At 37.0% G+C, this 121366-nt stretch overlaps 6 protein-coding genes, 2 long non-coding RNA genes and 1 pseudogene across 11 annotated transcripts; 8 read left to right on the forward strand and 1 right to left on the reverse strand.

Moving 5' to 3' along the window:
- The first annotated feature begins 3983 nt into the window (after positions 1-3983).
- On the forward strand, positions 3984-8364 carry LOC118348626 (ankyrin repeat-containing protein At5g02620-like). The gene is made up of 2 exons (XM_035690679.1): positions 3984-4488; positions 8291-8364. Exons 1-2 carry the CDS (start codon positions 4044-4046, stop codon positions 8362-8364), a joined length of 519 nt encoding a protein of 172 aa, XP_035546572.1. The 5' UTR covers positions 3984-4043.
- Positions 8365-19060: 10696 nt separating this feature from the next.
- LOC108997966 (flavone 3'-O-methyltransferase 1-like) lies at positions 19061-21958 on the forward strand. The gene is made up of 4 exons (XM_035690681.1): positions 19061-19296; positions 20356-20555; positions 21095-21159; positions 21603-21958. Exons 1-4 carry the CDS (start codon positions 19061-19063, stop codon positions 21897-21899), a joined length of 798 nt encoding a protein of 265 aa, XP_035546574.1. The 3' UTR covers positions 21900-21958.
- Positions 21959-47864: 25906 nt separating this feature from the next.
- On the forward strand, positions 47865-51972 carry LOC118348701. The gene is made up of 2 exons (XR_004801680.1): positions 47865-49704; positions 51762-51972. It is a non-coding gene; the product is annotated as an uncharacterized LOC118348701 (long non-coding RNA).
- Positions 51973-55787: 3815 nt separating this feature from the next.
- LOC118343691 (protein ACCELERATED CELL DEATH 6-like) lies at positions 55788-59434 on the forward strand. The gene is made up of 3 exons (XM_035690682.1): positions 55788-56430; positions 56894-57429; positions 58787-59434. Exons 1-3 carry the CDS (start codon positions 55788-55790, stop codon positions 59432-59434), a joined length of 1827 nt encoding a protein of 608 aa, XP_035546575.1.
- LOC109000219 lies at positions 56329-56985 on the forward strand. Its single transcript, XR_004801687.1, has 2 exons — positions 56329-56430; positions 56894-56985. It is a non-coding gene; the product is annotated as an uncharacterized LOC109000219 (long non-coding RNA).
- A 3827-nt stretch (positions 59435-63261) lies between the features above and the next one.
- LOC109017699 (ankyrin-1-like) lies at positions 63262-65402 on the forward strand. The gene is made up of 4 exons (XM_035690874.1): positions 63262-63341; positions 63505-63592; positions 63878-64543; positions 64780-65402. The coding sequence occupies exons 3-4, from the start codon at positions 63901-63903 to the stop codon at positions 65037-65039; spliced, it is 903 nt and encodes a 300-aa protein (XP_035546767.1). The 5' UTR covers positions 63262-63341; positions 63505-63592; positions 63878-63900; the 3' UTR covers positions 65040-65402.
- An 847-nt stretch (positions 65403-66249) lies between these two features.
- Positions 66250-68767, reverse strand: LOC108992645. 4 transcript variants are annotated; one of them, XM_035691129.1, is made up of 6 exons: positions 68654-68761; positions 68341-68424; positions 67419-67438; positions 67168-67247; positions 66820-67082; positions 66262-66353 (listed from the first exon to the last, which is right to left on the reverse strand). In XM_035691129.1, exons 1-5 carry the CDS (start codon positions 68745-68747, stop codon positions 66887-66889), a joined length of 474 nt encoding a protein of 157 aa, XP_035547022.1. In that variant the 5' UTR covers positions 68748-68761; the 3' UTR covers positions 66262-66353; positions 66820-66886. The 4 variants fall into 4 exon arrangements, 2 of the variants coding, with proteins under 2 accessions (XP_035547023.1, XP_035547022.1); XR_004801748.1 differs by having other exon boundaries at positions 66264-66353; positions 66820-67032; positions 68654-68767; XR_004801747.1 differs by having other exon boundaries at positions 66272-66353; positions 66820-67027; positions 68654-68767.
- Positions 68768-87062: 18295 nt separating this feature from the next.
- On the forward strand, positions 87063-101969 carry LOC108990735 (annotated as a pseudogene).
- A 9317-nt stretch (positions 101970-111286) lies between these two features.
- On the forward strand, positions 111287-115375 carry LOC109015758. Its single transcript, XM_018998215.2, has 4 exons — positions 111287-112685; positions 112916-113487; positions 113572-114414; positions 114503-115375. The coding sequence occupies exons 1-4, from the start codon at positions 111287-111289 to the stop codon at positions 115373-115375; spliced, it is 3687 nt and encodes a 1228-aa protein (XP_018853760.2).
- The last annotated feature ends 5991 nt before the right edge of the window (positions 115376-121366 follow it).

The raw sequence follows: 121366 nt of genomic DNA on the forward strand, positions 1-121366 counted from the left end.
AGATACAGAGATAAAAAGATGATCAACAGATGGATGGATATAGAGATCAAGGGACGAGAAACAGACAGACGGATCAAGAGGGATTTTTGAGACAAATAGGAAGAGCTCCAACCTTCTCTATATAGTGAGATATGAGGATCCATGAATGATTGTAAACAGATATATTATATTGGAGACTTCCCTCCCCAAATGCTTGTGGACGTAAGCATATTGTCGAACGACGTAAATTTTGGTGTCATCTCTTTTTATTTTCACAACACTTATTTTTTATTCACCCCCATGGATGTACGGAACACTACCGAAGGCTCTAAATAATTCACATCATGGTAAGTCGGCGTAGAATCGTCTAAGCCTGTGAAACACAATGTCAACAAAACTGTTGCACGCAAACATAACAAAAGTAGGAAGCTTTGGTGTATGTGGGGGGCCTAGGCAGATGCCTTAATTAGGTGATATTTTGATGTAAATGCTTGGGCTGTTTGGCAAATATTCTATGAATAGTGAAGATATAAAAGTTGAAACGAAAACTTTTTAGGATTTTGCGAAAGTAGTGGACACAGCTTAAAAGTTGTTCCTGCACCGCGTCTATGCAGTGTACTCACAGTGTCCAGTCAATTGGGGCGAGCACCAATTCCAATCCAAATGGTGTCCAAATTCCCAAGATCTATTCTGATTCTAATATTTTTGTTGTAGTCCGAATCAACCACCACTTTGATTTGTGTAGGTTTTGATTCGATTCGACTTAAAAGCGGAGTTGGATTTAGATTTTATTTTTTTTATGACTTTTTTTAATTTTATGTTTAGTCTATTTTTAAATAAGATTTTTAGATCTCATTTGTATGTTGAGTTGAGTTGAGATAGTGGAGTGAGTTTTATAGAGCATATCTAAGATGAGTTAATTTAAATATATTTAGATATTAATATGAGTTTATATGTATTTATAAGAAATTAAAAAAGATTGTAAATCTCACATATAAAGAGGTTTCTGAGTTGAAAAAAATTGTGGATCTCATATGTAAAATGGTTTTGAATTGAGATGAGTTTAGTGATTTTAAAATTAGATGTTTAGACATTAGATTTAGTTTAAAATTAAACTGAACTGAATTGACAGTTCAATCAAAATTCAACTGTCAATTCAGATATAGCTTTATATGCCATATCAGTTGTTAGCCATATGTCATCAAGGGCACAAAGTTGGAAAAAACATTACCAGCATTGAAAAAACATAACCACTATTAAAAAAACAAAAAACAAAAAAAAACTGCTAAAAAAGAAGCAGCCACCAAATATTGTCATTTGTTCCCAACTACAACAACCAAAAACATATATTAAAATTAATTATCTGTTCCTATTCAAACAACAAAACAAAACCAAATCTCAGGTGCTTGTTCTCATTCCAAGTTGTGCTGAAACACAACTAGCCACCCAATCATTTACAATAACCAAATACAAGCCAACCACTCAATACTTCACTGCTGAATTTCACAATCAATTCATCGTCCATCATCCAATAACACATTGCTGAAACACAACAGGCCACCAAATATTATTATTTGTTCCAAAGTACAACAACAATCGACATTTTCTAAACCAACACAAATGAAATGTTCCCATTTCTACTTCCAACAACAAAAGAGAACCAAATATTGGGTAACATTTCAAGTTGAGTCCGAAGAAAAGAGGACATACTTAGTAAGGAAATAAGATAGCTCCATATAAATTTATAAAAATAATGAAATAAAATTGAACAAACAACACTGGCACAATTTCTACTATACGTTAAGATGTTAAAATATAAGAAATTAGTATCACAAAATGACAAAATCAAGATATATAACAAAAACTAAAAACAAATCTCTAAATATATTACCCCAATCTAACTTTTAGTTGCCTACATCATCAATTGTATCTAACTAACTTTGACTCAAACATATCGGAATGAACTTCAACTTATAACAAAGATCCAGAATTATTTTTAAAATGACATAAACATAAAAGCAAGGAAAAATATAAAGCAAATAAACACTTTTTAAATAAAAATTATTAATTAACTACATAAAAAGTTAAGAATTTTAAAACCATAAACACTTTTTAAATAAAAATATTTATTAATTAAATCCAAAAAACTATAAATTTTTTTAAAAAATCAATATTACAAATCTTTAAAATATGAATAAAGTATTTTCCCTCCCATTTCGCCAGATCACGGGTCCTTTTTTAAGTTTTTTTATATTCTTGCTTCATTATTTTCTTCTAATTTTTTTAAGAAAATGTTTCTCTCTTAATTTAAAACAAATAAAAAATTGAAAGTATTTATAGTACTTATTTTAGAGAAATTCTACAAGAAAATCTTACACCACACACATCCACCTAAGTAATATGTGATTTCTCAATTTTGTCCTTATATTTTAATGCTTAAATACGTGTCTGTTTAAATAGAATGACAAAAATAACAAATACTATATTAAAAAAAATGAAAGTGTGTGGTATAAGCTTTTCTTACAGCATTTATATTTACTTTAATAATATGGCCGAAAAGAAGCATTACCACTTTAATTAGTTCTTTAAAAAGTAAAAGCTTAAAGTGATACCCTACAACCTGACACCGCGTAATGGTTACGTCTAATGCTAAATGCCTAATGAGTAGTAAGCCTTCCCTATAAATATCACAACTGATCCAACTCTCCAGTCCCAAGCTATCCCAAACCACATTTGAGGTGGAAGAGTTAAATTAAGGTGCTGGAGGTTGCGTTGCTTACTAACTCGAAAGTAAGATTACTTTTACTTGTGTTTTTATATGATCTCTTAACATATATAACTTATGTTTGATCTTAGATGAACGTTTTAATATTTCTAATTGATTGTATGGTTATATATGCTTTAATTTGAGTTAATTACATTTTGATTTTCATTAAATTAATATATGATTACTACTCTCTTTTATACTTAAACTTTGTCTTCAAGTTCTCAAGTACTGCATCTATTTCAGTTTAGTCCTTTCGAATAAAACTCAGCGTTACCCAGAATTCCAATTTCTAGACCCATGTTCATCGTACGGATGGAGGTGGAAATTGTAAAAAAGGCATTTTTTCATAATATGGATAGGATTTGCGCGTTAATAGAAAAATGTTAAATGTAACATCAACTATAATGGCTGTGTCTAATATAGGATTTTCTAGAGTACTCTCTTGCAGCATACAAACGCGCCTCACTGCAATGGATCCTAAAATCTATGAAGCGGCGGCGAAAGGCAACCTGGAGGCCTTAGAACAATATGATATCTCCCATCCACTTGATGGATTTTTGACCGTTAATAAAAATACAATCCTACATATTTGCATTTCAAGTATCCTCATTGAAGAAGAGTCTCATGCCGTTGGAGGAACTAACGAAACCTCAGCGGCAAAATTTGTGAAAGATGTACTGGACAAGTGTCCGTCACTTTTATTGAAAGCCAAATGCGGAAGGTGATACTCCGTTACATGTGGCGGCAAGGTATGGGCATGCTTCCATAGTCAAAGTTCTTTTTGAACATAATAAATCCCAACATCAAGATATCGAAAGTGGAGTCGTTGAAGCTGCTACGGAGATGATTGGGAAGCTGAACAAAGAGAGAGACACGGCCTTACATGAAGCTGTACGTCACAATCACAATATTGAAGTTGTAAAACAGTTACTAATGGACATCAAATTCATGAGATATAAAAATGTTTGATATTCACAGGGCCAGTTTTAGATTAAATTCGTGCTTAACAAGCTTGCAAATAATTTTGTTTGGTACATAAAGACTGATGTCTGCCTTGTCCTGCATTTGCTTTTTATTTGATGATAAAGGACTGATTACTAAACACGGCTTTCACATTAAACGATCACCTGAATAGTCCTTTTTCTGTCTCCTAACGTCTTCCTTTTTGTTCTTCAGAAAATTATTACATTAATTTACCTTCTTTAAACTTCTTTTAGGAATGACCAAAAACATTTTGCAAAAATACGAACGCGAACTATGTAAACAAGCGGACCAAAATGGATGGACTCCGCTTCACATGGCTGCATACACGGGTAACATTGAGCCAACAAAACTATTGCTGGAATTTGATAGAGAGGTAGCATATATGAAAGACGCAGAGGGTAGGATAGCTCTTCACATTGCAGCTCATCGCAACAAAGGAGGAGTAACAAAAGAGATTATATCAATGTGTCCAGATTGTTGCGAAGTGGTTGACAATAAAGGCCGCAACGCACTCCATCTCGCCCTGATGACCAACTTGTGGCCAGAGGTAGCGCTAGTGATACAAGATAATTCGTCTCTCCGGAATCTTTTGAATCAGAAGGACAACGACGGGAATACACCTCTCCATCACTATTCCATTTCTGCTCGTTACCACGACCGTGTCCTGAATTCTCCAAGAGTTGACAAAATGGTCTTCAACAAAAAGAACCAGACTGCTTATCAAATCTTAACAAGTAAAAGCTTTCCATCTGTTGATTGTGAGGTAACGTAATCTTTTATCTTTCTTCAAAAAATACTATTATATAATGAATATTTGAATATTTAGTTCTTTTCAATAAGATATGCTAAGGAAGTGGATGATAGCAAATCTAATGAAAAAAAATATTTGAAAATATTCAAATCTATAGTACTTTTTTTAATAGATTCTTTTGGTCTGATGCCGTGTCTCTTGACTCTTGAGATAGCATATTCATTTATGACCAGCCACAATTTTTTTTTTTTTTTTATCACTTGGAGCACAATATTACCATTATTTCCTTTCATTTGGCCCAAAGTCACTAAATCAGTTTGAATTAAAATGTCATGTTAATTGCAACCGAGGTAGCTATAGACATTACGGGTTTTAGTATTCAATTTTGCTTTCATATTGCGTGGTACTTGTTTTGGGTTATAGGGCGTGGGTCCAATTCCAATAGAAACCGAATCCGGTCCAGTTCCATCCAAGCCGAATCCTTTTAAGTTATGACTTCAATTTGAAGATGATGTGACAAAGAAACCACAGCCTTTCCATTGATGTAAACTTTATTATCTTCGGAATATTATGCGAACTAGTAACATGTTCCTATAATTCTGGCATATATAATTAGGGATTAAGCGCTATGATTTAGCCGCTATGCAAAAAGGTTTCTGATCTAATCAATAAAAATATTATGTGTACAAGACATATTATGTGTACAAGACTTTTTTTAAGATAAATATCAGTGTATTAATTGCAAATTTAGTAACTTAGTTTTCGCCAGTTTCCAAAATACCACCTCGGTTACTCAACTCATAACATTTATACCAACAATCTCAAACTTTTACAACTCACAACTTCCGTTGATCTCTCGTAACAAATTTTTTGCCTCATGGCATGTAACACTCTGTCCCATTTGAGCATTTCTTCCCAATGGCTTATCTAAATTTTCATATGAAATAACTAACTAAAACTGACTTTTTCTATTTTAGCCAACGACTTTTACAATACACCACATATTAGTTTGCCAATTCTTTCTATATATCAATTAATTATATTCTTTATTTTTTCCTTTTTTTATTCATTTTAAATATTTTAGAGAACAGAGGGACCATAATGAAACTCGACTTTAAAAGAATTTTCTTAATGAAGCATCGGGTATACAACATCCCCTTTCAAAAGATAAAACAGACTTTGTGAAAAATAAAAAGGGAGTTTGCGGAAGCTCTTGTGAAAAAAATTCTCAAATCTTATTCTATTAAAATCATAAATGAAAAAAATATTTGTACACGATCTAGGCATCTGCCTCTTCTCCATGAGCTAAGTCCCGTATTGTGGCTCAAACCTCTCTTTAAGCATTTATTCGGACAACCATTCATTGAAACAAAAATAAGTCTAATGCTCAACAAGATCAACTACTTCATACAGTGAACGTATAAAAATATAGGTTTTCGCAGAACTTTCAAAGTCACATTCATCACATTAAGTCACATTAATCGGTATGCATACATCCCCTTGATTTCTCATGGCCTCAATCATACAATTCAGTTGTGCAGCCACATCAATCTCATTTATGTTGTAATAGTCTTTCCTCTTTTAACCTCATGGTCAGTACATACTATTAAGTCCCATGTGTTAGGCCATTAGTGATCCTTGCAGTCATGTTCTTCCATATATAGCTAGTGGATAAGAACCTAGCTTCGAGAATAGGCATCACTAGGTCCACCCCTTAGCATCATGGTACCATCCTCGTTGTTATGGCACTTTATATGATTTTTTCTTTGAACACACAAACATGCAATTCAGTTCATTTCATGTTATTTTCATTTAGTCTTTCATTTCCTTATCCTATCTTTGATTTGTTCCTTTAATATATGTAAATACTATATATAACAGTCAGAAATATGTCATCCATTACATTTCATACATCACATACAATAATAAGAGGGTATATAAAAAGAGGCTATCGATGAATAGTCTATACACACACAGATAGCTAATATTATATATATATATATATATCGTTAAAACATGTACACATAATATATATATATCAAATAAAAACAATCTCATTTTCAGTTTTTGGATGATACGCTTGTTTGAAAACGTATTTTGCTTTTTTCGAGGCATTTCATGGTAGAATTTCAATAAACAAATTGCAGAGTTAGGTTCTATGAATATGTAGGATTTTATAGTGTAAAGTTTATTTTTCACTTTCTTGAAGTGAATAGTAACCTGAATAATAACATCTAGTGCAGTGTTTTCAAAATCACAGTATGGAATGTCCAAATTAGGTTAGATAAGTTTTATTTGGACACTTGGCAAGATCTTACCCACACTTGATGAATAATATTAGACACTTGGTAACATGAGGAACCATTAAATGGATTTGTGAAGGAAATCAAGGTGTGAGATCATGCCACGTAAGCAAAACCCTATTTTCCAATCAATCAACCAAATTATGCCAAACTAAAGAGGGTTTCAACTCTAGTGAAACCCTAAAAATCTGGAATCCATTTGAAACCCCAAAATCTTGGTTGAAACCAAAACCCTAAACGGTTTCCCCAAACCCTAAAGTTGGCTTCCAAACATTTTTTTATTTGAATTATAGCTTTGTATTTAATCACTTGATTAAATCACTTTCACATGCTATTAATTCATCAAATTATTGTTATGACATCATTATCTAACTTTTTAAATCATGGAATTTGATTGGACCAATAAAAACTAGATTTGAGCTTGTTAGCATCACGAACCCTAACCAAACCCCTTTTAAACCCAAAATTGAAATCCACTTGGTTAAGACCCACAAATTTTGGCCACCTTAGTAAATATTCTTGAGGAAGTTTCCTCCCCCACATGGTAGGCCATCCTCTGCCCTTGACAGCACCCAAATAGTGCCTTGATGTGAGAGGAAGGTCCACCTTACCACCCTTCATACCTCACGACAACAACAACAACCCTTCTCCCTCACTATTCTTTATTTTTTGTAACATAGGCACCTCCAATCAAAGGGTCATCCAAGCCCATACCTCCCCCCCTCCAGAATGCTAAAGTCTTGCAAGACACCCTTCATTTCATTTCATCACTTCTCCAACCAGTTCTTAGAGAGAAACCCAAAAGTGCTCTCTCGCTTAGATTCCTGAGTCATTTTGCAGGGTGATTTTTGATCACTTGTAAGTATTTTCTCGTGATGAATCTTTCATGAAAGTTTTTATTTTTTTTAGTTTAGTTTCTGTAGATATCTTATTCGTTTCATTTAGTAGTCATTTGATCAATCAAAAGTTATTTTAACCATGGAAAGGTCATTTTGGGCATTAAACTAGAGAGTATGTTATATTTTGGAGTTTTTGACCAAGCTAATGGACATATCTTGATCCAAAATTTTTATGGAGCATTTTCAACATGTGTATATGAATGTTCATTGAGAATTTGTTGCATGACTAAAGCTTTTTATGAAAGATTTTCTTAGATCTAGAAACTTAGAAACCGGAGGAAGAAAATTTTGTGGTTTAATCTTATTCCAATAACTTTGATATTTTTATTTGATGATCCTAAGCCTCTTATATGCATGTTAGGATGTTAGTTTGATGAGTTTTAGTACTAATTTCAAAGATATGATTTTTTTTATTATGCAAGAGGATATTCAGTTAGGCCAAAGGATTGAGTTTTTTGCTAGATCCAAGTTTTGGGTTCATTTTAGCCATGTGATTTTAAGTTTAATGGTTATATCTTCTTTAAGACACATTTCTAAACCATGTGTTGTTTTGGTTTGAATATCTCACTTTTTTTAAGTTATGGATCAAGTGATTGATCAAAACTAGTTAAGAAAAAGTTTCTGTTTTGGGACCAAGAGTGGAGCCAATTACTTCAAGTGTTGTTTTGTGATTTTTGGTAACTTCTGTTAGAGGATTCAAAGCATGATTGTTCTTAGGATGATGTTATGTATATGTTTGAAGTAAGATTTATTATTTTGGAATTCTTGGAGATGTTTTGAATAAGGTCAAAACTTGTGATTTAAGCCTTTGTTTTTAGTTAAAAAATTTGGATCTTTTTACTAAAAATATTGGTGGTGATTAGAATTTTTCTAATGGATGTTTTAAATATGTTTTTAAACTTTGGACAAAAATATCTTTGTTGCAAAATTTCAGTTTAATCTTGCGTTTTGAAGTTAGAAGAATTGCAACAAAAATTAAGAGAAATAGCCTATGGATGTTTTGGTCATAGTGAGTTTTTCATAGTTGTGTTTTATTTTAAATTTTTCTAAATTGATATTTGAGTTTAGAAAAAAATTTTGTTGATTTTTTAAGTTATTTTTAAAATCTTTAAGTTAGAGGTAAAATAATCATTTTTCCACATATAAAGGGTACATTGGTAATTTTACTCTAATTTTACTTTTTCCATGTTTCTAATTGTTAGTGATTAAATTTTTAACTTTTATAATCATTTTCGAAGTTTCTCGTAAAAGCACTTGAATTCATGTAAAACGTGACAAACGAGGTAAGATAGCTCCTAACTTACTATCTGTTTACTGTGTATGTGTGATGGGTAAGAGAAGTACAATTTATGTGTTTATGTTATCATATATGCCATATCATGCTACGTCATTACATGTTTATCTGTTACACATGATTTATGCTGTCACAAAATATTTATCTTTTACACAATCTATTATATCACATATTACTATCTGTTGCAAGTATGTCATGTTATATTATGCCATCTGTTACATGTATGTCATGTCACCTAATATTTTTTGTTACATGTTATGCCGTGTTATGAAATATTGTCTGTTACATGTTATGTCATGCCACGAAATGTTATCTATTTCAAGTGCGTCATGTCTTTCAAAGTACGTTCTTGCCATGTTACGCTACGTCAGGACTTCTGTGCTTTCGTTTCATGTCATGTTTCATGTCGAGTACAGTTTGTTTACCTCAAGAAAAGTCTTTCAAGTCATGTCAAGTTCATGTTCATGTACACCCTCGTGCAATTAAGTTATTGTTGTTAAGTTATCATTGTAATCCCATGAGATAAGACTACTCTATCATCATAACCCCATGAGATAAGACTACATTATCATGGTGACCCCATGAGTCAAGAATACGTTTCAAGTTCATGTTCATGTTATGTTCCAACTTCATGTATTTTACGTTCACGTCATGTTTCAGTTCACATTCATGTCTAAGTCAGTTAATGTTCAACTTACATTCAATTTCACATTCAGTCATGTTTCAAGTTCATGTTCATGTTCAAGTCAGTTCACGTTCAATTTCATGCTCAGTCATGTTTCAAGTTCACATTCATGTCCAAGCCAGTTTACGTTCATGTCACGTCAAGTCAAGTCTCAGTTTCAACTTCATGTCATGTCAAGTTTCCAGTTTAGTTCACATTTTAGTTCAAGTTATATCAGTTCATGTCATGTTATGTTTATTATTGACCTTGATTATGCATTCATGCCTTCACTCTCATGCATGCATCATTAACTTGTGCAGAAGTTTCCTGTTAACTTGCTGAGATTTGTAATAAAATCTCAAAATGATAGTCCCAACTACCATTTCTCCCGAATGTTAGGCAATTTGTCAGGAACAGAGCAAGGAGCGGACACTGGCAAACTAAAGAAAGTTTATTAGACGCCTCAAATGTGATGCGGAGCTTACAGACTCCATAGTTAGGTTTTTGGACAATATTTTGACATCGTTAGTCGAGTTACATGAGTTACTCGATGAACTAGCCCAATAGTATATTTTGGTGATGTAATTATGCAGCCCAGTCTCCCATTTTGAGATTACAGTCAGTTGGGACCCGTCTCCCATAAACATCCATGATTGCAGTACGAGTCTTATAAGCAAAATTTTGTAACAAATATCTTCATACCCAAAGTTTAGAAACATACTTAAACATCCATTAGAAAAATACTAATCATCACCATTAAACTTTTTAGTAAAAAGATCCAAACTTTTTAAATAAAAGTAAACTCTTGAATCACCATTTTTGACCTTTTTCAAAACATCTCCAAGAATTCCTAAAAAACAAATCTTACTTCTAACATATTCCTAATATCAACTTAAGAACAATCATGCTTTGAATCATTTAACAAAAGTCACCAAAAATCACAAAACTACACTTAGAGTATTCGACTCCACACTCGATCCATGGTTTAAAAAGATGATATCTTCAAACCAAAACATCTCATGGTTTGCAAATGTGTCCTAAAGAAGATCCAACATTAAACTTAAAATCACAGAACTAAAAACAACCCAAAACTTGGATATAGCTAAAACCATCAATCCTTTGGCCTAACCGAATATCCTTTTGCATAAAACAAAAAATCAAATCTTTGAAACTATAACTAAAACTCTTCAAACTAAAATCCTAACATGCATATAAGAGGCTTAAGATCATCAAATAAAAAAAATCCCATTTTCAGTTTTTGGATGATACGCTTGTTTGAAAACGTATTTTGCTTTTTTCGAGGCATTTCGTGGTAGAATTTCAATAAACAAATTGCAGAGTTAGGTTCTATGAATATGTAGGATTTTATAGTGTAAAGTTTATTTTTCACTTTCTTGAAGTGAATAGTAACCTGAATAATAACATCTAGTGCAGTGTTTTCAAAATCACAGTATGGAATGTCCAAATTAGGTTAGATAAGTTTTATTTGGACACTTGGCAAGATCTTACCCACACTTGATGAATAATATTAGACACTTGGTAACATGAGGAACCATTAAATGGATTTGTGAAGGAAATCAAGGTGTGAGATCATGCCACGTAAGCAAAACCCTATTTTCCAATCAATCAACCAAATTATGCCAAACTAAAGAGGGTTTCAACCCTAGTGAAACCCTAAAAATCTGGAATCCATTTGAAACCCCAAAATCTTGGTTGAAACCAAAACCCTAAACGGTTTCCCCAAACCCTAAAGTTGGCTTCCAAACATTTTTTTATTTGAATTATAGCTTTGTATTTAATCACTTGATTAAATCATTTTCACATGCTATTAATTCATCAAATTATTGTTATGACATCATTATCTAACTTTTTAAATCATGGAATTTGATTGGACCAAGAAAAACTAGATTTGAGCTTGTTAGCATCACGAACCCTAACCAGACCCCTTTTAAACCCCAAATTGAAACCCACTTGGTTAAGACCCACAAATTTTGGCCACCTTAGCAAATATTCTTGAGGAAGTTTCCTCCCCCACATGGTAGGCCATCCTTTGCCCTTGACAGCACCCAAATAGTGCCTTGATGTGAGAGGAAGGTCCACCTTACCACCTTTCATACCTCACGGCAGCAACAACAGCCCTTCTCCCTCACTATTCTTTACGTTTTGCAACATAGGCACCTCCAATCAAAGGGTTATCCAAGCCCATACCTCCCCCCCTCCAAAATGCTAAAGTCTTGCAAGACACCCTTCATTTCATTTCATCACTTGTCCACCCCGTTCTTAGAGAGAAATCCAAAAGTGCTCTCTTGCTTAGATTCCTGAGTCATTTTGCAGGGTGATTTTCGATCACTTGTAAGTATTTTCTCGCGATGAATCTTTCATGAAAGTTGTTATTTTTTTTTAGTTTAGTTTCTGTGGATATCTTATTCATTTAATTTAGTAGTCATTTGATCAGTCAAAAGTTATTTTAACCATGGAAAGGTCATTTTGGGCGTTAAACTAGAGAGTATGTTATATTTTGGAGTTTTTGACCAAGCTAATGGACATATCTTGATCCGAAATTTTTATGGAGCATTTTCAACATGTGTATATGAATGTTCATTGAGAATTTGTTGCATGACTAAAGCTTTTTATGAAAGATTTTCTTAGATTTAGAAACTTAGAAACCGGAAGAAGAAAATTTTGTGGTTTAATCTTACTCCAATGACTTGGATATTTTTAATTGATGATCCTAAGCCTCTTATATGCATGTTAGGATGTTAGTTTGACGAGTTTTAGTACTAATTTCAAAGATATGATTTTTTTTATTATGCAAGAGGATATTCAGTTAGGCCAAAGGATTGATTTTGTTGCTAGATCCAAGTTTTGGGTTCATTTTAGCCATGTGATTTTAAGTTTAATGGTTATATCCTCTTTAAGACACATTTATAAACCATGTGTTGTTTTGGTTTGAAGATCTCACTTTTTTTAAGCCATGGATCAAGTGATTGATCAAAACTAGTTAAGAAAAAGTTTCTGTTTTGGGACCAAAAGTGGAGCCAAATACTCCATGTGTTGTTTTGTGTTTTTTGGTAACTTTTGTTAGAGGATTCAAAGTATGATTGTTCTTAGGATGATGTTATGTATATGTTTGAAGTAAGATTTATTGTTTTGGAATTCTTGGAGATGTTTTGAATAAGGTCAAAACTTGTGATTCAAGCATTTGTTTTTAGTTAAAAAGTTTGGATCTTTTTACTAAAAATATTGGTGGTGATTAGAATTTTTTTAATGGATGTTTTGAATATGTTTTTAAACTTTGGACAAAAATATCTTTGTTGCAGAATTTCAGTTTAATCCTGCGTTTTGAAGTTAGAAGAATTGCAACAAAAATTAAGAGAAATAGCCTATGGATGTTTTGGTCATAGTGAGTTTTTCATAGTTGTGTTTTATTTTAAATTTTTCTAAATTGATATTTGAGTTTAGAAAAAAATTTTGTTGATTTTTTAAGTTATTTTTAAAATCTTTAAGTTAGAGGTGCAATAGTCATTTTTCCACATATAAAGGGTACATTGGTAATTTTACTCTAATTTAACTTTTTCCATGTTTCTAATTGTTAGTGATTAAAAGCACTAAAAAGCACTTGAATTCTTGTAAAACGTGACGAACGAGGTAAGATGGCTCTTAACTTACTATCTGTTTACTGTGTATGTGTGATGGGTAAGGGAAGTACAATTTATGTGTTTATGTTATCATATATGTCATATCATGTTATGTCATTACATGTTTATCTGTTACACATGATTTATGTTGTCACAAAATATTTATCTTTTACACAATCTATTATATCACATATTGCTATTTGTTGCAAGTATGTCATGTTATATTATGCCATTGTTATATGTATGTCATGTCACCTAATATTTTTTGTTACATGTTATGCCATGTTATGAAATATTGTCTGTTACATGTTATGTCATGATACGAAATGTTATCTATTTCAAGTACGTCATGTCTTTCAAAGTACGTTCATGCCATGTTACGCTACGCCAGGACTTCTGTGCTTTCATTTCATGTCATGTTTCGTCTCGAGTACAGTTTGTTTACCTCAAGAAAAGTCTTTCAAGTCATGTCAAGCTCATGCTCATGTACACCCTCGTGCAATTAAGTTATTGTTGTTAAGTTATCATTGTAATCCCATGAGATAAGACTACTCTATCATTGTAACCCCATGAGATAAGACTACTTTATCATGGTGACCCCATGAGTCAAGAATACGTTTCAAGTTCATGTCCATGTTATGTTTCAACTTCATTTATTTCACGTTCACGTCATGTTTCAGTTCACATTCATGTCTAAGTCAGTTAATGTTCAACTTACATTCAATTTCACATTCAGTCATGTTTCAAGTTCATGTTCATGTTCAAATCAGTTCACGTTCAATTTCATGCTCAGTCATGTTTCAAGTTCACATTCATGTCCAAGCCAGTTTACGTTCATGTCACGTCAAGTCAAGTCTCAGTTTCAACTTCATGTCATGTCAAGTTTCCAGTTTAGTTCACATTTTAGTTCAAGTTATATCAGTTCATGTCATGTTATGTTTATTATTGACCTTGATTATGCATTCATGCCTTCACTATCATGCATGCATCATTAACTTGTGCAGAAGTTTCCTGTTAACTTGCTGAGATTTGTAATCAAATCTCACAATGATAGTCCCAACTACCATTTCTCCCAAATGTTAGGCAATTTGTTAGGAACAGAGCAAGGAGCGCACACTGGCAAACTAAAGGAAGTTGATTAGACGCCTCAAATGTGATGCGGAGCTTACAGACTCCATAGTTAGGTTTTTGGACAATATTTTGACATCGTTAGTCGAGTTACATGAGTTACTCGATGAACTAGCCCAATAGTATATTTTGGTGATGTAATTATGCAGCCCAGTCTCCCATTTTGAGATTACAGTCAGTTGGGACCCGTCTCCCATAAACATCCATGATTACAGTACGAGTCTTATAACGAAAATTTTGCAACAAAGATCTTCATACCCTAAGTTTAGAAACAAACTTAAACATCCATTAGAAAAAATACTAATCATCACCATTAAACTTTTTAGTAAAAAGATCCAAACTAATCCTCTTTTTTGTTTACTACTATCCTTTTTATTAAACATGAATTTTCTGAACTTTCTTGTTATGAGAGCTATTTCCTCATTATTTAGACTTTCTTCATCAGAAGAATCCTCATGATTTTCTTTTATAGTTTTTAAGGCAATGGACTTATATTTTCTCACCTGAGGAAGTGAAGACTCATATGTTTGTAAAGACATGACTAGCTCTTCTACCTTTATTGCATCCAAGTCTTTAGTTTGTTTAATAGCAGTGACTTTAGGCTGAAATTTTTTAGGTAAGGACCTCAGAATCTTCCTTACAATTCTTGATTCTTCAACTTTTTCTTCGAGATTAAACCTAGAATTAACAATGTCATTAAGTTTAGCATAAAACTCATAAAAACTTTCATCTTTCACCATCTTAATCTCTTCAAACTTAGAGGTTAACAATTGTAATTTTGAATTTTTCACAGGTTTTGTTACTTCATGCGTAACCTCCAAAATATCCCGTGCTATTTTAGCAACCTGACACATGGAGATTCTCTTAAATTCTTCAGGAGATACAGCCATGAATATAGCTTTTAGTCCCTTGCTATTCCAATTACATTTGTTGATCTCATCTTTTGTCCAAGCATCAATACTTGTTGCTGGTTTAGTCCATCATATTTCAACAGAATACCAGGCTTGCATGCGTACTTTCCAATATGCATAATTTTCACCATTGAAGTGCTGTGGGGCAGTCAATGATGACATATTGCAGGGGCACGGATCACACTCGGATGAGTGAACCACTCTCTGATGCCAATTGAAATTCCCAATGCACCCCTGTAATTTCACTAAATCACCTATCAATTTACTTGAACAAATTGGTTAGATCTTAGTATTAGGATTATTAAATAAATCAAATACTTGAAGAAAATTAAACACTTTATTTAATACAATTATTAGTTTTGAAGGAAAACTCTTTAAAGAACTCTTTAAAGGTAAAACCTTACGGGACAACCAAATTCAGGAAAGTCAATTTTATTACTTGAAAATCAATTATAAGTATTCATCAATTACAAAACCTTTGCAACTTCACTTTCTTACTTGTCCAGACAAACGACTCATTTGTTTTCTACAGCAGTAGCAGCCAGAACCTCTAACGATTAAAATAAAAAATGAAAATCCTTAAGTTGATTTTTCCTTCATAAGCACACGAAAATATATCTCAATATCAAAAACTCCTGCTAGAGTAATGAAACCGAATCCCTTTTCAATATTAGATCTGGAAAGAGTCATTGTTGAAGTAGGATTCTGCTGACAGGTAGAGACATTCGCGAGAACTTTTCTTGACGGATTGCAAACATTTCGCAGTAACACCCCATATTTTAGTGTATTTTTTTAATTGAAAGATTGTTGTTATTAATTTAAAAATTTATTCTCTTGTTTTAAGATTGATTGGATTTTTAGTGGGTTTATTTTTATGATTTTAATTTTTGTGAAAATTATTCTGAAATGATTTCTTATAGTTGATTATTGTAATACATTTAAATTGTTTTTCATATTAAATTAGCTTATTATTGGGTTTAATTATTTATTTTCATTTTAATCGTTGCGTTTGAATTATTTTATTTCACTTGCTGTTTTAAAATCGTTTCCGTTGGATCATTTTTGTGACCCAAGATGTGGGGATTGTACCTCATTTTTTTCCTACATTTTCTCTTTTCTCTTTTCTTTTCTTCCTTTTTTTCTTTTTCTTCTTTTTTTTTTCTTTCTTTTTTTTTTCTTTCTTTTTTTTTTCTTTCATCCTGGTTCTCCCGTGCGCCGCACGACTCTCCCCCTCTCTCTCTCCGTCCGTTTCTTCATCCACCCAGCCCCTCCGCCTCGTGCCGCAGTGCGCGACACCGTGCTGCCCACCGTCCTCCCCAGCCACCAGCGACCACCCCCCTGTAATCTCAGCCCCAACCGCACCGCCGTTAGCTCCCACGCGCATCACCAAGCCGCAGCACTCCTTGCGCCGCTGCGCCACCTCCGGCCACCATCTTCTCACCACATCATCCTCGACCTTCTAGCAACCCAATGGACCCAACCACACCTCCGATCTGTCACCGGTGAAGCCCCACAATCAACATTTCCGTTTTGAGTGTCTTTACACTTCAACTGCCTATTGCGCCGCCACCCACGGCCAACCACCACCACCACCACTAGCCTCACCGACATCCCTAAGCCCTACCCTATCAATCTCGGGTCTTCGTTTACACTCGTTCAAAAGTGAGTTTTTGAGACCCATGGCCACAGTACATTTGGCACTATTTTTGTTGCTGCGTTGCCGCTTCTAGCACCTCCGTGATCTTTCAAAAATTATATTATAGCATTGTAAGTATTTTTTTTAAAGAACTTTTGAGATTTAAATGTATTTCTGCGCTAATTCATATTTACTGTGAATTTATTGGTTGTGCCGGACTGAGTCCGAGGAGTAAGGGGGTCGGTTGGATTGGATGATGGAGTTGTTAGTGTGAGATTGGTTTATGCTATGAAATTTGTAGGCTGTTTCGGGTTTAAATATTGGTGTTTTGAGTTGAACGTTGGTCATGGTGAATATTGGTGATTTTTAAGAAGTGATGATATATTTTGAGATTATGAGGGTTTTAAGTTTTGAGATATTAAAATAGGTTATTTTAGAAGTTTAGGATTAAATATCGAAATTCGTGATTGATTGAAAACTTACGAAAATTATGTTATTATTTTTTATAGGTGATGATTTATTTTCGACTCGACATTTTTAAGAAAAATTCTGAAAAGCTAAGTTGTTCAGGTAAACAAGGTTCCTATGCTAGGCCTTACACGAATTATTGAGACTGAGGTTGATTTTCTGAAAACTTTACATATTTTTATGATGAAATGAGAACTTGGGAAAAATAAAACCATCCTCGATCGTTTATTTGCATACTCATGAAATCTGTGTGGAAAAGGAAAAATATGTTCTGACATGCATTGTGTAGACATGAGCTAAATTCTGTCATGTGGTTTCTGAAATCTGAAAAAATGAGCGATATTGAGAATATGAAAAGTTGTGCATTTATTTAGAAAGATGTTCTAGCTTTTGTGTTCAGTGTGGGTAAACTGTCTGATTCTGTTTTTGGTACTTTGTATTATTTTGATATGACATCTGAAAACCTTTGGCATGGTGTACTGGTTTTCGTATCTGACTCTGTCTCTGCTTTGCTCTGCTCTGCTCTGTTATGCTCTGCTCTGTTTGGGTTGGTACCAACTTCTCTGTCTCTGAGTGCACCCACTTTGGAAACAAAGTGGTTTTATTGTGGTCTTTCCTGTGTGCACACTCGGGGCTCCGAGAAGAATAAAGGAAAGATTTCACCTCTGTCTCTACCTGGTTTGGCCACCGGGGTTAGCACAACCCTACCACGGGGGTGAAACATGGTCTCTGCTCTATTTGATGCTCTGTTTTGATCTGATGATGATACTCAGTTTATGTCATGCCAAAGTATTATGGGTTTTACGTGTCTTAAAACCATCGTTCTGTTACTTTTGAAAATATGTTCTGCATTGCATGATAACTCTGGAAAATATTTTGTTCTGCATGCTATACTTTGTAAATGCTTATGTTTGCATGCTAGCATATATCCTCTGCTTACTGAGTTGTTGATAACTCACCCCCTATCTTCATAATATTTTTCAGATGATGTGAAGAGTCCAACTGAGGACCTGGATTAGATTGGTGAGCATGATTAAGCTGAGAGAGCATGTTAGAAGAAGGAATTCTGATGTCTTAATGTCTTTTAGATTTCATTATATCTTAGGCTTGGGTTTAGTAAGACTTTTGAAGATATTAGTTTGGTTTGTTATGACTACCGGGAGATTTTGGACTCCTTAGTTTATTTTGCTGCAGTAATAACTTTATAGAGTTTCAATGTAGTTATTTAGAGTACTTGAGATTGAGTTTTGCTAATAAAGTGTTGGAGTTTTATTTTAGTTGTATTGGAAAACATGTTCTTTTATGAATTCGAATTTCACATTACTGACTTATCTAAACAATTTTAAGGACTTTTAGATAAACTTAATATTGTTAAAGATAAAGTTAATAATTATTTTATATCATCTAAATTTAAACTTATAATGATAAGATAAATTTTATCATTTAATCAACTAATCCTAGCTAATTTTAGTATTTACAATTTTAAAAATAGGGAAGGGATACAACTCACGCAAGATGTGACGTAAAGCAAGCCCTTGATTTTGAACACGAGATTTAAACAGTAGGGTGGAGATGTATGGTTACTTTTTTGGCACAAATTACCTACTTCGCAAAACAGAGTTCAGTTCAGATTCTATAATGGCATCTCACAAGGCATTCCGCCCAAGCAATCTTGATGGTGACCAAACAAAAGAAGATGAGAGCTTCGTCTACGCCGGCCAACTGGCAAACTCACTTGTGCTGCCCATGGCACTGCAAACGGCCTCAAGCTTTTTCCATAATATATCTAGTGAAACTAACCGCCTATTTTTAGGATCTCTAATAAAATCCGAGGAAAAACATCATTTCGGGCCCAAGACGGCCAATTGCAGAAGGTATTAGCTGCGTTTGATGACTTGAGTTGAATTTTTTTTTATGAATAGTAATAAGTTAAAATTACAGAATAAATTTTGTAAGGTTTAATTAAAATGATTTTAAATTTGTTTAGACGTTAAGATGATCAATTTAAATATATTTATAAAAAGTTAAAAAATATTGTGAGTCCCACGTGTAAAGAAGTATTGAATTGAACAAGATTGTGGATCTCATGTGTAAAGAGGTTTTGAATTGAGATGAATTTAATAATTTGAAAGTTGGGAGTTTAGATGTTAGATTTAGTTTAAAATTAAATTGAACTGAGTTGAATTTAGATGAGTTTAACAAAAATAAATAAATAAAAAGCACAAGTATTTACTAAAAGGCACGTGCCCGGTTCCCATGCATTGGATCTCATCATTTCGAATTAAAAATAAAAGATAAAAATCTAGACTAAAATGTAATGTCGTTTAATTAAGCGACTAATACAAATTATCGACTTTCTTTCAGTTTGTTTTATAATTTTACATTGTTTGAGCGAAACGTAACATGATTAACATAAAGTCAAGAAGCATTATTTGTCGGTGGCCTAGGTAGGACCCTGGCTATGTCCCCACCCCCCACCTTTCTCCAACTAGAATTATTAGGTCCCGTTTGAATATTGAGATGGTCTTAATCTATTTCATCTGATCTTAATATTTAAATATTATTTAAATATAAACACTATTTATTTTTTATTTTTTCATTTTTTCTATCTAATTGTTACTTAATTATTACATATTTTTCAAACTTTCAAATAAAACTAAAAAACCATTCAAGTTTATTATTATTTTTATTTAATTTTTTTTTCTTTTTCAAAATTTTATAAAATATATCAACTCAAACTATTTTACTAATATTCATATATTTTTTATTTCATTTCATCTAAATATCCAAACAAGGCCTTATTCTCGCCATTTGCCACGTGCTACTAAGATTCATGTGCATCTTTTTTTTTGTGTCCATGATATAAAATTAATCATGATATAAAATTAATATGGTTAGATGGATCATGGTTTTTGACCCTAATCTATTCATAGGTCCCAGCTAAAAGATGCAATTCTTGAGGGAGGAATTCCATTCGATAGGGTTCATGGCACGAGTGCCTTCGAGTATCTTGGAATGGACCCCAGGTTTAATAAGGTTTTTAACACAGCTATGCACAATCACACTACAATGCTTTTTAAGAAGATCCTTGAGTCCTACAAGGGCTTCGAGCCACTCAAGCAATTGGATCAAGGTTTTATAACTTGGAATCATATTATATATAATATATATATGTATCAATTACGATCATTTACACCTATATTCATAACAAAACAAATAAAAATTCATAAGAATAATTAAGAATATAATCCAAAAATGTTACTGAAAATCTAATTAAATTCATTAAATCAGTATAATACACAAACAAATTAACACCTAGCAATAATAGGGTTTTCAAGTTTTAAGGTTAAGATTTGTATAACAATATAATTTTAACTTAAACAGCTATTCAATTAATTAATTAATTGCAAGTTTAAGGGTTGGGGTGCAATTAATTAACTTTTTATTACTCATGTCTAATTGAGTCAACCCGCCGTTTGACCCGAACCTGGCAACACTGGATTGTACTTCTCGGATTCACACAGGTCGTATCAAATATCGCTAGCATTAGATATAACTTGGTACCGATATCTTAAGTTTAAATGCTAGATAACATTATGGTTTGGAAAAATAAGAGCTATGTAGATAAAAGACGCTTATTAACTAGCTCATATTAACTAGCTCAAGTTGCAGGCGTGGAACATGTAGGAGGAGATATGTTCAAAAGCGTTCCTAAAGGAGATGCAATCTTCATGAAGGTGAGTGAAATATTTAACTTGCAGGGATTCTATCTTGTATGACCCGTACGTATTGACTTAGTAATCCAAATACATTGCAAATTTATTGCCAATGGCACAATCCATTAGTGCAAAACATTGATCATGTTGCTACAACTATATATAGCATTATTTTAAAAATTAAGGGCATTGTGGACATCTCTTTCAAATTTTTGGAGATCGTATTGTCGTTTGGCATAAAAATTTCACAAAAAGGCATGAAGGAGTTCAAGGTGAGAAATCCTATTCTTCAACATATAGATTTTATCATCCAATATCTTCACTTGAAGTGGTTTGCTTATGAAACAACATGAAAGACGGTCAAATCAGTGAGTATAACTGAGATTGATAAATACTTGATGAATATAACATTCCAGCTTTGTTCAAGAAGATATATGTGATCCCATCTATGGATAATTTTATAGGGGATACTTCATGATTGGGGTGATGAACAGTGCTTGAAACTTCTGAAAAATTGCTCTACATCCATTCCAAATGATGGGAAGGTAATCATTGTGGAGGCATTTCTTCCAATGATGCCCGAGGTTTGCACTTGTATGAAGCGCAACTCTCAACTTGATGTGCTTATGATGGCTCAACACCCAGGAGGGAAGGAAAGGACGCAGCAAGAATTTGAGGCCTTGGCAACCAAAGCTGGATTTAAAGGCATCAAATATGAATGCCTTGTTTATAGTTTCCAAGTCATGGAGTTTTTTAAATAGATTGCTTGCTTGTAAAATTTATAATTGTATTTGTTGTGGACATGTTTTGTACTCCTGCTAATTGTCTCTGATGACCTGTATCAAGTAAATAAGGGAGGCTTGGTATGGTATAGGACACTTCAGACGCCTATAAGTTAGAATAAAGCATATTGAGTATTTCAATTCTTTGATTGTTTAGAAGTTACATCTGGCGTGTGCTTTGACCACCATTTATATAGATTGAGTGTTTAATTGGTACGATTTGCTAACGGCTTGATCCTCTACAATCATGGTTAGACTGCGGGTTGTTAGTACTTTTCTCCGCTATCATGCTAGGCGGAATTGATATATTGGGTGAGTATTTCGGGCGATTATCATGCTTGAGATCGTTCATACTATTCCTTGCCGATACATTATTAACATCATTAAATAGCTATTAATAATGGTTAGACCTGTATCAGTGCATTTGGGAGTCACGACCTTGGTTTTTTGCTAGGCGGGCATGTGATTTTGGATTCATGCATGAGCCTTTATGGTGTGGGGTCTGATCCACTTCACAAGAAGACAATATTTGCTCCTCCAGTATCTATGAATTCTGAAATGAAAATGTTCACAATATAGTTAGGCTTAATTAGAAATTGTATTTAATCAATATTTTAAACATATATTTTACGACGGTTTTAGTTTACTAATAGAAAACAAAGTGCCACTAAAGGTAAGTTTTTTTATGTGTTTGAACACTGATAATTTTACCTTCGAACTGTATCTTTTGTGACGCTTTTAAGTGTAAAGCCCGACTAATGTTAAGAACACATGGAGAAGAACATTAGGACTATCAACAACTCATGTAAAATGATGTTCAAACACTGAAGGTTTATTTACTCGTTAGCTGTACGACTGTAATATCCGAATTCTACTACGTAAGTCCTTACGTTATCTATTAATATTTTAAGTTAAATATTTTGAAATAAAGACTTTTAATATTTTATAAATTTATTTTAAGTTGGGTGAATTTTATTTTATGTGAGTTATTAAATAATTCAAGAGTATAATTTTTATGATCTTAAAATATTTCTTTCAAATTCCTTTAATTTTTATTTATTCAAGAAATCGCACACAAACTCTTTTTATTCATTCCGGGACAAATTTGATTAAAGTCATTGACTTTTCTTTCCCCGGAAACCAAAGCTTCCTCGAGAAGCCAAGTAAATCACCTTACTCGTAGCTTCCTCCAGAAGCTAATTAAATCTCTTTTCCTTCTTCTACACAACAGCGTCTAAGGCAGGCAAGTAAGTGGTTCGTTTCTCATTTTCCTGCACCCGTCGGCTCTAAAGCAAACAAAAGAGAAAATATTTCCTCAATCCTTCCCTCACACGAAGAACCCTTCGGTTCCACAACCCCCCCGGGGAGCGCGACTTCTCCTTTCCTCAAAGCCGATCTCTCTCATTTTGTAAACCTAAGAGTTTCATTGAAAATCCTCAACGAAACCAACCCTGTAAGTGAATTCTATGGCTCTAATCTCTGGTTTGGAATCTTAGATTTATGGGTTTAACTTAAGGTTTGTTTTAAGAAATTTTCTGTTGTGTTCCAGCTTTGGGTCTATTAAGAACCTCCTTGTAAAACTCTGTGATTATACTCCACGGATGAATGAATGGAACTGCTTCCAGAGAAATATAAGGAATTGATCCTTGCTGTTTGGTTGTAGTGAGGGATATAAGAAAATGTAATGGATGTTGTATGAAGAATAAAGAAGAATGCCCTGAAGGTATTTGATAAAAACACTTAGAAAAGCCACTGGTTCATGGCTACGGGTTCTTCAAGGGACCCCACCTCCCTTACAAAATCCTAAATTCCAGAATACTCCAAAAGATGCCCCACTACACTTCGTTCCTCACTCAAATACCCACTCAGTAACAAACTCTTAGAACTTTAGCTAAACTGACCATGGGTCTCTACATAATAAAAAACAGTAATAAAAACTTTTAGTTCATCAAAACTGTGCGTATTACAAAAGCAACAATAATCAAACTTAGTCTATTTATCCCTTTTTATTTAAACTGTGAGTTTTCCCCATACAACCCAAACGGTGCGTTTGAGATCTGCCCCATGCGCTGCCGTTTTGAGTTCTAGCTCTTCATTAGTTTCGCAAGCTTCCAGTTCACATCACTTCGGCAGTTTCTTCACTTCGTGTTCCTCTTCCAACCTTAGGGTTTGAACAACTCCATCTTTCTTCACAGCACCTTGCCCACAAGGTGGGGATAGAGCTGTTGGAGCTTCCATAATTTCTCCCAAGTGTTCTCCTCTTCCGTTGTTCCCTTCCATTTCACTAATACCTCTGTTATTCCTCGATTCCCTTCTTTCTATAATCGCCGATCTACAATCAACTCGGGTTCAGGCCGAACCTCCCCATTCGTGTCGACTGGAGGTAGAGTCACCAGTGGTTGGATCAAGCTTCCCACCTTCTTTTTAAGACAAAATACGTGGAAGGTGGGGTGGATCCGAGATGTATCAGGTAGCTTGAGATGATATGTCACCTCTCCCACCTTTTTCTCCACCTGAAAAGGTCCATAGTAGCGAGGAGAAAGCTTCATATTGCGGCGATGTACCACGGATTTCTGTCTGCAACCGAAGGTACACCCAATCTCCTTCCTCAAACTTCCTTTCGGTCCTATGTTTATCTGCTTGTGTTTTCATCATGTTCCTTGCACTTTCGAGATTTTCCTTTAACAGCTTGAGAATTTGGTCTCTATTTTGCATTGTTTGGTCCACTGTCTGGTTTGATGAAGTACCTGGTATATAGGATATGAGTGGTGGTGGAGGGTAGCCATATATTGCTTGAAACGGTGTCATTTTGGTAGCTGTGTGATAGGTGGTGTTATACCACCTTTCCGCAAAGAGAAGCCACTGTGACCATTTTTGGGGTTTAATCCCAGCATAACACCTTAGGTAGGATTCCAGACACTTGTTTAATGCTTCGGTCTGCCCATCCGTTTGAGGGTGGTAGGCCGAACTGTGGTTCAAAACTGAACCTTGCAGTGAGAAGAAGGCTTGCCAAAATGAACTCACAAACACCAAATCCTGGTCAGTAACAATAGTACAGGGTAAACCATGTTGTTTAAACACATTAAGCATGAACAAATTAGCCACAGTAGTTGCTGTATAAGGATGGGATAGGGGTATAAAGTGCCCAAACTTGGTGAACCTATCAACCACAACTAGGATCACAGTAAACCCACTTGACATGGGCAATCCTTCTATGAAATCCATAGAAATATCAGTCCAAACTTGCTGAGGTATTGGTAGAGGTTGTAGCAACCCCGCAGGTGGTGCTGTCTCGTACTTAACTGCTTGGCAGGTTTCACATTCCCGTACCCATTTTTTTATGTCCTTCTTCATCCCTTTCCAGTAAAAATCCCTCTTAGCACGTTGGTAGGTCTTCAAATACCCCGAGTGTCCCCCTAAGGGATTATCATGTATATGCTGCAACACCTTACTTTTAAAGGCAGACTCGACTGCAAGAACAATTCTCCCTTTTTTTAGAATTAACCCTTGCTGTAATTTAAAGCCTTGAACATGAACCTTGCCTTCCTTGAGAGATTGTAGGACCTCCTTTAGCTCACTTGACCCTTCATAACTTTCTTTGAGTTCCCCTACCCAATTAGGTGTTGGAAATGACAGCATAGCTAAGGATCCCTCATTCAACTCCTACATTTCCTCTTTTCTTGACAAGGCATCCGCCACAACATTTTCCTTTCCTTGTTTGTACATAATAGTGAAGTCATACCCCATTAGCTTGCTTACCCACTTTTGTTGAGTGACGGTTCCCACCCGTTGTTCCAACAGAAACTTTAGGGCCTGCTGGTCCGTTTTTACTACAAATGAGTGCCCTAAGAGATAAGGCCTCCACTTCCTTACAGCTGTTACCAATGCTAGGAGCTCCTTCTCATAAGTGGAAAGAAGAAGTTCCTTACCTTTCAATGCTTTGCTCATATAAGCAAGGGGCTGCCCAGCTTGCAATAAGACTGCTCCCATTCCCCTACCGCTTGCATCACACTCAATGGTAAAGGGTTTTGAAAAATCTGGGAGTCTAAGAACCGGGGGTTGTGTCATAGACAACCTCAGCTCCTTAAAAGCCTTCATTGCCACTTCATCCCACACAAAGGCATTTTTTTTTTAATAAATCTGTTAATGGGGCAGCAATCGTTCCATATCCTTTAATAAACTTGCGGTGGTACCCCGTCAAGCCCAAGAAACCCCTCAATGATTTAACATTCAGCGGTACAGGCCATTCTAAATAATCTGCCATTTCCCCGTTTTCATTAATCCCGTGCCCCAAATAATCCACCTCGGTAACTCCAAAGTGGCATTTTGACAATTTGGCATATAGCTGGTTTTTCTTCAGCACCTCCAACACTACTCCCAAATGCTTCTTATGATCTGTCCAGCACTTACTGTAAATTAGAATATCGTCAAAGAACACTAAAACAAACTGCCTTAAATAAGGCCGGAACACTTCATTCATTAAACCTTGAAAGGTTGATCGGGCATTAGTCAATCCAAAGGGCATCACAAGGAATTCGTAGTGCCCTTTGTGAGTCCTAAAAGCTGTTTTTTCCACATCTTCAGGCACCACCCTGATTTGATGATATTCGAACTTCAAGTCCAACTTGGAGAACACTACCGACCCATATAATTCATCCAACAGTCCGTCAATAACGGGTATGGGAAGCTTGTCCTTGATAGTCACTTGGTTAAGAGCTATATAGTCGACGCACATGCGCCAACTCCCACCTGCCTTACGCACCAAGAGCATGGGGGAAGAGAAGGGACTTGTGCTAGGTCTTATCACCCCGGACTCTAACAGCTCCACCACAATTTTTTCTATCTCAGATTTTTGGTAATGGGAATAACGATAAGGTCTAGCCGTCATGGGTTGAGTTCCATTTTTAAGGGGAATTCTATGGTCTTGGGATCTTGAAGGTGGCAACCCTCTTGGTACCTCAAAAACTTGGGAAAACATAGTAAGTAATTGTTGGACATCCTCCCTCAAATCTGTGGGTTTCTCCGTATCTCCCTCAAGTAACAGCTGTAAAAAAAACCCTTTTCCTTTATACATCGAAGCACGCATGGCCTTTCCCCCTTTTTCAATTGTAAGGCCATCTAACCTCAGCCCCAATAGTTCCACCTTTTTCCCCAAGTGCTCAAACTTCATACTCAACTCAGCAAAACTCCACACAATGTCTCCAAGGGTTTCCAACCAATCCACCCCAAGGACCACATCACAACCACCAAGAGGCAAAATATAATAAGAAGGGTTAAATTGAATACCTTGTATTTTTGTTTTAACCTTGCTGTAGTGGCCTAGACCTTGCACCATTTGTCCATTTGCAACCTTGACAACAATCTTCTTACCCTCATCGACACCCAACTTTGCAGCTCGTGCAATAGATGGATCCAAAAAACTATGCATAGACCCAGAGTCCACCAAAAGTACCACTTGCATACTCCCAATCCACCCAACAAGTTGCATAGTTTTTGAGCTAGGAGTCCCCGTGATCGCATTTAAAGAAATTTTGGGTTCCACCATTACCCCTTTTTGTTTTGAGTCTAATTTAGTCATAACATCAGCAAGTACAACAGCTGTTTCTTCCTATTCTTCCTTACTTTCCTGCTCCTCAATCCCTTGTATGAAATAAGTTTTTGGATTTTTGCATACATGATTGGGGTTCCACTTCTCGTCACAATGATAGCACAACCCCTTTTTCCATTTTTCATCCCACGCTGTAGAGAACACTTTCTTGATGGGGCTACTGTTTTTCTGGGTGTAATTGCCACTACCACTGCCACCATAGGAGGTATAAGTGCTACTAAGATTAAACAAGGCCTTCTCACCCGGCAACTTCACTGATTTCTTAAACATGGGAAGAGGCAACCTCACTGATTCGGGCTAATCCAAACGCTGCAGTCAGATTGTGTGGGTTAAACATGGGAAGAGGCAACCTTATTTCATCCTTTAACCCACTAAGAAAGCAACTCAGTTATGGTGCTTGTATATGCCCCTAACTCTATTCGACAGTGCCTCAAAATTAGCCTTATAGGCTGCTACCGTGGTGCTTTGTTTTAACCTTGTCAAGGACTCCATGGGGTCGTCATAGGCTGTTGGTCCGAAGCGAACCAACATAGCATGCACCAAGGTTTCCCAACTCACAAACTGGGTTGTGTCTAAGGCCTCCTGGTACCATACCAAGGCTTCCCTTCCATGTGGTATGAGGCCAACAAAAGTTTTTGGGCAGGGGTAGTTCGATGGAATTCAAAGTATTGTGAAGCTTTGAAAATCCATGCTGATGGATTTTCTCCATTAAAATGGGGAAAGTCTAAGCGAACACCTCTCACATTTGGACCCCGTTGCTGCAGCTGATCATTTTCTTGTTGGTTTCGTAGGTCCCTAGCCATGTTCCCTTGGTGAGCTACCAAGGTGCGAACCATTTCAGTGATCTGGTCGAGTCTTTCATCAATGGTATTGAGGCGGGTTGCTGTTGCTTGATGGTTTTCATCCAAGCTATCAATCTGTTGTTGCATGTGTTTGGATCTAGTGGCATCAACCATGGTCTTGTATGTGTATTCTGGTTTATGTATATCTGTTTGGGTTGGGTATGGTCTATGGGTGCCTGTTTGGATGGTTTCTGGAATGTGAATGGATTTCTGGTTTTTGAGTTTTTGGATGTATGGGTTGTAATTGCGGAAGTAAAGGTTGGCAGGATCGGTACCCTTGGATACCACTTGTTAAGAACCTCCTTGTAAAACTTTGTGATTCTACTCCACAGATGAATGAATGGAACTGCTTCCAAAGAAATATAAGGAATTGATCCTTGTTGTTTGGTTGTAGTGAGGGATGTAAGAAAATGTAATGGATGTTGTATGAAGAATAAAGAAGAATGCCCTGAAGGTATTTGATAAAAACACTCAGAAAAGTCACTGGTTCATAGCTACGGGTTCTTCGAGGGACCCCACCTCCCTTACAAAATCCTAAATTCCAGAATACTCCAAAAGATCCGCCACTAAACTTCGTTCCTCACTCAAATACCCACTCAGTAACAAACTCTTAGAACTTTAGCTAAACTGACCATGGGTCTCTACATAATAAAAAAAATAGTAATAAAAACACATCGTTTCAGTTCATCAAAATTGTGCGTATTACAAAAGCAACAATAATCAAACTTAGTCTATTTATCCCTTTTTATTTAAATTGTGCATTTTCCCCATACAACCCAAACGGTGCATCTGAGATCTCCCCCATGCACTGCCGTTTTGAGTTCTAGCTCTTCATTAGTTCCGCAAGCTTCCAATTCACATCACTTCGGCAGTTTCTTCACTTCGTGTTCCTCTTCCAACCTTAGGGTTCCAACAAGGTCTTTCGGATTTCTCTTCCCCTTCTCATTTGTTGTGTTTTCCGTGGCTCAAAAGGGGACCAAACCAGGTAATAATTCTTCCGCGAGTTTTTCTTGTAAATTGGGGGTTTTTCTAAGCATGTTGTGCCTTGTAATTGAGGGTTCGATTTCTGTGTTAGCCGACTAATTGTGAGAGTTCTATATCATTTTCTTGTTGCTTTCTGTAGTGGTGGTTCTAGTGGACTAGTAACCAAAATGCCCTGTTTTTGGGCAGACCAAATGTCTTGAGAAGATTTTACCGTGTGTCTCTTATCATTGAGATGGCATCTCTTCTGGTTTATGTTTGTTTGTCACAAGTGATGACTATTTGATCTGTTGTGTATATATATATATATATGAAGAAACCGTGTGTGTATGTGTTCTATTTTGGCTGTCCCAGCCGTGTGTTGCACAAAGCAAAATTGTAGTCCATTCTTGTGTTTTATCAAGCTTAAGCCATGTTTTAATTTTTGTTAAAGTCATGTCTTTATGTGTTAAATTAATGGAGTTAAAGTTTATAGTTTTAGACATGTTTTCCCTAAGATTTATGGCCTAAGTAAGCCACTAAGATTTTTTAAATTAAATTAGTCAGCTTACCTTAGGAATTCTTAAAATTGCCAAGAGTTGTATCTCTTTATTAGTACTGTTTTCAGATTATATATATATATATATATATATGAGGTTTTCTTGAGTTTCTACCACTCGAGATATTTAATTGTATGGTTGAGATTTGGTTAAGTGAGGGATGTTTAAGACCATGAATGCACTGAGATTGCTAGCTGTCCATGTACTACAGAAACTTTGAAAATATATTATGTTTTGGAAGTCTAAACCAACCCACGTTATCCTTGCTCAACTTCATCCCTTTTTGTTTAACCAAAGATAAACTTTAGTATGAGGAACCATTGAAGAATAAGTGACAAAAGTCAACTCTTTTATGAGCAATGCCTCTTGTTGGATTTGCCTTCCACATGATGATACAAAACTGTCAAAATGCCCTTCTTTATGAAAATTTCAGATTATAGCACCTCTTCGTTCCCTACCTTTTTCCTAAATAAATCCCTACCATCCTATACATTTTAACTTATGATCCCTACCGATCCCTAGTATAGGAAACAATAGCCTTTAAAGAGGAACAACAAGTAAGCTTCATGCTTTCATGGGTTCTTTAAATATTGGAAGGAGGATATTAAGAGTTGACTTAGTGCCATGTATGTAGCTAAGGGGTTAAGGAAAACGTTTTAATTCAAACTTGGAAGTTTAGTGAGCCTGTATGGGTGTCGGTTAGTAAGCTTAAAGTGAAATGAATATTGATGTATTTATTCCATTTCATTGAATAGGAGTTTATTTTCAAGTTCAAAGGAACTCACTAGTAAAGCTCTCAGGTAAGTAGCTATGACCATGCTCCTTACACACAAAGCTCTCTTATGAAAGAATCTTTCTCTCTCTTTACACTTGTTCTCTTATGAAAGAATAAATGTATATATATATTATGTACAAGCCTTCCTTGATAGCCTCTGTTAAGCACCCTATCAATTATTATTGTGTGTATGTGTATAAGGTACTGCATGCACGTAGGTTCTAAGTCATGAGGGTTCCATACATGCTCTCTCAATAAATTTATTGTTTTTTCATATCGGTAGTATAGCATTAAAATGTATCTTTTTCATACAAATGCATGTGCATTGGAGTAAGAAAGATAATGAAAATGTTTTGATTGCAAAGAGGGAAGGAGATAAACGTCTCATGCCTTAGGCTTCATGAGATGCTCTAAATGACGCGAAAAAAATGTTTTAAAATGTCCCTATGAACTCATGTTTTAAATAGTGTGAAGAAAGAGTTTGAAGATGTCCCTACGAATTGATGTTAAATTGTCCTTGTGAATTGATGCTTTATGGATGCCATGAAAAAAATGATGTTTAAGCTCATACTTTAAAAGTGATGTTTCTTCATGAATGCACTGTTAAATGAAAAGATGATGTTAAGTTCATACTTTTAAATGACGTTTTCCATGAATGAACTGTAAATGTAATGGATTGAAAGGACTGTCATGAATGAATGAATGCTTAATGTATGAAAATACGTAACGGCCATATAAATGAATGAAAAGGGTACCAATGAATTGGCAGATTGCAATGCCGGATATGTAGTACTGGTAGTGCACTCAGTGCTGCCTCCTGACTGAAAATGAATTCCCAACCTGTGGCCACGGGCGGAATCCAGGTCCAAATGAAGACTGCTAGCCCCAACACACGGGGTGTAATAATGTGTATTGGCCAAAGAAAGTGAAACGTAAAGTTTTTTCTAAAAAATGTTTATGCATGAAAGTTAAGAAATGTTTATGTATGAAAATATGACTTATTTCGTAAACTGTTATATATGAAAGCATTGTCAAGAATTAGCAAAAATGTTTATGTATGCATGTTTTCAAAAGAAAAGAATAGATGCCTAGTATGTTCACTGCATGGTGTACTATTTCTAAGTATTCGATTAATTTTGTTATAAATGTTTTAAACGTCCAGGTAATGATGAAAAGGCTAGGGAGCAAAGCATTATTGCAGAGGGAGAGGCAGACACTTAGGACCTTCCCTAACAAGGACAGTTATGTTTTGAATGATGGGTTATGTTATGTTTAGACATTTTATGTGGGGAAGGACTTTGAGAGTCTCTTATGGATGAATGTTCGAATAGAATGTTCATTAGGTGTTCCCTTATTAGATGAAAAAAATTAAAGTGTACGTGTGTCATGTCCATGCCGATCGCATGTTATTGAAGAAAGAAAAAAAAAATGAAAATGAAAAAAAAAAAGGATAGGCATGTAAGTCGCGATTCTGTCCCTCTCCGGGGCGGGGTCGTGACAAGGACATATTTTAAAAAAAGTACTTGATGTTAGTACTTGATGTTTGGAAGGATAAGGACGCGATCTATGTAAACAAGTAGACCAAAATGGTTGGACTCCGCTTCACATTGCTGCATACATGGAAAACATTGAGCCAACAAAACTATTTCAAGAATTTGATAGAGAGGTAGCATATATGGAAGACGGAGAGGGTAGGACATGAGCTCTTCACATTGTAGCTCATTACAACAACTACCATGTAATAAAAGTGATTGTATCAATGTGTCTGGAATGTTGCGAAGTGGTTGACAATGACGGCCGCAATGCACTCCATCTCGCTGTGAGCAATAGATTGTTTTGGTCTCTTGACTCTTGAGATGGTATATTCTTTTTGTTAGTTTGCCATTGAAACTCGACTAGCTTACCTTCGCTTTCCAACCCATGGAGATTTCACTCTTATGACCTTTGAAGAATATACAAACTAAACAAAATGTCGTTGTGTAATTTTATTTCTATAAAAAATTATTTAGATAAAAAATTAAAACAGTTTTTTTTTTCCTTCAATGCTTTGTAGAAAGAAAATAAATATTGTCATTTTTAATAAATATTAATGAAATTTTCTTGGAAAAAAAAAACTACTCACTTTTTTTAAACTATCAATCCATCGACCTTTTCTATTTCAATTTCTCCCATACAGAAAATGTATACTTTTTTCTCTCTTTTGTCAAACTTTTTAAGCCAGACTTCAAGAATCTCAATAGCTTTGAAATGGACCTTTCTTTGGGGCCATGTTAAGATTTTTTATTGGGCCTTTCCTTGGCCTAAATTGTTAGCTAAGTTTAATCTTAGTCTTGGGTCTTACTAAGTTGGGCCCTATAGTCTTGTGTCTACTAAGTTGTGCCTAGAGTCTTGAGTCTACTAAGTTGGGCCTAGAGTTTTGTGTGTATCCTGAGCCCTCTTATCTTAATAAGCTAGAGCCCTTATTTAGCCAACTTTGGCCTTCTCCAAATCTATCTATTATTTTAACCAAGTTACTTAGCTCATAGGGATGGCAAGTCTCCAATATGTCACTTGTCATTCTACCATTGGCCTCTTGGCACATTTTCTTAAAATTAATATAGCACTAGAATTCTCTAAAAATATTAACTAAACGTAAGGAGTAAGTTTCTTTGCCAACTCATACTCCAAAATTTTCATTTTTCGCAAGGATCACAACTTCTACTTAGTTAGGGTCATGATTATAATGGTCAAGTGCTAAGGTGCTTTTAAGTGGAGTGTTGCAAGTATAACCTTCCAGAGTATTCTATTTCTATTCTTTTCCAAATCAAAATTAAAAATCATAGAAATTATGCTTACCCAAGAAAGAAGGTTATCTTTTTGTTATCATTCTCTTAATTTCGAACATAATAGCAAGTGGGCATTTTTTTCCCTTTGCGATTGTAGAGGCTAGTTCGCTGTAAGAGGAGGAGAGAGAGACTGAAGCAGTTTGAGGGGAGAGAGAGAGAGAGAGCTAGGGGAGAGAGGGAGAAAGATGAGCGCACATACCAGGGAGGCCGATTGTTTGAATGTGGTCAGCTCTTTTTTTTTCTTTCTTATAATTAAAATGATGATGTGTTACTCGTCCTAGTGTCTCTCCCAGTAAGAGCCACTTCATGGTGTTAACATATAACAATATAGATTCTCAGTCATGCAATGACATAAAAATCAAAATTATCAAATAATATGAAAATCAGAATAAATCTAGAAATAATAAAAGGCAAAGAAGGAAAAATATTAAAGAAAGAGAGGAGGTAGAATAAATTAATGAAGAAGAGGAAGCAACAACTAAGAAGAAAAGGAAGGCACCTAGGAAGGGAGAGAAAAAAGAAAAAGAACAAATAAAGAGGAAAAGAAGGATAGAAGAAATAGGAACATAAGACGATTGTGTGAGGAGGACAAAAGAAATAAGAGAAGAAAGAAAAGAAGTGGGGAAGAGAAGAAATAAAAAGACAAGGAAAGGAAATTAAAGAGAAGAAAGAAAGATGTTACAACAATGAGTAATGCTACATACAGTCATGGAGTGTGCAAGTGTCATACAGTCGCTTTGAAAAAAAATGGGGTTCACTATTAAAAAATTAATTTTTTTCATGTGGATCCCGTATTTATTTATTTTTTCAAAATAATTACACGACGTTTCCGTACTTATGACTACAAGTATCATTTCTCTATTTTAAAATTATTTTGTAAATCAAACATTTAACTTCAAAATAATATGGGTTAACTACTGCAAAATTAGTCACGTGGTTTTCACTGATTTGCAAAAAAACCCAACTTTTAGCAATTTAAATCCTTAGGCCTACAATTTTTTGTAATTAAGCCCCTCTATTTATAACAAAGATCCAGAGTTATTTTTAAAATGACAGCAAATATATTTTGTTAGCAAATCCAAGAAAAATTAATTAATTAACTACTTAAGAAACCATAAACAATTTTTAAATAAAAGTATTTATTAATTAATTCCTAAAAAACTAGAAATTTTTTAAGAAATCAATGTTACAAATCTTTAAAATATGAATAAAATATTTTCTCTCCATTCCACCAAATCTTATAGCATTTCTGTATACTTTAATAAGATGGTTGACGTGTTAACTGTTAAGTTTAACTTCAACAACTAATCTTCAGATTTCAAAACCTAAAGAATTTTAATAAATTAATAAAATAAAAAATACTGACTCTGAAATTAATCTAAACAATATTAATGTTGTTCGCCCGCGTGAAACACGCCTTAAGGAAAGAGTACTAATATGGAAGCAAGGAAGCCTTACCACTTTAGTTCTGTAAAAACTAAAAAGCTTAAAGTGATTCCCTACAACATGACGACATGTAATAACGCCTAATGTACATAGTGAATGGATGGATCCTGTTGCTGTAAACCGTCACCAATTGTTTTCTGTGACGCACATTAGGTGACGGTCGTGGTGACGGTTTTAAAACGAATCAAAATTCAACATATTGTACAGAAATCCCTAACCAAGATTTCAAAGAACTCATAAACTAAGCTTCACAATAAGTGGGCAATGAATTAAAGTAGTAACTATTTACAAAAATTAGACAGTATGATACTAAAATATTGGAAGTTTATGAGGTGGTTGTGAAGTAAAAGAAAGTAATACAGCTTGTTGCTCCAAGATTAACTAAACAATCTGCCATTCTCTTTATATGAATATCAAAAAGTCAGGTACAGCTTCATATTTACCCATTTCGTGTAGACTGCAGAGGCTCAAATTAACTATTACAAAAACAAAATCATGTTCAAGAAAAGGAGTTCAAAAGTTTCAATCATGCATCCATCTTCAATTAACATTCTTTCTCCCTATACAAAACATAAATCTGTTCAATTTACTTGCAGTTTGGAGATGTAAGTGGCGAGTCACAACTGCGAGATGAGCTGATGGAGATGACGGCGACATGCGACGAGATGATGGCGACATGCGACGAGACGGACGGCGACATGCGATGGAGGGGTGAAATTTTGGAGGTCTGGGCGACTCGGGTGCCACGGCTACAGGGAAATGGAATGGGAATTTGGGAAAAAAAAGTAAAAACAAAATCCTAAGTTTGTACATGTTAGCGTGAAAGTCCGAAATAGCCCCTAGATGTTTACTTAAATTGCGAAAATACCATCCAAATAGGCTGAAGAATATGTACCGAGCGAAATACTTGTTTCGGCCGAGAAAACAAATACTAGCCGGTACAAGCTAGTATCGGCCGATACACCCAGTATTTGGAGTGGTACGGAACGAAGGTATTACCTGTACCGGCCACTGTTCCGGTATGGCATATATCGGTCAGTACAGTACGGTATCAAAAACACTGCTCTTGACCCCCTCCATTTTCTTCTTCTCCATCGATTTTTGGCTACCTGCAAATGAATCCACCGCGCTACATTGCCACACGGCTTCCCTCATCCATAGAAAACCAGCCCTAGCAGCATCATCCACCCATTTGGAAATCCATGGAAGCTAGGCCCTTCTCCTCCCCTTTGGGTTCAAAATCGTAAGTTGGTGATTTTGTAAGCCGCTATTTCAAGATCAAGCACACCCCTTTTCCTGGTGGCAAAGCGTTTCCCATGTAGCCTCCTCTCTGTCCTCTCCTCCACTCGCTTCTCGTCGATTTCAAGTCCCTCTTGCTTTTCCCATCCAAATACAAACTCTGACTGATTTTTGTTGGGCAGAGTATCGGAGGTGGAGATCCTTCGCGATTCCTCAGTGATTCTCACGCATGCACCACAGGTATCTCCTCCTAACTCCCCACTTTTTGATAAAATGCTAGTACAAATTTTGTGTGTCTTGTGTTCTTTAAGTTTTCGTAACATGACATATAGAGAGGGATTTTCTTTGCTGCATGCTGTCAAAAACTAGATTGTGTTAACTTTACCCTCGATTATTCTTTTTCTTCTATAAAGCAACACCGACATTGTAGAAAAAACTGATAAAAAAATTAACACTAGCTTCTCGACATGTCAAAGAGCTAATTCGCTCCTTAGCATGGCCTTCCCTGCCAAGATGGATTTAGGACTATTATATCTTTATTGTTATTCATGGTAATTAAATAGAATATAAAACATAGGTTTATATTCAATGTTTATATTTAATTTAATTAATTATATAGATATGAGATGGAGTATTATATATCTTGTCATTATAAAAACCAAGATAAGATAAGATTTCTAATATTTATTCCAATGTACATATATATTCAAATGTCTTGACTTAGATAATATTCAAATCACAAATATCTCTTTATATCATATATGATTTGATTATAATATGATCTAAGATCATAATCTTGAAATATGGTGTTAGGAAATCCCCACTCGTATTCCAGCTTGACCTAATTACTCCTTCCATTCACTAGTTGGAATTAATGGGCTAGATTGTGTTTTTGGGGTAGCAAGTCACAAAAAAAAAAAAAACTTCCAATATTGTCAAAGATCGAGTATATATCATATATGACCTTATAATAATAAATTACAAGGGCTTGAGCTCTTTGGGCTTGGAACTCTGGGTTGTACAAGTTGTAATATTAGTTCTTTGCATCCAAAGTAATTAATCTGTTGTACATGATATATAACGTTATTTGGGAAGAGGCCTGGGGTTTCATGCCTGCTTGTTTTGATTGATCTTTTGCTATAATTTATATAATTAAAGTTGAGTCCCTCACCGACCTCTTGCATGCATGCCCCCTTCTTAAATCATTGTCCTCTTCCAGCATAAGGATTCCTTACTGTACCACCCTCTCTCATTTGACAATTACTTCTCCTTTTCAGTTGAGCTTAAGAGGGAGGGGCCCATCCCTAAAGGGCCAGGTCCCAAAGAGGCCAGATCCAAGAACTCCAGGCCCAAGGAGGCCAAGCCTAAGAACTCCGGGCCAAGGACAAGACCTAAGAATCCGGGCCGGAACAACAGTGTGTCGAGCCCGTGACTACAAGCCCATCTGGGAAGACCCTTTGGCGCGGGGCATGGAGGAGCCTGTGAGAACATCTTGGAGCTCGGCACCCTACCGGGACCTACCATAGGACGCCAAGCAAGTGACCCAGCAGCAAGCGGACAACTGAACGCACCTGGTCACAGACTCTTCAGATTCACGGGACGCCGTACTCAAATGTGTGAGTCAGCAAGCCCGGCACGCAACGACGCATCCCACGCACGAAGGACAGCCTTGCCCACAACCTAACACCAAGCTCCGGTAGAAGGTAGCAGGACAGGCCAGGCCCAGCTGACAAGCCACGATCCCTTTCAGCCGCTAGAGCTGCGGACTGACACACTGTTGCGGTAAAAGATAAGTCGTAGCAGGTCTAACACCTGACACGCCACAACCCCCAGTAGCAGAACAGGCCTAGCACAGCTGACATGCCACGATCTCCTTCAGCCGCCAAAGTCGCGGGTTGACACTTCGTGATAGAGGGAAATGAGTGGTAACAGGTCTGACACCTGACATACCACGACCTCCCTCAGCAGCAGGACTCGTATCAAGTATAAATAACAGGCTTCCTTCCCCTAGGAGTGCTGGCTTAATTTTTGGATTGTTCTTACTATTTTTTGAGTTTTCCATAGAGAATCGTTCACTGACTTAGGCATCAGAGTGACCCCAGGCGACACCGAAGCCCTTCCTTCTATTTTGTAGGTGGCGTGAGCTTATATACCACGGAAGTGTTCGGGCTACGAAACACGACATCAACAAAGCTGTATTTTGATGTCAAGCTAGAACAACAATACTAGCTAGTACCACTATTAAGGAAATTCACTTGCATCTGTTAGCAGAGTACTGTCCACAATCTCACTGCATAATCAAGATCATAACTTCAAGAGGCTCAAGTTCTTACTAGTACTGGTTAATTAAACAGCTAAGCAGAAAAAAATTTCCTCTGCTTTTTCAAGTGCTATAATACTTGTCAATACCTTAAGCTATCGAGATGAGAGTGCTAAATATTGAGGCATAATTAACCTCTAGCCACAGCCACGTTAAACTATATGGTGTTCCTTCACAAGCCCATTTCTATGCCATACCAAATTTACTTTTTACTGTGCATGGGTCTTGGTCATATAGATACATATGACGTAACTATTATTGGTCCCATGCATGCATCATGCTTCGAGCTGTAAGACCAAATTAGTCTGCACTGCTACAGGAGCCTTTGCTGTAGAGTACTACTGATCAGATAGTATATCATGTATTGTGCCAACTGGTTCGTCTCTTTAAGAATCAAAGCTCCCAATATTTCTTGTCCTGATAAAACTTCATTTTAGGGATTTATCTCACACATTTCTATATTTGGTCGATCGAGAAGGAGTACCTTACCTTAAAAATTTGAACCCGAATAATACGCTTTGCTTTGATGTCACAAATTGTCTCACCAATCTGCTGGAAAACTCAATTATTGTTTCATCTTAAGAAATTAAAGTGATCACCTACTAGAGTTTTGTTTATATAGTATGTATATAGTTGCTTGTGATTTGAATTACATTTAGAAGATAAATAAAACGAATTAAAGAATTTGCTTTGAAGCTTTTTGAAACATATATATGCATGCACTTTGTTTTGTTGCAATCTCATATTTAGTCGTATAATTGCGTAATTAACCAATTTCGTGTAAACTTCTTGTCTCATGCTGTGATATGGTGCACAAATAATTAATATTTAGAGTAGAGTCCTATACAAGCTAGCTAGGACTCAATGAAAACTAGAAATTATCAACCTTTTGTTCTAAAATGGAAAGAAGTGTATTATGAGAAGGGAATTAATATAAACAGGATGACTATACTGAACAAAGTGGCTATAATAATTGGCATTCATTTTTCCATGCTCTATTTGAGGAGACGATCGACACGTTTAGTACTACTACTCTACTCCTATATATGTCTATCGTGTATATATATATGTATGTATGTATGTATGTATGTATGTTGCGGCCTTAAATATATTTTCTGCTCTTTTTTTGGGCCCCTAACCTTAGGACATTGATCTGGCTAGCTAGTTGTTGCTGTAAAGTTTGGCAGCATTATATTTGATGCTTTACATTAAACGCTGCAAGATTTGCAATTCCAGTGTTTTATATATATATATATATATATATCAAATAGCTTGAAAACGTTTTTTGAAAAATTCCATGGAAATATAGAATTGACTGGCCTTAAGGCCGTATTCACCAGTACCGCCATCTTTTTACTGTTCTTTGTTTAAAAAATAAACAGAGATCTGTTAATTACTCATGAATGTTGTAAGTATACAGTAGTACTGTGCTTGAAATAAACTTATAACAATAAGATTTTATAACTTTTCCAATATCACTATATATGATCATCAATGAGAGAAAGACTCTGCAAATCTATATATCTACATATATGTCTAGTAATAGTACAACTTACAAAACCTGGAAATGAATCTATTATACATCAATCCCTACCATAATTTCAGTAAAAGGTTAAATAATCATTTGATCCCTGGATTTTAAACCACAAAAATGTAGCATAAACTGTATATATATTCCTTATTAGAATTTATTTATTTTAATGATAACCTGTTACATCATATAAAACCTCATGCATTTAGTATTATTCATTAGCTGAGGTGAAAGTTGGAACACTTGCTCTAATATTCACATCGAATCTTAATTTCATAATTCGTGAGATTGTTTATTTGTGTATTGATGAACAAATAAACATATACTATGTGCATGGTTACATTTGTCTAATGGGAATTATTGACCTCCATGGGGTGTTGGTTTTTTGGACTTTTGACATGTCATGGGGTGGGTGTAGATGCCTTGAACTTCATGTTTTGCCTTCCTAGGACGCAATTGTGTTAATTTGTTAATAGGGGCCGGGGAACTCAAGGTTCGACGAAATGAAGCAGTACTAATGGTAAGAGAAGCATGTAAGTATCTACACTTAATATTTAATGCACTCATTACAAATCCTATTGGCATGCACACTAACTTTATGTGTTGTTATACATGTTAGGAAAATGGAGATGAAAGGAGGATCTAGCAGCTTTATAGAGATTCATGTATTTACTTTGGCCTGGTCGTCTTGAAAATGGGTAACTGGTGTTTTATTTCAAAGTTTGAATTAAATTTGAGTACAATAATTCCCAAAGAGGGATGAATAGTTGTCTATATCATGTTTTCCCATGGCATGCAATATTCTCGTATATAAGGTTCTTTTAGCATAAATACTGATGTGTAGGAAAATGGAGTAAGGAGTTTTTCCAACATAGACTGTTGTATTGAACTTGTTATGACAGTTTTGTTGAACTCCATTTCACATGGATTCCAATGCATGCAATGGAATGGCATGAATATTATGAGATCTATTTCAAAGAGATGACAGTATATTTTGTCATCTACCTGGCATTCATGCACCCCAAATGCCTGGGTACCTACGAGTGGTACACACGTTTATTTGATATAATCAACTTTATTTACTTTATATAACATCTTAGAAGCCATACCAAGCTGTAAAAATTGTTTAGGAAAATGGAGTAAGCAGAATGGAGTTTATCATCATAGAACTATCTGTTGTTTTGAATCCGTATCACAAATGCTGAGAGGGGAATTAGGAATTAAATGATTAGTGTGTTGTACTACTAAGATATTTCTATTATGTTTCTATTTCACTAGTATTTTTTTTAGTTTTTGTAACAGATTATTTACGGCGACTTTAAGTCGCCCAAAAGGACCCTTTCTCCTCGAAAATAATTTTTTACAACGATTAACTTATGTCGCAAATAGGCTTTTAGTGTTAGAATGTAAATTTGTTGAGAAAATTTTATTTGCAACGACGATTTTCAATGGAAATGTGTAATTGCGGCGAATAATGTTGGTCACAAAAAGTCCCTATGGTTCCCATATCGTTGGAAATACTTACTTGCGGCAATTTTTATAGTATTTGCGACGAACAGTTACAGCTGCAAAAAAATTTTCCCAGCGATTTAATTAGACCGTTGCACTAGCTCTTCATCCGCAACGATTTCTCAAATAATTGTGACAACTATAATTCACTACAAATATGTTTTCCTAACGATTTAATAGGCAAACCGAATGAGAATTTGTGGCGTTTTATTTTGTATTTGCGGCAAAAAAAAATGTCGGGAAAAGTAACTATTTGTGAAGATTTTTGGTAATCAATGTGTTAAAACAGAAGTAAGCATACAAATGCAACAGATATGCAGTGATATATAAATCATTGGCAATGGATGAGTATTAGAAGTTGGGTATGATGAAGTTCTAAAGAAGAAGCAGTTGTTGGAGGAGGAGTTGGAGAAGGTGAGTGACAATAGAAAGGAGAAGAAGATCAATGGAGGAGAAGGATAAAGCGGCTCAAGTCCATTTAGTACATTGCACAAGCATGTAGTTAAGAGTATTGTCCATTGCACATGCATGTAGTTAAGTACTTTGAAGCACTTCTTTAAGGCTAAATGGAAGAGGTGGTAGCATGTGGGGGTGGCTGGATTTTGGTGCAGAAAAGTTTTTGAAACAACATGTGCAGTCAACTTGGTCAAGTCCTCATTTTCAAGATGAATAGTTGAGCTTTTGGATTGATTAATGGAACTGTTCTTGGCCTTATTTTAGGTCTGGATTTTTTAGGTTTAGGGGACATGATGAGAGGGTTGAATGAGTTGTAGAAAAACCCCTTTAAAAACTTGTTGAAAAGCCATAATTTCAATGGTTTGATTTAGGGATGCATGGTTTGCACTAGGTGTGCCGATTGGCGGGTTCATTTGACATTTGACATGCCTTTTTCCTACATAACAAGGTTTGGGATCTATGTATCATTCAAGAATCATGAAAGACTGATTTAATGCAAGTGAGAAAGGTGAAAATTTTCAGAAAAAGTGATGGATTTTTTAAGCTTGTTGGAGTCGGCATTCAAGGTTGTCAAATTTACTATTATTGGCTTGATGAAGGATCTTTGGGGTGAAAGCTTGAGGTCATGATGGAGGGTTGACCATGGTTAGAAAGTAACCCTAGGGGCGTTTGGGATGGATTTTAGGAGAGAGAAAACCAATAGTATGGTCTATGTGAGTCCAATTAGAAATAGTGATAGGATTACCATGCTTTTTCTCCAAGTGTTGAACTCTCATTGGGCCAAATTTTCAAGCCTTTGTGTGGGCCTTGAAATGGACCTTTCCTTGGGCCCCATGTTAAGATTTCTTTATTGGGCCTTTCATTGGCCTCAATAGTCTACCAAGTTGGATCTTAGTCTTGGTTCTTACTAAGTTGGGCCCAATAGTCTTGTGTCTACTAAGTTGGGCTTATGGTCTTGTGTCTACCAAGTTTGGCTTATGGTTTTGAGTCTACCAAGTTGGGCATATAGTCTTGTGTCTATCCTTAGCCCTCTCATCTTTATAAGCTAGAGCCCTTATTTAACCAACTCTTGGGCCTTCTCTAAATATATCTAGTATTTTAACCAAGTTACTTAGCCCACCAAGGTTGCAAGTCTCCAATATGCCACTTGTCATTTTACCATTAGCCTTTTGGCACATTTTTCCAAAATTAATATAGCACTATAATTCTCTAAAAATACTAACTAAACCAAAAGTGTAAGTTTCTTTACTAACTCAAACTCCAAAATTTTCATTTTTCTCAAGGATCACAACTTCTACTTGGCTAGGGTCATGGTTACTCTGGTCAAGTTCGAAGGTGCTTTTAAGTGGGGTGTTACAAGTATAGCCTTCCATAGTATTCCATTTCTCTATTTTTCCAAATAAATATTAAAAATCAAATCTAAAGCATGAAAATTATGCTTACCCAAGAAAGAAGGTTATCTTTTTGTTATCATTCTCTTAATTTCAAACATAATAGTAATTGGGCATTTTTTTCCCTTTGTGATTGCAAAGGCTAGTTCGCGGTAAGAGGAGGAGAGAGAGATTGAAGCGGTTTGAGGAGAGAGAGAGGGGGGAGAGGGATAAAGATGAGCGCACGTACCAGGGAGGCTGATTGTTTGAATGTGGTCGGCTCTTTTTTTTCTTATTAGAATGATGATGTGTTACTTGTCTTAGTGTCTCTCTCAGTAAGAGCTACTTCATGCTCTTAACATATAACGACATACATTCTCAGTCATGCAATGACATAAAAATCAAAATTATCAAATAATATGAAAATCAAAATAAATCTACAAGTAAAAAAAGGGAACAAAGGAAAAATATTAAAGAAAGAGAGGAGGTAGAATAAATTAATGAAGAAGAGGAAGCAACTGGGAAGATATTAGAAAGGAAAAAAAAAAAGAAGAAGAAGAAAAGAAAAAGAACAAATAAAGAGCAAAAGAAGGAAAGAAAAGAGAGAAGAAAGAGGAGCAGAAGACATTGTGTGAGGAGGACTAAAGAAATAAGAGAAGAAAGGAAAAATGACTTTTACTTAGGGCTGTAAAAATAAAACCAAAAATCGGTTAGATCGACAGAATTGGACGGTTTGGTCCGTTCCAAATTCTAAAAACAAAAATCGGTACTAGACCGATTTCCAACCCATTTTTGTAACTAATATATTCATTAGTTTTCCATTATATATATATGAACAGTCATTTTTAATATTTTTATATTTTTATTTTGATGGCACTTTTAGCCCTGAGATCACTTCTACTGCAGTTATTTTTAAGGGACAGGGTTCGTTTGGTTCCCTAACTCCTCCCAACTCATCTCAACTCATTATTACAACTTTTTCAAATTTCAACACAAAATATAATAAAAAATTCAACTTTTTCAAATCTCAAAATAATAATAATATTAAAAAATAATATTCTAACAATATTTTATCCTCTCAACTCAACTTAACTCAACTCACTTCAACATCCAAACACAACCGAACTTTTGATCTCGAGTTTTTCCATGTTTAAATTAAAGATATTTTCTTGCGGTGTTTCAACATTTTGCCTATGGGCTTACTTTTCCTTCAATTGTTTTTTCAAATGATTGGAACTTTTTTTTCGGTCTTTTATTTTTAAAAGATCTTTTAATTAGTATGTTGTCAACAATTTTTTCTCTGCAAATTTTTCTATACATCACACTACTACTCTATTTTTTATCTCATTATATAAGATGTGACATATTTATTACTATTAGATTATCTTTATCATGGGAGATGTGTCATTATGGATTAAGTATTTTAGACTTTGCTTTAGGTGCAGCAAATTTTGATGACGAAATTTTTCTATGGGAGAGAGGATGTAACATCCGGGCCCAGCATGAAACTCGTGTTCGAATTTTTCGAATGTAAAGTCCACTTGAGTTTTAACGAATATTTTTTTAGAATAGGGTACAGGCGAAGGATTTATATTGATGGAATATGAATTTTTATTAGACTTGATAATTGAGTTAAATTCAGTTATTATCTAATGAATGACATGAGATTTTTTTTATTTCATTCTTGGCCGAACAAAGTACTGAACGAGTTAGATTAGTTTGGAATGTGAGTCAAGGTCATTAGTATTTTTTAAAATTTTCAACCATGAAAATATTTTTTTGGACTGGCGAAAAAGATTTTTAACAGCTTTACTGGCCCAATCTATACGCTACAATATCGAAGTTGTGGGCCAAATATTTAAAATTGGACCCAAAAAGCCCAAGCCACCAGGGATCAGTTCCGCATTCAGTACTCCACACCATGCATGTCTCTCATGCAGTTTCTCCCTTTGATCCTCCCTAGGGTTTTCCCATCTCTATATATATACATAAGTAAACTTTATCAACCAAGCAATAGTGTTGCCGCAAACCTCCACTGAAGCCTCCTTTCCCACGCCACTGCACTGTGGACAACCAAGACTAGCAGCGCTTCACGGACACCGGCCACCACCTCTCAAGCATCGCTTGTTTTGTTCCTCTCATCCTAGAGTCAACCACAGGACCACCGTGGAACAGCCATGCAACCCCCCAACCACAGCCCGAAACGAAACCCAGTGTCACGTTTCGTGGCTCTGCTGAACTAGACCACCCAATTGCACCGTAGCCCCTCTCTCCACACTGTAAACAAGCAACACCAAAGCCCAAGCCCCACCGTGCACTACCATCCTTTTCATGAACTCAGCCCGTCATCTCCTATTTTCCCACTCTCGAAACAGAGCAAAACCGAGAAGGCCACAAACTCGGTTGATCACCACCGTGTGACGGAAAAGTAATCAGGTTAGCCATAGAATCTGCCAGTCGTCACCTTCCCGTCAGCCTCAAGCCGCCTTGTCCCTCACAGTTGTCCTCTCTCTCTCACTCAGCTCTCTCTCTCCCTCTCCCTCTCCCTCTCCATTCTCTCTCTCTCTTTCTCTCAGTATGCCTCCGCCACACACCTCCTTCTCTGTTGAATGCATGGTTTGGTCTGGATGTGTTTTAGTTCTAGAAGTCTTTTATACAATTTTTTCCAAAAGAAATTAGGCATACTTAGGTCTATTCCCAAAATAACCTTTAGCTAGCTTCAGTAGACTTGATTTTACTATCCATTGACCTGGGTCTCATTGTAGAAAAGCTCTTTGTCATTTTTAAGTGTACTCCGGCTCATTTTGTTTTAAATTAATCTAAAAAGTGGTTTAACAGAAAATAATTACAGTTTATAATTATATGATTTAGTATTAATTTTTATAGTTAGATTCTGGTAATAAATAAGTTAGAACTTAAATAGTCAGATATTTTTAAGTGAATATCAAGGTATTTAAGAATTTATGATATTTTAGGATTATGAGAAATTTTAAAATTTTTTAGAAAAAGAGGCTACATAGTGTTTCAGATTAAAGTATTGAAAAAATGTGTAAATTTCGAATATTTATGGAAATTACGTGGCAATCTTATAGGTGACGAGTAATTTTCATTCAACACTGTTGTGAAGAAATTCAGAAAGTTAAGAAGTCCAGATAAGTAGGGTTGCTATGCTAGACTTTGCACAAAAATAAAATAGACTAAGGTCAATTTTGAAAAAATATGCATGTTTTGTTATGAAAGAAATTTGGAACAACCTAAGTTATTTGTTCTGCATTAGTTATGAAATTCTGTATAAGCATAAAGTATTTTCTAGCTTGACTGATGTATACATGAGCTATTTTGACATTTTTGTTTTTGAACTGTGCAAAAGAGAGCGAATATGAAATTTTGTGCATAAATTATGTTTTTGTGAACTCATTATATTCTGTTTTGAAGATGTTCTGTACTTTGATATGATATGATGTGGTTTTGAAAACTTTTGGCATGACATTCTGTTTCTGTTTTTGTTCTGTTCTGACCTTACCACGGATGTAAAACTGTGGCCTCTGTTCAGGTTGGTACCAACTTTTCTGTTTTTGATGCACCCACTTTAGAAGCCAAAGTGGTTTTCTGCGTAGTCTTTCTTATGTGCACACTCGGGACTCAAAGAATAATAAGGAGAAGATTCAAATTTTGTTTCTGCTCAGTTGGCCGCCAGGGTTTGCACAACCCTACTATGAGGGTTAAACATGGTCTCTATTCTAATATGATAAGATAAGATGAAAATGTTCAATTATGATGTGCCAAAGGAATTTTGAATAAGAATATTTTTTGAATTTTTGCTCTAATATTTTTGATAGCATGTTCTGACTTTGTATTCTGAAAATAAAAAAGTATTTTGTTTTACATTCTGAACTCTGTAAATGCTCATGTTTCACACTAATATATGTTCTCTGTTTACTGAGTTATTGATAACTCACCTCTTATCTCCAACATTTTTTAGATGATCTTGATGGTTCTACTGGAGAGCAAGAGTAGGCAGTGTTAGAGAGGTTTGATGTTCGTAGAGAAATAAGTGTCCAAGGATATAAGTACTTATTTGAGAGTCATAGTTAGTAAATTGATTATTTTCAGTTATTTAGATGTGTTGAGTTAAGGATTTTTTCATATTTTTAGAGAATTTTTAATTTATGTTATTGAGAATTTTTTTATTATCCTTATAAAAAAATATAAATATTTGAATTGAATAAATGAATTAATATTTTATAAAATTTTTTAAATTTTATAATTATGATATTAAAGTTAATATTAAATAATGAAAACTAACTTTTCAGATGTCAGAGACCGGAGCGTTGCATATCTGTTCTTACAGAAATTTCTCTTTTCTCTATTACGAGAATCTTTGAAATTATTTTCTCCACTTTAATCTCACTTCGCATTTAATGGCCGCACTAAATAAAAATCACATCATGTCCGGCAAAGGAGGAGATCCAATGATCAGAAGGGATCTCAGCACCAGGAGAAATTCTATAAAGCACGCCGGTCATTAAGCACGAATCGCACACCTTCCATGTATCATATATGAAATGTCTATTTTACCCGCAGTTGGATCTTCCCTTCCTTGTTCCACCAGAGATCACCCGTCTTTCTGATTCTTCCTTTCTTACTCCTTGGTAGAGATCAGCATGCGAGAGATTCCTTTTTTTTTTTTTTTCCTCGAAGGCGTTACATTGCTTCCTGCAAGTGTTTGAAAGTTTCTTCCTTGATTGATGGAAGTTCTAGGGCTTTCTACAAAAAATTTCTCCGAGAGAGATTTGACTGAAGGCTCCAAGGACATTTCTCAAGGCCAATTTCAGGGCTGAGGAACACACTGCACGCTCAATCTACCAAAGCCTGGCAATACAATAACTTTAGTGCATTTAACCATTCTTTCACTACTTGCGGAACACACTGCACGCTCAATCAATTCTAAAAACAAATTCCAGTTCAATACAAATTAAAACCAATCTCCTTGAATAATTCCAAGTCAGAGGCGATCTGCACTAGGCACCTTCCTTTGGGCGATGGGCTAATCAATAGTGCTGGCAAATTTCTGAATGTTTCCAACATTCACCTTCATTTGGGCGATGGGCTTCTCAGTACTACGGGAGGTGTGCGACGCAAACGAAAAGGGACTCTCATATCCGGGAGGGAGGGCGAACGATTATGACTTTTTTTGTTTTTGTTTAGTTTTATAATTTTATTTTATTTTTCTTTAACTTACTTATCCATGTGTTCATTTCGTGCATTGTAGAGGGGCTTCCCTGTAGTACTCCTCCAGCACCAGATGAAAGTTTGACCCAGGTGGTATTTATTTCCATTGCCTCTGCCCTTCTTCTCCTCATTCAAGTTTCGGGCCTATGAAAAAAAGGAACACTCGTATTCACATCTTCCCCTACACTTTCTCGAGAAACAAACACATAATTTCCGAGCTCTTCATTTCCTTCCCCATGTTTCACCCTTCAATTTATCGGGACTCTCTACAAGGCCGTAGCTGGAGCATTTTCCTGGTAAGAGGAAACGCCTCTAAAGAAATTCCCATCTCTAATTTCACTCCCTCTGCCCAACTGAAGCTCGGTGGTAGTGGCTCCACCTTGCTTGTTCCAATCTATGAGAGCCCAGGAAGTAAGAACCCCAGACTTGCTGATGACGAAGACCATTTGAAGATGAATCTCGATATTTCATTGAGAGGCGAAGTGCACGTTGTTATGGAGCTAGGCGCTGGCGGTGAGTTGTTTGACAGAATTGTTGCGAAGGGCCATTATACGGAAAGGGCTACTGTTTTGATATGTAGGGCAATCGTTAATTTCGTGCATATCTGTCACTTTAAGGGTGTGATGCATAGGGACCTTAGCCATCACTAGCTCGTCTTCCGCATCCAACATGCGTTCATGGTCCCGCTCAATCTCCGACGTTTTCTCAGAGATCCTCTTGTGCAGAGCACGGTTCTTCTTATAGGTAAAATCCCAAAGGCATTGGGTAATTTAAAAAACTGTGTAAGCATGGATTTGTCTGAAAATGGATTTGAAGGAGAAATCCTAAAATCTTTATCAAGTGGAAGCCACTAAGATTTCTACGGCTAAGCAGCAACAAGCTAACGGGATCAAGTCTAAGGGAGCTCACCAACCTCTCTAACCTCAAGGTTCTCAAAGTTTAAGGTAACCCTCTTTTAGTAGATCTTGCTTCTGATGGGTATTTGGAATATGCAGAAAAGGTGTTCGATAAAATGGGTGTTAGAGCACTGGCAGCGGTCTCGCTAAAACAAAGAGATCTCTAAAATTTGATGAATCTCAGATTTAAAACGTTGGTATTGGATTCGCTAAAGGTAAAAACTCAAACTTTGACCTATAGTAAATTTATTTTTATCTTTCATATTTGAAGACTCACTATTTACAGTCTATTCGGTTATTTTATTACGAAATTATTCTTTCTTCCAACTGTTGTCTCCCTTTTTGCCTGTAATTTTGTTTCCTTCTCCCAGAGCTTTCTTCCATTTCTTTCTTCACTTTCTTCTCCTCCTTCCCTTTCTTCCATTTCTTTTGTCCATGAATCCGAAAATAATTTCTTTCTCCCTTTCAAATTTTCCTCTCCATTTTCTCTCTTCCCTTTCTCTTTCTCACTTCCCCTACAACCCGACACTCCCTCTCTCCCCTTCTATCCATTTTTTATTTAAGTTTTGTTAAACCCAACCTCATAAACTCACATTTCCCCATCTAAATCGTACTTGATGAGCATGAGGAAATCTTAGTGATATCGTTCAAATAAATCGCTATTGAGGGGTCGAGGAAATCACTGCCCAATCCCAGAAATGACTGCTTAAGGGTATTTTCTTACATTTTTCTAAGCACCCAAACTGAAAGCATTTTTCTTACATTTCTATTATGAATCACAAGGTTTCTAAGCTGATCTTTGAGTAGTATTTGCTAATTTTTTAAAATTTAGAATTGTGTTTTTTATTCTATCTTTTCCATTTTTGTGCACTCATGTATTCCATAATTTTTTTATTACAAATTTTAGCAATAGGACTCGTAGCATCTTCGATTTTTGCATATACTCCATCTTGGTCTAATTCAAGTATTTAATCTCTGCGTGTGTGGAGTATAATTTTTGTAGTTTTTAGGCCCATTTTGGTGGAATTGAACATGTATTAATATACTGTTGATTGAGCTGAGAGTTCTGATTTCAAATCATGGAGTTCTGCTATAATCTTGTTAGGTTCAAGGAGATCAGAGGAATTGTATGTTTCCTGAAGACCCTGGGTCAAGTATGCTTTATTGGATCCACTCCCATTTTAAATGGGTGTTGGACTGATGTTGGGAACTTGGATTTGGAAAAGCTAATACTTTACTATGTCTGCTAAACTAGAAAACCAAGGGCTTTAAAGTTTAAAATTTCACCAACCACTTAAAATTGATAATGCTTTTGAAATGGTTTTTCCCTTTCTTGACTAGCTGCTGAATGAGAATTGCATTAAGAGGAAAGAGGCACCTGAGCTGCAAGTAGTTCTTGACTATATAGGAATATAATTCTTTCTTCTTAAAAAGAAGATATTATGTGATATTTGTTTTAATGGAAAGCTTTTTTTCTTCTTTTTCTGCATGGTCCAAATAAATGAAATGGAATTAATATGCATTATTATTTTATTTCTTTTTGCTGTTACTTTCTTGTTTTCATTCGAAATTTGTTAGGATTGTCATAAAGAGCCAAAGAAAGATTTGAGATGTAGAGGGTTGTGTCTGATTCCAGTGTCATGTACGCTGCAAGTTGGGAGAGACAATGGAGCAGATTATTGGGCTCCTGCTTTGGCAGGGGCTTCCAGTAGATCATTATCATGGGTTTTCAAGTTAAATTGCAGCACGCAAAGATCACTACTTCACAGAAACAATATAACATCATTAGCTATCACTCTGCTAAAATCTAAGGTTGATTGATCATGATGCTATACAATCGTTGACTCTATACAAATGTGCTGTAAATTATGTGGTTAGGATTTGTAAGTCCTTAATCAATTTATGCCAATCACTCTTTATATATATATATATATATATATATATATATATATATATATTATTCCTCCTAAAGCTACTGCTACATTAATGATTTCCTTTGTATATGCAGTGTTAGCAGTATGAGTTGAATGATCATTCTAGATTTCAAGCAGTTAGTCGATCGAGTACTCAATGTTGTTGTGCATGAAAGCCCTGCGTGGTAGAATATAATTCTTAAAACCATGTACACTGATCATATGTGCACAATTGATTGCCTTTTGTCTTTTCTCTTTGATGACTTTTCCATTAGGTTTCATTACTTTGGTGTGTTTTAATAATTTCTCTTGCTGTATTTTTTTGAATAACTATAGATTTACAATATTGTTCTCTGCAGGCTGCAGCTTAAGGTCATTTAAGGTTACAGAATGCAAAAAACTAGGAAGACATGTTTTGGACAAATATGTGGCTGGATAGTCACTCTGAGATCTGTATTAATTATTTTGAACTTGCTAAAATTATTTGGGTACTGCTACTGAAGTGTAAAACTGCTACTGAAATGTATTGTTATTTTCATTTCATGGTTTATGAATTGGTTTGTGGAGCTATTACATTATTTTGATACTAAAATGTGAATATATTGAAGTTGTTGGTTTATGAACTGGTTTGTTGGTGTAAATGTTGGGTAGAAATGTTGATACTGAAATGTACTGCAGCTTGGCCTTTGTTGGGTGATACTGAATGTTGGTGGATTTTGGGATGCAGCTTGGCCTCTGTATTATAAATTAATGTTATAAATTGTTGTTAGTTTTTGTATTTTTGGGTTGCGGCTTGTTTTTATGATGGAAACAAGTTGGTTGGCTACAGTATAGTTGACTACATTACGATTAGAAACAAGTTGATGAAAAATTAATTTGAAAACAATAATTTAAGTATCAAAATAAATTATTAATGTAAATATGGATAGTGTAATTGTAAAATATGAAAAAAAAATTAAACAAATATTATTAAAAAAATAATATTATAATATTATTTTGATGAATTCAATGACTAATCCAATGTGGAGTTATAGATAGAAGGTTTTAGATTTATGGAAAACTTGTACTTTTCATTAAATTTTGAATATGAATTTGATGAATCCAATGCTAATGCTCTTAAAGATGTTTTTCTTAGAACTCGTGGGTTTGGTGCGTTTATATGGAGGTTTAGTAGAAATTTCATGGAGGTTTAGTAGAAATTTCAAGATTGATATTGAGGTTTATGCTTATACTCCGTTGGTTACTGCTTGTGCTAGTAATGGGAGGTATGAAGGTTCTATAAAGTTTCTTAAGAAGATGGGAATTGAACCTATTATTGCCAGTAACAATACCCTTCTAATGGTTTATGGTAAGGCTGAAATTTTTAGGGAAGTAATACATCTTTTTTCAGTTGATGCAAAAGAAGCATGAGAATTTAATTGTAATTCGGACATCTTTTGCTTCCCAGTGGCTTGATGTTTTGGCCCTTAAAATGGTTTTTTGGCCTTTTGATAGAGGAAGGGAAAGAATTGCAGTTGTTACAATCAATTTATCAATTAAAATGAGTTGGTCTCAAAATCTGTGGTACTGTGAGGGGGATGTTCTTCAATGTAGTCATTATGTGCCTATCGTTAGTCCTGAAGGAAAGCCTCTGCCCTGTGTGATTTGCCATGAGAACAGTGAGTGCAGGGCTGATGCGAGTGAAGCTGCAATAATTTTGCTGCCTTCAAACTTTACTGTTTTCACTCTTGATTTCTCTGGATCTGGACTCTCTGGAGGAGAGCATGTCACCCTTGGGTGGAATGAAAAGGATGATCTTAGGGTTGTGGTTGAATATCTGCGGGAAGATGGAATTGTCTCTTTGATAGGCTTTTGGGGCCGCTCGATGGGTGCTGGTATTGGCCTAATGTATGGAGCTGAGGATCCTTCAATTGCTGGAAGGGTCCTTGATAGTCCCTTCGCTGATTTTGTTGACTTGATGATGGAATTGGTAGATACCTACAAGATCCATTTACCGAAGTTCACTGTGAAGTTTGCGATCCAACACGTGAAAAGTTTTTCAGAAAAGGGCGAAGTTTGAAATAATGGACATGAACACCATTAAGGTGGCAAATTCTTGCTTCGTTCTAGTTTTACTAGGGCATGCCATTGAAGATGATTTCATATCGTATATTTAAGGCTTATATGGGAGACAAAAACATTATCAAATTTGAAGCTACCCTCCAGGGGCACCGAGGCCTGAAACTTAAGGTTTTTTTTGTTACCATTTATTCAAAAGAAGAGATGTCAAGTACTGCATACACACACTGGTGCTACCAATGCTGGGTGCGATTCAGGCTGGAAGTGGGAGAAGTTGTTTGCCCTTTCTGTGATAGAGGCCTTATTCAAGAACTCAGTGAGATGCAAGACTTGGCACCAGAAGATGTCTCTGTACCTATTTCAGGATATCATTATCATCAAGCACCTGATATAATGGACTTTCTGTATGCTCTAATGACACGTAGAAGTCCCGTCCCAACCCAAGACTTGATTTAGTGGATTATGTTGATGCTTTATGAGGCAGAGAATGGCTGGAAGAAATCCTAACTTTGATGTTAGAGTGAGGTCTGGTTTGGTTCCTGAACAGAGTTGGACGTTTTTCAATGGGCTTGATCCTGATTTGATATTCAATCTTACTCCTAGTTCAGCCTTCGCTAATGGTGGTACAGGAAGTAGACCTAGGGATGCTGATATTAGTGACTGCTTTGTTGGCCATTGGGATTTGAAGCCTCAAAATATTTTGGTTGATCCTCTCACTCACCAGGTTATGCCTTGCGATTATGGAAGTGTAAGAATGCTAGTGAAAGACGAAGCTAACATGTCAAACATGTGTTCACAATTCTACCGAGCTTCCAAACTTATAATTGGTGCCACAGAATATACAACCTCACTTGATATAAGTTGTGTTAGTGAAAAAATGATCCTTGAGGACAATGTTTTTTTAAAGGGGAGAATCTGTTATGAATCCCATTAAGTGGGTCGGGCCGATAAATAAAAGTGGTTTAGTGGCCCATGGCCGTAGTTGGCAGTGCCGTATTAGATCAACTTTTCGTATATGAGAGGGAAGAGAGGTTGTTGTTGGGGATCTCAAAAATTATTGCAGAAACAGTTTGTATTTTCTTCGGAAGGAATTATGGACCTCGAATATCCAAGGCGTAGCTATTTTCATCTTCTTTCTTTCTGTTACTCTCCTCATTTCATCAAACTTCTTGTGTGCATTCTGTTACTCATCACAGCAACCATTCTTCTATTTCCATACCAATTTCTTATTATAGCACAGTAAAGAATAGTAAGGTTCATTACATTGTACATATGCACAATCCGGATAAACATAGCCTCTATTTTTGTTTATGAATTCGAAAATTTGCATATAAAGCCCTATCTCCCAAGATTTCCATCATATGTCTGGGTTTTATTCTTTCTCAAAAAATGTTGGTTCGCCTTTTTTTTCTTTCCCTTTCCATCTGGTACAAACTGACAATTTGAAACTTAAAAGATTAATGCTAGTACGTCCTATTATTTTGTCTCAAAGAAAAATTTTAGTTTTGCCGGCGTGCCGGCAGCCAAAAATAAAAATTAAAAAATAATAGTTTTGCCGGCACGCCGGCAGCTAAAAATAAAAAATAATAGTTTTGCCAGCAAGCCGGCTGCCAAAAAAAATAAAAAAATATTAGTTTCGCCGGCACGCCGGCAGCCTACCATCACTCAATTTAAAAAGTTGAGAAAGCCCGCGTTGACTGAACGCACATGGATATAGTGGTCTTCCTCTTTTACCACCATGACGCCTAATGACCAAGACCTGTACAAAAATATCTCACCTTCATCCCTCCAGTTTCAAGGATAAGATCTTCAGGCTTGTATATAAATATCTCATCACCACCCTCCATTTTCAAGGATAAGGTCTTCTTCCTCCACATGGTATGCCATCTCCAAGCTTGTAGCTCCACCACCTACCCTTTAATACCGCCCCTTTTCTTTTCCCCAGTACTATTTCTAAGACGACAAACCCAAGACCCTTTTCTTTCTCTCTCCCTTTACGTCATTATTGTAGAGTTTGCTGATTAAATTGTGCTTCAGGTCAGATCGATCGAGAAGGAGCTGGTTATTTCTTACTAACTTGGAAATAAGGTTCGTTTTCATTTGTGCTCTCTAAAAATAGTTTGTTGAGTGTTTATTTTTTATTTTTTAGTTTTGGATCTGAGATATTGCTTTATTACTGATTAACTATAAATGTTTTTAAAACATAAATCATATAAAATATATTATTTATATCAACATACACATGATGAAGAGGGATGCAATCTTGGACATTTTTATCGTTAATATATAATCACGACGGTGCAGCATACAGAGGCGCCATCATTGCAATGGATCCTAAAATCTATGAAGCGGCGGCGAAAGGCAACTTGGAGGCCTTACAACAATATGATATCTCCCATCCACTTGATGAATTTTTTACCGTTAATAAAAATACGATCGTACATATTTGCATTTCAAGTATCCTCGTTGAAGAAGAGCCTCTCGCTACTGGAGGAACCGACTCAGCCTCAGCGGCAAACTTTGTGAAAGATGTATTGGACAAGTGTCCGACACTTTTATTGAAAGCCAACGCGGATAACGATACTCCGTTACATGTGGCGGCAAGGTATGGGCATGCTTCCATCGTCACAGTCCTGATTGAACATCAAAAATTCCAATGTCAAGATCTCGAAAGTGGAGTCGAAGCTACTAAGGAAATGATTGGGAAGCTGAACAAAGAGAGAGATACGGCCTTACATGAGGCTATACGTCACAATCACATTGAAGTGGTAAAACAGTTACTAATGGAGGTAGATTCAGAATTTTCGTTTGATGCTAATGTTGGTGGTAGTGAGAACCCACTTTACTTGGCTGCCGAGAGAGGCTTTCCAGATTTGGTGTCAGAAATTTTAAACAAATTCGAGTATCCAGCTTACGATGGCCCCTTGGGTAGAACGGCTTTGCATGCTGCAGCATTTTGGGGTGATGAAGGTATTGCCTATTTTATCTTTTCCGCATTGTAGAATATGATTTGGTTAAAAAAATATCTATGTGGTGGTACCAATTTCGATATGCACAAGGCCGGTTTTAGATTAATTTCGAGCTTAAAGCTTCGTTTGGTTATTAAATTCATCTCAATTTATTATTATAATTTTTTTAAATTTTAACATAAAATATAATAAATAATTTAATTTTTTTAGATTTTAAAATAATAATAATATTAAAAAATAATATTTTAATAATATTTTATCATCTCAGTTCAACTCAACTCAATTCAGTTCAATATCTAAATGTAGGGTTGCAAATTTTATTTGACGAGAAAGGACTGATTACTAAACACGGCTTCACATTAAATGACCACCTGAATAGTCCTTTTTCTGTCTCCTAACATACGTCTTCCTTTTTGTCCTTCAGAAAATTACTACATTAATTTAGCATGTTTAAATTCTTTTAGGAATGACCAAAAACATTTTGGAAAGATACGGAGGTGATCTATGTAAACAAGCAGACCAAAATGGTTGGACTCCGCTTCACATGGCTGCATACTTGGGTTGCATTGAGCCAACAAAACTATTGCTGCAATATGGTAGAGAGGTAGCATATATGAAAGATGCAGAGGGTAGGACAGCTCTTCACATTGCAGCTCATTGCAACCAAAAAGAAGTAACAAAAGAGATTATATCAATGTGTCCGGATTGTTGCGAAGTGGTTGACAATAAAGGCCGCAATGCACTCCATCTCGCCGTGCATCTCACCAAGTACAAGTCGCCGCCAATTGCAGCGCTAATCATCCAAGATAAATCGTCTCTCCGGAATCTTTTGAATCAGAAGGACAACGACGGGAATACACCTCTCCATCACTATTGCAATTATTTTAATTTGTACGACGAGCGTCTCCTGAATTCTCCAAGAGTTGACAAAATGGTCTTCAACAAAAAGAACGAGAATGCTCATCAAATCTATACTAGTAAAAGCCTACAACTTTATGAGGTAACGTACTCTATTATCTTTTCAATAAGATATGCTAAGGAATACCGAAACCAATTAATCAGTTTATTAATCAAATCGGAATGTGTATATATATATTTTTTGTTTTAAATTTTAAACTGATTTCAAATTGAATTGATTTTATGTATCACATCAATATTATTTAAATATAATCAATTCATTTCTAAAAGGAAGGGAATAATAACCAATCTAATGAAAAAAATATTTGAATTTTTTTTTTTAATAGATTGTTTTGGTCTCTTGACTCTTGAGATGGTATATATATTCATTTTGTGTTAATTAATTGCCACTGAAACTCGGCTAGCTTAGCTTCGCTTTCCAACCCAGGGCTTAGATTTCACTCTTACAACCTTAGAAGAATATATAAACTTAACAAAATGTCGTTCTGTAATTTTATTTCTGTAAAAAATTATTTTGATAAAAAAAATGAAACGTAGTCCTTTTTTTTCCCCCCCTCAATGCTTTGTAGAAAGAAGATAAATACTTTGTCATTTGTAATAAATATTAATGAAACTTTCTTCGAAAAAAAAAAAAACTACTCATTTTTTTAAAATTATCGATTAATCGACCTTTTCCTTTTCAATTTCTCCCATATAGAAAATTCAAGAATCTCAATAGCTATTGAATTCTTCAAAGGAAGCTTTTAGCTTCCATATCTCTTAAATGATTTGTTATATATTTATGACCACCTAGAACTGTTTTTTTTCACTTCGAGCACAATATTTACCATTATTTCCTTTCGTTTAGCCCACAAAGTCTCTAAATCACTGTGAAGAAGAGGTAGACATTAAGGGTTTGTAGTATTCAATTTTACTTTCGTATAGTGTGGTACTTGTTTCGGGCGTTATAGGGCGTGGGTCCAATTCCAATAGAAACCGGACCCGGTCCAGTTCCATCCAAGCCGAATCCTTTTAGGTTATGACTTTAATTTGAAGATGATGTGACAAAGAAACCACAACCTTTCCTTTGATGTAAACTTTATCATTTTATCAATATTATGCGAACTAGGTACTATATGTTATGACACAAATAATAATTATAAACCTAGTTAACAACTTTCAAGAACATGTTCCTATAATTCTGGCATACATAACCTTTTTCGTTTCAAAACATATTTGATTTGATATATCTTCTTTATATTGATGCATCTTGGGAACGGTAATATTTTTCTATTCATTTTATAACTTCTAAATGTTTTTTTGTAAGATGCATTTAGATATGAAGTTAATTGTCTTTATATATTCTGATTTTAATCATTATTTTATACCGAGCCACCTTGCCTTCTCAAACAAATATTCTTTGGATTTGTTTTCTTTTCTCACTTTCTTTCAATCTATAGAAAAATAAAGAATACTCACGATTCAGTCCAATAAATATTTTACAGAAGGAGCAGAGCCTTTTTGAAGCAAAAAATAATAGTTTCTATTTCAATGGACGATTATTAAAAGTCGGGTATGATGAAATTGAGAAGAGGAAGACGGAGCAGGAGGCCGATGTGGAGGAGTGGGAGAAGTGGGAGAAACAGAAGGATGAGGAGGAGGGTAACGCGGCTCGAGCTCAATTGGTAGTTGCTGCACTCATTACAACCGTGACCTTTGCAGCAGGCATTAACATGCCAAGGGGTTTCATTGGTGGAGATGATCATCCACATCCAGGCTCTGCAATTTTTAAAAGTGCTGCTTTCAAAGCATTCATCATTACAGACGCCCTATCGTTGATGCTATCTAGTTCTGCTATCTTTCTCCACCTATTTATTCCGTTTATCCCATCTGCTAAATCCATGCCCAAGGAGCGCACACGTTTTCTTAAAATAGCCTTAGGGTTCCTTCTTTCCTCCATGGTACCAATGGTTTTGGCATTTGTTACATGTACATATGCTTTGTTGGAGCATTCAAATATTGCCATTTCCACTTGTATTATTTGCTTATCCTTCTTTCCCATCCTTGTTTATATATTTAAAGAAATGCGGTGGTACGTGCCTAATTAAGATTTAACCACTATGTAAAGATGTTTTTGATCTAATCAATAAAAATATTATGAGTACGGAACTTTGTTTTTAAGATAAATATCATTGTATATTGGGTTTAATTGCAAATTTAGTAACTTAGTTTTCGTCGATTTCCAAAATGACACCTGAGCTAGTTACTCAACTCGTAAAATTTATACGTGCAATTGCAAGCTATTACAACTCGCAACTTCCATTGAACTCCCTTTACGATTTTTTTGCCGCATGGCATGCAACACTCTGTCCAACTTTGAGCCATTCCTAATGGCGTATCTAAATTTTCATATGAAATAATCAACTAAAACTCATTTTTCTATTTTAACTAACGACTTTTACAATATACTATATATCCATTTATCTAATTTTTCTATATATCATTTAAATATTCTTGATTTTTTCTTTCTTTATTCATTCTAAATATTTTTATACCTACGGTTAAATTTGTAATATTTTCAATATTTTTAATATATTAATATGAACGCAATATCTCTCTGTTGATAAAATGATATCAATCGCTCAATAAAAAATTAAAAAGAAAATAAATGGGAAAACCTCATTCATTCTATTTTTCCTGATCTTTTTATCCTTTTTTATCATGTCTTGCACAAATGGTAATATGAGTATTTTTCTTTTTATTAAGAGAAAATATTCTAATAATACTGAAATTTGCATGTTTTTACAAATAAAAGTTTAAATGCGAGAAATATATACAAAAAAAGATTGGAAAAAGTAAAAAAATAGTAAAGAATGATACAAAGATGAATATGTTAAATGTTTTGAGACAGAGTAAGGCTTAGTGCCTTTGTCTTGTGCAAGGGTGTAAGTCTCTCATCACTGTGAGAGTTGGGTAGGGTGGTATGGTGATGGAAGAGGAAGAACTGGCTAAGGGAAGAGATCTCTATCTTCCATGTCACTCATGAGGGTGTTAAGGAGGGGGGAGTACATGGGAAACACTGTGTTATTGGAAGAGTATTATCTGAGAAAGGTGTAAACAATGAAGCTTTCAGGATGACCATGTCCCAAGTTTGGAGGTTGGAGGGATGGTTGAGGTTTAAGAAACTGGGTGATCAGAGTTTCAGAAGTTGACTGATAAAGAAAAGGTTCTTAGTGGTCATCTATGGTTTTTTTATAAGAACCTCTTAACCCTGGCTAGAAGTGGAAGAAACTGTGTCCATCAATGCGTTACAGTTTAACTTTGAACCTTTTTGGGTTCAACTTCATAACCTGCCTTTGGCAGCTATGATAGAAGAGGTGGGGGAACAGTTTGGATCCTCAATTGGTCATGTCATTTGAGTTGATGCTGAGTCTGATGGTTTGGCATGGGGGAGATGTCTTCGAGTGAGGGTTGCAATTGACCTCCATAAGCCTTTACTGAGAGGAAGGTGGCTGAAGTTTCAGGAGCAGCAATATTTGATTTATTTTAAATATGAGAGGCTACAAAATTTTTGCTTTTAGTGTGGTACTTTATTTCATAAAGGGAGGGACTGTTCCAGGCAGAGGTTTGAGCACCAAGGAGATGCTTTGAAATCTCAGCAGTTTGGTCCTTGGATTTAAGCACAGCTGTAACAGCCCGCTAGAAATTCAATGGTGGAATTTCTATAGGCTTTAGGAATCTCGTAAAAATACTGTAAGTTTTCACAATTTGACTAATCGCATAGGTTTTAGTTTATAAGCATAATCAGCGCTATCACTTACTATAGTGCGAGAAGTGAGATTTTAATTATTTGAGGTAGTTAGAAGTGTCAGAATACGTTATGGTCAGCGTCATTAAACTCAGTTGATTATTGAGAATTTTATGGCGTAATAACCCATTTTCATATTTTTGAACAAAATGCATGTTCGAAATTGTGTTTTTATTTTTAGGGGCACTTTGGAGTTGAATTTTGGTAAATGATTTTTATTGTAGGTTAATATGGATATTTAGAATTTTTCGGTGATAATTTTATTATTCACTTTTTCGGAATGAATAGTATTAGACACTTGGCACCAAGATGAACGGTTGATGGATTTAAATGAATCAAGGTGTGATATCATGGCACCTAAGCAAAAATCCTATTCCATCCGACCAATCAAACTGTGCCAAACCAAAGAGGTTTTCCACCTTAGTAAAATCTTATATGGTCGGGATCCAACTAAGAATCCAAAAATATGGTGGAAACCGAAATCTTAAACAGTTTTATCCAAACCATAAAGTTGACCTCCAAAACCTTAATGAATCAATTTCTAGCATTCTGTTTAATCGCTTGATTAAATTACTTTCACATGCTATTTATCCTTCAAATTTGTGTTAGAACATCATTATCCAACCTTGTTAACCTTGGATATTTGATTGGGCCAAGAGAAAAAAGATTTGAGCTTGAAAGCAACCCAAACCCTCTTAAAATTCAAAATTGAGGTCCATTCGGTTAAGGCCCACGAATTTGGCCCACTCGGCATTGATTTTTGACTAAGCAAGTTCACCCTCCACATGCCTAACCAGATTTGTTCAGGAGAACCTAGAAGACTCTCGAAGTAAAAAACTAAAGAGTCACCTCACTCTTCTAAACTCCACTTGAAGACTCTTGGTTGATATTTGTATATTTTATTGGAAGAAAATATCAACACTCAAGCTTCATTCCAGACTTATCATCTTCCATAACTTGTATAAAAAGCCCTCTAGCCCCTTCCAATGAAGATCATCTCTCATTTACACTTTGCTTTGTTAGAACACAAAAGACACTCTCTGGCTGTTTTTCGAAATTCTTTTGCACACCTGATTCGAAGCTTTTGCAAGTATTTTCTCACAAACTAATCAGTTTATAAGATATGCTAAGGAATACCGAAACCAATTAATCAGTTTATTAATCAAATTGGAATGTATTTTTTTTATTTTAAAATTAAACTGATTTATGTATCAGTATATCAGATAATATATAAATCAGTTTGATGTGGTTTAAATTTTAAATTTTAAACTGATTTACAATTGAATTGATTTTATGTATCACATCAATATTATTTAAATACAATCAAATCATTTCTAAAAGGAAGGGAATAATAACAAATCTAATGAAAAAAATATTCTAATTTTTTTTTAAATTTTTTCTCATTTTTTAAACTATCTCACTATTAATTATAAATTATTTTATTATTATTCATAAAATCTTCATCTCAAATCATTCTTCAAATAAATCCTTATCAATAATTTTACTTTTTTTTTGGTGGACATGTATGTACGGCTACTTTTATGGGCACAGTTTACGTACTTCAATAATTTGGCGCCTGGTCTCACACCGGACAACCTGTTTGAACCCCCACTCCGCTAGGATGACAAATCGTGTTGGTGTTCGACTCGTGTTAAGTTATAAATATTAAATTAAATAGATTAATTTGAATCCAATTCGTTGAATTAAACGCGTGAAATTTTTAAATCTTAATCTAAGCTATTTAAATAACGGATTATATTGTGTCTTTCATTTCGATCCATTTAATAATTAATTAGAAATATATTAATACGATACGATTTATTTAATCCGTTTGTTTCATTTTATGGATTGAATTAAAACGCATAATTCATTTGACTTGATTAACATAAGTTCAGATAAAAGTTAAAATTTATATTTATTAATAACCACAATATCTTAAAAAATATATATCAATATTTTTTAAATGAAAAATGATAAATACACATCACTTTTCACAACACATTACATAATCATATTTTAAAATAAAAGGTAATTTAGTAACATAATAGATAAAAATAACGTCATTTTATAAAATTATCTTTACTTTAAAATATGTGTTGTAAAATATATTACGTATGTATCATAACTCCTAGTGATCAAGCGCTTGTATATAAATATCTCACCTCCGTCACTCCAGTTTCAAGGATAAGGTCTTCTTCCTTCGAATGGTATGCCATCTCCAAGCTTGTAGCTCCACTACCTACCCTTTAACACTGCCTCTTTTCTTTTCCCCAGTACTATTTCGAAGACGACAAACCCAAGACCCTCCTCTTCTTTTCTTTCTCATTATTGTAGAGTTTGCTGATTAAATTGTGCTTCATTGGGATTCAGGTCATGAGGTCGATCGAGAAGTAAGCTTATTTCAGGGAAATTAAAGGAGCTGGTTCCGGTCATTACTTGCTAACCTGGAATTAGTAAGGTTCATTTTTATTTGTGCTCTCTAAAAATAGTTCATGAATGGTGAAATGTCTCGTTCGTAGTTGTGCTACTGATGAATTTGTACGTCTTAATTATAAGTAATTTGCTTGTTGAGTGTTTATTTTTTATTTTTTAGTTTTGGATCTGAGATATTGCTTTATTACTGATTAACTATAAATGTTTTTAAAAAATAAATCATATAAAATATATTATTTATAAAATCATGATGGAGAGGGATGCAAATCTTGGAAATTTTTATCGTTAATATATAATCACGACGGTGCAGCATACAGAGGCGCCATCATTGCAATGGATCCTAAAATCTATGAAGCGGCGGCGAAAGGCAACCTGGAGGTCTTGGAACGTGAAAGTCGCGATCCACTTGATGGGTTTTTAACAGTTAATCAAAATACAATCCTACATATTTGCATTTCAAGTATCCTCGTTGAAGAAGAGTTTCCCGCCGCTGGAGGAACCAACTCAGCCACAGCGGCAAGCTTTGTGAAAGATGTACTGGACAAGTGCCCGTCACTTTTATTGAAAGCCAACGCGGATAACGATACACCGTTACATGTGGTGGCAAGGTATGGGCATGCTTCCATAGTCGAAGTCCTGATTAAACATAAAAAATTCCAACATCCAGATCTTGAAAGTGGAGTACTCGTTGAAGCTACTACGGAGATGATTGGAAAGCTGAACAAAGAGAGAGACACGGTCTTACATGAAACTGTACGTCACAATCACATTGAAGTGGTACAACAGTTACTAATGGAGGTAGATCCAGAATTTTCGTTTGGTGCTAATGTTGCTGGTGAGACCCCACTTTACTTGGCTGCCGAGAGACATTTTCCAGATTTGGTGTCAGAAATTTTAAACAAATTCAAGTATCCAGCTTGTGATGGCCCCTTGGGTAGAACGGCTTTGCATGCTGCAGCATTTTGGGGTGATGAAGGTATTGCCTTTTTATCTTTTAAGCATTTTGGAATCATAATCGGCTTAAAACAATATTTATGTGGTGGTATCAAATATGACAGGACATGGAAATCATGAAATATAAAGATGTTTGATATGCATAGGGCCGGTTTTAGATTAATTTCACCTGAATAGTCCTTTTTCTATATCCTAATGTCTTCCTTTTTGTCCTTCAGAAAATTATTACATTAATTTAGCACGTTTAACTTCTTTTAGGAATGACCAAAAACATTTCGGAAAGATACGGACGCGCTCTATGTAAACAGGCAGACCAAAATGGTTGGACTCCGCTTCACATGGCTGCATTATACATGAACAATATTAAGCCAACAAAACTAATGCTGGAATTTGATAGAGAGGTAGCATATATGAAAGACGCAGAGGGTAGGACAGCTCTTCACATTGCAGCTCATTGCAACCACTCTTCCGTAACAGGAGATTATATCAAAGTGTCCGGATTGTTGCGAAGTGGTTGACAATGAAGGCCGTAATGCACTCCATCTCGCCGTGATGACCAACTGGCGGCCACATGTTTCGCTAATGATCCAAGATAATTCGTCTCTCCGGAATCTTTTGAATCAGAAGGACAACGACGGGAATACACCTCTCTATTACTACTGCAATTCTTTTCGGTACCACGAGCGTGTCCTGAATTCTCCAAGAGTTGAGAAAATGGTCTTCAACAAAGAGAACCAGTATGCTTGTCAAGTCTTACGTCAAAGCTATCAAACTGTTCATGATCAATTTAAGGTAACGTAGTCTTTTATCTGTTCATGAAATTTTCTTGGAAAAAACTATTAATTTTTTAAAACTATCGATGGATCGACCTTTTCTTTTTCAATTTCTCCCATATAGAAATATATACTATTTTTCTCTCTTTTAACCAATGTTTTGAATACCGTACCGGATGGCGTACCGGTCAAGACACTGGAACGAAATATTTCGGTACCGGTACCGTTTCGTGTACCGTTTCGGGATAGTCGATATATGAATAAATTATATATATAAATATATATAACAATTATATTCTAAAATAATAGTTTATATATGAATAAATTATATATAAATACATACATACATATAAATTATAAATAGTCTAGTCTAAATTGAGGGTCAAAAAATGAACTTGTAGTTTGAAAAAATGAAAAAAAAAAAAAAAAAACATAGGCCGAAACGGCCGGTACCGTCCGGTACGGCCGGTATTTTGGCCAGTACGGCACATATATAGTACCTGTACCGGCCGGATGGCCGAAACGAAAAATTTCGGCCGTACCGGCCGGGACAGTACGAAATTAAAAACATTACTTTTAACAAATATTTTTAAAAACATTACTTTTAACAAATATATACATGTACACGATATATCTATGTGTAGAGCAATAACTTGGTAGGCAGGGTTGGTAAGAGTTGCTTAATATTAATGTATAAAGTCAAATCTTCTACTCTTAAAAATAAATAGTCAAATCTAAAACTGACTTCTCAGGATATTTCTATGATAACATTCTTAAAATCCTAATCATTGTTTTCAATTAAATAGTTTATGTTCTACAGCCTCAACATACAAATAAGTTAGAAAACGTTTAGGATTCTCCAGGTCATTCATACTGAGATGACAACATCTAAACCATTTTATTTAAAGACAATGGCTCTACCATGCAGTTTCCTAAAAGATACAATATTAGCGAAAAAGCCCATGTCATTTGCAGAGACAGTTAAAATTCAAGAAGAGCACCTGAAAATCCCTTTGCTGAGCTAGAAGTTTCACCTAAACCAACTTGTACTGCTGTAGCCTGCAAGAGATTAGAGCAAGGCATACATTAAAAAAGATACAAATTTACAGAAAAAATGTTACAGGTTCTAAGGCATCATATATCGTCAAATCCAACACAACTCGCTCGCACATTTGAGGGGGAAAAAATAGAAAATGAACAAGATATAAATCATTAGTGTGATTTATGAGAGAAAGACTGAAAATAGAAATAGAGGCATAATTCTCGTCAAAGAAGGAATTCATAGGATTAGATTTTATTAAAATAAAAGTCGGTCATTAACATAAACTAAACATGGTATAAAAATCTAAGATAAAAAAAAAAAACAAAAAACAAATTAGAATGTTTGCAGAAAAGTTTGCATATTTTACACATAAAAGTTAATACATTATCCAACAATTGTAGCAACTGACAACAAGATATCAGCATTTCTCTTGACAAAAGGGATTGACATTTAATAGAAAAACTAAATTTCAAGATATTTTACCCTTTCGTACTCTTCCAGCCACTTCTCCTCCTCGGTTGCATATCTCCACTTCTCTACATTGTCCAAGCTATCCTTCCTGCATTAGAGCTTGATCTTTGGATTTTGCAATCTGATCTTCCATATTTGAAAGATCACACAGATCATGCAGATATGTGCGAGCACAACCATATCGCAAGTCTATTATAGTTTCTACATAGTCCTGATCACACTGCTCTATTCCAAAAGAGATTTCAAAGGAGAAAGCACATCCAAATTCGAGTGTCCTTATTAACAGATTAGAAAAGGAATTTCTGAAAAAGTGTTCTTCATGCACTGCAGTGTAAGAAAAAGGGCATACACCTACACTACCTTATTAACTTTTTTTGTGGTATAGGTACTGCACCACCACACACGTACACCAGCTTGTTCTTCCCCCCCCCCCAACACACCTACACCAGAAGCAAGCATAGGTATCAGATTATTTAATCCATCTAAAGTCGAAAATAACATAGAAAACCCAAGAGATCCACCAAGATTTTAATTTTTTTCTTCAATCAGTAGGCGACAATGAGCAGTGGGAGAAGAATTTCCCTGCTTTAAAATTAATATAGGCTACATACCATAAAATATGTACAACTTCCTGCAAAAACCAAGAATAGTTTCAGGAAAACTCAAGTTATCATTTGTATAACAAGCATTGGTGAAGTGAATAATTGCAGAAATTGGATTATCATATAAAAAGTTAACAATTGGCAGCTTATAAAATGATTTAGCAGTTTAGCAACGAATTTGGGATCCATCTAAAAATGATATAGTCTGGAGAAGAATTTTACTTCTGGTTGCGAAGGGAAGATGAAGAATACATATTCTCCCCCACGATGAGAAAGCACGTGAAAGAAGTGAAAGAGTTAAAGCTAATAGAGATGTCAATAACAATTTTTTTTTAACTATGATGAGAGTAAACTTGATTATGAAATTCTGCAGTTAATCAAAAAGTTAAAGAAACAGACCGTCTCAACCAAATAAGATAGCTGCTTGAAGGAATCCCAGATGCAACAAAAATTGAAACTTGGTAGATTGATCCAATGCTAGAACAAGTGACACAAAAATAAATCACACCAAAAACTAAAGTACAGATTCAAATCTAGTTTCATACTAACTGGAAACATTTCCCTTCAATAGCATTCATAAAAGAAAAAAAAAACAAAAGAAGCTTAAAGACTTCTAACCTCATCACATGTCAGCATGTGATTTGCAATACAACACTACAATCCACTGGTAAAAACCCTAATCCTCTATTTCGGAAACCTATCAGGAAAAAAAATCTCCCAATCATGCTAAAATCGGTATTAGTCATTGTATAAGCAATTCGATTGTATAAAATCAGACTGATAAACACATGAATTCATGAAAAACAACTTAAAATGGCAAGTATCAACAAGAGGAAAAGTTGAAATTTATAAAAAGAGGGAGTACTACAAGCGGGACAAGGAAATCGAGAGTGAAATTACAGTAAGCAGCGATTGTAAGAGAAGAAGATACCTGGAACCACATGATGGCCATATCGAGAGTTTGATTTGGTCTGGATTGTATAAATGGTCTGGATCTGCAGAAGAACACGAGGGCCTTGGAGAGAGGGCCAGTGAGAGAAATCAATGGAGGAAGAGAGAAGGGAGAAATCGAGAGAGGGAGAGTGAGAGAAAAGGACAGAGAGAGAGGAAAGAGACAGGGAGAGAGAGGAGAGCCAAGGTTAGGTATCATTCTGTGATTTTTATAGAGAGAGAGAGAGAGAGAGAGAGAGAGAGAGAGAGAGAGAGAGGAGAGATGAATGTCGAGAGAGAAGAGAGACACTCACCGACTAAGTGAAGCGACAACGGCGACGACATGGCAGTGGCATAGCGTGGGAAGGGGTGGTAGTACTGCACAGCGGGAGGGAGAGGGAGAGACATGAACGGGAGACAAAACACTGACCAGGATGAGGCAGAAAGAAATAGAAGGGCGGAAGTTTGAAATATGTTAGCGACCGTCAAGTTTTGCGGTAAAAGGTTAAGGTAAGTTTGGATGTTAAAGTGAGTTGAGTTGAGTTGAGTTGATAAAATATTGTTAGAATATTATTTTTTAATATTATTATTATTTTAGGATTTGAAAAAGTTGAATTGTTTATTATATTTTGTGTTGGAATTTGAAAAAATTGTAATGATGAATTGAAATGAATTGCCATAACAAGTTTCGGCGACAATTATACCGCCACAAAATCCGTTGTTATTTTCCTTCCCTTACCAGCAGGTTCTGTTGTAGCAACAAAAAGTCGCCGCAAAAATTCAAATTTGCGGCATTTTCCCTCTATCGCTAGAAAGAAAACACTGCTACAGTATAAATCACTTTTTGTGACTAAGTTTGGAAGCTGTTCACAACGAAATAAAAACCAAATTTACTACGGTGATTTTGCTTGCGCCGCAATAAAATACTGTTAGCAACGATTTCCATTACATTAAATATGAAATCGCTAGAATAAGACTTATTTCTTGTAGTGTTAAGCATCATTTCATGAAGTATTTAAACTCATCATTAAAACCTCATCATAATTTATATTCTTAAAACATCCTTTCACCAACGAGCATTGTTATTCATAAGCCTCACATGTTACATACCATAATTTTTTTTATTTTTTTAAATTTTTTTTTTTATTTTATTTTTCTTAAAACAATTGAATTCTTCTACTCCTCATCTATATACTATACATTTGATAAGAGAAAAAAATTAAAAAAATAATAAAAAAATTGGTGTGTGGTGTATGAAGCTTATAAATAGAATTTTTCTTCACGAAAAAGTTAAATGCTCATAATTTTTTTTGTTCAACGGTTCATCCTAATTTCATTAAACTCTAAAATCATAACTGAATCACACCTGCATGCCTGTAACACACTAATCCACCGCATATGCCTTAAAACCACATTAACTCTGCAAATTGATCTTATAGCACTTACAAATTAACTCATAATCTACCTCCAAGTTAATTTATCTCTCCATTAAAACGTAAATCATATTCAACGAAACCGTATATATATTCATTAATTAACTCAACTATAACTTAAACCCACAATTATTGGACCCAAGATATATGTGACCTCATACTATATATAACCTGTGCGACCAACCCCAATTCGTGACCCATGTCTTGAACGCCTTGCTATTATAAACGTTAAAATGTAATCACATGACCTTAAAATCCTTAATGTCCACTTGTCTTACTAAACCTACTGCATGCTAACCAATCTTGTAAGAGAGTGAGAGAGCCATACCGTAAATATGGCGGCCCGTTCCATAGTAAAGAACCTGGCGAGATCCGTGGTAGTAGGGATGCCAGCTGGGCAACAACCCGAAAATAAATTGGAAAATAGGCATGATTTCTCACGAGAAGTGTACGTGTAGGAAAAAGTGGAATAAGTCGCAGTGGAATAAGTAAGGGCTTAGTCAAATATTAAGCACTGATTGTACTAGAGGTCTGGACCGGTAAAAGTTCATCCATTAATGATAATAATATCCGCAAGTCACTTTTACTTTTCAAATAATATTATATAGCACCAATTGTTCATCATTTATGTCTAGGGGTATAATCGATTTGATCTGCTCTAAGAAAGGTCATGGATCGAAAATTTTTATCTATCATTTTTGCCAAACCAGACCGCTAGCTGTTGGTCCGGTTGGTCCATGACCATTTTTCTATTTTTTTCTTTTTTTCTTTTGTTTTTTACAAAAAATTAACACAAAAAAATAATTAAATTAGTAAAATTAAAATTAAAATTAAGTAATCTCTTTAACATTTTATATACGATTAAAGAATATTAAATAATTTCATTTCATTGAATATAATTTTTTAAAATCCAAAAAAATCACACCCCAAGATCGACCAATAAGACTATCGGTCCGGTCTGGTCTGGACTGAACCATTAGGTCTGGTCGTTTTTTTTTTTTTATCCAGACTGATAGCCTTACACCCCTACTTACGTCCAAGTACAATAAACCAAACACGATTTATCACCTGACTAAAATGCACATCTTAATAGATACAAACAATAACCAACGAAGACAAGACTTTGCCTCTAAGGCTCAGGTGGGATCAGTCATTCTTTCTCGGGAAACTCCTCTCAAACTACATTTGCATCAAGGTCTACAGTTTCGATAAATGAAACCATAGGTAGTGTTATAAATGTGTTTCACTGGCACCACTTCACGATCACCTGCAACCAAAGAGTAGACGGCTTGGGGGTTCAAGGGAACGCCTCCAATGCCTAAGTCAATGACTGAAGATAATTTTAATAATACCAATGAGTTCGATCTTCTTACATACCTGGGTTCTCCCCTTATATAGAACTCCATGAGTTATCTTTGTTCTTTTATCTGATAATAGTTATCCATTATTCGAATTCAAATTTGGAGATAAGGGCTCATCTCTTAGTAAATTTGAATGATAGCCGTTTCTATCCTTTGCCACCGTTGGATAGTTATCCAGTCGGTATTGGCTGTGGGCTGGATTCTCTTGTTATTGAGCTGGGCTTTTCGGTAATGAGACAGGTTTTAGGCTTAAGTAAGAGCCCAGGCCCACCTTGGGGGCTAACCGGTTGGGATGTCCTCTCCAGTTACCCCGTGAATCTAAGTGTCATTTCACTTTTCGAGATGTGTCAGTGCGCCGTTTCGTTTCCATTCCTCGGGCACGTCAATAGTCATTTCACTTCAACTCTTATTTAATGCCCGTTTTCCCTCTTCTTTTGAACTTCTATTTCCTTCACGTTTCTTGCCTATCTTTCTGAGTTCTAGCCCTCTTTTCTCTCGCAATTTTCTTCATTCCTCCATGGCTTCCTCTTCTTCCAAAGCCAAGGCTGTGGTTTTGGCTCGGGACTCTTCACCACCCCGCGACTCTCTTCCTCAAATCTCCGTTGCTCCTCCGGCGTCTATATTCGTGGGCTCTCATTGCTCATCGACTATCTCTTCTCGTGACCTGGAAAATGCTCGAGACACCTTCAACATTCCTGATTTTGTGGTGTTGACGATGCCCACTCCGAATCAGAGAGTCGTCGATGCAAAAGGTATGGCCGTTTCTGTCGCCCTTTACTTTGCAATGTTTACTATGCGGCTTCGATTGCCCTTTGTGTGACCGGTCCGCGACGTGTTAGACATCCTGGGGCTCACCCCCACTCAATTGGTGCCCAATGCCTGGAGGATTTTGATGACCTGTTGCATTTTGTGGCGAAGGGTACTGGAGAACATGGGCGATGAGTACCCTAACTTTACAACCCGTGAATTTTTATCTCTATATGGGTTTAGGTGTTTGGCGGGGAACATTTGTAGTTTTAGATCCTATAGTAAATTGGTCAAATTGGAGAGTTAGTATTCTCACGCCAAAGAGTGGGGGAACAAATTTTTCTTGCTTTCTGGCTCGGGTTAGGAATTTCTCGTCGATGAAGCTTCCACTTGGGAATTCCCTATTAGGCTTGTTGGTCTCTTGTTCCTGACTCTGATGCCTTTGAGATTATCTTTTCCCATGGCGAGGAGGCCCGTGTGAAGTTAGTAGAGTCTTGGGCCCAAGCTCATTTCAAGCTATGCTTCTCGAATGCTCTTTTAACACCCAGTAATATTGAAAAGTATTTGATGGTTCCTAGCCGAACCCATATATTTGGTAGGGAGTTTTTGGACGCCCCTTCGCCCGCTGGCGATTTGAAGAGGAAGAAACGCCCTGGCTTAGGCGGAAAGAAACAAAGAAAACTTAAGAAGGCTCGTATCTTGCCTCGCTTAGACGAGTCTATTTCATCCAAAGGTGGTTCTTCACTTTCCTTTGCACCGAGCGGAGGTACAAAATTAGTACCTCCTTGAGAAAAACAAAGTGGGACAACATTTCAGGCCGTTGGTAATGTTAAGTTGACTTCTTCTCGGGAATTACCGAGTAAAACCACCTCTCTGGCAGGTGGAAGCACCAAATTGGCCATTTTTCGAGAGGAAATGAGTGTTATGGCCACCTTTGTGGATCCACCAAGTCTTTCTCTAAATGACGTCATGTCCTTGGCCGGAAAAGATCTCGAAAACATAATCGAGGTAGAGGCGGCCGCCGAAGCTGCTGCTCTGCCTTCGACGGCACTAGTTGAAGATTTCTAGCAGCAAAGTGATAACACTCCAGTGGAAGAGGATATTCTTGTTTTGAAACCCGACCTCCTTATGGTTCCTCCATCCACTTCTACGAACTTCCCCCCCTTTGAGGCTTCTATGCCTTTACTAATTTTGCCCTCGCTAGTCGTTGCTGGGCCTCTGATGTTCCTCCGGAACTTCCCCGGTTGGAACATGGCGAGGAGGGGAGTGTTGAAGAGTTAGTAGCAATGTCTAGTTCCCCCCTCGCCTCGACAATTTCAGGTGGGGTTACTCTTGACTTGCCCTTCGTGTTTCCAGCCTTCTCCCTCGCCAGTGCTAGTAGGGTTTCGATTCCTTCTCCACCATTCAGTGTTTCAAGTGGCGAGCCATCTTTGATAGCTCCCGAGGAGAATCTTGGGATTGATCAGGTTGTTCCCCACCAGGATGAAGTTGGGGTGAGGCATGAAGCTGAAAACTGCTCGGGTCCTCCTGTTGATCCACCTGTTAGCGCTCCTTTGTTTGTCTCGACTGAAGCTGCTTTTCCTCAGGAGTATTTTGCTACTGCCTCCTCGCCAGCTGTCAACCCGAGAGTTCCTCAAGTTATCATCCATTAATTTCCACAAGATCCCTACATACTCGCCGAGCGGAGGTCATCAATACTTTTGTTCAACAACTTTGTAGTGTTTTTACGCCAGAACTCCCTTCGTACTTGTTTTCCTTGTACTTAATGCTTTGATCATTAGTTCTAAAGAACATATCTTAAATGCATTCCCCCCCCCCTCTCTCTCTCCCCTCTTCTTCTTCTTCTTCTTCTTCTTCTTCTTTTTTTTTTTTTTTTCCAAGGAGTTGATCACCTTGCCGCCAACTTGGTGGACGATAAGCTACAATTGGAGGATGAGAAGAACCAATTGGCCAATGAGTTGGCCCAACTTGAGGCTCGTTCCCATTCATCTGATGGTGAGTTGGTTACCCTTTGTGCCCAAGTTGCTTCACTCCGGGAGGAGTTGGTGAATTCTGCCGTGAATGCCGATCACTATCGTCAAGAAGCAGCAACAATCGAGAAAGAACTAGATGATCTTGCCACTTGCCTAAATCAAACAGAGGGAGTTATGTAAGAAAGGAACAACTTAACTGCTCAGGTAGAGGCTTTTAAGAAAGAACGAGATGAGTTGGCTGCTCGGGTGGAGCTTGCCTTGAAAGAGAGGGATGACTTGGCCGCCAGCTTTGATCATGCAAAGGTAGAGATTGAAGAATTAACCAAGTCCAAGTCTGACTACGCTTCTCGCATGGTCTCTCTCGAAAACGAACAACGGGAACTACTCATAAAGCTGGGGTGGCCGAGGGGATGAAAGCTGAAACTGAGAAAAACTTAGCCAAAGTGAAGAGCCTTCTCAAAAACAGCAACCATCAATATCTTCAGCTCCAGGCATAGGTTTCAACTTGGGTGTCAAACAGCTCCGTGAGCTTCTTCTTCGGGAACCCACAACGAATCTGCATACTCTAGAGTGGAAGTCTATTTGGGCTAGTGAGGTTGCTCTTCATTTCTGTGACTCCCTCGGCCGAGTCGAGATGCTTGACGCTTTCCCTTGCCCATCCTAGCATTTATATATTTTGAGGTTTTCGCACATCCCGAGGGATTTGTTTTGACTTTTTCTGAAGCTTTGTACAAAACATAACTTTGTAAGCCGTTTTGAGGCTATTGAATTTTGTAAGCCGTTTTGAGGCTTCTGAACTTTGTTTGTCGGTTAGAAAGTATTTATTGCTGTTTCTTGGTAACCTGCATCAAGATATCAACGTATGTTATTCATACCTTAAGTATTAGGCTATGTTGCTCACAATCTTGAGCGTTACGCCAATAGGAGAGTTCCTCGTCCCTTTTGGGCGAGAAAGTGTTAACAAGAGATCCCTTGACTGTTTTACCTTTGAATTTGAGGCTAGTGGGAGAGTTCCTCGACCACGTCACCTTTTGGCCAGAAGGTGTTCACGGGAGATCTCTCGACCATTTTACCTTTAGGTATTAGGCTTAGTGGGAGATCCCTTGACCACGTCACCTTTTGGCGAGAAGGTGTTCACAGGAGATCCCTCGATCGTTTTAACCTTTAAGTATTAGGCTAGTGGGAGATCCCTCGACCACGTCACCTTTTGGCGAGAAGCTGTTAATGGGAGATCCCTCGACTTAACAGGGAGATCCCTCGACCATTTTAACCTTTAAGTATTAGGCTAGTGGGAGATCCCTCGACCACGTCACCTTTTGGCGAAAAGGTGTTAACAGAAGATCCCTCGACCGTTTTACCTTTAAGTATTAGGCTAGTGGGAGATCCCTCAACCACGTCACCTTTTGGCGAGGTGCTATTAACGGGAGATCCCTCGATCGTTTTCACCTTTAAGTATTAGGCTAGTGGGAAATCTCTCGACCACATCACCTTTTGGTGAGAAGGTGTTAACGGGAGATCCCTTGACCGTTTTAACCTTTAAGTATTAGGCTACTGGGAGATCCCTCAACCGTTTTAACCTTTAAGTTTTAGGCTAGTGGGAGATCCCTCGACCACGTCACCTTTTGGCGTGATGGTGTTAATGGGAGATCCCTCAACCGTTTTAACCTTTAATTATTAGGCTAGTGGGAGAGTTCCTCAACTACGTTGCCTTTAGTAAAGAAATCCCTTATTTTGGGTTGTCACAGAAATTAACAAGTAAATCAATGAAACATAAATTTTTTAACGCCGCCATTTATTATTGGAAATGGGAGTGACAAGTAAATCAATGAAACATAAATTTTACATATCTTTCCCTTATGCGTAATATTTTCGTAGATGCTCTGTGTTCCATGGGTGGGGTAGTGCACATCTCGTGGCATCTTTGAGGTGGTAAGTTCCCGGCCTATGGTTTGCAGTCACGACATAAGGGACTTCCCATTGAGGGCCCAACTTTCCTCCTCTCGTGGTGACACAGGTCTCCTTTAGCACCGATCTCTTTTTAGAAGCTGCAACTCTGGCTTCTGCATACGTCCTTATTTCCTCCAATAGATCTAAGTTTTCTTCCAACCTTGCCACGTTTGTTTCTGGGTCAAAGCTTTTTCTTCTGTGGCTTGATAACCCCACTTCTACAGGAAACATGGCCTCACTTCCGTAAGCTAGGGCAAAAGGTGTTTCTCCTGTTGAGGTTTTTGGTGTAGTTCTGTAAGCCCACAAGGTTTTTGGGAGCTCGTTGGCCCACACTCCCTTTTTGTCGCCCATCTTCTTTTTCAATATCCCTACAATGGTTTTATTGGTTGTTTCAACTTGCCTGTTCGCCTGAGGGTGGCCTGGGGAAGAGTACTTGACTTTGATTCCTAACTTCGCACACCATTGGTGATAATGTTCGGAATCAAACTGTCTTCCATTATTAGAAATGATACACTGAGGTATCCCGAACCTGCACACTACTGCCTTCCACAGGAACTTCATCACACTTTGGGCGGTTATTATAGCCAATCTCCTTAGCCTCTGCCCACTTCGTAAAGTAGTTAATGGCTACGATGATGAACTTGGATCCTCCTTTGCTGGGGGGCATAGGGCCTATCAAGTCCATCCCCCATTAGGCAAACAACTATAGGGACGTTATCGATCACAGCTCTTCGGGAGGTGCACCTGGAATTGGTGCATGAATCTAGCACTGGACACACTTTTTCACAAACTCATTCGCATCTTTGAGTGTGTTTGGCCAATAGTACCTTACCCTTACAATCTTTGAGGCGAGTGATAGTCCTCCTGAATGACTCCCGCAAATCCCCTCGTGTACTTCCTTCATCACGTACTCTGCTTCCTCCTTTGTTATACATCGCGATAATGGGTTTGAAAAATCTCACTTGTAAAGCACCCCGTCTACCTTTCGCGGTAACTTTCTTGCCTCTTCCCGAGATGGGGGAAGATCACCCGTCTCCAAATACTTTTTTATATCATCAGCCCATCCTGGCATACTTTCTCCAATCTGCAAACTTTCCTTTCCTACTACTGGACTAGCCAACGTTCGTAAATCAACCTTCCATGGCAGCGCCTCTTCTTGCTTTGCTGAGGCAGCCCGTGCCAATCGGTCAACTTTGAAATTATCTCCTCGAGGTATCTTCTCGATTCGAAACTATTTGAGGCCTTTGCACTGCTCCTGAACTCGATGAATGTATTTTATTAGCTTCGTTCCCCTCACCAAATACTCCTCGGTGATTTGCCAGACTATTACCTGTGAGTCGGCTATCATCTCGACTTCCTCGCCTCTTAACACCCTCGTTATTGCTAAACCGGCGAGTATTGTTTCATATTCAGTTTCGTTGTTTGTTACTTTGAACTCCAATCTTACTGCTTGGTACAACTCTTCCTCTTCACTCATTGCTACATACACACCAACTCCTCCTCCTGCTCGGCAGGCTGATCCATCCACATATAATTGTGATAGATTCTTCTCAGGTATGGACTTCTTCTCTGAAATTTGAAAATTCTGCTATGTAATCGGCTAAGATCTGTCCCTTCACGACGCTTTTTGGCATGCAACTGATTTCATACTCACTTAGTTCAATTGACCATTTGACCAGCCGTCCCAAGGTGTCTGGTTTCTGCAACACTTTCTGTAGAGGCGATTGTGGCGCCCTCAGCCTCCGCTTGGGATTGGACGGTGACTGAAACGCCGGGACATGCAACACAAGGCTACACACCCATCGTACATGACAAATAATATGCTATGCACCTAAGTACATTTGCAGTATGCAATAATATAGCAGCGAAAAAATAGTAAAAGTCAGAATATTCTAAGCAACGTGACAAGCAATTGCAAAGCACATGGTACCGTACTAACAAAATATCCCCACATTGCCCATAACCATAAACATGTATCATAAGATATGGCATCCCAAAAACATAGAGTAAAGTTCAATCTCCCAAAACACAGGACCTCCTCAAAATATTGTTCCTAAAAAAAGTTGAGATCTAAACCATAAGTTCTCTCTTTCTTTTCTTTTCTTCTTCACAAAATAACTAGGTTCCGACTCTCTTCATCGCTAAAGTCCCATCAGGAGTAAGACACCAAAAGACTCCGTGGGATTTCTGAGGTCCGGGTGGTGACGACTCTAATTCTTTGGCTGTTGCCATTGCGTCAGATGAGGGCTTTGAGGTTTGCTAAAAGACAAGCGGACAACTGGTCCATGTACCAATCGAACTTCAAAAAGTCGGAACGAGCCTGTACAGAATACTCGTCCTCTGCCACGAAACCATATAGATTCATGATTCTTGGGAATCTGGGGTACTTGTAACCACTTCTACCATTCCGGTTGGGGAATAGTAGTGGAAACTACCATAATGAGATTTCGAGAAATCTCAGCAAGTAATCACACAATATACAATAGTTAACGCAAGCATACATGATGTATATCATGAAATGTGTGCATGGACATGTACTTGACTTATGACTTGACCAAAGCTTGACTTATGCACTTGACTATTTTCGAAAGACTTGTAACAGAGACTTTAACATTTTCGGAAAACTTCTTTGACTTTCTTTTTCATGTTGATCTTAATCAGAACTTGTCTTATCAGAACATATCACAAAATTTGCATCGAGTGATCCTTATCAAATGAGCTCTTATTCTTGTTCATAGGGTGGACACAACACGGTTCCCCTTTGCACCCCATGGTCCTGCTAGTTACCGCACCATTAATGGTCCGTACACCGTGATGAATACGTCATAAACAGAGAATCATATTAACTCGACCTTACTTCGCGGGTTACATGCCTTATGCACCCCCTAGCATTAGGTGCTTCCTCACTCTGGCATTCTTTAAAAAGAATCCATTTGAGGCTCGTCGACTGTTCTTCATCGACCCAGGAGTTACCACTCCATTCTTAAGCACTCTAGAGTGGACAGAGGAGTTCCACTAGGACAATCCCCTGTCCTTGCACTTGGAGTCGTGCTATTAGACTCTTTCCTTTGAAAACACTTTTTGAAAATATTTTTCCCCAAATGCATGTGACATGAGACTTAAGATATATGTACTTACACTTGACACGTGATATATGGAATGTTGTGCATGAAACAACCAAGCATAACATGTTCGATTCATGGCATGATAACATGAAACACATGAGATATCAAAATGCATACATGGAATCATGAGAACTTGCTTAGGCCGAAACACATAGGCACAAAAACATGAGGAATCCTTACTTAAACATGTTCCAAACTTCAAGCATATAATATAGAAATCAAAACATGTAATCATAGGTTTTGGCTAAGGTCCGAAACTCTCAACACATGTTCAAACCGAAATATCATGTTGCATAAACCATCAACCTTAATCAAGTAAAAACCGAAACTTATAGGAGTATTTCATGGCATTTTCATCACAAATCCGAAGCATATAATTCCTTCCATAGATTTACTCAAGATCATATTAGCATGTTCAAACAGGGAAACAAGAAATAACAAGCAAACAATGATAATATGAGACGGATTTATGCAAACATATACAAGCATTAACAAAGAGTAGGTTGAGTGTATACTTACAAAAATCCACGTAAGAAAATACTTAGCAAGCTGTAAAATCTGAATGTGCTTCATTAGAAAGTGCCTAGAAAAGTCCTATTTTGTGTTCTTGAGTGTGTGAAGATTTCTAGGGTATCACTAGATCTTAAACTATTCGGCCTTTAGGGTTTTTAGGTTAAAACCCCCTTCATTTCACTTATGTTGTAAAACAAAACTTAAAGTAAGGTAAAAACACATGTAGTGATCGAAAACATGGAGGATATACATCCCCCACCATTCGGCTTCAAGGTTTCTTAAAAACCCTAAAACCTTTTTTCATACAAACGGGTAAGAGTGTGTGTGTCTTTCACCATTTTCGAAATCTTATAAGATTTGGATCTCATTTTTGAGTTGAGAAAGTGACTTGTGTGTGAAACTAAGAGAAAACTGATCCTTACTTTTCCTATTCTCGATGGTGGCGAAAACCTCTCTTGAAAAGGAATCCTCTTGTTTCATTGGAAAGAAACCGAGAGCAAGTGTGAGAATCTTCAAGTGAAGGTGTGAGAAGAATGTGGAGAAGATGAGAACACAAGCAAAACTCGAAAATTGCCAAGAGAAAAGTCTTGGGCGTGTGGCTCTCTTCCCTTTTTATAGAACTTTCCTTAATCTCTCATTGGTTACTTGAAGTCCATTGCATGCAAGACAAGTGGCATTTTCCTCTTCATTTTTCTCTTTAGCCGAAATGTCCCTTGGTGTTCCCCATCATTAGATTTCATTGGGAAGGCAAAAAGGCTTGGGTGGCGTGTGGGTTCTTTCTCCCTTGGCCTAAACCCTCCTATTTCCCTTTATGCCATTCTTTTTTCTTAAGCAAATGCATTGTACATTAGGGCAAAGAGGTAAATCAACTCCATGTCTCTTCCTCTTCCCAAGAGATAAGCTTTGCATGAGTGATACATGGCATAGGCGTGTGCCATTTTCCTAGCTGTCCACTCCGTCTTCCCTTTTCCCGAGTTGATGCTTCATCTTCTAGTGCTCCTTCCCTAGGTGACTCCTCATGTGCCAATGGTCTAAAGGTAGCTTAAGTGACAAATGGCAAGTGAAGGGGTGCTTTGGGAATGTGGTAGCCGAAATTCTAGGGGCATATTTATCCTTTGATACAAGAGTCTCTTCATCTAGTCTTCTAGAAGCTTAATGCATGTTTGACACTTGGCAAAAACTTACCAAATTCGAAATCACATGAGCTCCCTTCGGTTTCCCATGCTACTTTTCTAGACTTCCCTTTCCAAGAATATCTAGATTCATAGTGTAACACTTGCATGACACATGGCACTAGTGACTAAGATTTGAGTCATGGACCTAAAGCCATTGGGCCTTGGTTTCTAAATGGGGCTAAAAATTACAAAGCATTCTAGGGTTGCTCCCCTCTTGGACTCAAGTTGCTAAATCAAAGATTCTAGGGCTTTCTAAAAAAATAATTAAAGCTCTTAAAATGCCATGGCAACTAAGAATAAAATATATAGGCCATTCTTAGGCAAGCTCGGTCAACGCATGTGTCTTTGAATTTTGGTTTAAGTTTTTGTACTAACATATTTATTCAATTAAAATCGAGCCTATATAAAACATTATAATGTGGTTTTGTGTAAATAAATATAACCCAACTCCATAACATACATGTTTACTTAATATTCATTTAACATAACCCAACTCCAATTACAACCAAGCTCAGTACGTAAACAGACTTGTGAGTCCAAGCCCACCTGGAGTATTAGGGCATAAATGTAAATCTATTCAAAGCTCATCCTAACATGCTTTACGGGAGAATTAAGAAATAAGTCATTTTTAAAACAAAACCACTGGGCAGAGAAGTGCTACGAACTCACTGAGAGCAACATGCAGTGGCGGGTCTGGGTGAAGATCGAAGGCGGTGTGGCTGGGTTGACTGTGGCGGAACTTCTGAGACAATGATAGTTTCTGTGCCGTTAGGGAAGAAAAGTGATGGGAAAGGAGATAATGGTTTGCAACGGAGACTCACCGAGGGAAAGTTGTGTGCGGCGGATCTGAGGGCTGTTTGGGTGGTTTATGACGATATGGGGGTGGCTACCTTGGGTTCACGCGCATGGGTTCTTTCTGTGTTTGATGGCTCACGGTGGCTGACGTGATTTAATGGTACTTTGTCTTGTAGCAACAACAGGATGTGGAGGCTTTGGCAACGGCTTGCCGTGGGGAAGGGAAGGAGTCGTGATGGTGTAAGACGGTGTCTGGCAGAGCTAGCTTCCTCTCTTGGTGGTTGAGCGATGGCGACTTGCTCTGTTCTTGGTGTCGCCAAACAGAGAGTGACAGGTGCGGGCTGGGCTGCCGTGCATGGGCTGAAAGGCGACTGCACTGCCATGCGTGATGATCTCTTGGGGCTCTGATTTGTTTACGGTGGTTTGCGGAGATATAGGGACCATGGTTGCGTTGGGTTCTCTACTGGTAGTGGGTATTAACGGTGAACTGTCTTACGGTGCCGAGGAGTACTTGCTGGGAAGATAACAATAAACTGCTGCGATTTTTTGGGAAGATTTCTGAAGGAGAGGGAGAGTTTTAAAAGTACTCAACACGTTCCAATTCCTTCAATTACGGCTAATGCAAGTTGTAACGGCTCACTCACCGAAGAATCATCTGAGAAAAGGCTAGAAGGGGATGAGTGACAAAAGTATAAACTATTTAACTTAATTTTTAATAATAATAATAATAATAAAACAATCCTGAACAACTTATTAATGATATAAAATTTGATAAAAATATAATAATAATAATAACAATAATAGAATGTTTATAAAGATAATAAAACATAAAATTATTCACATTCTATCCCTAATAATTTGGGTCGGGTTGTTTCAACATATGAGACAAAGAAATACATACATCTAAAATAAAAACGAGAAATATAAACATTATATATTTGTTTTTGGAGAATTTGATCCAAACTCCCTATATTGTCTCTAGATTGAGATCTGCCCATCATAACCCAGTCAAAGATTCTATCAACTCTAGTTAATGGATAATATATTAAAAAATCAAAGGTAGGGTTGCTACTGCACCCCCCAAACGGGGTTGCCCCTACCCCATTCGCCACGCCAGCATGGACGGGGAGGGGGAGGGCAGTAGTTTGGGCCCCGAGCCCGTCCAGATTGACCCTCACGATAGTCCGCTCACCCCGGCCCACCTTCCACCCGCTACGAAAAACCAAAACCAACATATATATATATATATATAGAGAGAGAGAGAGAGAGAGATACCAGCTGAGGGCGATAGCGAGGGAAAGAGAGAGACTATGACAACGACCGGCTGGGACGACGGTGATGAGAATTTCAAATATATATATATATATATATATAGAGAGAGAGAGAGAGAGAGAGATGCAAGGGGGAAGGGACGTTTCAAAACAAAACCCCGTCCCCCAGTGCCCAAGTGCGTGCGAGCCTCTACGTTTGACCCCCGCCTTCTAGTCCCCCCTAGTTAGAGGAATGTAAGAAAATGGAAAATTATACTATTTTCCAATAGTTGGTACTTGGTAAGCTGTGGCGCCCTCGACCCCCACGTGTTATTTTTGTGGAGTTCGTGACACCGGAATGATGACCACACGGATTACGCACTCCAACGATTAGTGCTCAAAGTGTGTACAACATGCAATAAATGTATAAAATAATATTCGCAGCAGAGAAATAAAAATGTCCTACTTTATTAAGTACCAGAATTGTTCAAAAATAGTAAAATATCTTTACAAGATTTATACAGTCATTCGACAGATAAATTAAAGACAAGAAATAACATAAGGGAAACAAATCTCATAACGTTGATCAACATATCAGCAAGTCATGCCTCTGGCGGAGCCGGTCCCTCGGGTTCATACTCGGGCTTTGCGTCAGACTCTATGGCACCATAAGACGAAACCGTAGGGTAAAATACCACTATGAGATTATGACATCTCAGCAAGTAATTAACCAAAATAACATCCAAGAGATTTAAAACACATTAATATAATCACACATCCCCGTACAGACAATTATGCAGAAAACAAACCTCATTCCTTTTTCCCAAAAATACACCTTTAATCACTCACGCCAAAATCCCATTTTAGTCCAATCATAACCATTATTTTATTATGCATGCACCACGGTCTCCCCTATGGACCGTCTGCACACTCTGGCTCTTTTCATCACACCACGGGTAACGTTCGTGCATGAGACTTCGTAACGAGCGATGCTCAGTTCCGCGCCCTACGCGTACATTGCCAAGTATCCTCTAACCCCGCCAGCAAAAGGCCACGGAATCGGTACGAGAGCGTTACCGTCTCGTCCGTTCCCGTCGTCGCCCTGCGACAACTCAGGGGACGTCACGTCAGCCTGTTACGCTCCCGAGTGACCAGAAGAGCTCCACTGAGACCATTGAGATAATGCCCCATCTTGGCTTGGGGTCGTGATACACACGCTCCCACATTTTCAGTCTCAAATCCAAACAGATAACGTGACTTCACAGCACAATTTATTAAAGGCGATAAATATGCATTTTAACAGTTATTAGATGACATATTCATTTGCTCATTTATAAATTTACAACAATTTACAAATATACAGTTTACAATCAACTACACGCGTAATCCCGTCCTCTAATCCTGCTCAAGGCCCAATTACAACACCAACTACAATTACAACCCAACACTTCAACGGCCCAAGGCCCAATTTCCAACAAAACCAACAATTTACAATTAAAATAGTTTATAATGCCAATTTAAATTACTCGAGTCGTGATAAAAAATTACGTACACATGAAGATGGAAATTTCTGGATGATCACTCGAAAGGGGTGTTGCTCAAGGTGGCGGCACAACGGCGGCAACAGTGATTTTCAATAAAACAATGGCTTTTCTAGTGGGTTTTCTCTCAAAGGAATTCGATCTATGAAAAAGAATGAGAAACCCAACTCACGGCAAGTTCAAACAATTTACCAAAGTAAACCGATTGAAATTCCACAAATTTAAGAACAAAACAAAGCACGGAAAAACCTCAAGCTTTCGGGTTTAACAACCAAATTTCTTAGAACAATACACTAAACACAAGAGAGGAAAAAGGTTTATACGAGAGAGGGAAGATGAAAAACTCGGTAGGCTTAAATCTGCAGAAGCCGTGGCCTATAAATAGGCCAAGCACGGTGGTTTGCGAGACTACATGTCGCACGGGTAGAAGAAAGGTGAAAACGGCAGCTCAAGCCGTGGAGGAGAGATGGCTAAGGTGCGGACGTGTGGCACGGTGGCTGGACAACAGCTCTTCGGAGTTCCATGCCGTACGACACGGAGTAGCCCATGCAAGAAGGAGGTGGAAGTTGGTGGCCGCGTGGGGTGGTAGCTCGACAGCAAGGCTTCGGAGTCACTACCGAATGACACGGAGTTGCCATGAGGTGGAGGAGAGGAGGTGGTGGCAGCAGCAGTTGGTAGAACAAGTAGGAGTTGGAAAATGGTAGAAGAAAGAAGAAGAAAAGAAGAAGGAAGGAGAAGGAGTTGTGCGGCGCAAGAAGGAAAATGATGAAGCCCTAGAGGTCTTCCTCCAAAATGGCATCGTTTGACAAAAGGAGCTGGTTCACTTAACCCGCACGAGCTGGGCTTAACACAACACACACATGGGCTAGGTTGACTAAAATCATACGGGTTGGGTTTAAAACCGAAAATACACCCATAAAAATTAAAATAACATAAATAAAATAAAACAATATAATTAAATAAAAACTAGGGATTTAAAACACATGAAAATAAAAAATAAGGATCTCACATAAGCTTATCTCATAAAACCTCATCATTTATCATAATAGGTATTGTAGTCTCGAATATGATGTTCTTTTCGACACTTGAAGCATGCGCCAGTCCCAACATTTCCTTGCAAGCCTTTTACCACACTTCTCACATATAGAATGTCATCCTGTCTCACCATGTTGTGGCCACTCCTCATTAGCCTATAAGGACCTATTAGCTCGTCCTTGCTTAGCATACTACAGGGAACGTTTCATTTGATCACTCTATTTCATAATCTTCTGAATATCTTCCTCCAGAACAATGGCTCTCGTGACTAGGTCATAAAATTTATGGTTGAGCCATCGCTCAAACATTTTTGCTTTCTTTCCCTCATTAGGGATCAAATATTCGGCAAAACGGGTAGATCCAAGAGTTTCGTGGTGTACTCATCAACAGTCATAGTGCCTTGAGTAAGGTCTACAAACTATCTTGCTCTTGTCTCTATGAGGGTTTGAGGGAAGAAGTGCTCCAAGAATGCCTTCTTAAAACACTCCAAAGGAATGGGAACCCCTTCTCCCTATTATTGCTAGAGTAGTCTCCTGGTCTCTCTACAACCATTGTTCAGCCATGTCCATTAGGTTTTTGGTGCCGTACTCCACCTTTTGTTCATCAGTGCATCCGTTGCTCTAAATCTACCATCAAACATGGGTGGATGCTGACAAGTGAATTGTTTTAATGTGCATCTAACTTATGGGACTCTATCTTCCACTATCTGACCATTGGCTATTATCTTAAAGAAACGTGTTGCGACCAACACCGAGTACCTCATGATTCTCATAAAGTACACTAGTGGAACACCTCGAACCTTGGAAAGTTATATTTTACTAATTATTTGAGATTATTATTTTATGTGGACAGTTCCACTTATTATTATTTTAGGTGGATTTTTAAGGTAAAAACTTGAGAGAAACTATTACTAGGATTTTAATCAAGACCCATTATTTGAAGTTTACATTTTTTAAACTGAATGGTACTTTGGACCCGTGAATTTTGTTTGATGCCCAGTTGAGATTTTTGGACAATATTGGCTAAGCCGTGGGCCTGAAAAATCATTTGCTGGTGACTATGGATTTTATGGAGTCCAATAAGCTGGTTAAATTCCATTTAAGGCATGAATGGAGTTATATTAGGAGTTTTAAAAAGTATTTAAATAACATTAAAAACTCTTTAATGACACAATTAGATTGATTGGATGTTACATATTAAAATATTTTTTAATCTCAAATAAGTTAAAAAGTACGTTTGAAGAAAAATATTTTTCTTCAAACGTACTTTTTCAAATAATATAGAACATAATACTAATTTTAAAAGATTGTCAATATGCGAAAATACCTATACAATAGAATTCAATAAAGTTATTCAACAGGGTCTTACAACTTTAAAATTTTTAAGAATATGATCATAATCTTTAAAAAATCAAATGATTATCTTTTCTACATCAGAAAGTAATTTTTTTAATTTGTTTTGCTTTAAACATATAGTTATCAACCAATAAATAATTTTTTAACAGTAAAACTTATTATTTAAATCCTAAAATTATAAATTATATTTTTCACCCTAATCCTAAACATACACTTAATTTTATTGGGCAAGTTTACCCATTTTATTAGATAATGGGCTCGAGAAATAATTATAAGTTCAAAAAATATTTATTGGGCAAATTGGACTTATTTTTTATTCAAGATCCAGCCTATTAGAATTTATTAAATACGTAGCCCATGAATGAATGGGAAAGCTGAATAATTTATTTGGACCCCATCTGGTGGTTAATCCTTCCATTAAATTTAGGAAGATCTATCACATATTATTTCAACCGTGGACCCTCCATCACTGCCTCGGACAGCCCCAGGAACATCACTGCCGCCTTGGTTTCCTCTCCGCCGTGCTAGAAACTCTCTCATCTCCACTTTCTCTGTTGCGACCCGAAGCCACCACAGAGGGCGCTAAAAGGTCATCCTCCACGGATTGGAAACTGCCCTACCACCGCCCAACGCCTCCCTTTGACCTCCATTGTAAGCCACGAAGCTGTGAACCCAACAGCCCCTGTTTTGCAACGTTGAAACTAGTGCAGTCAATAGGAGTCCACTGCCACCGTGATCCTCCCACACTGCACCGCACGGTTGTCCCGCCTCTGGGTTCCTCCACCGCAACCGTGAGCCTCTCTTACACCGCTAGGAGTGGCCTGAAACCACACCCGAAACCAAGAAGGATCCAGCAACTGAACTCTGCCTATCACAAAGCCATACCGTCGGTTTTATTGCACTCACCGCCGTGCCCCAACGTGCCCAGCCACCTTGCACCGTCTCCCTCCACTGACCACCAAGCAACACACTGCCCGGCTCTCTCTCTCTCTCTCTCCCCCACGCTAGTTCTCTCTCGGTTAGTCCCTCTCTCTAGGTAATTCTCTCTCTGCATAGCTCTCACTCTCTCTCGGTTAGTCCCAGAAGGTGCTGTATGCCGGACCTTCTCGTTCTGTTTGCTAAACTGGCGCAAAGAACCGTCTCGGAAAAGTGAGTAAAATCTTAGCTAAACTCGACTCGACTCAACAGAAAGCCTCTTCCCATTGTGCCGCTTTGCATCAACCTGTACAAAAATGGTTCGCAGCATCAAAAGCGCGAAGAAAATCAAGAGAAAGAGCAAGGTTCAACTATCTTTCTTTCTCGATGCCTTAAATCAATCGTTTAGTTTTAATTGCATTTTGGGCGACCTTTTCACCCAACCATCCCTATCTCGTGCAGGGCTCGGACAAAGGAGATGGGTCTTCGTCTTCGTCATCTTCGATACCCTCGATGCCGGCAAAGGTGTGGCAACCTGGTGTGGACAAATTGGAGGAAGGCGAGGAGCTTCAGTGTGACCCCTCGGCCTATAATTCACTTCACGCCTTCCATATTGGCTGGCCCTGTCTTAGGTACCGCTAATTCTGTGTGCTTTTTCTTCAATTCATTGGTGACCCAATTCGTATTAGCCATATGCCATGATTTCGTTGTATGTCTTTTTAGTTCCTAATTTGTAACTAGGTGGTTCACTTTTACAGCTTCGATATTGTATGCGATACACTGGGGTTGGTCCGAACGGAGTTCCCACAAACAATGTATTTCGTCGCGGGTACTCAGGTAAGGTTTGTTTCATATTGCTTTTTATGTATGGCTATGGAACCATATATTCAGAATAATCTTCTTCATGAGTAAAGTCGTTATTGATCTCTACAAAGTGCAGTTGCATCGGGATTCAAATAAGTTTCCCTAATAGACTCAAGGATTATGATAGTCCAGGGTGCAATACAGATTTCCCAAGGATTACCATAGTATCAAATGTGGTTCCTGTATACAACTAAGGCACAACCTTTTGTTTACAGAGGAAGAAAAATTATAATACAGATCTATCTGAATATTAGGAAGAGGAATACTAGGTTTTTTTTTTACCTCTTTTTTTATAGTCCTTTGTCCTTTTCTCATCACATTTTGTGCATTGTATCTCTACATCATGGTTCTTCTACGGGCAGAGAAAGCTTCTTGGAACTCTAGTTATCAAGAAAAGAAAGCCTCTTCGAACTCTATTGGAATATTTAAAATATCCAACATCACAGGGAAAGGACGTGAGCTAGTGCCTTCCAAACCTGCAGATGGAAACTCTGATATGGAGAGTGACAGTAGTGATAGTGACAAGGATGATGAGGATGTGGAGCTTGGTGGATCTGGGAGTCCGAGTTTGCAGGCAACATCTTGTTTCTTATCACATTTTGCTAATTTCACAAAAACAGAGATCCAAATTGCTTGTTCCTTCCATTATCTATTTAAACTTTTCATTTATCTTGTTTGCTTTTCCAGTTGTGTAAGGTAGCTCATGAAGGATGTATAAATCGTATACGTGCCATGGCACAAAATCCCTATATATGCGCATCTTGCGCAGATAATGGTCACGTGCAGTTTATAATTCATGTCTTTCTCTCTTGCTGTCCATGTAGCATATGACGTTATGGAATGTGATAATATGTCTTCAGTTTCTGGAATTTTTCGGTGGTTTTGGGGGTAGTTTTTCGGTGGCAGCGACCGAAAAAGATCTTCTATCGAGTACTCGAATAAAAATGAGATTTAACACTTGTCTTAGAAATTATTATGACATTTTACTTATCAAAAACAATTATGGCACGATTAATCCAGGTACGTGTGAACTTGAAATTTGATTTTCCAGATATAGATTACAATAAAAATGATAATGCTCTGTACGTAGGTATGGGACTTCAGCTCTCATCTGAATGCTTTAGCAGAAATATCAGAAACACAAGGTGCCTAGGGGGCTTCGTCAGATTTCAATCAGGCCCCATTAGTTAAGTTTAAGCACAAAGATGAAGGCTATGCTATAGACTGGAATCCTATTGTTCCGGGAAGGCTTGTATCTGGTACTGTTAGACTGGAACCTTAATTACTAGTTGTTTAACGCATTTAACATGGTCTAACGCTTTGATAATATATCTGGTACGGTTCTTCATGCCTACATCTGATGCGACATGGAATGTGGATACCCAACCATTTATTGGTCATACTGCGAGTGTCGAGGACTTACAAGTATATAGTTAACCCATGAATCTATCGTTGTTTGGGTTTTCCTATATGCAGTTGAATCTTGTGCTTTGAGCAGAACCGTTTTCCTTTATTTCTTCAAACTTGTAACCATTCTTGTTCCATCTCTTCTTTAACGCCTCAAACCCGGATGGCCTGGAGAATTACTATCTGTCACTTAAGAACATGTTTTCCAACACAACTAAAATGAAACTCTAAAAACCTTATTAGCAAAACTCAATCACATATATTCTAAATAACCACATTGAAAACTCCACAAAGTCATTACCGCAGCAAAATAAACTAAAGAGTCCATAATATCCTGGTAGTCATAACAAACCAAACTAATAATTTTATAAGTTTTCTTAAACCCAAGATATAATTAAATCTAAAAGAGATTAAAACTAAAGGATATCAGAATTCATTCTTCTAACATCATATCCTCAGCTTAATCATGCTCACCAATCTAATCCAAGTCCTCAGTTATACTATCCACATCATCAAAAAAATATTATAATGATAACGGGTGAGTTATCAATAATTCAGTAAGCAAAAAACATATGCTAGCGTGCAAACATGAGTATTTACAAAGTATAGCATGCAGAACAAAATATTTTACAGAGTTATCATGCAAAACAGAACATATTTTCAAAAGTAACAAAGTTACGATTTTAAGACAAGTAAAAACCCAGAGTGTTTTGGCATAACATAAACTGAGCATCATCATCAAATGTAAACAGAGCATCTTACAGAGCAGAGACCATGTTTCACCCCCGTGGTAAGGTTGGGCTATCCTCAGTGGCCAAACCGGGCAGAGACAGATGTGAAATCTTTCCCTTATTCTTCTTGAAGTCCCGAGTGTACACACAGGAAATACCACAATAAAATCACTTTGTTTCCAAAGTGGGTATACTAAGAGACAGAGAAGTTGGTACCAACCCAAACAGAGCAAAGTAGAGACAGAGTTAGATACAAAATCATTACACCATGCCAAAGGTTTTCAGATGCCATATCAAGATAAAATAGAGTATCAAAACATAATCAGGTCATTCTTACATACTGAAACCAAAATTCGGAGCATCTTTCTAAACAAATGCATAATTTTTCAGAATTCCCAAATATCGCTCTTTTTCAGATTTCAGAGACATCATAACAAAATTTAGTTCATGCTACACAATGCATGTCAGAAAATAATTTTCCTTTTCCACACAGATTTCATGAGTATGCAAATAAACGACCGAGGTTGGTTTTGTTTTTTCCAAGTTCTCATTTCATCACAGAATATGCAAAATTTTCAAAAAATCAACTTCAGTCTCAATAATTCATGTAAAGCCTAGCATAGGAACCCCATTTACCTGACTCCTGCAACGTATTATCTATGTCTTGAATTCGACCTCTAAAAATCTCGTCACCTATTGATAGAAACAAAATATATACACCGAGTATTAAACGACAAATGGCATAACTTCCATCTAATAATTAAAACCCAAAATCCCAAACCATATAATAGCAACAACAACTCACTAAGACAACTATATAGTAAATTGGACAGCCCGCATTTCAACCCAAAGTACCGTATACTATACTTAGTATTGTCCAATACAACCATCAAAACCAATGTCAACTCAACTCATCAATAAATCACACTTATTTCAGCAGCTCATAATCCCAAGCAATCGCCAACAATTTAACCAAGACGACACTACACACTGCACGTTTCTCTCCGTTCACAACTCCACAACAGAAAAATCCTAACACTTCTAGATATTAATTGGCACCCAACAAACTCCCTTCTAATTATTTCTAAAACACCAGACCGACAAACCAAAATTTATAAAATACACAACGAAGTGAAAAACTTATGATAAAGGCTCAATGTTTATGTGAAACTGAGTAGAACTTCGAACTCACAGCACTACGACAAACACAAGGCGCACTGAATGAAAAACCACCAAAACGCAGGACCACTGAAGTAGCTCTCGGCAACCAGTTAAATATTTGTTTTCCACCCAACAACGTAGCACTAGAAATTAGCTAGAACATCACGCAGGTGAGTGAGTGTGAGAACTGGAAAATAGAGAATAAACTTAGAATATGTGTGTGGCATTTGTGAAACCAAGAGGATCTCCCTTCGCGCAACAAGGCTCGGCGTCACTCACTGAGATTGTACACTTCACAGACGGGAGAGAGAGCAAGAGAGAACCGAGCGTGAGTAAGTGACTAAGAGGAACACAGTGAAAGCAAGAAAAAGAAAACCACTAAACGCATTTGCCCTACCTGCAATCTCCACGCAAAACGCAAAGAAAAGAAAAACAGAGTAAGAGAGAGGGAGAAGGAGATACTTGTAGGTAGCAAAAATATCACCGAATGGAAGAGGAAGAGCTACGTCTTGAAGATAGAAAAACTAGCTGCAGAAAATAAAATAGAGGTACACGCGAGGGAGAGGGACACGTTAATCTGCAAAGATGGTGGAATGCAACCGGGTGAGAAACCGAATTGAGGGAAAAGGAAAAAATGGAGGAAATTAAGGGCATGCGATTCAGACTCACAAAACCAACCAAACAAAAAAAGAGATGAAATCGGGAAGTGAATGTGGTGTTCGAAAACGAGGGAAAGGAAACAAAAAAAAGAGAAGGAAGGGGAAGAGAAGTTGAGGAAGAAGATACTTACCCCCAAAACGGCACCGTTCGCACATCTCCAAGGAAAAGGGCTGGTCCCTCCAGCACGAGCTGGGGCTCACAAATAAAAAGAAAAATTGGGCCTTACATCCTCCTCCCCTAACAAAACATTTTGTCCTCGGAATTTGCTACAAGTTATAAGAATTATCTTCAAACAGGTGAGGATACTTAACTTGCATCTGTTCCTCAAATTCCCAAGATGCTTCGCTGATAGCATGATTATTCCACAGTACTTTAACCAAAGGGATAGTTCGAGTCCGTAACACTTGCTCTTTCCTATCCAAAATCTGCACTAGTTCCTCGATGTAGGTCATATCCTCTTGAATCTGAAGGGGTTCATGATCTATAACGTGGGTGGGGTCATGGATGTACTTTCTCAACATAGACACATGGAACACGTTATGCACTCCCGAGAATGCTGATGGTAGAGCCACCCTGTACGCCACTGGTCCAATCTGATCAAAAATCTCAAACGGTCCAATATATCTAGGGCTCAACATAGCCTTCTTTCCGAATCTCATAACTCCTTTCATCAGTGCAATCCTAAAAAATACATTATCTCCAACCTCAAACTCTAACTGGCAGCGGCGTTTATCTGCATAACTCTTTTGTCAGCTTTGAGCTGGTTTCATTCCAGCCCGAATAGGATCTATCTTCTCAGTGGTCTGCTGAATAATCTCTGGCCCTATAAGTTTCCTTTCACCTACTTCATCCCAATACAATGGAGATCTACATGTTCTGCTGTACAAAACCTCATAGGGTGCCAGCCCAATGCTAGCCTGGAAACTATTATTATAAGCGAACTCAACCAATGGCAAATGTCTCATCCAAGTTCCCTTAAACTCCATCACACACGCCCTCAACATGTCTTCTAAAATCTGAATAGTCCTTTCTGGCTGTCCATCTGTCTGAGGGTGAAAAACAGTACTGAAACTTAGCTTAGTACCCATTGCCTCTTGTAAGCTTCTCCAGAACTTTAAAGTAAAACAAGGATCTCTATCCGACATAATGGATACCGATACTCCATGCAACCTCACTATCACCTGCACATACAGCTCAACTAATTTCTCCAGTTTATAAGAAACTTTAATGGGCACAAAACGGGCGGTCTTTTCGTTAAGCGATCTACAATCACCCATATAGCATCTTGTCCGCTTAAGGTCCTTGGTAAACCTATCATGAAGTCCATGGAGATATGCTCCCACTTCCGCTCTGGAGTGGCTGTAATAACCCTGCAGGTCTCTGATGCTCCGCCTTCACTTGTTGGCAAGTTAGGCATTGTTCTACAAATTTAGCAATTTCTCTTTTCATGCCATTCCACCAAAAAGACTCTCTCAAGTCCCGATACATCTTGGTACTCCCTGTGTGAACAGTGTACAAAGAACGGTGTGCCTTTTCAAGAATTACCCTTTTTAGTTCATCATCAGTAGTTATGCATATTCTACCTCTAAACCTCAAAACTCCATCCTCAGAAATGCTAAAATCAGGTTTGTCCCCGTTCCTGACTTCTTCCACTAGTTTTACCAACCCTGAGTCCACTTTCTGAGCAGCTTTAATTCTATCTATCAAGGCAGGTTGAACTACTAAACTGGCCATGAAAGCATTTGTATCAGTAGCAATGACTTCAATACTGGCTCTTTCTAAGTCCATTAACAACCTATGCTGAGTGGTAATGGCTGCAACTGTCAGTCCCATTGACTTTCTACTTTGAGCGTCGGCTACAATATTAGCTTTGCCTGGGTGATAATTAATGGTGCAATCATAATCCTTGATCAACTCAAGTCATCTCTTTTGCCTCATATTTAATTCTTTTTGGGTAAAGAAATATTTCAAACTCTTGTGATCCGTATAAATTTCGCACTTTTTCCCATACAAATAGTGTCTCCAAAGCTTAACTGCAAAAATGATTACCGCAAGTTCCAGATCATGTGTAGGATAATTCTGCTCATACAGTTTCAATTGGCGTGAGGCGTAAGCTATAACCTTCCCATGTTGCATCAGTACACACCCCAATCCAAGCCTAGATGCATCACTATAGACAACAAATCCACCTCTAGCTATGGGAATTGTTAACACTGGAGCTGTCACTAATCTCTGTTTCAACTCCTGAAAGCTTTCTTCACACTTTGTTGTCCATTCAAACTTATTATTTTTCCTGGTGAATGTAGTGAGAGGAACTGCTATCCTGGAAAACCCATCAATGAATCAACGGTAATAACCCGCCAATCCCAAGAAGCTTCTAACCTCATGAACATTCTTCGGTGCCGACCAATTAACCACTGCTTCCACTTTTCCTGGATCTACTGAAATGTCATCTTTCGAAACTACATGTCCCAGAAATGTGATTGAATCAAGCCAAAATTCACACTTCTTCAACTTAGCAAACAACTGCTTGTCTCTGAGTGTCCCAAGTACCAACTTCAAATGTTCTTCATGCTCGGTCTTGCTTTTGGAGTACATCAATATATCATCAATAAAAACCACAACAAATTTATCTAAAAATTTATGAAACACCCGATTCATCAAATCCATGAATACTGTTGGGGCGTTAGTCAGGCCAAAAGGCATGACCAAAAACTCATAATGGCCATACCGAGTCCTGAACGCTGTCTTAGCCATGTCTTCTACCTTGATCTTCAATTGATGGTAACCCGATCGAAGATCAATCTTTGAAAATACCTGAGCCCCCTGAAGCTGATCAAACAAATCTTATATACGGGGTAGCGGGTACGTATTCTTTATAGTCACCAGATTAAGTTCCCTGTAATCGATACACATTCTCATCGATCCATCCTTCTTCTTCACAAAGAGGACTGGAACTCCCCAAGGTGATACATTGGGCCTGATGAAACCCTTGTCCAACAAATCTTGCAATTGCTCCTTGAGTTCCACTAGTTCAGACGGCGCCATACGATAAGGTGCTTTCGAAAGGGGTCTCGTGCCTGGGACTAGTTCAATCGCAAACTCTACCTCCCGCTCGGGTGGAAGTCCAGATAAATCTTATGGAAAAACCTCTCGATATTCACTCACAACAGGTATTTGTTCCAACTTCAACTCTTCCTTTGGTGCTTCAACCACACAGGCTAAGAATCCCTAACAACCATCACGTAACAATTTTCCAACCTGAATGGCAGATATGATGGGTGGAACCAACCTTACTTTCAACCCTGTGAACCGAAATTCACTTTCTTTTGGGGGTCTGAAAACCACTTCTTTTTTTTAAAACAATCAATACTAGCATGGTAAGATGCCAGCCAATCCATACCCAAAATCACATCAAACCCAACCATGTGGAACACTATTAAATCTGCTGGCATCAGTCTTCCCTCTATAGATAGAGGGCATCCCTGTAGAAACTCACTACAGACTACTGAATTTCCCGTTGGGGTCACGACCACTAACTGGTGCTTCAACCTTTCAGTTTCTAAAGTGCAAAATCTAGAGTAAGTCGTGGAAACAAAAGAATGTGTCGCTCCTGAGTCAAATAACACAATAGCATTATTAGAAAACAAAGAAAGAGTACCTGTGACCACAAACAGTCTTATGCATGAACCAAAAATATTCAAAGTCTTAACCAAAACCAACAAACAAATAAAATGCTAAAATAAAATAAAATCCTTAAAACAAAACAAAGGAGTCATACCAATGATCACATCATTCCTATCCTTAACCTCTCTAGGTGTTAATGCAAAAACTCGTGCAAGCGCAGTAGGACGTAGGTTGCTGCCCCGTGCTGGAACTTCACTTCTCTGAGGTGGCGGTATGGTCGCCTTGTTGCTACCCAATTGCATTGGCCAGTCCTTGATGTAGTGTCCTGATTTGCCACAACGAAAACACGATCCTGCCCCTTTTCTGCACTCTCTGGAGTGCACTTGATTGCATGTCCTACACTGATAGGGTTGTTGGTTACCCTGAACCGGCCTTTTTCCCGAGCTACTACCTTCATTCCTCTTTTTCCATGGTCCCTGGTCCATGCCAGAATGGTACCCAGTAGGAGTAGTCCTTTTCCTTTGTTCATGTAATGCAGTGCTTCTTTGGAGGGTTCTTTCAAAAACTGTGGCCTTATTCACCATTTCTGAGAAATTCCGAATCTAAAAACCCACCACACACTCATACAGTTTCTCATTCAGTCCTTGCTCAAATTTGCGCACCTTCTTTTCCTCATCGGGAATCAGATAAGTAGCAAAACAGGATAACTCAGTAAACCTAGCTGCATATTGATGTACCGTCATTGTTCCCTGAACTAAGGTGGCAAATTCCATAGCCTTATCCTCACGGAACGAGCTAGGGAAGAAGTGCTCAAGAAAGATCTGTTTGAAATGCAGCCAACTGACTATCTCAGTCCCCTCTGCTTCTCTGATAGTTTTTTCAGAGATCCTTCACCTCTTTGCTTCCCCAGTAAGCTTGAATGTGGCGTACGCCACCTTTTGCTCATCTGTACAGGTTAAGACCCGCAAAATCTCCTCAACTTCATGAATCCAATCCTCCGCCAGACTTGGATTGCCTCTTCCATCAAATAAAGGAGGGTGCATTCGATTGAATTGCTCTATGGTACAGCCCCCTTCATTATAGTTACAATGGCGACCCAAAGGATTCTGCACAAGGTCATCAATTAATTGATGTGTAGCTGCTCGTAGTACTTCGGAAGCACTCAGGTTTGGTTCCCTCTCATTCTCATTTGCATTCAGATCCGACATGCTTCATTCTCTAAGACGAGGTGGCATCCTGACAAAATAACTTGAATTTTTAATAATCGTTTCAAAAAATAGAGTTTATATGCACATAAAAATTTAGTGATATTTGTAAAAACAAAACATATATATTATATTTCAAAATTATAAGAATGCCCATAAAAGAGAGGCAAGAAGTACACATAACTGTAGTAATAATCAATTTCCCAAAATCTATTACTTTACCCTATCTAACTATTTAAGAAGACTCCGTAATTAAACTAAACCTTAATCAACATGAACTTAGTTCATAGACCTGTGAAATACCACATCTCAAAAACCATTCCTAAAACCTGCGAATTCTAAGACTTCCCACATCTTCAATATTCAACCCTATAGTTCGCTTCACTATCAAAATAAATCTGAAAATGATTTCTTAAACACTATCTACACTTTGAAATCTTACATACTATAGTCTGCAGAACCTCAAACCTGGCTCTGATACCAAATGTAACGCCCCAAATACGAGTGGCCTGGAGAATTACTACCTGTCACTTAAGAACATGTTTTCCAACACAACTAAAATGAAACTCCAAAAACTTTTTTAGCAAAGCTCAATCTCATGTATTCTAAATAACCACATTGAAAACTCCACAAAGTCATTACCGTAGCAAAATAAACTAAAGAGTCCACAATCTCCCAGTAGTCATAACAAACCAAACTAATAATTTCATAAGTCTTCTTAAACCCATGATATAATTAAATCTAAAAGACATTAAAACTAAAGGACATCAGAATTCCTTCTTCTAACATCATCTCCTCAGCTTAATCATGCTCACCAATCTAATCCAGGTCCTTAGTTGGACTCTCCACATCATCTGAAAAATATTATAATGATAGGGGGTGAGTTATCAACAACTTAGTAAGCAGAGGACATATATTAGCATGCAAATATGAGCATTTACAAAGCATAGCATGCATAACAAAATATTTTTCAGTGTTATCATGCAGAACAAAATATTCACCCCCGTGGTAGGCATGTGCTATCCCCGGTGGCCAAACCGGGCAGAGATAGAGGTGAAATCTTTCTCTTATTCTTCTTGGAGCCCCGAGTGTGCACACAGAAAAGACAACAATAAAACCACTTTATTTCCAAAGTGGGTGCACTCAGAGACAGAGAAGTTGGTACCAACCCAAACAGAGCAAAGCAGAGACAGAGTCAGATACAAAATTAGTAAACCATACCATAGGTTTTCAGATGCCATATTAAAATAAAACAGAGTACCAAAACATAATCAGGTCATTCTTACATACTGAAAACAAAAGTCGGACCATCTTTCTAAATAAATGCACAATTTTTCAGAATTCTCAAATATCACTCTTTTTCATATTTCAGAGACATCATAACAAAATTTAGTTCATGTCTACACAATGCATGTTAGAAAATAACTTTCCTTTTCCACACAGATTTCATGAGTATGCAAATAAACGATCGAGGTTGGTTTTGTTTCTCCCAAGTTCTCATTTCATCACAAAATATGCAAAGTTTTCAGAAAATCAATTGCAGTCTCAATAATTCGTGTAAAGCCTAGCATAGAAACCCCGCTTACCTGACTCCTGCAATGTATTATCTATGTCTTGAATTCGACCTCTAAAAATCTCGTCACCAATTGATAGAAACAAAATATATACACCGAGTATTAAACAACGAATGGCATAACTTCCATGTAATAATTAAAACCCAAAATCCCAAACCATATAATAGCAACAACAACTCACTAAGACAACCATATAGCAAATTGGACAGCCATCATTTCAACCCAAAGTACCATATACTATTCTTAATATTGTCCAATACAACCATTAAAATCAATGTCAACTCAACTCATCAATAAATCACACTTATTTCAGCAGCTCATAATCCCAAGCAATCGCCAACAATTTATCCAAGACGACACTACACACTGCACATTTCTCTGCGTTCACAACTCCACAACAGAAAAATCCCAACACTTCTAGATGTTAATCGGCACCCAACAAACACCCTTCTAATTATTTCTAAAACACCAAACCAACAAACCAAAATTTATAAAATACACGACGAAGTGAAAAACTTACAATGAAGGCTCAATGTTTATGTGAAACCGTGTAGAACTTTGAACTCACAGCACTACGACAATTACAAGGCGCACCGAATGAAAAACCACCAAAATGCGGGACCACTGAAGTAGCTCCCGGCAACCAGTCAAATATTTGTTTTCCACCCAACAACGTAGCACTAGAAATTAGTTAGAACATCACGCAGGTGAGTGAGTGTGAGAACTGGAAAAGAGAGAATAAACTCAGAATATGTGTGTGGCGTTTGTGAAACCAAGAGGATCTCCCTTCGCGCAACAAGGCTCGGCGTCACTCACTGAGATTGTACACTTCACAGACAGGAGAGAGAGGAAGAGAGAACTGAGTGTGAGTCAGTGACTAAGAGGAACACAGTGAAAGCAAGAAAAAGAAAACCACTAAATGCATTTGCCCTACCTGCAATCTCCGAGCAAAACGCAGAGAAAAGAAAAACAGAGTAAGAGTGTGGGAGAAGGAGATACCTGTAGGTAGCAAAAATATCACCAAATGGAAGAGGAAGAGATGCGTCTTGAAGATAGAAAAACTAGTTGCAGAAAATAAAATAGAGGTAAACGCGAGGGAGAGGGACACGTTAATCTGCAAAGATGGTGGAATGCAACCGAGTGAGAAACCAAATTGAGGGAAAAGGAAAAAATGGAGGAAATTAAGGGCATACGATTCGGACTCACGAAACCAACCAAACGGAAAGAAAGAGATGAAATCGGGAAGTGAATGTGGGTTACGTGTGAGAGAGGCATTTGAACGAGGGAAACCCAGGAAACAAAAGAAACCAAAAGAGAAAGAGGGCGAGATGCAAATTGGGGGGGGGGGGAAGAGAAGTTGAGGAAGAAGATACTTACCCCCAAAACAGCGTCGTTCACACACCTCCAAGGAAAAGGGTTGGGCCCTCCAGCACGATCCAGGGCTCACAAATAAAAAGAAAAACTGGGCCTTACATCTTCTCCTGTAGTGGAGCCCTACAGAACCTCATGTGTTTGCCTCTTGTTTCGTGGATGGGACTATTGCAATATGGGATGCCCGTTTAAGGAAGTTAGCAGCAGCATCTTTCAAGGCTCATAATGCAGATGTGAATGTCGTATCGTGGAACAGGTTGCTAATAGTTCTAGTTGTTGCTCTATTAGAAAATCCTTACGTCCATGCATATTTATGTGGTGATCACTCTTGGCGCTTCCTTGATTCTAATTATATAGGCTGGCTAGCTATATATTGGCATCTGGCAGTGATGACGGGACATTTTCTATTCGTGACCTCAGACTATATGATCTGAGGTATGGATATTCCATCATATTTTCTGAAACAATATATGATCTATAATAAATTATTAGGTTAAGGGCCATTGTCTTCAATCTTATTGCTTTCACTCTTTTGCATTGATTGTATAACTTATATTGTGACTTTCATGTATTCAGATTGGTCACACACAATTACTACAATCACTATTTAAAAAAAGTTGGTTAACTAACAAAACAAAGGTGGAACCAGCTGCATTCTTTAAAGAAAGTACTTTGCCTCTTTAACCCCAAGGGGTTGGCCCAAGTGGTGAAAGCCTTGTTTTTGGGATATCACTCCCTTCATGATCCAAGGTTCAACTCCTAATGGGTGTAAACAATCCATTGGGGCCACACCCCCTGATGTAAAACTAGCAATTTAACCAATTCCGTGTAGGGAAACTTTTCAGGGTGCGCTGCATGTGATTGGGGTCTACTCTACAGGGATAGGTCTGAAAGGCCTTGCCTTAGAGAGGTTCCCCAACATCAAAAAAAAAAAAAGAGGAAAAGAAAGTGCTTTGCCTCTTTAGTATGCATTGTATGATACTTGAGACTGCTAAAAAGGGGGGATAAGGCACTTTGTGTTTTTCCCCTTTGTGTTTTATATGTGTATTACGTTCCTACATACACAGGTATACATTTTTTGCAGCCAAAGAAATGGTTGATCTCCCTCTCTCTCTCTGCCTCCCTTTTTTTTTCTTATGCTAGAAAAGGATTGTAGGTTATGAAATGGGTTTCTTGATGTCGATAATGCTGATGTTAAATGTGATTTTTTTGTGAGCATGACGGAGATTTTGTAGTGGTACATTTTGAATACCATAAACACCCTATCACGTCCATTGAGTGGAGTCCACATGAAGCCTCTACTTTGTCTATTTCATCATCCGACAATCAGCTAACGTAAGTGATACACATGATAGATTGGGTTGGCGCATAAATAAGAAGTGGTCAATCAAATATATATGTTTGTAGTTTTATTATTCATCTTTGGATAGAAGTTCTAATGTTAAATTTTTCTGAGTATCATTTATTTATTTTTGATCGCTTGGCTTCATTGTGTAGAATATGGGACCTTTCCTTAGAAAAGGATGACGAAGAGGAGGCAGAGTTCAGAGCTAAAACAAAAGAGCAAGTAAATGCCCCTGAAGATCTACCTCCACAACTTCTGTTTGTTTATCAGGTAACCCACTCCGCTTCTCTTTTATCCGAACTTTCCTCTTAGTGAGATGATGGATTTAGAAATTTCTCTATTGATTGAATTCAGTGTGTTAACTCAGCAATCCTTTGACTTTAAACAGGGTCAAAATGACTTGAAAGAAATACATTGGCATTCACAGATTCCAGGAATGGTCGTATCTACTGCAGCAGATGGTTTCAACATCCTGATGCCTTCTAACATACAAACTACCCTTCCCTCAGATGGTTGTTGAAACTCGCAAATGATCTTTTTTATTCTTCCTGCACCAAATTGATATATATATATATATATATGTTTTTATAGCATCAATGGGATGGCATGCAGCAACTGTATGTTTGCATGTGGCATTGAATCCATTCATAATTAGTTTTTTTTTTCTTTTGAGTATATTACCAACCCCTTGACCCCTCCCAGTACCTTGTTAAAATTTGCAGTTGCTCCCAAAAGTTTTTGCGAAAGAAGTTGCTTAAATTTTGTAAGGTCTTGCCATGCCATTCAAAAAAATTATGAAAAATGGGATAAATTTGTTTTTCATTGACCGAAACATTTACTATAATTACTCTACTAGAAATAAAATTAAGAATAGGAGCACAAAAAATCAAATTTTCGGTATGAATCGAAACCCTACCCGACCGACCCAGCTCAAAATAATCTGACCGAAATGAAACAGGCTGGAAATCAGAACGGTATCGGTTTGGATCAGGTATTACTCGATTCCTGACTCACCTCCAAAATTGACTCAATTTTTGTTAAAATGGCATCATTTAGCTCTTATTTTTAAATTTAAAAAAAAACATTCTATGAAAAAATTATACTCAAATACTTTTTTAACTTTATAATATTTTTATTTTTTTTCCAAAACCTAATAAAACATCTTAACTCAAACTATTTCACTATTATTCACAAACTATTTCACTATTATTTACATATATTTTTTTATATTCTCAATATCCAAAAGGGTCCCAAGTGTTCCTCCTATAAAATCTACGGTTTCATTTTGATAAATGTTGAAATCGTAGGTGGACCACTATATACGGATTTTTGTACATCTCAATGTTCGCGATCCATAAATTAGACTTGCGATTGCTATGGATTTTTGTACTTCCCAATTCATTTTAATGCATAAATATATATATATATATATATGAATGAATAAACATTATACTAAGAAGCACAAATCATTTCATAATTAATCATAAAAGCAATAAACATAACCAATCATTAATTCATAATTAATTCCAACTCTTTACTTTATTATATAACTTGCCAATAAATATTAATTTCATAAACTTTATCAATAAACGTTGATTTCAAATGAAAATATGTTTTCGATAACAATTTTATTTCTATCCCATAGTTCTCTTGTACTTACATAATGTATCGAAATCTCATTATTTTCAAGCACCTATTCCTTTTCAGAAGATAACTCTTTAGGAGATTCCTCTTCAAGAGATTCTTGTTTTAGGAGAATTTGGTGTTCAGATTTTGGATAGATCAATTGATTTTGTTGCATGTTTTGTGGGTATGGCTTCTTCAGGAACACCAATTTCTTTTTCTTTTAGTCTTCTCTTTCGGAGAATCTTGTCCTTTACACCAATAGGTCTTCCATGCTGCAGGCATGTCTTTGATTCATTTGTTACTAGATTTCTTGATTGTCCTATAGGGACTTCAATCATCAGAGGGATATTAGCAGGTAGAATATAAAATTTTTTATTTTTTTACTATCAGTAAATGCATCCAGTAAACGATTTGCAATACCTTGCAAACGAATAATCCTCTGAACTTCCAAATCACATTAATTTGTATGAGGATCAAGATGGGATAATGTCGAAACATTTCATGTTATTTCTCTTTGTGCTTCAGACACATATTCTTTTCCTAATGGTAGGAAAATTGTTTCATCAAAATGAGAATTTTCAAAGCGTACCTTAAAAATATCACCAGTTAAACACTCAAGGTATCTAACAATAGAACAAGAATCAAAACTAATATAAATTTCAAGTCTTCGTTGAGGGCCCACCTTAGTGCGCTTGGGGGCTACAATCTGAACATAGATAGCACAACAAAAAGTACGAATATGAAAAATATATTGTGATTGACCAAAAGCAACTTGTAACAGGGAGTATTTCCTATGGACAATTGGTCTAATCCGAACTAATGATGTAGAATATAAAATTGCATGTCCCCACGCAAAAATTGATAGTTTTGTTCTCATAAGCAAATGTCTAGCAATTAATTGTAGTCGTTTAATATACAATTCTGCCAAACCATTTTGAGTATGCACATTGGCAACTGAATGTTCAATATGAATTCCTATTAACATGAAATAATCATCAAAGAATTGGAATGTAAATTCTTCTGCACTATTCAATCTTGATAGATTTGACTGAATAATAAGAAAATTGAGCTCATAATTTAATTATTTGTGCAAGAAGTCTAGCAAATGCAACATTAAAAGTAAAGATAGACAAACATGTGACCACCTACTTGATGCATCTATTAAGATCATAAAATATCTAAATGGTTCACATGGTGGATTTATTGGCCCACATATGTCCTCATGAATTCTTTCTAGAAATAACAGGGATTCAATTACTACCTTAGAAGTAAGGGTGTAGAACCGGGCTAGATTTTTTCCAGTCCGGTCCGAAACCCGGAAATTCGTGTCAATCCAGGCAGGTATCCGCCATACCTACCTGGAATGAACCCGGGCAAGTAGAAAAATCAAATACTCGCCCAGATCCTGTTACAAATCTAGTTTTTAAACCGAATATCCGTAACCAGATGCTTTTCTTTTAAACATAAACGGCTCTTAGATTATGATACTGAGACTCTCTCTCTCTCTCTCTCTCTCTCTCTCTCTCTCTCTCTCTTTCACACACCCCCGAAACCTTAGCATCCCTAAAGAAGATCTATCGCCTTCAGTGAGTAGCAGGGTCCATGGCTCGATTCTTCCTCAAATGCTCTACATAATCGCTGCCCTCACTCAAAGGCTTCGCTCTCTCACCATCGTCTCTGCGAAAGACTACAAAATAAGATTCACAAGGTTTCCCTCTCTCTCTCTCTCTCTCTCTCTCTCCCTCTCTCTCGCTCTCTCTCAATTTAGTTCGTTCATGTTTGGTTACTAAGAAAACTTGGGACAAATGGGTTTCAAATGCCATGGAATTTGGTTACTCACTCTCTCACAATGCAACTTCTCCCATATCTGGGTTTACATTTTTGTTTGACTTCATATCCATTTGAGCTCTTTCACGTTTTAGATGTAGATATGGATAGATTAGATCTGGGTTTACGTTTTTATTTGAGTCCATATCCATGTGAGCATTTCTCACTTTTTAAATGTATATATGGATAGATTAGATATGGGTTTTGATTTTTATTTGACTTTATAACCTTTTGGTTTGTGAATCTTGGTTGTCATTTTAGATTTGAACGTTTTATGGGGTTTTTGAAATTTCATTGTATAGATTTGGTTTGTGCAAAATGTTTCTGTCTTGGTTTTGAAGTTCTCGTAGATCTCTTGCATATCGGACTCGTTTAGATAGCTGATAGTGAATGATTTGAATCTGTTCTTGGTTGTTTGTTCTGTCCTTTCTATTTCTCTATAATCTTTTGGTTTGGATCTGTGTTTGGGGTATTTTTCTATTTTTTATTTTATCTCTAGATGTTGGGACTACGTCCATCAAACTTTTTTTCCCTTCCGTTTTGGTTTGGATCTGGGTTTTATTTATTTTTTCCTAATCTCTAGTTTATTGTCAAGAATCTGAAGTTCTCTATTTCTCCACCGCGTACATTAAACTTTTTTTTCCTTCCTTTTGGTTTGGATCTGGGTCTGGAGAAATCTGATAAGAAATCCCAACGCATATGCTAGTTTAATAGGCCTCACTTGATCTCTAGTCTCATTCAGGTATCTGTCTTTTCTCCTTTCCTTTCTCAAGAAGTGAACTTCATTACCTGCTGAGATGATTATTTTGTGTGAAGTTCATGAGAAAATTGTCCACATGACTCAAACTATGAACTACATTTCTTCACACCATTATTTCTCTTTTTGTTTCTCTGAGATGAACTTTAGAGAAGACAATGGTGGATTATCTCATTATGCTTTCTCACTATCTCATTTTTTTTCTCTAATATTATAGGCATATCAGTTGGGATATGATTTTTTTACTAATTTCTTGATTTCCATTTCTTTGTTTCCCACAACTCACAATGAAGAGGATGGCGGATCGACTTCAAATGTTCTTCCACAATTCTTTGTTGCTGCTTTTAATTTTTTCACTATTGGTTCCTTGTAAACCACAATATAATGTATTGTGTATGTTGATGTCTATTATTATCTATTTTGTTTTATAAAAATTTGAATGGGTAATAAAAAAAAAAAGTTTAAAAAAAGTTTAAAAAAATTCACTAGAAAAAATAATAAACATAAAGGCCTGTAAAAAAGCCTTTTAAAAAGTGTTAACAAGCTTTTAAAAAAAAAAGGGTTTTAAAAGTGTTAAAAACATATTTATTTAAAAAAAACAAAAAAAAAATGGTGTAAAATCCGGATATACTGGTACAAATTTGGATGAAAAAGCTTTTAAAAAGTGTTAAAGAGATTTTTTTTTTGAAAAAAAAAAAAGCTTTGTAAAAGTGGTAAAAACATTTTTTTCTAAAAAAAAAACTCAAAAAAAAAAGTACAAAATCCGGATTTTCCTGTTTGAAACTGGATATCCTGGTCCAAACCCAGATATTTGCCCGGGTTTCAATTCGGTTTACCCGAGTGGATATCAGCCCGTTTTTAAAAATCAGGATGCGAATTCGGATCGTCCCAGGTATCCGGATTTGGATCCGGATGCACAGCCCTACTTAAAAGATGATGGTCTGATAATTAGTTTACCCTGAGAACATGATGCAAATGGATAATCACTTGGTAAAAGAATCTTCTGATTTTTTAGAGGATGTCTATGTGAATTTTCAATTATTCGATGCATCATAATTGATCTCAGAAAAGAAAGCTGACAGTTTTTCTAACATGAGTTTTTAGCTCGAAATCATAGAAGTAATATAAAGATGTTCATTACTGCCTTCATTGATGGTTCAACATGATAACATTACGATGTATATCTTTGAAACTTCATAAATTTCTTCTAGATTTGAAGAATACAAAGTATCGCTAATACAAAATTTTGTTCATTCTGGTAACACTATATTTGCTCTTCCAGAGCCTTTAATTAGGTTCGAAAAACTGGATATGGTATTGACATTAGCTCTATTCAATGTTAAACATTGAAAATATTTTTTATCTTTAAGAATTGTTTGTGTGGTACAACTGTTTGCGAGACATATGTTTCCATCAATTTTCTTCAAATTGATTAATTCGTCAGTAAAATCCATGTTTACTTGTAAAAGTAAAACATATATAAAACTTCATTAATTTAAAATAAAATTAAAAAATATAGTTGAAGATAATAACTGAAATATAATGTGATTACAAGAAAAAAAATTAATTTTTGTAACCATAATCATCACCAATAAAAATATATATATATTTTTTTGTTTGGGTTCCCAAAGAAATGAAAGATCCAGTGGGTGACATCCATTCTATTTGAGGTATAAGTTGGATATATTGGATTATTGTAATCGGCAAAATTCATTTCGACTCCCTTTTCCCTTTCTTCGATATAGGCATGCTATAGGTCTATTAAATATTTTGGGGTACAATAGGTATGTGACCAATGCCCACTCATACCACATCTATAATATTTATCCTCAAAGTTTTCACAGGCTTATTCTGTAAGCTTTTATTTTCATCATTTTTTGTCTCCATGTGGTTCCACTTCCGATGGTATATTGAGTTCCTTTTTGAATAATTTTAAGTATAATATCCTTAATTTTTATAGCTTTTCCTACCATGTTCACGTCCACAATTTCCTTTAAGATTATAAAAAGAGGTTCCATTTGCTTCAAGGAATAAAGTAGAACCGGTTGAACAAGATTGATGAATTTTCATTAAAAGCTCATTATTCTGTTCAGCCACTAATAAACAAAATAATAGTTAAAAATATTTTATGAACTTGCATTCTTGATAATGTTGTTGCAGGAGCACATTTGAAGCATGAAATGTGGTATATGTATTTTCTAATATATCCTCATAAGTAATTTTCTCTCCACATAATGTCAATTGTAAGCTTATTTCACTGTTTTAAAATCATGCAACCTCAGGTGCATCCGATCATAGCAAGCTTTTGGCAAGATTATGGTCTTATGGTGCTCGTATCTCTGCCTTAGACTATTCCATATAATCAAGAGATTTTTTTTTATAGTGAGGTACTCAATTTTCAATTTTTCATGTAAATGATTGCGAAGAAAAATCATTGCTTTGGCGCAATCTTACTGGAACGTATCATTCTCTTCTTGGATAGTATTTCCAAGGTTCATTGCATCAAGATGGATTTCATGATCCAAAATCCAAGATAATTAATTGTTGCTAGAAACTTCAAGAGTAACAAATTCTAATTTTGTAAGATTTGACATTATCTATAACAAATATATTAAAAATCAAATAAGTAGGTATTATGAAATTAAGAAAAGAATATATACAAAACTCATAAACTCTATGAAGTCATGTGAATTATATAATATTTTGCTTCAAAGAGCGTGGAACATATGTTATAACATAATTCACAATAGATATCTATATTTATAAGCACATGATGCTGACATAATGATTAGAGAGTGACGTTACAAAAACGAACTTAGTTTGGGGATTGAGATGATAATTTTTTTTTTTTAGATGAAAGTATAAAATATTATTTTTAAATATTATTATTGTTTTAGGATTTGAAAAAATTGAATTGTTTATTATATTTTGTGTGGGAGTTTTGGAAAGTTGTAATGATGATATGAGATGAGATGAGAATTTTGTGTCTCATCTCATAACCCAAACATATATAAATATTTGGAAAAAGTTTCTATATTTCTTATCTCATCTCATTCTATCTCATTTCTTTTTCAAACATCATTTAAATACAAATACTTTCAAATTAATCATTACAACTTTCCTAAACTTTCAAATAAAAGATAAAAAATTGAAAACAAAAAATATTTCAATTTTTTCAAATCTCAATATAAAAATAATATTAAAAATAATATTCTAACAATATTTTAACTTTATAATATTTTTTATTCAACTTTTTCTCTCCCATATTTCCAAAACCTAATAAACTCAAACAATCTCATTACTATTCATAAACCATTTCACTATTATTCACAAAATTCTCATCTCATCTCATTCCCCAAACATCCTTACATTGATTAGAGAAAATCTCACAGATAGCTTTCAACATCAAAGATCAAAAGACATGATAATTGGCTAGACTCTCGTGCTATAAAATTAAAGATAAGTAATTAGAGAATTGAAAGGCCACAATATATGAAACTATTTTTTCAGGAACTTAATATTATTTCTCTCAACTTCGTTGGTGTGTCTACAACAAATGCTCATCAATACTCCCTTTTATAGGCATGAGAGGATACATGAAATGAAATGATAATATACCAGGTAGAGTCAGTTATGATAATATACTGGTAGCTTATGAAATGATTGATTTTTTTAAGAAGGAAAAGGAATGGTAAAGAAGGATTCATGTCTCTTAAGTTGGACATGAGCAAAGCCTATGATAGGCTCGAATGGCAATACTTGGAGGCAATTATGCTACATATCGGGTTTGTAAACAAATGGATTCAGTTTTTCATGCTTTGTGTTAAATCTGTTACTTTCTCCATCCTCATCAATCGTGAACTAGTTGGTCCTATTCATCCTTCTCAAGGGATAAGATAGGGAGACCCTTTATCTCCCTATTTGTTTTTTCTGGGGATTGAGGGCCTTATTTCTCTTTTGAATCAAGTTGGTACAAGGAAACAGATTAGTGGAGTAAGAGTTTGTAAAGGGGTCCCTGTGCTGAATCATCTGTTGTTTGCATATGATAGTGTCCTTTTCTGTAAGACATTTATTCAAGAGAACATGGAGGTACAAAGAATCCTTGGAGTTTATGAGAGGGCATTAGGACAAAAAATCAATTGAGAAAAGACCTCATTGGTCTTTAGTAAGAATGTCTCTTCAGCAACGCAACAATTGCTCTCATTTTGGAGAATTCAAGTTTTTCAGAATTATGACAGGTACTTAGTCCTACCACCTATGGTTGGGAAAGATCAGAAGAGGGCCTTCTCAAACATTAAGCACAAAGTTTGATCAAAACTGCAACAATGAAAGGAAAAGTTTTTATCTCAAGGGGCAAAGAAATTTTAATCAAGGTAGTTGCATTAGCTATTCCAACATATGCTATGACTTGTTTTAAATTGCCCAATTCTCTTTGCTATGAACTTGAACAGATGATGGCCAAGTTTTGGTGGGGCCAGAGAAAGGAAGAGAAGAAAATACATTAGGTGAGTTGGAAGAGGATGTGTGAGACTAAAGGTGATGGGGGCATGGGATTCAAAGATTTGAGACTTTTTAATGATGCTTTGCTTGCAAAACAATGGTGGAGAATAATGCAGAATGAGAATAGCCTACTTCATAAAATGTTCAAGGCCAGATACTTTTCGAAAGCAAATTTTCAATCATCAAATCTTGGACATAACCCATCTTATGTGTGGAGAGGAATATGGAGAGAAAGACAAACTTCTTCAAGCCTGCAGGTGGAGGGTTGAGAATGGGAGGATTATTAGATTGTGGGAAGATCATTGGATCCCTGGTTTCAAAAATCTACAATAGATGGGAGAGGTAACCAGAGGAAATAACAAGAAGGAGGAGGATATGATAGATCAGAATACTTGTTGGTGGGATGTGCAAAAAGTAAGAAGATTATTGCCCCTGAACCTGTTGATGCAGTTTTGAAAATCATTCTCAGTGCAGAAAACCATGAAGATAAATTAATATGGGATATTGAGAGGAATGGGTGTTTTAGTGTGAGAAGTGCTTATAAAATGTTTAGAAGGTTGAATTCAAAACCAGCAGAAGGGGAGTGCTCTACTAGCAGTGCAAATAAGAAACTATGGAAGGATATCTGGAATATGATGGTTCCTCATAAAGTTAAGGTATTTGTTTGGAGGGCATGCATTGAGGCTCTTCCAGCAATAAGCAATTTGAAAAGAAGGAAAGTAGTTGAAGATGCAACATGTCAACTTTGTTCTTCAAATATAGAAAGCACAACACATGCCCTTTGTCACTATCAACTAGTTACAGAAATGTGGAGCAAGCAGTTTCCTCAACTTAGATCAGCAAGACAAAATGGAGATTTTAGGGAGATGGTTTCTCAAATACAAGGTAGTTGCTGTAAAGATGAGTTAGAGAAATTGTTTATGATTGTTTGGGCATGCTGGTATAGAAGAAATCAATGGGTTTTTGATGAGAAACATATCACATCAGAAGAGGTCATCAACTATAAAAAAAAATACTAGGTACTATTGAGAGAGAGAGAGAGAGCTGACGGAGAGGCTTGGTAAAGGGCTGACGGAGGGGCTTGGTAGAGGGCTGTCGGAGGGGCTTGGTATAAGCTGACTGCCGACATGACGTCGGCAGGGAGGGTGAGGTCTATTGCAGAGCTGGTTTCGAAGTCTCCTCAGGGCATTCCTGAGGTGTCTGCTCCTTTTAGGAAGCCGAAAATGTTAGACGGAGAAGTTTATGTTCAGTTTTCGAAGGAGGAAGTGGAAAAATCTGCTGAGCCGTTTAGGTTTGCTATTGTTTTGAAGTGTATTAGACAAAGACCATCACTGGATAGAATTCGTGTGTTTATTCATGAGCGGTGGGGCTTGTCTGTCCAGCCAATGGTGTCTGCAATGAGAAGGCCTCGGAATGTTTTTGTTCGGTTCTCTATTGAGGAGGACTTTCTTAAACCTTTCTCTAGAGAGAGCTGTGACGTGGATGGTGTTACTTATCGTTTATTCCAATGGACGACAGAGTTTACTGAGGAATCGGAACCGGCTTTAGTCCCGGTATGGTTAATGCTTCCTGGTCTGCCACCAAACTATTATCATGAAGCATTTCTTAAGAGCATAACGGCGCCGATTGGAATGTATTTGAGAAGAGATAACATTGGAATGTATTTGAGAAGAGATAACGCAACAAGATGTGCTACGAGGACTGATGGTGCAAGGGTCTGCGTATTGATGAATATTGCTCAGGAGCCGATTAAGTCCTTTTGGATTGGAACGCCTAAGAATCCGAAGAGCATTTTCCAGGAGGTTCTATACGAGACCTTGCCTGCTTTTTGTTTGCACTGTAAAGTGCAAGGGCATAATCTAATTACTTGCAGAGCATCACAACCGGAGGGGAAGGATAAGAGAAAGAAAACGGGGGTTAAGTCAGCCTGTGTTTGGGCTGCAAAATCATCTAACCCTCCAACAGACAATGAGTTGGCCGGTGATGGCAAATTGGATGGAAAGCCAGACACACCAGTGCACTCGTCCGATGACCTAAATGAGCTGGAGACCGTCGTTGATCAGGGGGAGGAGGTGATGGTGTCAGGATATGAAACAAAGGCTGACGACGCGTTAGCAGTGCAAGCAGTGCACGTAGTGCACGGTGAGAACAATGCAAGGGTTTTGAGTACGTCCGCGGATAGAATTTTGTTGCATGGGGAGAATAGTGGGGCCCAGAATAAAGGAATTTTGGAGGTATCCGAGGTTGTTTGTGCACAAGTAGAGAACGTTGGTACATTTTTGGCGTCGCCTTTAGGGGCTAGCGTGGGGTGTGGTACGGAGGTTGTGGATTTATTTGAACAGCCTATTACTGAAGAAGGAGAGTTGGTGGAGGATGGTCTGCAGGCAGTAGCCTGTGTAAGGGGCAAGGAAAATGTTTCTGTGTCGGATGATGAGGGGGCGCTTCCGCACCTAGGGAAGGAGAAGGATGATCATTCGGACTCAGAGATTACAGTCAAGGAAGGACACAGAGGAAGGACAAGACGAAGTTTGTCCCGGGCTCCTAGCAGGCCCTCCCGTTTGAATTTATGATTAACACGATCTTGTTCTGGAATGCTCGAGGACTTGGTACCTCGAAAAAAAGACTTCGAATGCTATTGAAGTCTCATAAACCAAAGTTATTAGTCTTGGCAGAGCCGTTTCGCAAGGATAATCACCTGGCAAGTTGGCAAAAGTTACTTAGTTTTGATGAGTGTTTTTCTAATGATGCGCAAGCAGGCAAATTATGGGTTTTCTGGGATGCAGAGATACAGGTGGATGTGCTGGGAGTATCCAATCAACAGATCTCCTTGTTATTAAATTCTTCTGTGGTAGTGTCGTTTGTTTATGCGAAGTGTAGATACTTGGAGAGACGGAATCTTTGGGCCGAGCTTCTTCAGTTCTGTTCTTTGAGTTTGCCATGGATCGTTATCGGGGATTTTAATGTGATTCGTGAAGATGGCGAGAGGCGAGGAGGTTGCCCAAGGTTGCCGTGTGCAATGGAGGAATTTTGCAACTTCATTGATGCGGGGGGTCTGATGGAGATTCCTTCAAGTGGAAATAAGCTCTCATGGTGCAATGGACAGAGCGGGATGGCGCGTAGTTGGGCTAGATTGGACAGAGCACTCTGTAACGTACGCTGTCTGGAGCTATTTCCATCGGTTTCTCTTAAGTACTTGGCTCGTCATTCATCTGATCACACTCCAATGCTTCTTGGTCTGGCGGATCCTGTTTTGCGATATGGCCCGAGCTCTTTCAAGTTCCAACAGATGTGGACCTTGCATGAAGATTTTTGGAGGTGTGTGTCCTCTGTTTGGCAGGAGAATACAAGAGGTTCGGGATTATGGAAGCTTGCTTCAAAATTAAAAAGGCTTAAAGTAGTGCTGCGTAATTAGAATAAGGAGGTATTTGGATGGACGGGGGCGCATATCAAACGTCTGGAGGCACAAGTTGAGGAAGGGGAAGCAAGTCTTCAGGAAGGATTTTCTGAGGATGTTGAAAATGATGTCTTGGCAGCTAGACTTGAGCTCTCTGTTCGGCAAAAGAGGGAGGAAATTCGCATTGCACAGCAGGTTAAAAATAACTGGATGGATCATGGTGAGATTAACTCTTCATTTTTCAAGGCAATGCAGGTTAGGAGGGCGAGAACGGTAACGGAAATGCAGTTGAGTGATGGACGTGTTTTATCTTCTCCGGAAGATATACATGATGCTGCAGTGGTGTACTTTCAGGAATTACTTCAAAGCCATCCTAGCAGAGTTCTTCCTGATTTGTCGACATTAATTCAAGCGGACGTGGTGGGTGAGGAGAATCATCTCATGTGTTGCATCCCTTCTGAGAAGGAGATCAAGGACGCTTTGTTCTCTATCCCAACGGCTAGTAGCCCAGGTCCCGACAGTTTTGGATCTGGCTTCTTTCAGCACTGTTGGTCATTGGTGAAAGCTGACTTGATGGAGGCGATATGGGATTTCTTCAGGGGTTCCCCTATGCCCAGGTTTTATACTTCCTCCTTTATTGTACTGATTCCAAAAGTTTTAAGTCCTACATCCTTCGATCAATTTAGGCCAATCAGCCTTTGTTCCGTTGTCTACAAAATCTGCTCAAAAATTCTGGTAGCTCGATTGAATTCAGTTTTGAGTCGTATTGTCTCATTGGAGCAAGGTGCATTCCTTCCCAGACGCAGTATTTTTGATAATATCAGCCTCACTCAAGAGCTCGCTCATGATCTAAACAAGTCAGTTAGAGGAGGGAATATTATGGTGAAAATCGACATAGCTAAGGCTTATGATACTATTGATTGGAATTTTTTATTTCATGTGTTGCAAGGGTTCGGTTTTTCGGTTGAAGTTTGTAAACCTATTGTCACAATGTGTCACTACTCCTTGGTATTCTGTAATCATGAATGGTACTGCTAAAGGCTTTTTTAAAAGTGGTAGGGGCCTTCGCCAAGGGGATCCTCTCTCACCTTATTTATTCATTCTTGTGGAGGAGATTTTTTCTCGACTTTTAAAGCAAAAGTTTGAGGAAGACAAGATTGGTTTCTATAGTCATCCGCGAAGGGGCCCCTTCATAACACATCTTCTTTACGCGGATGATATGATGATATTTGCGAATGGGAGCAAGAAGTCGGTTAAGGAGATTAAGAACACTCTTAGCCTTTACGCTCAGTGGTCGGGGCAGCGGGTGAACGAGAGAAAGTCATCAATTTTTTTCTCTAAAACAATTTCAGCCACTCGTCGTCATGAACTGCTGCTGCTTACTGGTTTCTCTGAAGGTAAGTTTCCAGTTAAATACTTAGGGGTGCCAATTATTTCCGGGAGGATGAAGGGGATTTATGTGGAGGAGTTAGTTCAGTGTATACGCCGGAAAATAGAGGGATGGAAGGTCAAGCTTCTGTCCTCTGGTGCTCGGTTAATTCTTTTAAAACATGTTATTGTAAGTATGCCTGTTCATCTGTTGGCTGTTCTACAAGTCCCGAAAGCAGTTTTGTTATCTTTGCATAAGATGTTTAGCTCTTTTTTTTGGGGATCGGTGAATGGAAAATCAAAGAGGAAATGGATAAAGTGGGACATCCTTTGCAAGCCGATTGATGAGGAGGGAGTAGGATTGAGGAGTCTATTTGATATACAAAATGCTCTGCACTTTAAGTTTGCTTGGAAGTTATTGACTGCTAATTCTTTGTGGACAAGGTTTTTCTAGTCGAAGTATGTTAAGAATCAACACATTTCGATGGTGAGTCCGTCTAAGGGTTCTCGTTTCTAGAAGATGGTCATGGGGGCAATTCCTGTGGTGATTCAGAATTCTAGATGGATTGTAAAAGATGGCAATGTCTCTTTTTGGAGGGATAAATGGTTGGAGTCGGGTCCTATATGTGCTCAACAGAGCATTGTAAACCAACCGAATCTGTTGGTTAAGCATTGCATGGTTAACAACATCTGGGATGTGGATATGCTAGTACAGCTCGTGGGCCAAGAGTTAACAGAAAGCATTATCTCGAGGATTAGCGGTATAAGAGAGGGGGCTGATTTCTTGGTTTGGATGGGCAACTTGGATGGAGGTTTTACGACCAAGAGTGCGTGGAGTATAGTTCGAGCTACAGCTCCAAGAACACTGTGGTCGGAGTGGGTATGGCACTCTGCATTGTCAAGAAAGGTCTCAGTGACAATGTGGAAAGCCTGGTATCATAGCCTCAGCGTAGATGAACGTGTTAGACGAATTGGCATTCCTTTGGTCTCTAAGTGTGAATGTTGTGAGGAGGGGGCTTTTGAAGACTTAAATCATGTGCTCTATGGGGGGAGAACAGCAGCAGCTATCTGGAAGTTTTGCTCAAGTCTGGTGGGAATTCCATATGTTGCTAATCAGACATGGAAAGAAGCAGTGGAGGTGTGGTTTAGACGTACTAAAAGGTCTTCGCAGGTGGGCAAACTAATCGGCTTGATTCCCAGTATCATCGCATGGAGCTTGTGGGTCTGGAGGTGTACGGCAAGGATGGAAGGCAAAAGGGAAACCATAACAGTGTTATGGCGATCTGTGAAGCATTGGATTAATTGGGTGGGAGTGAAATTAAAAGCAGTGTATCGGTTGGGAAGCAGGGATTTTGTGATATTGTAGATGTTGAAGCTGACGTGCAACGTTAAACATGAGAAGTTTATAGCAGTGTCTTGGTCTAAACCGTGTGCAGGATGGTTAAAACTAAATACTGATGGAAGCAGTTTACATAACCCAGGAGATCTAGGTGTGGGTGGAGTGCTGCGGGATGAACAAGGAAAGTTGAAGTTTGCATTTGCTGCTAGCCCAGGCAGTGGTTCCAACAATCAAGCTGAACTAATAGCTATTTTGAAGGGTGTAAAATATTGTAAGGCCATGGGTTTTAACAATGTCATTTTAGAAATGGATTCGCTGGTAGTGGTTAATTGGTTAAAGGAAGGCAAGTGTAGTTTATGGTATTTGGAGGATTTTTAGGAGGAGTTGAGCCAGCTGTTATTGTTGATGAATTTTCAAATACAGCATGTCTATAGGGAAGGCAATATGGCAGCGGATCACCTTGCTAGACTGGGTAGTTATGGTTGCAATAGAGTTTGGCTGTCACAAGAGGAGCTTCCTTATCTTCTTAAGGGGATTCTTAGAACGGATCGCACGGGCTTACCTTACTTAAGAAAGGTTTATAGATGAACCTGGTTCAGGTGCTTCAGTAGCAGTTTTCATATGATGTGTAGTTTTCTTCGGTTTGGCTTGGTTTTCTGTTATTTGATGTTTCTTGCTTTGGAGGTTTTGTAGAAGGTTTCCTCGACCAAAAGTGAGGATTTTAATAATAAGGAGACCTGATCTCCAGTTTTTATAAAAAAAAAAAAAAAAAGAAAAAAAAAGAAGAGGTCATCAACTATGCTCTTTCTTTGCATAAGACCTACAAAGCAGTTAAAGTTCTTGATTAAAGCAATATTAAGAAGATGTCTCAATGGTAGTTACCTCCAAAGGGAATGAAAAAACTCAACGTGGATGGGGCAATTTTTCATACTGAGGGCAATGCAGGGGTAGGGCTCATTTTAAGAGATTTGGAAGGAAAAGTATTAATGATCGTGAGTAAGAAAGAAGTTGTTGTGATGAAGCCTTTGGAGATTGAGCTAATAGCGACACTGAGAGGATTGCAATTCTACATTCCTCTTGGTTTTCAATCTTTATGCATTGAAACTGATTCATTGTTACAAGTCCAAGAGATAATCAGTTCTAATATTTCGAATTCTATTTATGGAAATGTAGTAACAGACATTCAGCAACTCAAGAGCAGATCTCGAAGTTGTTCAATTGTACACATCAATAGAGAAGCCAATGAATCTGCACACAAACTAGCAAGGTTTTCTAGAAATGTTATTGCAACTAATGTATGGTTGGATTTTGTTCCCAATTGTGTTCAACAAATCTTATGGACTGATTTACACTTGTAATGTTGTTTGGCAGTTAATGAGAAGTGTTTTTTTTTTAAAAAAAAATGGATATATGAACTTAGACAATGGAAATACATGAATCAAGGGGATATATGAACATGAGAAATAGGAATACATGGATGTATAAGAATTATATTGGTCATCCATCAAATACATGGAATATATTTTACTACATTCATGTATTTAGAACATATTATTATTATTATTATTATTATTATTATTATTATTATTATTATTATTAAATTCTAGATATTCTAATTAAATCTCATTCACTTTTCTTTTTGTCTAATTTTTTTTCTTAAAGCCTTTAAAAGTTTTCTGAAAGTTCTTGTCCTACGCAATTTTTATTATGATTTGAAATAGGCTTACTCCATTTTGTTTCCGTTTTTTCTTGGTCGTCACAATGATACGAGGCTTGCCTATGATCTCATGGGCCGAGTCACTTAGTAAGTCTAGGCTGATTTTAAATTTTAAACTCGTCCAATAAATATTTTTAAACTGTTAAAATAACTCATCAGGCCTAATATCGATTAAATATGGCCCATATGCTCAATAAAAATCATTTTGTTTAAATCATTAATTTTTTAATATTTGGTGCCTTTATAATTTTCTTAAGTTTTGTTAACCCATTATTATTATTATTATTATTAAATTCTAGATATTCTAATTACATCTCATTCATCTTAACGCCTTTTAAAGTTTTTTGAAATTTTTTGTCCTATGCAATTTTTATTATGATTTGAAATAGGCTTACCCAATTTTGTTTTTGTTTTCTCTCCGTAGTTACAATATTACGAGGGTTGCCTATAATTTTATGGGCCAAGTCACTTAACAAGTCCCATTTTAAATTTCAAAAGAATTCAACTCGTCCAATAAATATTTTTGATCTTTTAAAATAATTCATTGGGCCAAATATCAATTAAATATTGGTCCATTTGTTCAATAAAAGTCATTAACCTATTATATAAATTTTGAGTTTGTAGCCTATTTAAAATTATCTGATAAATATCAATTGGGGTTTCCAAAAAATATTGGCCTACTTGTCTAAACCTCAATGAGCCTTAAAATAAAAATTAAGGTCTATAGGCCTAATTAAAAACTCATAGCCAAACTCAATAAATTATTGCTCATAGGCATATCCAAAATAGCTCATTAAACCTAATTTAGGCATAATAAAATTATCCATATTAACAGCTGTCTTGGTATCCCACCAAATTCTCCTTTCATCTTTCATCAAATAACCTTGATAGACTCGATGAAATTGGAGTTTCACTCGACTCATTAATTAAATGAGCTATTAGCACCTAAAATTATGATTGATTATTAAATGATACAACTCGGTAAAAAACTCTACTAGACTCTTATAAGCTCGTATAAACCAAAATAAATTCATATTTATTATTTGATCAATGCTACAAATACGTATCCCACTTTCATCTCACTAGATAAAATGAGGCACTTTTACCACCTTTGGATGATCACTTATTTTTTTAAAGAAGAATTCAAAGATTGTTGGGCAATGTCACCTCATCATAATGGGATGAAAGTGAGATGCGAGTGAAATAAGATAAAATAAAAGTTAAATACAATATTACTTTTATTTTTAAATTTAAAATAGCTGAATTATTTTTTATATTTTATTTGAAAGTTTAAAAAATTGTAATGATTAAATGAGATGAGTTGAAATAATTTTATTTTTCAAAATGAGACTAGATAAGAGAGCTTCTCGTCCTCCCAACCTTAGTAAGAATTAGAGGTGGCAAATCGTGTTTTTGAGTCGTGTCAAGTCATGAACAATCAACTATGAAAAACCTTGAAAAACCACCACGCTTGGCTTTGGTGGTGACGTTCTCATTTATAGAAATGTAAGTTGACAAAGTATAGATATGGAAGGATTTACAATTGTATATTGTACAACTAACTATGGAAACTATCACCTAGAAATACCTCTTATAATCAAGCGGGATCTCATGAATATGGTTCACAATCAGATAGCAATATTCTCGAATCCTCTACCCCACCACCCCCGAGAAGCTAAGCGTGGGATTGATCCGAACGCGAAGCTTGAAACGAAAGAAAGTAAAGAGAGGTCGAGAGAGACTCTTTGTAAACACATCAGCAACCTACAAGTGGGACAGCACATATTGAGGCTGAATGGCACCAGAAGTAGCGAGCTCACGAACAAAATGATAGTCGAGATCAATGTGCTTAGCCCGTTTGTGAGAAACAAGATTGAGGGTTAGGGAAATTGCATTTTTGTTATCACAGAGGACCAAAGGCCGATGGTTCAAAGAGACCTTGAGATCTCGAAGGAGATGAGAAAGCCAAGTAACTTTAGAAGCTGTGAAAGGCAATGCTCTATACTTGGATTCACAATTGGAACGAGAAACGGTTGGCTATTTCTTAGCACTCCACGAGACAAGATTTTCACCAAAAAAGATCGCATAGCCGAAAGTGGAGTGACGGGTGTCAAGGAAACTAGCCCAGTCGGCATCCGAATAGGCTTGGTTGCCCGTGGGCAGAGAAGGAGAGAAAGATAGCCCATAATGGAGTGTGCCCTTGACATAGCAAAGAATGTGCTTGACTGCTTGGAAATGATCAAGAATAGGAGATTGCATGTATTGACTGATAGAATTTACAGCATGGGCAAGATCAGGACGAGTAATAGTCAAGTACCACAATGCACCCACCATGGGGCGATAAAAAGTGGGATCAGAAAGTGGATCACCATCACAAGAGCCGTTGAGAAACAACCATGGGGGTGGATACTGGCTTGCTATCAATGAGCTGAGCACGAGCAAGAATATCATGGCCATATTTGGCTTGGCTCAAGAAGAGTCCAGTAGCAGAGGAGGACACTTCAAGACCAAGAAAATAACTCAAGGAGCCCAGGTCTTTGGTAGCAAATTCATGATGGAGGCGCTGAATAAAATCCCAAAGTGAAGCATAATCATTGCCCATGACAACAATATCATCGACGTAGAGCAATAAATAGATAATGCTGCCTGAGCGAGTGAGAACAAAAAGGGATGTGTCAGCATGGCTGCAGAGAAAACCAAGGCGAAGCAAGAAAGAACTGAAGTGGTGAAACCAAGCACGATTGTTTCAAGCCATAAAGTGCCTTCTTCAGCTTACAAACATGATTGGCAAATCTTGAATCTACATAACCTGGAGGTTGCTCCATGTAGACATCTTCGTGCAAGAAACCATTGAGAAAGGCGTTCTTGACATCTAATTGACGTAAAAGCCACCAGTTTGAGACAGCAAGAGAGAGAACAACACGCACAATGGATGCCTTAACAACAGAACTAAAGGTGTCTGTAAAGTCAAGACTAGGGAGCTGAGAATAGCCTTTAGCAACAAGGCGAGCCTTGAGGTTATCAACGATGCCATCAACCAAGTATTTGACCTGGAAGACCCACTTGGAACCAACAATGTTGGTGTTGGAAGGACGAGAGACCAAGTTCGAAGTGCGATTGGAAGAAAGAGCATGAATTTCTTCATCCATCGTGGCAACCCATCCTGGATCCTTAGCAGAAAACTTGAAGCCTTTGGGTTCCATTGTAGCCATAAGGGAATGGAGCAAAGGAGAAGCAGGCAAGGAACAAACATAAGAATGTTGTTTAGGCTTTGAAGACACCAGCCTTAGCCTGAGTAACCATCGGGTGGTGATTAGACTTAGCTGAAGCAGGCTCGTCATGAAGAGAAGCTAAAGTAGAGACGTCAGATGAGAGCGGTGCTACAGCAG

Source organism: Juglans regia, chromosome 6 (assembly GCF_001411555.2).
Source record: "Juglans regia cultivar Chandler chromosome 6, Walnut 2.0, whole genome shotgun sequence".
NCBI lineage: Eukaryota > Viridiplantae > Streptophyta > Magnoliopsida > Fagales > Juglandaceae > Juglans > Juglans regia.

What these genes read in the sequence shown, in the direction of transcription:
- LOC118343691 (XM_035690682.1), top strand. Translation starts at nt 55,788, where the DNA reads ATGGATCCTAAAATCTATGAAGCGGCGGCGAAAGGCAACTTGGAGGCC. An exon ending in AGCATTTTGGGGTGATGAAG is followed by an intron (nt 56,431 to 56,893) that starts GTATTGCCTATT and finishes AAATTCTTTTAG; the next exon opens with GAATGACCAAAAACATTTTG. An exon ending in AAAGCCTACAACTTTATGAG is followed by an intron (nt 57,430 to 58,786) that starts GTAACGTACTCT and finishes TTCAATCTATAG; the next exon opens with AAAAATAAAGAATACTCACG.
- LOC109015758 (XM_018998215.2), top strand. Translation starts at nt 111,287, where the DNA reads ATGACGTCGGCAGGGAGGGTGAGGTCTATTGCAGAGCTGGTTTCGAAG. An exon ending in CAGAGGAAGGACAAGACGAA is followed by an intron (nt 112,686 to 112,915) that starts GTTTGTCCCGGG and finishes ATGCGCAAGCAG; the next exon opens with GCAAATTATGGGTTTTCTGG. An exon ending in TTTGGAGGTGTGTGTCCTCT is followed by an intron (nt 113,488 to 113,571) that starts GTTTGGCAGGAG and finishes CTGCGTAATTAG; the next exon opens with AATAAGGAGGTATTTGGATG.
- LOC118348626 (XM_035690679.1), top strand. Translation starts at nt 4,044, where the DNA reads ATGGCTGCATACACGGGTAACATTGAGCCAACAAAACTATTGCTGGAA. An exon ending in AAGCTTTCCATCTGTTGATT is followed by an intron (nt 4,489 to 8,290) that starts GTGAGGTAACGT and finishes GATCAAAACTAG; the next exon opens with TTAAGAAAAAGTTTCTGTTT.
- LOC108997966 (XM_035690681.1), top strand. Translation starts at nt 19,061, where the DNA reads ATGGCATCTCACAAGGCATTCCGCCCAAGCAATCTTGATGGTGACCAA. An exon ending in AAGACGGCCAATTGCAGAAG is followed by an intron (nt 19,297 to 20,355) that starts GTATTAGCTGCG and finishes ATCTATTCATAG; the next exon opens with GTCCCAGCTAAAAGATGCAA. An exon ending in ACTCAAGCAATTGGATCAAG is followed by an intron (nt 20,556 to 21,094) that starts GTTTTATAACTT and finishes CTCAAGTTGCAG; the next exon opens with GCGTGGAACATGTAGGAGGA.
- LOC108992645 (XM_035691129.1), bottom strand. Translation starts at nt 68,747, where the DNA reads ATGTCTCTCCCTCTCCCTCCCGCTGTGCAGTACTACCACCCCTTCCCA. An exon ending in TGGCCATCATGTGGTTCCAG is followed by an intron (nt 67,439 to 68,340) that starts GTATCTTCTTCT and finishes TGGTTTTTGCAG; the next exon opens with GAAGTTGTACATATTTTATG. An exon ending in GAAGTTGTACATATTTTATG is followed by an intron (nt 67,248 to 67,418) that starts GTATGTAGCCTA and finishes CTTCTGGTGTAG; the next exon opens with GTGTGTTGGGGGGGGGGGAA.
- LOC109017699 (XM_035690874.1), top strand. Translation starts at nt 63,901, where the DNA reads ATGGATCCTAAAATCTATGAAGCGGCGGCGAAAGGCAACCTGGAGGTC. An exon ending in AGCATTTTGGGGTGATGAAG is followed by an intron (nt 64,544 to 64,779) that starts GTATTGCCTTTT and finishes AACTTCTTTTAG; the next exon opens with GAATGACCAAAAACATTTCG.